The 126,295-nt window shown below is 36.6% G+C and overlaps 3 protein-coding genes and 1 long non-coding RNA gene across 6 annotated transcripts; 2 read left to right on the forward strand and 2 right to left on the reverse strand.

The window, feature by feature from the left end:
- The first annotated feature begins 1,316 nt into the window (after positions 1-1,316).
- On the forward strand, positions 1,317-3,537 carry serf2a (small EDRK-rich factor 2a). Its single transcript, XM_052581892.1, has 3 exons — positions 1,317-1,457; positions 2,680-2,788; positions 3,172-3,537. The coding sequence occupies exons 1-3, from the start codon at positions 1,451-1,453 to the stop codon at positions 3,236-3,238; spliced, it is 183 nt and encodes a 60-aa protein (XP_052437852.1). The 5' UTR covers positions 1,317-1,450; the 3' UTR covers positions 3,239-3,537.
- Positions 3,538-3,641: 104 nt separating this feature from the next.
- On the reverse strand, positions 3,642-14,905 carry LOC127977162 (ras and EF-hand domain-containing protein). Its single transcript, XM_052581875.1, has 17 exons — positions 14,411-14,905; positions 13,582-13,734; positions 12,549-12,639; positions 11,997-12,092; positions 11,814-11,894; positions 8,289-8,404; positions 8,088-8,156; positions 7,897-7,978; positions 7,662-7,738; positions 7,352-7,535; positions 7,178-7,279; positions 6,802-6,946; positions 5,544-5,625; positions 4,467-4,581; positions 4,275-4,388; positions 4,108-4,184; positions 3,642-4,035 (listed from the first exon to the last, which is right to left on the reverse strand). The coding sequence occupies exons 1-17, from the start codon at positions 14,719-14,721 to the stop codon at positions 3,933-3,935; spliced, it is 1,998 nt and encodes a 665-aa protein (XP_052437835.1). The 5' UTR covers positions 14,722-14,905; the 3' UTR covers positions 3,642-3,932.
- Positions 14,906-16,864: 1,959 nt separating this feature from the next.
- LOC127977159 (semaphorin-4B-like) lies at positions 16,865-83,622 on the reverse strand. 2 transcript variants are annotated; one of them, XM_052581871.1, is made up of 15 exons: positions 83,426-83,622; positions 49,181-49,554; positions 37,042-37,202; positions 36,392-36,454; positions 33,857-33,955; positions 33,080-33,191; positions 32,864-32,980; positions 31,718-31,875; positions 26,533-26,714; positions 25,935-26,085; positions 24,739-24,949; positions 23,115-23,230; positions 22,549-22,706; positions 21,340-21,428; positions 16,865-21,053 (listed from the first exon to the last, which is right to left on the reverse strand). In XM_052581871.1, exons 2-15 carry the CDS (start codon positions 49,293-49,295, stop codon positions 20,290-20,292), a joined length of 2,496 nt encoding a protein of 831 aa, XP_052437831.1. In that variant the 5' UTR covers positions 49,296-49,554; positions 83,426-83,622; the 3' UTR covers positions 16,865-20,289. The 2 variants fall into 2 exon arrangements, with proteins under 2 accessions (XP_052437831.1, XP_052437830.1); XM_052581870.1 differs by lacking the exon at positions 83,426-83,622 and adding an exon at positions 70,994-71,194.
- A 31,928-nt stretch (positions 83,623-115,550) lies between these two features.
- LOC127977176 (uncharacterized) lies at positions 115,551-119,089 on the forward strand. 2 transcript variants are annotated; one of them, XR_008158146.1, is made up of 5 exons: positions 115,551-116,939; positions 117,613-117,728; positions 117,872-117,956; positions 118,462-118,589; positions 118,710-119,089. It is a non-coding gene; the product is annotated as an uncharacterized LOC127977176 (long non-coding RNA). The 2 variants fall into 2 exon arrangements; XR_008158145.1 differs by having other exon boundaries at positions 115,551-116,613.
- Positions 119,090-126,295: the final 7,206 nt, after the last annotated feature.

Consider the following 126,295-nt stretch of genomic DNA (forward strand, 5'->3'; position numbering starts at 1 on the left):
ATACATAATTACCACAATTAACATAAACATTTTCTCTGAAGTTTTTTTATTGGGTTCTTAATTAAAGAAATAAAGACATTGTGGTTAGATAAACATGCAGCTTTGTCATAATTACAGCTGAAATACCAGTGGAAATATATTACCTCAAATGGGGAGTTGTTTGAATATTGTGTTGGACTATGGGTAAAAAATGCTGAAAACCAATAGATTAGCTATATGAATATTATTATTATTTTTTGTGAAAGAACGTGCAATAACGAATCATGCATAGTGAATGCCACTAGGGGAAAAAATGCATTAGGAAAGTAAATAAGGTCCGTTTTGATTTCATGTTGACTTTACAGCTGCTCACAGAAATGTAACTACATCCGGCCTTGAATACTAACCCACACAATTACTCTGGCACTCCAGGGTTCAGTTTCCTGGGTATGAGCATTACTCTGTCCTCCTCCACACTCTGGTGCTCCTGTAAACAGACTGAATGGTGGTGACTCATCTGTACAGAAGATCTAATATGATGGCTGATTAATCTGTTGTTGCCCAAACCAGTTGGTGTGACATGTTGGATGAGAATCACAGATTCTGTTGCTGACTGTTGTATCATGATGCAGGCATTGTCTCTGAACAGCGCAGGTGGCATATCTCAGATGAATGGCTGAAGTGTCAGTTCTGCGTTGCTTTGCTTTGGTCATTAGAGTGCCCAATAAATAAATAAAATACAGAAATGTGTGTTTTATTTGATGGCTGTTTTTTTAAGGTGACCTAAATTGTCTAAAGCAGTTGTTCAGCAAACATAGCAGGGATCTATATATATATATATATATATATATATATATATATATATATATATATATATATATATATATATATATATATATATATATATATAAAGCATTAAATACTAACTAAAAGTTTAGATATTTCTTATTTTACTTCACCCCAAAATCAATAAAAAAATTTTTTTTTTTATTATTGTTGTTGTTGTTATTATTATTATATTTTATTTGCTAACTGTAGCACGTGGGCATCATCATTCATCCTTTTTTTTTTATTGATTTAATATCAAGGAAACGATGTCACAAACATATCAACACCACATCTGCAATTACCAAAAATACAGTTAAAATGTATTTATACTGTTTCCTTTATTATTATTATGATAAACCTAAAACTATATATACGTACATTTTTTTAATTAAATGCTATAAAAACATAACCAACTCTGCCTCACACAATGTCAGTTTCACCAATGACAACATTCCCCGTAGCTGACGTCACATGTCGCATCCAATCAAATGACTGCCTCCTGTGCTGAAAGATCTCGCGATGCTGTAGATTCTTCTAGAGTAAGTTTGACTCCGGACAGTAAAGACATCTGTCTGTTGTTTGGGAAATAAGATAGCGGCCCTTTGGGTGAGCTAATCTGAAAATCGGACAAAATTTATCAAAAATGACCAGTGAGTATGTAAATGGATCTTACATGGGTTCAGTTCAGTAGTATTAGGTCACTGTCAGACGTGTATGAGAGCTCTTCTCTCGGTCGCGGTGTGTGAGGCCTATGGGATTCACTGACTGACTGACTCCTATTTGAAAGGGACTGGGCGGAATGAAAGTTTAAATTCAGTTATTATAACGACTAGGTTATATGTTTTTAAATGGGTTCATCAAATCAAATTATATTTTCACCATTAAATTAGTCCTGAATTCGTTAACATAAATGGTATGTTGGTGTCACGCACACATCTTTTAGAGGTTGTTCGGTTATTAGCATTTAATTAACTTGCATTGTTTTATTTTTGACAATAAGTTTATCAGAATGATTCAGCATCTGTGATTCAAACTGTTCTACATCAGGACATATGTTTTTATTTTTTAAACATGCATCTTCATAGGAAATAAAAATCTTACACTAAACCCTGACAAATAATAGTCTGCAATAGTTCATTATACATTTTTAATGTAACAGTTTATTGTACCTGTGTGTTATGTATCATATTATGACTTATGGAGTATATAATATAGGATATTGCGAAAATATGGAGCTCACACTCTATATCTATCTATCTATATATTCAGAAATCCAAACTGTTTGTGAAAGAGAGATGGACAAAGGGAAATAAATTTGTGATAGCTTCTGAACCAGTGAGATTTTTGTAACCGTGTAGCAAGCTACCCACCTACATAAAATGCACATAAATCACAATTGTCATGCTGTATTTCAGTAAAGATGACATTTAAGTGTTTAGTTTTTGATTAAATCTCTGTAGTTTTCTATGTGGTTAGCTAAACAATGCAGTGATAACCAACAGATTCCTGGATCCTCACAACTTTTAATTTTCCTAGGAAAAAAAAAGTTCAGATTAATCAATTTACTTTGGTCTAGTAAATTAAGATTTAGAAGTATTACTGACAATATTTATATTTTACATAAAAAAAATAAAAAAAAGTGCATGTGTGTTACGACCTGAAGGTCCTAGAAGGCTTTTCAATGTACTAAATCTATGAACCGAGGGATGAAGGTACGTTGATCGTGTACAACAGGTTTTCCAATGAAATGAGATTGATGGTTTAGAGGCCTTAGAAAACCATATCCTGACACTGTAGGATTTTTAGGGTTACATTGAGATGAGATGTGTTAGTCAAATCAGTTATTTATTTTCAGCACTGTGTCCTCTTTAGGGGGAAATCAGCGTGAACTTGCTCGCCAGAAACATGCCAAGAAGCAAAATGATTTGCAAAAGGGCAAGAGAAATGACGATGGTTTATCTGCTGCTGCCAGAAAGCAGAGGTAACCTACAATATCCAGACACCTCGAGAACTTAAGCTAGATGCAGCTTCCTTTTAATAATGAGAGGAATAAACTACCACTAATGTGTTGCTAAATATTTAAGGCTGATGATATACAGGGCAATTTTTTCAGAAATTTTGCCAGGCAACCAAGCAATGTTGCTTGGGCACTTTCCCATTGAGAATGGGTAAAATTTGTCAAAATAATTTAGATCTGTTGTGGGCCCTAGGTCTCAGCAGGTTGCCGGTTGATGCTAACATTGCTCAAAAAGTTGCCCTGTGTATCAGCCTAAGAGTAGGAGTATTGGAGATTGTATTGTAAAGTGTTGTGGGACACTGTACTGCGGTTATTAACTTCAATGTTCTTTTTTTGTACCTTTTTAGAGATGCAGAAATAATGAAACAGAAGCAAAAGAAAGCCAACGAAAAAATGGACTCTAAAGCCAAGTAGAAGACGTCAAACCTTTCATACGATCCTAAGCCATTATTTTGGTGTCATTAGACTATATTGTTTTTTGTGGTCTAGTCAGCAGTACCATTGTTTGTACTTTGATTTAAAAACCCTTTTTGTACTGTACTAATTTAGTTTGATTGGGCATTTACTTCACTGTGACTTTTCTTGGTTCTGTATTTGCAAATGTAAAAACCAAGAATAACAGGCCCACAAAACCCATCTTGCAAACACCTACTCTTGTATTTTTCTCTCATTTGCTTTCCTTTACTCAACTGTTGAATAAAGTGTAGCTCAAATCAGAGTTTGCTATCTTTCAGAGATGTCAAAATACTAGAGAACCCTTTTCCCCTGCAGATTACATCAGACAAACTGCTTCCAGACCTTTGATTTGGACTTTAAATCAGATCTAAAACTTTTATTTAACAGTTAGAAACATTTACATAAACATCCTTCAAACACAACAGTAATTAAATTGACATAAAAGTATTTAAATAAACACTGAAGTGAATTTGATCATTAATAGGCAAATGTACAAGTACACATTTGTTCAGTGTGCCTAGAAACACGAGGGACGCATCCATGCCTAAAAACTGCTTAAGTGCTAAAAACCATTAACATTTCTCTCAAAGTACAGGACTGGAGTTATTTTTAAAACCATAAAAATCACAATTAAACCAGATGGCTACATGACTTAGACTCCACAGCAGTTGCTCAGCGTCTTCTTCCGTTTATGAAGACTCAGCTTAACCCGTGACTCTGATCTTCGCCCCAGTTTTGCATGTTTCTTGACTTCCCTGTAATAATTCATAAGACATTTAAAGCCTGAAAATGTATTAGAATAAGCAGAAACTGATGAGGTTTCTTACCTTGCTAAATGTAAAACTGCCTCGATGACATTTGTCCCTTCTTTAGCACTTGCTTCGCAGAACAGGGCATTATAAGCCTATATAAATGAACAGAAAACTAGGTTTGGCAGGGTGTTTTTTTTTTTTTAATACATTCTTCCCATATAAAGCTGATACTCAAGACTCACCATCGCAAGCTTTTCACCATGGAACGCGCTCACACAGCTTCCCTCGGGCCTCTCTGCCCTCAAATCCACCTTGTTCCCTATTACACACATTGGGATGTCCTCATCCGTTGACTCCTGTGAGGGAAAGTTTACAGAATATGGACTACAAATAAAACAAAGAAAACTAACTTGCTAAAATGTCATTGACTGTACCCGAATCTGTTCCACCCATTCACGAACATTCAAGAAACTGCTCTCAGACGTGACATCGTATAGCAGTAGCACTCCATGTGCTTTGCGAAAATATGACCTGGCGATGCTGCGGAACCTGTAGAAAAGAAACAAGTTTATATATTTTAAAGTAACGCTAACATGCACTATGGGCTAATAATTCTAAATGGCCACTGAAAAATTCAGATTTGCCACCACAGGAATAAGTTAAACTTCAAAACACTTTCTTTTTTGTAATTTCACAATATTGCCATTTTTACTGCATTTGAGCAATTAAATGTAGCTTTTGAAAGTAGTGCATCTTTGCCATGCAGTTCATTAGACAACCATTTCTTAACGTCAATCCAGCATGGCTTTATGGTGAGAACCAGTTAATCCATACACAAGTCTGGCCTTTAGACGCACATCTGGGGACAGTTTACAATATCCAGTTAACCTAACCTGCATGTCTTTGGGAAGAAACCGGGGCATCCGGCCTAAACCCACGTGAACCAAACCAAACAGGCCTCCAGTTTTTGCAGGGGCTTGAACTGGTTAGGTTTTATATTAATTTATTTTTTACACACACACACCTCTCTCTAGTAACAAACATCCTAAAGTGTCAAAAATATACATGTTTATCCCTACCTGCATGCCTGCTAATATTCCATTGTGTGCATAAACAGCAAATGTGTTTACAGTACATGTTCCAGAATCAGAATTTGTTGTCTGTAGCAACATGGTACACCAGCTACACTGAAAGCAAAATATCTAACAGGACTCTTGAGACAATCCTGACTGTCTACACTACTGTTCAAAGGTTTGGGGTTGCAATGATAGATATATATATATATATATTTTTTTTTTTTTGTCAAAAGCTCACATACACTGTACATTTGTTTAAAAACTCTTACAGACTCCAAATAGTGAACGCCAGTGAATTCATACAACCAAGTGACCATTTTCTATAAAAGCAAAGTATAATCATTAATGAAGATTAATATGTAACTTGACATCCATAATTAAGAATTTTAACAGAGCGTGTCTACACTTGATTCCCAAACCACACATAGATTGTACCTTTCCTGTCCAGCAGTGTCCCAGATCTGAAGGTTTGTTTTCTCTCCATCTACAAGCATCTTCTTGATTTGAAAATCCACACCTGTAAGAATTTTAAAAGGGGAGTTTAGATTTCTTGGATTTAGCCATCTGATAATGAAGGCTTTTTGATTTACAAGAGTGCCATGGTCATTCTGACATAGTCTTTGATGACCTATAAGATAAAACTTTAAAGGGGTCATATGGCATGGCTAAAAAGAACATTGTGTGTATTTTGTGAATAGGTCCCGTCTTTCTGAAACACATAGATTTTTACAAAGTTAATTGTTCAAAAAGCAAGGTGTGTGCTGATTGGCCAGCTATCCAGTGTGTTGTGATTGGCTGAATGCATGATGGAAAGTTACACGCCTTACCATACTGTGATGCCATCTCCCAGAGCAACAAAAAAAAAATAAAATAAAAAAAAAAAAAAAAAAAAAAACCCCACACACACACACACACACACACACACACACACACACACACGAGGCATTTTACAGTCAATTACAAGTGGTAGAGCGTTGCAGGTTCAATTCCTCAAACTGTTAGCCTGAATGAACTGCAAGTCCCTTTGGATAAAAGTGTCTAAATATGGTCTTTTTTACACGTTGCAAGTCGTGCCACGTAAACATAAAACCCATGTCTGCATTTGTGATCTGAAAAATGACAAATGTTACTCTACACTGCTCAAAACTCACGTTTGAATCAGTGGCAAATTCTTTAAATATGAAAACATCCTTGCAGACTACGAGTCAGAAGAACCAGCAGACTGTCCTTGCAAAGTTGGAATTGCCCAACTTTATAGAACAGCCTTTTGCACAGAAGCATTGTAGCTACTGGTTCAGGAAACGGTCATCGTCCGCTGTAAAATGTGCAGCACACATCAGAATATTTGGGTTGAACTGTGATTGTAGGAACAGTGTTGTAAATACAACTTAACCAATGATTTCTAGTTGTGTCCTCTTTTGAAAGGCCAAACAAAGTGGTTTCGCTTTCACAACGAAACACAGCGTCTCCACAACATGGCAGCGGCAACAGAGAGAATAAAAATTACATCTTCCTTGTGTGATCATCTGGGCGACATGTTTATCTTTACAGAGCTTTATGCAACAAGAGCTTGTAACACTCCAAAGCGAAAGGGGAAAAAGAAAAAAAATAATTATATGACCCCTTTAAGATATTTGGATTCTCAATATTTATACTGTATTCATAGCACAATTAAAAATGATACTTTGCTCACCAAGAGTGGTTTGTATATCTCCTCTAAATTCATTGAGACTCAACCGTAGTAAAAAGCTGGATTTTCCCGACCCAGCATCCCCAGCCAACACCAGACGGTACACTGGAGCAAGATCTTCAGTGTCATGCAAGTCTTCTTCAGTTTGCTATAGAGAACAGTTGTAAAGAGGCAGTCTATCACAGTAGGTCTCAACTTTTCTGACTTCAAGACCATCCACTTCCCAGTTTGTCATTTAACTAATGACTGAAAAACTGAGACAAGTCTTTTCACTCTTTCCAAAAAACTAATTTGGCATTTATGGTTTCTAGAATACCTAGTGATAGAGATATATATATATATATACTTTTTGGAAAGGAGGTACTGTAGCAAGAACTACCTTGACAGGAAAAGCAGACAACCGCCGCCGAAGTGAGGAGGATATTGAGCCAACTGTGCTACGAGCTACAGATCCCAAAGCTTCAGACTTCGTCTCTGACACCTAGGAGACATTAGTTATTTAACCCAGCAATGAATTATACAGATACACACCTGGAAAGTGTGAAAGGCTTACCTCCAGCTCAGATGGAATACAAGAGTAACTATGATGTGCGGTCTCTTCTGAATTATGGCTGTCATCACTGTCATAATCGCTGCCTGACATCGGCTCGGCGTCTCTCTGAACAGAAACCCCACTATCCAAATACTTATCAGCCCAGCACTTCACCAGGGCCATCATGTCCTCTTCATTAGTAAAACTTTAAAAGAAACAAAATAACATGGTATACGGTCCTAAACAAGAAATTATCTTGACATTTTATTCTGTATCGTTTCTGTGAAGATACAGGTGCAACAGATACAGAGTAAACAAAGGATATAATTACCCGCTCTGATTCATTGTACTCTGTCGAAGTGGTTTCATCTTTCTAGGAGGTACAGATACTTCAGTTTTTGGTGAAAGCTACAGAAGAGCAAACATTTTAATGAGGGTTGTTATTGTGTACATTAAATGATTCCCAGAAACAATGGTTTATTTCTGTATGCTGGACGTCCAAATATTTGACCATGGCTGCAATGAATGCAGTTCTAATTTAAATTAAAAACCAATTAAATAGCTACCCGTCTTTTTGAAGAGCCATTATCCTGGCTCAGTGCAGAGCGTAACCCATCATTGCTGTCATACAACGTTTTGTTCATTTCCCTGATGTGAAGGAGAGAAGTCATATTGCACAAGTAAGCCAGAAAAATCTATTCCTTCATTAGAATATTAGGATTCATTTGACTCCAAGAGAACAAGTGAATTGCCTCACTGGAGAAATTCTATTTGGCTGGAATAAGACTGGTACTCCATCACCATCTTCTTAAGGTCATCACTTTCTCTAAGAGGAAAAATAAGTCCCATTAAGCACTTTTTCTTAAAATCACTTCAATACATTTCAGGCGGCGGTTTTTAAGAACTACTGGCAGCATTCACATTTACATACACAAACCCAGCTTCTCAATGTTTTCACCTCTCGTGTTGGAGTTTCTGGTCAGTGAAAGCATTCTTCAACCTGTCCAACTCAACCTGGAGAACAGAGACGTTTATCTGGGCTTTCATAAGAGAACTCCTCAGCTCCTCGTTTTCCTGCAGAGGAACACAAAAGCTGATGAGATCACAGATTTCAATTTGTATTTAGTGTTACAATTAGAGGTCTCCATGGGATCTTTTTTTTTTTTTTTTTCAGTGCAGTCTACTCAGAGAGAGAAAAAAAAACAAAAAAAAAAAAAAAACAAAAAAAAAACCTTTTACTTCCTGCTTGTAAAATCCGAGAGCTAGAGATCTATACAGATTTTTCAGTCCTGTTGCAGTATGACTATCTAGCTCCAGTGTCTTGGGCTATTTTTTGCCCATGTCCCACACAAACAAGCAGCGTTGCTCACTTTTTTTTTCCTTTTACAGCAGGAAAAATAAAAGGTGCTTTCCTTTAATCATATGCGGTCAAAAAAATAAAAAACCCAATCCAACCTTGCACCTGTAAACCATTTATTTTGGTTTCATAATAGACTTTACATTTTGTATTTTAAGATAAATTAACTCAAGTCCCACAATCTTTCTCCCGCTTACATTTCAGTATGTTCCCTCCTGCACCCAGCAATTTAAAACTTCACACAACATTCAGCTGCAGGTAATGCAGAAAAGCAGGCCTCTAGTATCAGCCCTTATTCTGCCATTACAGACAAAGTGCTGCAAGAGTCAGTGAATGAACTGTGGTGCAACTACTGAGAATAAAAAAAAAAAAAAACCTGGTCACAAAGATTACATTGAAAAGGACCCTTGTTTTGTTTGTTTTACTCTCAAATTCTCCAATAACTGACCTTGTCAACATATCTCTAATATGATCTGCATTGTCACTTGACTACTGAGGTTACATTTGCAATGTAAACATAGCCTCGTATTTTTGAAAAGATAAATGTTGTCAAATCACTTCCCGTTCACACAGATTTGTGAAAACAAATAAAAATACTATGTGACCCTGTGTTTAGATTAAATATTCTACCTCGTAGTGATATTGCTGTGAATTTCATGTTTTTTTAATATTGGTTTTCTAAATTAACTTTATAATAAGTAAATATGCTTTTAAAAAAAAAAAAAAAAAAAAAAAAAAAAAAAAAAAGGATGTGTGTTTTATTCAGTGTTACTAGCAAACACTAACAGCAAGGTACATTAGTGTTTTGTAAGTATTAAGTGTCCATACATTGCACTTGGAAAAATAAGCTATTGTGGCTCTTTTTGGTTAAAATATATATATATATTTTTTTTAAAGTACAAGATTAGGCACACTGAATATATGTAATCTCAAATAAGGGTTAGAACAAATGTAATCCAAAAGTAATCAGATTACATTACCAAAAATGTGTAATCTAAGAGATTGTATTACTGACTACAAATTTTTTTTATGTAATCTGTAATCAGTAACTGATTACAATTCATAAGTAATCTACCCAGCTCTGAATTTATGACTGTTTTTGTGGTCCATGGACACATTATGCATGCCAGGCCAGTAGTTGGTGTGGTTCTTTTGTAAAGAAACACCAAGCACACAAACCTACAGACTGAACACATTACACACAACCCCCCACTGTTTTCAAATGCATGCATTTATAACAGCATAGTTTACAAAATCTTGCATTTTGTTGTCCATTTTCAGAAGTTTGCATCTTCAGCCCCCCCAAAATGCTGTTGTGATGTGAATGGCCAAAACTCTAAATGTTGTTTTGAGTTGAAAACAAAAGTTGTGTCCCCCCTCAGAAGCATTCAAATTGGTCTTTATGTGATTAGTTTCACCTCTGCCTGAAGTCGCCACAAAACGTGATTTTTTTTTTTTTAAATGTTGGGAACAAAACTCTGAACTGCACTGAGAGACACTCCTCTAAATGTCTAGAGTCAGTCAAACAATTCTGGTAAACTTTTAAAATTGAGTAGAGAGAGAGATATATATATATATATATATATATATATATATATATATATATATATATATATATATATATATATATATATATATATATATATATATATATATATATATATATATATATATATATATATATATATATATATATATATATATATATATATATATATATATATATATATATATATATTAGGGGTGTAACGGTTCACAAAATTCACGGTTCGGTACGATTCACTGATGTCACGGTTCGGTTCGGTACGTTTTAGATACAGCAAAAAGAACAAATTGGCAACAAAGTATGTTTTTTGTTTTTTTTTTACATTGAACAATGATCTATTCTTTACCCATCTTCTATGGTGTTTTCTTAGCAGCATACTGTATAAAACAAAAACAGCTCCTTATTAAAAAAAATTGAAAATGTTATATTGTTGTAGTAGTTATCAACAAATACAAAGATGTAACTTTTCATATGGAACTCTATAACTCTTTATATTGAGTGTGTTTTTACTCAATTGGTTCTCTATAGGGCTTATGTTTTTTGGAACAAAGCAGGAATTACGGTCTGGCTGAAATGGGCTCGTGAAGGAATATAGTAACGGGGCTAAATTACATTAAGAATGTTCTTAAAACATGCGTTTTCCACTATAGGCGCTCGCTCACTCAGCACACGCTGAGTTGCAAAATGACTAAAGGGTCTTTCACACAGGACGCGATACGCGCGGCGCTGGATCCTGGGCTCAGCGTTGCCCTTCAGATACAACGCGATTTGCGCTGCACTATGCCAAGAGCAAAGTAGGTGGAGTTTTCAAAACTGCCCGTGCATACGTTCTATTTATAACAGCTCTTCTATAACGTGCAGGCCTGTTAATTGAATCGTACTGCTCAGGAAATTCCGACACAGTACAGTACTAGTCCATTTTGATTACCGTGCTTGTTTGGATGCCCCGATCGATTGGTAAAGTGCACCCAAACACCAGACCTGTTGGTTATTGGAGGATCTTCTATTTGTGGTCTGTTAAACGCATTGGCCATTTTGCAACGAGCCTTCAGCGCGTACTGAGTGAGCGAACGCCTGACCTGAGTAGCCTAACATAAACATATAAGCTGGTGTTTTTTTTTTCTTGTTCGGGGGTGTCAGGGGCGTTGCCTGTTACGTCGTTTGGGTTATTGGGCTACCTTGTTGAACGCATATCATTATATTTCACAATTTTTTCTTTATTTTCCAAATATAATTAATTAGTCCAACGAACCGTTCGGTACATAATGCGTACCGCGTACCGAACCGAAAGCCTTGTACCGAACGGTTCAATACGAATACGCGTATCGTTACACCCCTAATATATTATATTATATATATATATATATATATATATATATATATATATATATATATATATATATATATATATATATATATATATATATATATATATATATATATATATATACACATACACATTTTTTTAATGGATAAATTATTCTTTTAAGTTAAAATTTGCACAGTTTACCCAAGACTTCCCTTTGGTTCAAATACCTTTAAAGCGCACTGCATGTTGTAAAGAAGTATCAGATTCATACCTGCATCAGATCTTTAATATGTGCTCTCAGTTTGATGGCATCTTCCCTGGGGCTGTTTAATTTTGACTCCTCTTGATATTGCTAAAATTTGAGGCAAAGAAAAATAAAAAAATAAATTACACAAAAGATAGACAAACCCACATACAAAGACATTAAAATAAGCATCTCGTATCACTTCCTTACTTTTGAGAGCCTTTCTATCGTTGTTTGCAGGTCTGCCAGTTCATTTTCATGCTTGATTTGGAGCATAGCAATGGATTCGTCCAATTTCTTTTGCTCCTGTATGCATGAAACCCAAGAAGAGAGTTTTCCTTATATGCACAGGCCTAATAAAGGGGCATTTACTTGCTCTCATAGAGAAGCCTTTGTGCACACAGAGTCAGCCCAGTTTTCCTGTTAAAAACATCTCACTGGGCTTCGAGAATAAAAGGTGAACCACCAAGTACAAAGTTAAATCTGAAATGCCACTTTTAATTTACCTAGACAGAATTACACACATGTAAACGAGTGCGTTCATGCATGTTAATCGGCCTTAGTTTTTAGATAGTATTTAAGAATAACACAGACACCAAAAAAAAAAAAATTACATTGATTTGAACAATGTACGCATCTTTGAATTATCAAGAAGGCAGGAAAGTATCTTTTACTTTTGCATTAATCTGCATCCGCATTCAGATCCAATGAACGTACACATATGTGCCAATTCATGATCACTTAACTTGTCTGACTTCTCACCTCTTCTCTGACCATTTCTTCTGTGCGGGCCAGTTGCTGCTGCAAGTCCTCCTCCATCTCTGCCAACTGACTGCTGGCCAGTTCCTCTGTCCTGTTCACATCAAAAAGCATAACTTTTCAGAACCAAACGGCAACTTTAAAGTCTTTTTATCCAGAAAGCAGTTTGAAACAACCAGCCTTGGTCTTAGAATACCCTTTAATGCTTCCAGGTGCACCTACACCCAGATCTCAAAAGAAACATTCCCTGAGGAGCTACTACTGGAGAGATAAAAAAAAAAAAAAAAGAACTCCTTTAAGCTAGAGTCTTATCGTAATCATCAAGCGGGTGCAGTTGAGCAAACCTCTGACGAAAGGGAAGGGAGGAACGAAGGTAGGGCTCTTGAGAAGCCGCAACTGTGTAAGGTGGACCTGAGGTGAAACAAACAGTGCTAAACACACAGTAAAAGGCCAGGACTAGATCTCGCTGTGGAAACATCCACACCTACAGAACCACAAATAAGTTTCGACACGGAGAATGACGAGCTTAGTAACTCAAGCCTAATTTTCAGTTTCCTCCTTCCTCAGAAATGGTAGAACTTTTCTTCGTTTTAACAATGAAAGCTTTGTAACCTGAATTCTTTAAATTCTTAAAACGGAAGAAACACTTCCTGGACAGAAGGAAAAAAAAAAGCCCAGTGCTTCTGTCCTCCATAAAATACAAAGCATGCTGAGTTCACGATTGTGGATTAATTAATCTGATATTGGACATTAAAATCTTATCGCACATACTGCCGTATTGTTAAATTCTATAATGGTGTCAATCTTGAATATATTCAAGGGGCAGCAAGATGACAAATTTAAAAAACTTAAAGCCCTTTATTATTAAAATGCCCTTAAAATGCTCTTTCAAAGATTTAAAGGTGCATGACATTTATATCAGGGTGCAATTATGACATATCAGCCGGTCATGACAATCTGAAAGAGCCAAACCAGCTGTTTGTACATGGTGATTCACCACAGCATCCCAGCTGGATCCTGGAAATGCTCCACTCACCTTCGTAGACTAGTCTCGAGTTGTTCAATCTCCATCCTGTGCTCTTTGCTCTCAGCTACAAGAGCCTTGATGAGATCCTCATATCGCTGCAATAACAGCTCATCTGTGGTGGAGTGGATCTGTTCGTACAACTCCCTCAATTCATCCCATTGTCTGCAGACACCAGAGAAAGAAAGCAGCTAAATAAAATGTGACTGGATGAAAAACAAATTAAACCAGCTGTCAGGTCAGATACTGCCATGAAAATAAATTAGTGATTTTATATAGCACTTTTCAGCGAACTCAAGGTCGCTTAATATCAAAACAGATAAACATGACACAGTGTATTTATAAAGTCAACTTTATGTAGCTATATAAACATACTGTACAGACACGTTTACCTAAATATGGACACTGCATAGACTACCGTTTCATATACAGATAGTTATAATATACTGTAAACTAAACCCAACATAGCTTTCTGCATCTTCCACTTTAAAAATAAAAAGTATACTTTAATAAACAAAAGCAAGTTTTGTCTTTTAGATTTAACTCCCTTCTCTTTGAACAGATTTGTCCTCGCCTTCAAAAAAAATAAATAAAAAAAAATAAAAAAATAGTTAGGCTACACACACACACGCAATGCATTTTAAATAGCAGCAATGCATTTTAAATAACATATTTCCACATATTTGTGAAACTCAGGCCAAAATTTAGTAGCCTAACCTTTGCTACTTACGTTTTAAAACCCTTTCAAGTTAAAACGTTCTTTAAAAAGAGATCAAATCTTTTAGCTTCATTTTTATCAGTAAATGTTTATCAAAATAAGTGAACCTGAAGATATAGCTACCTTCCCAAATAAAAGGCCACATCTCCGTCTAACGTGTTTTCAAACTCATCCCAAGCGCTTCTCTGACTCTGCAAACTGTTTCCCAACAAAGCCAAATTGAGGGCTTCCGAAACTTCGTGAAAGCTCGACGAAAAGTCGTTAAAGTTAATATATCCATCTCCGTCCAGATCAAACTTGTTGAATAATGTCCTGATCTCGTCGGCAGGAACATTAAGCTCTCGGCAAACAGTGGTGAAGTCCTCGTATTCGACTCTTCCCGATTTATTCCCATCACAAGCCGCGAAAAGTCTCCGAAGGTCAGCTTGGTTCATATTTTCATTGAACGAGGACAAACAAACGGTTATACAAAATACACCTGTGTAATAAGATAATGCACCGTAAACGTGGAAGTGATAAAAAGAAGAAAAGAAAAGACGAAAGTGTGAAAAGAAATGAACGCTAAAGGTTCGTGAGCTAACATGTACATCACCAACAGGTGCGCAGAAACCTCACGCTGAAGCGACAGGCAGCTTATTTAGATGAAGGCTTGAGTGATTGGATGATCGCTCATTATCAAGCTTGTAACAAGTTGAACTCAAGTTAGTGTGTCATTGGATACTCATGGAGATAGGCGTGCATTTGCCCACTTTGTTTGGTAATGTCCACGCCACATAGCCTTTTGTTACCTGTACTCTCCTCTTCCTTATAATTCAGAGATATTGTCGCCGAATTGCACACAGATTGCCATAATAAACGCTAACAAATATCTCAAGGTAAACTACAAAAATAAACAAATATCCTAAAGGCATTCCTTTCTGAATGTATAGGCTATTATTATTTTTCCTCATCTCTCTTTGGACGTGTCATTGTGCAAACAGTGCACCGCACCTAAGTCTTAAACTAACTCAAGAGTTTACAAGATTTAGTTAACCTTCAGCCTGCGTCAGATTCGATACTGTGACACACACACGCACGTAAAGCGGGATTAACTGAGAGGAACAATTATTTACGTTACCATAACTGACTATGAATATCGTGTTGATTTAATTATGTCACCTCTTTTTTGTTACTTTATTTAACCTGGAAAAACAAGATTGCGAAATATAAAATATAAAAAAGGATGTGTCGTGTACCAACAATGGCCACACGATGGCAGCATTATTACAGTAAAATTAAAAGCGCATGCACTTGAGCAGATGGCGCAAATCTCTTTTGAGGTGCAGCTAATGCAGTGTTATTCAAATCTTACACTGGAGGGCCAGTGCACTGCAGAGTTTAGCTCCAACCCTGATCAAACACACCTGAATAACCCTGTGCCAGTGTTTGAGAAAATTAAATAAGGGAGATTATTTATATTGGAAATGTCCATACAAATCAACCTATAATAAGAGAACCCATGAAACCATAAGGATGCATACAATTTATCAGATACCTTGAGTGGTAAGTGGTTGGCTATAGTGCAATCAAATTACACACACACACACACACTGACACTCACAAAACACACATTGTTTCTGTTATATGGGAACAATCTTTAGGTGTAATCAGTTTTATACTGCATTTTATAAACATTTCCCCTCACAGAATACTCTGCATTTTTACATTTTCCAAAATGAATGAATGAATGAATGAATGAATGAATGAATGAATAAATAAATAAAGGGATAGTTCACTTAAAAATGAAAATTCTGTCATCATTTACTCACCCTCATGTCGTTCCAAACCTGTATGAATTGCTTTCTTATGTTAAGTACAAAAGAATATATTTTGAAGATTGCTGGTAATCTAACAGTTTGTGGTTCTCATTGAAGTCCATAGTAGGAAAATAAATGCTATGGAAGTCAATGGCAACCACCAACTTAAAAAAAAAAATGTCTCTTATGTTCACCAAGGTTGATTTTATTTAACTAAAATATTGTTATATTATTACATTTAATATTGTTACAGTTTAAATAACTGTTTTATTGTAAGATGTTAATACTGTGATGACAAAGCTGAACTCTCTGCAGCCATTTCCCCAGGCTTCAGTGTAACATGATCCTTCAGAATCTTCTTATTAATAATAATAAAAAAAAAAAAAAAAATTCCTGCTTCATATGTTTTGTGGAAATACTTATGTAGTACCTTCAAATGGTTGGGGTAGGTAAGAAAAGAAAAAGTTGTATTCTTCAAGGACGCATTAAATTAATCAATCACAGGAATAAATCACATTTTAAAATGTATTCAAAAATAATACAATTATAACAATAATGTCACAATATTATAATATATTATAATAATATATAATAGTTTTACTATATAGTTCATTAAATTAATGCATTCTTGCATTTATAGGACTGCTTTTAAAAACATTTAAAAAATCTTAATTAGTTCAAACTTTTGACCGGCAGTGCACTGTGATAGTTTTATGCCACTGCAAGTTTCACAAATATAACTGTAATCGACCCAAAATAATGCTGAATCAGTGCAAACCAGTGGGTTTATTTCATTTATTTAAAAAATTAAACTTAAAGTGCTTTTATTTACAATATAATAAAAACAACAAAACAGTAGTGATGTATAATACAAAAAAAAAAAAAAAAACACCTTTTACAACAGATTTTTTTCTCTTTACATTGGCAGCAAAATGTACAAATACACCTTTACATTAAAGTTTACAAGACATTAACTTACAATAGTTCAGAGCATCTTGGTGTGCCATTATAAAGAATGTATCTGAGCATTTAAGAGTGTAGCAGACTTCTACAGTCCAGTAACTCTTATGTCTGAATCAGTATAGCACTGAAATATGGGACTATATGACTATCTATACATGACTAAATCTACCGCTTGTAGGTAGCAGCTGATGTACAGTGAAGTTTTCACATTGTCTACTCTGTAAAACGGCACGCTAGTGATAATAATTAGAAGATGTACTGAAAAGCATAAGCAAATTTGCTAACATTTTTTATTATTTTTGCATGATATTTTGAAAGTGATTTTCAAACAGAGGTCTGAGTATATGTAAAACAGTTATAGAATATTACAAATACATTTTATTTTTTGTGCTTTAAATATAGTCGGTAAATGTTTTGTGTGTGTGTGTGTAATATATATATATATATATATATATATATATATATATATATATATATATATATATATATATATATATATATATATATATAAGGGGACCTCTGTAGATATTAATTAGCACAGTGGAGACATACTCTTGCAGTGGACTGTTGCACAGACGACCATTCAATATACAGTGGTTTGCGACTTTACATGTACTAGGTAATCCTACTTTGTAGTCCACCAGAGCAGACATGCATGTGAGGTTTGCTTTTTGTTCACGTGTTTGAATCACAAAAAGGCTACAAGATTACATTTGTTTTCCCGCATACCCCTTGAGTCACAAAATCTAGCTCGGAGGCATTAACAAAACCATTCAACTGGTACTTGCTACAGCAATGTCAAGAGAACAGTGATTCCCAGACATTTTGCTTCGAACCATTTCCACGTTCTGTGCAAATATAACAGGAAAAAAAGAATTGTAATGCAGTCTGTAAAAAAAAAAAAAAAAAAAAAAAATCAATGTCAAAATCATTAAAAATCATTCACTACTTCCCCTTACAAATACAATTATACAACTTTGTGATCAAAGTCCATCAGATCATGGAAAAGTAACTCTCCCGTTTTCAAACATTCAGCACAAATTTAAATAAGACACAATGCTTCTATTGAAAGAATCATTTTGGAACACTTTCAATCAACACATAACTACATTCACAATACAGATGTCTGTGTGTTCTTTAAAGATCAATGGCGATGAAATATTACGCACATTTGTGGTGCAATATACAATGCTTGTCTTTGGGAATTTTACTGGAATTTTACTTTTTTATATATTTTATTTTGTGTGTGTGTTTGTTGTTAATATACATTTTTACATGGATCCTTATGTTGATTCTATGCTATAGTAACTTACATTTGTGTTTTGTTTTGTGGTTTCGATACCCAGAGCTTTGCAGCAGCCAAGCACAGTACTTTTTTATATCACACTCTTGCAGCTGACAATTTATAACGTTACGGGCTGATTCATATACAAATATGTCATTGCTCCCACCCAAAAACATCTGTTAGCCTGCTTTGACTTGAGGTGTTAGAGTGAACATGGCACTTTTTCATGGAAAAAAAAATCTGCTGGTCACTTTACACTCTTCGGTAGCATTGATCTCATAAAATTGGCATGTAAAGTCTTAACCACACGTTTTCATTCTGTCCGAATGCAAATTCATCTTTCGAATTTACAACATGGCAATTATTGTCTTCAATTTGAAAAAAGTACACTTTCGAGTCAAGAGAACATAGTTCTTGACAGATCCAAAGAGATCTGAAATTAATCACTAAAAAAAATTTGGCACAACAACCAATTTGAATCAGTAAACAACCTAGAGACGTTTAGTCACTTCCATTCATTGTAGTATGCACTAATTCAAGTTCAACTCAAATTGAAAACTGTCATCATTTACTCACTCTCATATATTGTCCCAAACTTGTATGACTTTTTTTTTTTTCTTGAACACAAATACATATATCTTGAAGAATGTTTGAAATATATTTGTCCAAGTGGGGTCAAAAACTAGAAACCATTGACTTTCATTTGACATTTGTAGGGTGAGTAAACTATGACATAATTTCAATTTGTGCATGAACTATCCCTTTAAATCAGTGGTTCTCAAAATTACTACTAAACCAAACTACTGAACCAGAATTACCTTAGATATAGAGAAAAAAAAAAAAAAAGAAAGCCTCATTTAATTTTCTAGATTTCTAGACCTGGAAAGGTAAAGTAATTTAATAAAAACTCCATGTGCATTTTTCTATTGAATATATAGAATTTTATCAGATAGAAATTATGAATATTAAATAATGGACAACTGGAAAAGTGGCCTCCCCAAATGATCTTGTGGACTATGAGGGGCTTTGGAGTCAAAAAGGTTGAGAACCACTGGTCTTTAACTGGTATATCAATGGTAGCAACTGGTTTTGATTTGGGGTATAAGGAACAGAGATATTCAAGTTCCTGCATCTTCAGAATGTAATCTGTGCCTTGGACATACTCCTAGTATTGCTAACATGCCTTCTTTGGAGTTCTCTATACACTGAAACCCCCCTGCGGGCTCTTAACTGAATATGCCTCAATCTCACTTGCATACTTTATTTAACGTGTGTACCAAGGAGAAGCTGTGTAGAATACTGAGGTCGTGGCATCACTTATTGTTCTAAGACAGTCGAATGCTGTTTGTTAGCTCTCTACAAGACACTTCTCCTTTATGTGATTTGCATAGTATGGCTGCTATGAGCTGAGGTCGTGATGATATACTCTGCAAAGGTTTCGCATATATCATCAAAGCTTTTGATGCACCACTATGCCTTATATTGTGTTGAAATGTCAGCTAATCATCTCACTTCAGGCACTATGTTTAGCAGAGACTCTATTGTTGACTTAAGTTAGAAATTTTGTCTTCTCGGTCACAGGGTGACCACCTCTATGCTGCAGGGATGAGATGGGAGCATGACAGGTTAATGAACCCTGAGGGCATCGTATTGCTTTCACACAGATGCCACCAGACATTTTTGGACGGACCGGGCGGGACGACTGGATCGGCGAGCCTCGCGATGCCCACCATTCTTTTTTCAAAGTGTCCTGCGTCCCACTCGGCGTGGCTCTGGGTGCTTCACAGACTTGGCAGTGACTGAGAAATGTGAACAGATCACCAAGACAAAATGAGAGGAGACGAAGTGCAAAATAAAACCCAGTGATGGTACGTTTCCAGTCATTTTCGGTCTGTCCCTCCCTTGGTGCTGTTCAGTTCAGAGGCCACTCTTTTTTTAAACATTCCACCCAAACAGACCTAAACGATCGAGTCTTTGATCTCCGAGCCCAGCCGCACTCGAGGCCGCTGGCAAGTCGGTGAGATCTCAACGTGGCTCTCCTTTAAGTTCAACAGTCTCTTTTCGGATTCGGAGAAGCTCTTGCTGTTCTCGGGTGAGGAGCACTCGTGGGTGGGAGTGCTGCAGATGTAGTTATCATTGAGCGCCTGGTAGCCCTTGTGGTCAGACACTGAGGGCGGGATGTTGTTGCCATTTAATGGAAGGCTTTCCGTGTGCTTCCCTGGAATTCGCGCTTTCTTCTGTTGCATGTTGGGGCACTCACCTTCCTTCAGCATGGACTTCATCCTGTCTCGGTTCCTGTATGCCACGAACAGCGACAGGACCACCAGGGAAAACACGAGTAAGCCACACACAACAATCAACTCATTCCAGTACGTTTTGGTTTTTTCTGGCGACCATGTTTCCCCGGGCAGGATAATGGCTTCCCCTTGGGGTACAAACTGCGTTCGGGAACGTCCAATCAGAGTGGTGCTTTCGTGATCTGCTTTGACGCAATAATTGGCCAGAAGTTGTTGGTAGCCACCTTCTTCTGACCAACATTGGTAGATCTCCTCCCTCTCCACTTGGGCTACAACCACCAGCCCGCCGTCAGGACTAGGATAGACGAATCGCTCGGCGGTGTGACTGTACTCCCATCGCCTCTCAGCCAAGTTAGATCGCAGCTTGCAGGGAAGAACCGTAAATGTATTGGCTGGTATTTGTATCACATGGCATGATGGAACACCTGTGGGTAAGATGGTCTTATTAGTTACTAGTAAATCAAACATGTATCTCCCATATTAGCAAACCACCAGGCAACCACTTCAGTTACTTAGAGTCTATCAGAGCGCATTGCCGGAGGCGCTATGTAAATGCGTTTGGTCATGCCACATGCCACAGTGCTTTTGTTACTGTAACAGCCGTGTCTTAACCTCATGCACTCTACAGCACTTTGTGGTTTTTTGGAAATAAGTTCTTCAAATATTGATTCACATGGGGGTTAGGTATTGTAAAGCATGGCTGTTACTCACGTGGTGGGGTTGGTTTTACAGAGCGAGGGCCAGCCATTGTCAATTTGCATATTGCAGTGTTGGCATCATCTACATCTTGTTGCCATTGACTATAAAGGAAAGAGCAGGGATGAAAAAAAATATGTTAAAGTCTGGGATAAGTAAGATCTTTTTAAACAAAGTAACACTTAATTTTCAGCAAGGATTCCACATTAAATTCATTAGAAATGACAGTAAAATATTTTTAATGTTGCAAAGTATTTTCATTCAAATAAATGCTGCTCTTTTGAAGTTTTTATTTTTAGAATCCTGAAATGTGTCATGGTTAATTAGCAGCAAAAACAGATTTCAATATTGATAATAATATATCTGGAGTAATGGCTGCTCATAATGTAGCTTTGTAAATAATACTAATATGAATATATATATATATATATATATATATATATATATATATATATATATATATATATATATATGCATGTTTCTTCATGTATTTGGAGGACTTAAAGATAAAAATATCAAGTGTCCTTGTGATCATAATTAAGAAAAAAGAGCCTTACTTAGAAAAAAAATGTCATGTGGTGCAAAGAACAGGAAATATGTCATAAAGAGCATCTCTGAAAACCCTCAAGAAGTCTCTTAAAATATCAGATAATTTGACAGACAAGTTTAGCCTGGGTTGTAAAAACTTGATGTTTATAAATACACATTTTTTCAATTGATTTCATGAAATAAATAAATAAATATATATATATATATATATATATATATATATATATATATATATATATATATATATATATATATATATATATATATATATATATATATATATACAAAAGAGCAGCATTTATTTGAATGAAAAAAACTTTGCAACATTAAAAATATTTTACTGTCACTTCTGATTAATTTAATGTGGAATCCTTGCTATATATATATATATGTGATATAAATATGTGATAATATTTATACACACACACACACACACACAAACATATACATTCATGGTACAAGGAAAACATATGTTTTTCTTTTTTTTATTATTATTTGCCTTTTTTTTTTTTTAACCACAGTATACCATAGTTTTAGAATGCATTAATTTGTGTTTTGTGAAACAAATCTGTATGCTAATAGTTTAAAATTGTAATTAAATTCAGGTTTATACTTGTTACTAATAACTGAAGTCCAATAACTGGATGATAGAGCAAGTAATGGAAATGTACTAACCTCTTAGTTAGCGCATATTTGATGTTTGAACACTTCTTCCCTGTCCAGGCACAGTAAGGATCTCTAGACAGCACACACTCTCCACAGCTCTGGTAGTTGGAGCAGTTGGCAAGAGGGATTTCAACCAGCCCAGAATAGCTGGACACAAACAACAGCCCCTATTGGAAATGCAAACGACAGAAATAAGACACCTTCTCAGGACGTCCGCTCTACAGAACTATGATAGATCCAGTGTAGAAAGATGCTTGTTATGCATACAGTAAATGTTAATCCATGATAATTACACTGACAGTGGTAATAAGCTTTTTTAAAATAGTTCTTATGGTGTAACACATACAGATAAAGTATAGACTGAGTAGTGCACAGAAAGAGCGGACGCTGTTTGTTTACCATCTGTTCACAGTTCCTCAGAGAGGAAACAGGGATGCAATTATCTCCCTTCCAGGCCTAACTATCTCAACGGCTGAAGGGTCCCTTTGCATGCCACGCTGTTATTTCACTAATGCATTACGTTCTCTAGTGTGCATAACAAATGCAATGAGGAGTTTAAGAGTGAAATGAAGTACCTTCTCATCATCCAGTTCGATGTGTTGTACGGACTGAGGCTCGGGAAAAATCACCAGCTCTTCAATGATATACATCTTGTTCCTGACGTTGATGGCTTTGTGGATCCTGCCGTCATCTGAAAAATAACACAAGTGATGTGAGATGATGTACTCAAGGGCCTTGGTCATTTTGTTAACAGGTATCATAACATTAAGTATACTGCAAGTTGTGACAAGGGGAAAGTGGCTAGTTGCCATACAGCATTGCTGGGAAAATCATCCTAACTAATGGAAGCCAAGCCTAAAATTGGTAGCTAGTCAAAACTCTTAGAAATGGATTAGCACAACAAGGGATAAATTAGTTAGTTCACAGATTTCTTTCCACCACAACCCAACCCAAAATTAAATAGGCCTAAATTTGAGATTTGTGTGCTTGAATTGCATATACAATTTCCATCTAATTGGATTACACAATTTTAATATAAACTAATTAACTTTATGTCATGCATAATTGTCAAAAATAAACACAGACAATCATGACATAGTTTATTATTAACTATTTGCTTTTTAAAAAAAAAAAATTATAATAATAAATTCAAAATGAAACCTATAATTGTGAAAATAATATTTGTTTGTGTTTTCATTTAAAACCAATGAACATGATTAAAATATGCCTAGCTGTGGAACAAGCATTATTCAATTAGAAAATGTATGAGATTGAAAGAAATTGGATTATAGATGATAAATAATATGGTTATTGTTAAGTTAAAACCCATTTGGTTTATTAGTACTATTACGGAGGTCTTACCAGCTTAATTTATGCATTGACTGATAAATATGCATCACATTAAGTTCTTTGTTAAAACTTTGTAAACCAAATGGATGAAAATTTCATACATAAATCTTAAATTTAGGCCTTAATATTTTTTCCTCAAAGTTGAAATCAGTCCATATTTTCATGGATCCACTTTGCTGTGTTGAAACACAGCTTGTTTTAAAGGATAGTACACCCCAAATTTAAATTGCTATCATTTACTCGCCCTCAAATTGTTCCAAAACTGTATGAGATTCTTTCTTCTGTGGAAAAAAGAACAAGATATTTTGAAAAATGTTGGTAAACAAACAGTCACTGGTTCCTATTTACTTCCATAGTATGAAAAAACAAAATGCTATAGAAGTTATGGGACCAGAAACTGTTTGGTTACCCACATTCTTCAAAAGATCTTCTTTTATGTTCTGCAGAATTGTTTTTTTTTTAATAAATCATACTGGTTTGAACAACTTGAAGGAAGACTAAATGATGACAGCTTTTTCATTTTTGGTTGTACTACCCCTTTAATAACACAACCTGTAGTCACACACCTGTGTGAATGTCTTAAGTAAAAGCTTGCTTGATATTAAGTCTTGATTCTCAAGTCTAAAATCCCTTGATTCAATCCTCATGGGGACTGGAGCAAGAATGAGAGAGCCTTTAATGCAGGAATATTAGAATAAAATCAGATTTGCTCCGAGGTAAGCTGCTAAAAAAACAAAAAACAAAATTTGATCTTGATCTGGCACAGTTTCACTGAGACTGTAGTAGGTCAAGCCTACTCTAGTTTTACTGAGATTGCTGAGCTTTATATGCGGTGGCCTAAGTCCTCACCTGTGCCGATGAAGAGCACGTCATATGTGTTGTGGAGAGCCTGTACTCGGTGCACAGCGAGCTGTGTGTAGCGCACGTTTCGTTTGAGAAGCAGAGGCTGGCTGCGGATCACGCTATCCATGAGGAAGTGGTCCTTCACAAAGTTCAGCACTTTATCAGGCATGTGCAGGGACGAGGAGATCCCTTGGGTGCGGGCTGCGTTGGTGATGCACTGCAGGAAAATGGAAAAAGACGCCTCAGAAACAATGCACAATATCTCTATCGCTTTTTTTTTTTTCACTGCAATCAGTGATTTTTGAAGAGCGGCAGCCAAAATCAATGTAACTTTCAAAACAAACACCAATGTCAAGTCAGATTGATAGTTTGATTAAAAAGATCTTTTATTCAGATGACATGAACTCACGGTCGAACAAGTTTTTGTCTAGATGCATGCTGTCTGAGAATTAAACTTGGAGGCTAGAACTTGCATAAGATGTTCTAAGTCACTGTGAAATCAAAATGGACAATTCTTGTTTTGTTTTTTTTTGTTGTTTTTTTTTATGCAGTGTTTATTAGAAATCAATTTCCTGTGCACATCATTATTTTTTTTTTATGTTCACAATGAAATCTCCTATCTGATGTCATTGTCACTTTTGTGAAGAGGGAGCAATAATTCCTCCATTCTAGCGACCTGTCACTCACATTAGATCGACGCAGTTACCAAATGACAACCATCCTATCAATTCCAATTACATAAAAAATGCAGCCTTTGCACCAGTCTGATTCAAATTCGAGTCTAATTTTGCACAACCCTGTGTCTGGCCACTGTGTTGCTTCTAGTGGTGCTTTGTGTTCCTTGCCTTAAAATGCTCACCCAAAAATTTCTGTAATCATTTACTCATTCTCATTTGTTTCAAACCTGAGTTCGGGGGTCTTTCAGTTCCCATTGACTTCCAATGTATTTTTTGTCCATGCATTGGAATTCAGTGGGAATGGAAACTCTTTAGTTACCAACATTCTTCAAAATATCTCCTTTGTGTTCAAATGATTAAAGAGAGTCATGCAGACTTGAAATGACTTGAGGGTAAGTAAATAATAACAGAAATAAAAAAAAAAAAATCTTTTTTTTTTTTTTTTTTGAGTGAACTAGCCTTTAAACATTACACTTTTTCTGTTGCACTCCATCCAGTAGTTTTTGAAGAGAATACAAAACTTACCGCTCCAGGTCTGGGTTCTGGTACTGGGTGGTTGTAGGTGTACCACTGCTGCGTCTCGCGATTAACTTCCCGGTAACGTCCATTAAACGCCTCTTCGACCTGGTCCATAGTGAACGCACATACAGCTGAGCTGCCTGACGCACCTTTGTACCTGCGCACAAAAACACAACAATCATTACAATTGATCTGCATATGAGCAAACCAAACCATACCAAACACACAGACCTTCCATAAAATAACAACCCCACCGATACACATCTTTAAGTGTAACAGCAGCTCAAAAATCTGACTGCACACAAAATGCGAAACCTCAGACATAACAGGTGTGTAGGAGGACACAAGAGGGAGGCTATTCTGAGCATCTGCAGTCTCGCTGACATCTCCTGCCTGTCCTGTATCTTTTGCCCCTATGTTAATGCACTCAATCAATACCCACAACTCCTACGCTAAGCACCGCAAGAGCAGTCTGGTTGAGTGCCAGGCAGGGTTCAATAACAGGAATGAAAGCTGAATTTCTAAAAGGTTTACAAAAGAACACAAACATAGCTACAACTATGTTATCTGTATACTAAATGGCTTTTCAGGTGATATACGTTACCATTGTGAGGTGAAGACTCCATAAAACACAGTGCTCTTCCAGGCCTCTTTGCTGGGGGTCAGTACAAACATATCCTGGATGATGTTGAAAGGGAACCCATCGTCAGGTAGTGAACAAAGGAGCTGCGCTTTCAGAAAAGTTGTCCATTTCTTCTGAAGAACCCTCTCTCCACCTTTGTCACCCTGTTACAATACATACAGATCAGGGTTATTTATTTATAATTTACTGTATAAACTGTTAAAGTATAAGTATAATACTATAAAGTAGTTATAGTATTAGTAGTAGTGTGTAAGTGTGTGTGTGTGTGTGTGTGTGTGTGTGTATGTATGTATGTATATATATATATATATATATATATATATATATATATATATATATATATATATATATATATTATTAAATTAGGTTTTATTTTTATATTTTCAGTTCCTGAAGCTTAAATGGCAGTATAAAACTTTAGCAAAGCAAAGTCATGGGTTTAATTCCTACAAAAAACACACAAACACCGGAAAAATTTATACTTTGAAATTGCTTCCTACAGAGTTTGCCATGAATGTGAATGTAAAGCAAGGAAATGTGCAAATACTCGTCATGAGCCCTTCTGACCACAAGAGGGAACTTAGTAGCTGCTGTCCATGCCAACGAACTGATGCAGCCAATGGAAATGCTGATCATAATGGCAGCATTCAATAAAATCTGTAACATATTCTATTACATAAAGACTTAGAGCTGGACGAGGACTGCAGCTTCTATCACATGTTGTGCATTAAGGCTCAATACAACATGCGTTTTTGTGACTGGGGCCCTGAGGGTTGTAAAGGCTTTGACTTTGGTACTTCTAAGTCCCTTAAAACAAAACAGGCAGTATAATTCAAGAGCTTTAATGTCTATCAGAAGAAAAACAGCCTGTTATGAGAATTACTCATTAGTGGGCAATGTTATGTATCTGTTTTGGATTTTAAAGCTGCAGTAGGTAACTTTTGTAAAAATGTATTTTTTACATATTTGTTAAACCTGTCATTATGTCCTGACAGTAGAATATGAGACAGATAATCTGTGAAAAAAATCAAGCTCCTCTGGCTCCTCCCAGTGGTCCTATTGCCATTTGCAGAAATTCATCCGCTCCCGGTAAGAAACAACCAATCAGAGCTGCGGTCCGTAACTTTTTTATGTGTTCAAAATTTACAAAATGTATATAATAAGCGAGTACACCATGAATCCATTTCCCAAACCGTGTTTTTAGCTTGTCCTGAATCACTAGGGTACACCTATAATAAGTGTTTATATTCAGACTATTTTACTCTGCGGCGGAGTAACCCAGTACCTTTGTGATTCTTCATAGACATAAACAGAAAGAAGTAGATCCGGCTACAATGTTCTTCCGCAAGACGCAAGCAGTACTGTTTAATAACCGCTAGAGCGTCAAAAGTCACCGACTGCAGCTTTAATATATATAACAGACAGTAATGTTCTGTGTATATTATATAAAAAGGCAGAACTAATACATTTTTAGCACAATAACTTACAGGATATGCATGTAGCTGACCACAAATCTTTCACCAGCTGTACAGTACCTTAGTTTATTTTCATTAATGAAATGACAACAACGAAAGAAAATAAGGAAATGATGCAACTATTCTTGGATTACCAAATACAATTGCTTAATCTAATACTGACTGGACTTGAACTTCTGCCTGATCATGCTTTCATTTTAAGGAAAAGGTATGGTGGAAATTACAAAAATGAAGGGAGGTTGGATAATAAACCTTATGACACAGATAAAAAACTACAAAGCCACAACATGAATCGACTAAATATTTTTGTTTTTCAGAGCTGCTTTATATTAGTGTCAACCCTCGTTCAAGCAGAACTTCATGCTGAACAGCTGAACAAATAAATGGACCGAGAGATACAATCAAAGACAAGAAGAGAAGTGACGTTTGGGCAGAGAACAGGGCAGAGAAACAGACAAATGTGAAGTATAGCCTAAATGACAGCCAAAGGTACATAACGCAGAGGTCCCAATTGCACCATATTTATTCATCTCAGCTGCTCTCCAAAGAAAATGAGTTTTCCACTAATTATAATATTATTGTAATCCAGCACGCAGGACAACGCCTTCCCCTACCAGCAGGAAGGCAACAACGCATTCCAATGAAATCTTTTAAAGGGAAACTCCCACCAATCACTGAACAGCAGAATTTAGGACTGTGAACAGCTGAGGGCTGTGTTGAGAGCCGTTCATACCAAGAATGAAAACTATAAAGAAAACTATATTAGAACCCACACTAAAGCATGGTAATATATGCACCTTTAAAAGCTTTGCTCAGAAGCAACTGAGTTGCCATGTATTCCACATGTGCCATTCATTTTAAAATTGAATTGAAAGAATTACAGCTTCTGCTCATTGTCTCATTGTCATTCTGAGTGTAAATGATATGGTACGCTTTCAAACGCAAACCCCAGGCACTGTTCAGAAAGAATCTTAAAACAATAAGGAACTGTTGCAGTGCGTAAATGGATAGTCTTACATGCATCACAGTTTCCACTGGAATTTGACTTCGTCATCTGTGCAAAAGTGCACCAATATCCATATTATAGGGACACTTGATTGGAGGCAAATTAGGAGTCAAAAAGAAAAGAAACCGAAATATAGAGAGCGCAAGCGGAATTGAAATCATTCTCAGACTTCAAAAGCAAGACGAGAAGGCAAATGAATCTTGCAGATGTTTCACTCCGTTCATGCCCCGCTCAGAACAGACAGGGTCAGTTCTTTAACCCAACTGGCAACGTAGAGACTGTCTTAATATTCAGATCACTCCCTGTGCACAAACGCACTGCTTTGAGAGGAAGAGCATAAGCAAAGGAAATTACGTTTCAGAAAAGTCAAAGATGTGATAGGAAAGGACTTGTGCACTGGCCCGTAAGCGTGGCTTTGTTGTGTATCACATCAAAGAATGCAGGACAATTAAGTCTACTAATGTGCTTTGCAGGAGTCATTACATTTGTTTACTATATAGAGAAGATAAGGTACAGTACAAAGAAAATGCAGCCTATAAACATAATCGTTTCATTCCCTTCCTCATGGCTGAGCTCCAGTGGATCTGGCAGAAGGGATATGGGGCATGCTAAAAAGGGAACCTGGGATAATGTTTAAGGTACTGGATGCAAATAAGCAGGCCACATTCCCCCTGGCATGGCAACCATTTAACTGTCAGGAGGCATTTCATGCAGGCTGTGTAATAATCCATATTACAAGGCAGGGAGACAGGACAGCTTTAACCTTCTATCGAGTGCCACATGGTAAATTAGCTACTGTGAAAACGGAAACCATTAGTTAATTATCCTTAGTGAAGCTGGTTTAAAAAGCCTATTTGAATGAGCTACATGGCAATCGCTGAATGTTTCTATTCATCACTGTCATCGCTGTTTGAAAATACCAAGGGGTCAAAGTTAGCACAGCACTGTTAGCCCCTGCTTGTAGATGCCATATCTACACTCCTTTGCCTCAAAGTCATTTTTCTTCACTGACAGCCAGTTAAATTATTTGCATATTTTGACTGAATAGATGATTTTGCAAGCAACATATAAATAGTTTAAGAAATATCACATTAGCAAGATAGCTTCTATTAGGATTATTAGCACAGCAATACTGATATTCAGACCAACAGTACAATTATATGAAACTGTTTTTGTACTTTTAAATGAACCAGTAGTTAATACCGTATGTAGAAACATACATCTGACTGTTACTTTATAATTTCAAAGTAGTTTCAAACAAGTCCACAGCTGAATTAACTCTCAGGTGTCTTAAAGCAGCATGGTCAAAACTAATTGTTTGAGTGAATGATTCAATGACTCACTCACTAGTACTTTTTTTCATCCCTGGATAAATCAGTTGTTTCTACAAATTGGTTGAGGCAATGATTCAATTAAGTAATCATAAAGAGAGATGCTTGTTTTGTTACTGAATGACTCAGTTTAAACAAATCAGTGGAATCAATGATTCAAAGACTCACTAATAAAGAGAGTCGCTGAATGAATCAGTGGTTTGAACAAACTGCTTGAGTCAACAATTCAGTTCAGTGAGTTTTCAGTCTTTAAGGCTGTGCCCTGGCAAAAGCTTTTGTAAATGATGCGTTCATTCCCTTGGAAGTTACTGACTTTGCAGGCGTACAGTTCTCCATCTGCAAAACCATAATTTCATACAAACAGATATTAACAAAGCAAGTCGGAAAAGAGTGTTGCATACATACAATTCATTACACCAATTTTTGTGGCTCATTGCAGCAATGGACGGCCATGGACTTGTATTCAGGTTGCTAAATTAATTGTCAGGAGTCTCAAAGCAGTGTGGTAACTTACAACTAACTGTAACTTATTTTATGCCTGAATAAATCAGTTGTTTCAACAACTTGGTTAAGGCAATGATTCAAGTACTTAACTTATAAAACGAGAGGCTTGTTTTGTTCCAGAACGAGTCAGTTTAAACAAATCAGCTGAGTCAACGATTCAATGACTCGCTTCCTAAGAGAGTCACTGCATGAATCAGTGATTTGAACAAACAGGTTAAGTCAACAATTTAATGACTCACTAAAAAATAAATTCACTTGGCTTGTTCCTGAATGAATCAGTATTAACAGATAATTTGAGGGAATGATTTAATGACTACATAAAGACGATTCTATCACAAATCAGTCTGTCTAAACAATCAAACACAGAAAAGCTGATCTGCTTTATCTAGATCAATACTAACACTGAAAATTCCCTCTGCTTTTTGACTAACTGTTTTGTGCTTTGTATGTAATGTACATTTTCAGCTGCCCTCAACTTGGCGGATGAACACGAATATTTGCCAAGCAGTGATAAGAATTTGAGGCGCTCTGTCTTGAGGAATGCATCTTTGAAACACAAACCTTTTAATCTCTTTGAAAGGTAGCACACCTCTCTCACCTCAGTGTGACAGATAAAAACCATTGTGTAGTCAATGCAAGCACACACACACAATATGTTCCACATCTGTGCAACGATATTATCATGCACAAACATACTGGCATGTATTCCTTTCCACTGCATTTGTATAAATGTTGTGTTTGTACATGTATGTAGTTGAATTATTGTTGTAGGGGGAATAGCCCTAATCCAACCGCCTTTGACACTGTGTTTATGCAAAACTGTCCCTCACCTTACACACGCGAGCAATGCGTGACACAATGGTGTTGTCAAAGAAATCGAACTCCTTTCCCGCTTCACTGAAGAAGAAGTAAATCTTATCATCATCGCCGACTGCATTGCCTTTGGGCAAACTTTCCTGAATGTAGGCTGAGCCTACAAAAGCGGGGTCTGTAGGAGAAATAAAAACAACTGTCAATCCACGTCATGCAACATACAGAGAGACAGCAGTGTTTGTAGGTAGTGGGCTTTGTTTCAAATATAGCCACTGGTCCACCTGAAACCCCCTTTACATGACAATCTTTAGTTGTAATCACTGACATAAATCTTTTGTTACACTATCAAAGTGCTTAGTATTGATTTTGCACATGTGTCTTTCATCAACTTTGCCACTTATGGCAACATATTAAGCTATTACTCAGTGCTCTTTAGTAAAGAGAGAAGGGTTCAACTGTGTAAACTGATGCTAAATTGATTTGTTTTGTTCTCTGTAGTTTTGCTTTACATGAATAATTATCTGCTGTGCCAAAATTGCCTCTCAGTGGTAAGTTCAGGGGAGTTGAGTCCCCAAAGAGAACAGAATGGGGGGAATTGTGTCTGCTTATAGAACCATTTACTTCCATGCTGTTTGTGCTAATGTGGTGCCTGAATTACTTAAAGGGATAGTTCACCAGAAATTTTAATTGTGGCCATTTATTTCCTGTCATGTCGTACTCGTTACAAACCTGTATGACTTTCTTTCTTTTAATCTTCTAATCTTTTAATCCTCTTTAAATCAGTTTTGATAGTTGAAATAAAACGTAATGAATAAAATAAAATACAAATATTCCACTACAAAAATTAAAATTAGAAGTGTAGCTATGGTAAGTTGAAGTAAAATTATTACAACACAAATAAATAATTAATTAAAGCTGTAATGAAATATAAAACTAACAAAATAAAAATGACAAAAGAACAAAGTTTCCTAACCCCCCCCAACAATTTTAATTGTACCTGGCAAAAATAACTTAGCACCAGTTAGCACCTGGTTAAACTGAATTGTGTCAGGTGATTAAGATTAACGTGCAAGTTTTTGCACTTAAATACAGTGCACAAAAGTGCTGCTGTTGTGAATGAATCAGTCCTATTAAGAGCAGGATGGTAGTGGATCTGCCTTTACCTTGAAGCCAGTTCAGTGAGTTTTCAGTCTTTAAGGCTGTGCCCTGTCCAAGGCTTTTGTAAATGATGGGTTCATTCCCTTGGAAGTTACTGACTGTGCCGGCATACAGTTCTCCATCTGCAAAACCATAATTTCAAACGAAAATATATTAATAAAGCAAGTTGGAGAAGAGTGTTGCACACATACAATACATAACACCAATTTAGTGGTATGTACCCGCGATGATGGCCGTGGACTTGTATTCAGGGTTGAAAGGGCACCGGCTACGACCATCTTCAGTGATTATTTCTCCCATTTCATTGCGCACCAGGGAAAAATCAGATGTGTTCTGGAAGAAAAAGACACAGCGACATTCTTAAAGACAGCAAGCACTGTCTCTTGTATCGACTGCCCTGTCTCCTCAGTGCCTGTGTAGATCTAAACAAGGACCTTACTTTGCTGAACAGAACATCATGTTATTGCGATAAGTCTGAAGAGATAGTGAGAACAGGATGAACGCACTCAAAGTGAAGGGATGATGTGTGTACTATCGACTCTGTGTGGGCCAGAGATAATGATAAAAAGGATGTTTGGAAGGATTTGCAGCTGTACGCGCTCTGGTTACATTTTGTTTGTGTCTAAATAGGGGCATAAAGGTAAAATATGCATCTGCAATCCATTTCAGGGGACAGCTGTGATAGAATCAGTTTGTGTAGGCGAAGTACACTATCCTAAAGCTTCAGTTTTAGTGGTCAGTGTCCACCCCTCGAATGCATAGACCGATCCAGGCATACTCTCCAGAGTGAAAGGTCTAAGTAAAGTGCAGGGCCATAATAATTTCTCATCTGAGCAGCATCTACCCTTAGGGAGAGCTGAAGAGTGTATTTCTGTGGACATTTTGATTGACTGAGTAAATTACATGGATAATGAATTCCTCCCCTGCAGCCTGTTAAAAGCATGGAGGGAGGTGGTGAAATCCTGCAGGACAATAGAGCAAAATGAAACGGTACTTACGATGTATGCGCAGATAGGGCTGAAAGCATATGTTCCACACACATACAGGTGAGTGCTGTTCACGCGCAGTAAAATCTTGATGTAGTTGAAGCAGTCAATCTGGAATCAGAAAGTGGACAAGAGGAAATGCATAAGAGAGGGAGAGACATTTAAGACTTAAGACATGGATGTGACAGTGCAGGGCCTTGATGAACCATTAGTTAACATTTTTGATGACAAGAAGCCCAAAATATGATGATCCTCTTGAAATGGACCCTATTCCTAAAATGAAAAGGCAGTTATGTATTTTCATGAATGTATAAAGACTCATTTGAACTGTTTGTGACTACTCTAGTAAAAAAATATATATTTAAAATACATTTATTTCATACTTAGTATAGTTATAATCTATTAACATGTTTACTGACTGAAGACTTACTGATTTAAAAATTATAATTAACCCTCAAGCATCCTTCGTATAGAAGCGCTTAATTTGTCATTTGTCTGTAAATTTGGCTATGAAGGTCTCAGCTGTGATCCCAATTTTCGATAAAATAAAAATGTATTTATGCAAAACAATTTATGCAGTTTTTTGTGATTTTTTTTTTTTTTTTTTTTTTTACCTATTAACCTCTAAAGATACAATTTAACATAAATATGATTATTTTTATGTTATCTTTAATATCTATTATACTTTAGTAAAAAAAAAAAAAAAATATATATATATATATATATATATATATATATATATATATATATATAATTGCAGTTAGTTCAGACAGCCAAAATCTAAAAAACTGGTGACTTTGGTGCCATCTGCTGCCATTTAATGGTATAAAAATATCAAAATATCATGCATTTCAATGCACTATTTGGGCCGCAGTATTCAATGGCTTTTGTGTGTGTGTGTGTGTGTGTGTGTGTTTGACACATTAAGAATGTTGAATAGGTCCAAACCTCCATTTCTGTGTATGTTTAATCTGCATTGGATTTGTTGATTTTTATTGGACAAATAATAATAATAATAATAATAAAAATCTATATATATATATATTTTTTTAACCAATTAACTTAATTTATAGTTAATATCTTAGTAGCCAAGTCTTGAAGCACTCAGATTAAGGAACTATATATATATATATATATATATATATATATATATATATATATATATATATATATATATATATATATATATATATATATATATATATATATATATATATATATATATATGCCCAAATTAGTATGGAGCCAAAAAAGTCTCAATAATGATAAATGCACACACTACATTCACATTTGCACACATAGGATTCATACATGCACACACAATTCATAAATACGCACACAGGATACACAAATGCGCACAAAATTCACAAATGCACACACACACACACACACAATTATGTGCAGATTTGCTTTTATTTCTTACTGTTAAAAACTATGATCCTTAATAGAATTAAATTATAACTTTAAAAACAGAATTTAAGTACACTAATTGCTAATACAATTTATTTTTTAATATACATTTTGAAACTTTTGGAGCAACTCAAGGGAGGAAAGATGATGACATAATTTTCTGATGGAATCAAATGATATGCAGATAAAGTGTGATTTAATCAAAATTATCAAATTTAGACATGTATGAGCAATTTCAGATTTTTTTTTTTTTTTTTTTTAATATTTTCATCCAAAAATGAAAAATCCAAATCATTTACTCACCTTCATATTGTTCCAAACCTATGTGACCTTTCTTCTTTATAGTGGTAAATAAAAGAAGATATTTTTAGAAATGTCTCTGTATTTTTTTTTCCATACATACAATAGAACCCAATGGGTTCCAGTCTTGTTTGTCTCCCAATGCTCTTCAAAATATCTTCTTTTGTATTCAAAGAAGAAACACAGCCAAAACAGGTTTGGAACAAAACATGTAAATGAACTGTAATGAGTAAACGATGACAGATTTTTGAATGTGAATGTGTGATAATTATACAAATAATTTTTCCAAGATTCAAAACTAATCCGCACAAACAGTTGAACTTTACATGAAGGCAAATGCTCAAAGCAAGCACTAGGTTGTGTGCACAAGTGTTGTCTGGCTGGGCCTCAGAACTTGTTTTCACATCACTAGGTTTGATCTAAATCCTCTGTAATAGTCTGGGAGAGGTTTCTGGCAGCTGTGTGTTATCGGCCTCAAGAAACAACAGTTATTACTGCGTCTTCATCAGGGTCCAAACATCCATCCAAACCTGGCTCCCAAGACAAATCAATCTGGCAGCAAATTAGGCATGCAGATTATTAATCTAATAACAGCCCTTGTGCAGTGTCAAACTTTGAGGGAAATTACAGTGTGGACGTGTCAAGGCAATAACAGGTCCTACCAATTGAAAGTAGCGCGGCAGGCAGTTTCTCCGATTCACATTTAGCACAGTCATTTCACAAATATCTATTTTAGAGACCGACTTCTAACTTGAGTTGTATGAATCGACATGGCACTTCATGCTGAAATGTACAGACATCTCTCCACTTGGTTTGATGAATATCTCATTCACTCACCTGTAAATCTTTCCCTTTGAAACTGCACTCCTCTCTCTTTTTCTGTGGCGTGCTCCATGTTAACTGAAAAAGTGAAAATCGCAAGCTGCGGTTACATTAAAGTGTGCATTTACAGAAACATGATGCATTACCATGGACATGAGTAGGCCTGCTTCAGTGAATCACAGTGAGTTGGCTGTAGCATATTGCAGTCTCGCTTTTTCTTTAATGTTTTGAATGAATCAAGCAATGCAGAAAATGTGAACGCTGAAAGTCTATTTATGACTTAACTTAAAGAAACCGTTCACCCACAGAGTACTAAAGTACTATATTTCAAGTATTCTGGAATCATACGATAGTTTTGTGTGAAGAACAAATGAAATTTAACCTATTGTTAATCCTTCAGTGAACTGTTCAAGTGAGCTGCATTGGTGAGTTATTGAACTAAAGCTCCATATCAATCTGATTGAATGAAACCAATGACAAATTGTCAGAAAAGAACTGACCCACTTTACCTGTATTCACTCTAATATTTGTACAAACTTATGGGTGTGCTTAAGTGTTGTCTATAACCAACATTAATAATATTCCACTTTCGTTTACTTATGCCCATATTCCAGACTAATGCACATGCTTATACATCCTCCATAATAAAACACAGACATACTCACATTACGCTGCAGCTGCGTTCTGCTGATATCAGTGATATTGAGTGCGAAAAGAGTCTCTCGAGCTCCAACGTACAGCATGTTATCCTCTTTACTGAGGAGCAGAGAGGTGTAATTGAAGACTCCATTGGGTGAAAATCTCTTGGCCGACCTCTCGTTTGCATCTATGAGCAGATACGGAAAAGAGAGAGGGGAAAGGGAAGAATGTCAGCAAAACCGAGCCAAAAAGATTTACTGCTGGAAATATGATAAATGTGCAAAAGTCAGACATGCGATCGTGCTTTTCAGTTGGTTTTTCTTCAAAATACAGATTTAACATTGTAGCTTTGTATAATATTATAGTGCAAAAATGAATAAAAATTGTTTAAAATCCAAAATGTAAATATTTTAATCTTAAGATATGAACCCATATTCAATGTATTCTGGGTCTGGTTGTATTTTTTAGTGGTAGAGATAATTTTAATAGTTGCATAGTTTGCATAGTTATAATGATAATTTTTAAGTATGAGAATATTTGTTTTGCCATCATAAATTCATAATTATCATTTGTTGCAATGTTTATTTTTATACAATTCTATTTATTTTTATTATTTTTATTTTATTTTATTTTAAGATTTATTTTATATATATTAAGATTCACTTTTGAGTCAGTTGAGAAACACTGCTTGACAGTGTATTAGATAATAATGTCATATGTTTTCTACTGGCTGCCAGTGAGAAAGCTAAAACTTGTTACAGCCACAAAAAGTGTCTGAATAAATGTGAATGAGCATTTGTGTGGTCACTTATAGCTCAGAGACAGATGTTCATCTCTTAATCAGAGACACTGCACTGCATCATTATCATGGCAGCTCCTGCAGGCTGTTTCTCTGTTTCTATGACATTGGCATCAATAAGAAGCAGTGTCTTTCCTACCAGTAGGGGGTGTTTGTTAAGAGGTTTAAGGGCATTGTGGCTGAAATTCCCTTTAGAATACTTTAGTGCGGCTTTTTTATGACTTCAGACGAGCCTCTTGAGAATTTGGTGGTGATTCAGACAAGTGTGTAAAATGAAATGAGTGGATACACTGTTTATCTCGTCTCTCCATAGGCTGGCAGAACGAAGCAGTACACGCATGCCATAATCATGACATCATTCCAAGATAGCAGCTCCTCTGGTCTAAGACGCATGTCGAATCAATGTCAACAGGCTGTAAATACAAACTTCATCACTACATGGCAGATGACAAAATGTTCTCCTCATCTGTCACTAGCTTAATGGTTGAATTACTCCAACAAACACAAAATGAGAGCCCAAAAAAAAAAAAAAAATCAATTTAGGTTTATGTCATACATGTGCCCTCTTTTTTCAGTAATAAATAAATAAATAAATAAATAGATAAATAAAATAGGAATATTCAGGAAATCTGTTTTGAAAAAAAAAAAAAAAGTTTCAACTTGAACTGGCATTTTTCTGTGTCAAATACTTCTTCCTATCTCAGTTTATTATGCATAAAATAATAAAATAATAAATAAATAAATGAATGAATAAATAAATAAATAAATAAAAGCAGTACTATTCAGGAAATCTGTTAAAAAAAATATTATGTTTAAATGTGAACTGGCATTTTTCTGTATTAATTACTTTCTCCTATTTCAGTTTATTATGCAGAGAATAAAAAATAAATAAAAAATAAATAAAATAAAATAACTTTTTACTTGCCCCAAAAAGTTCTACACTATAAATTACAAATACTCTTGTCAAAGCCACAGATTGTTAAATTCATTACAGACTTAATGTACACCAATATCATATAAAATACAAGGTCATGGGACATAAATGTTAAAGCTATCATAGCATACGAGCTTTGCTATTGATTTACTTGATTTACAGAAACCTTTGTAAGACATCCACTTCTGGTAGGTCTTACTTAGAGAGCATGTAATCATCACACTGATTGTGCTCCCATGGGTGACTTTGAGCTGAGGTAAGACTCTAAAAGCGTCCGTGTCTCTGGGAGCTGCTGCAGAGGGTCTGAGCCCTCGCTTCCTGAACCCTGGAGGAGACAATGCGGTAATAATAGGGCACCAGCTCTCAACCAGGAGGGGCTTATTACAACCAAATCCAGTCTGTTAAACCACAGGAGGGGATCAACAATGCACATTAAGGGCAGGCTACTGGGGTCTTTGCCTCTGTGTGTCTCGTATTTCCCCTCTCTCTGATTACAGGATGAAACGGGGCACCACTCAACACCGGCAGCATTCATTTCAGAGGGTTTGGGGAGAAATTTAATGGCGATTTAGCAAGACAAGGACAAAGGGCAATAGCTGCAACCAAACAGGGCTTAAGTGGGATTTACACAGGCAGAAACCGTTCCCCCAATTATTCTCCAGAGTGCCACTGCTGGAGCGTTTTCCCTGGAGGTCACACAATGAGGCAAATAATTGTGCCCCATTAGGCGAAAATCACACATGTGAATGTTTTACTTCACTGTAAAATCCAAATGATGACAGCAGGCTGTGTTTCAGGAATTACAGTAAGTGTGACTTAACAGTATATATTAGTAAATATATTGCTATATGTGACCTTGGACCTCATAAGTCGCACAAGTATATTTGTAGCAATAGCCAACGACAACACACTGTATGGGTGAAAAATATTGTTTTTATTTTTTACAACCAAAATAATTAGGATATTAAGTATTTCCATACTGTTAATATATCAAAACTTAATTTTTGATTAGTAATATGCATCACTAAGGCCTTCATTTGGACAACGAGAAAGATTTTCTCAATATTCAGATTTTTTTGAACCCTTTAGATTTCAGATTTCCAAATATTGTCCTATCCTAACAAACCGTACATCAATGGAAATTGTGGTCCATAGGCACATAAATAATATCAGTGATAAACAATATATGATGTATTTTCATATAATATATAAAAAGGTTAAAATGTCTCGCCTTATATGAGTCACAAATTCATAACTGAATATGAATGCTTTTAATTAACATCGTGAAGCAGCTGTTACACTTTGCTAATTAAAAACGAATTTATCCATACAAAACAAATAACTGCCCATTTTGCAGAAATCATGCTTGAAGTTTTGTTTTATTGCAAATGTTTTGTTAATTTCCACCTCATGCTCATGATTTCTATTATAATACATACGCATATGGTCGGGCAGTCGCGTTACAGTCTAGTCGCAAAAGTCAAAATGCTCAAATCGGATCTGAAAATTTTGCATATACATATGGTCTGAATGCCATACATCCCATGTACAGCTCTCCATTGGAAATGAATGAATGGCTTCCAGTTTGTCGCTTGTTTTTTTTTTTTTTCTGTTTCTTAAGTATGATGAATTGCAATAGTAATGCAAGCACCAATAGTTATTTACTGTTGCATTGTCTTGGTCATTGTATGTTGTGATTTAAAGGGATTTATATGGCCAGTTAATGACTAACATTCTGCAAAATGTATACAGAACTGTATAAACACCTGCCCACGTCCAGCACTAATTAAATGCAGACCACTTCAAATAAGCAAGGTCTTTGGCAATATCAGGCTGTGTTGTTTTGGTGTTCGCACATGTTATGCTCAGGATCTCCGTCTGTAACCACTTACGCGGTTTTAAAACGGTATGATTGCAAAACGTAAGGAAAGAACTGCTCCACTGAAAACAAACTGAACAAAACTGATTAAGGATGACATGGAATGCAGTTCCAGAAAACAAACTACAATAACTTTAAATAAGCTTTTACAAGGGTGACAAATGACCCTATCTAACCCCACATTTCTGATGCCCATCTCATCAATTCCCATGTCTTGAAACATTAGCAATGCCCCCCTACAGACAATACGCTCTCTCTCTCAATGAGTCTGTGGTATTATTGTTTGAATTGACTGAGGTCAGTTCCCATAGGGCAATTCCATGACGACAGCTGCCATTCGCTTCCTCCAAACTGCACTGGTGCATTCTGGGAAAAAGGCTTATACTGTTCCCACTCATGGGGAAAGAGGGCTGAGAGTGTCAACAAGAGAAAGAGGTACTTATGAGGCGAACAGTTATTGTCTCTTGCGCTACAGCGGTACAAGATATTGTAACTTGCACGTCCTTGTCTTGTTGACCCTCAATCTTCAAAGTCCCTCATATCTTGATCTAATATATTATGAGGCACAGCTATGCTAGACTCTTTGTGAGGAATGAGATCATTACTGCCATTATTCAATTACATGTCATTTTTTTTGGGAGAAAGCCACTACTAAATGGATTTCCATATCCGCAGCGCTTCGCTCCTAATCCATTTAGAGAGAAATTAATTATGCAGGCTTTTAGGAAACCCTTCCATGTTCAGTTTTCAGAGCGGAATTCCCTACGGCTGCTCTAACAGTACATGCCCGAAGTTAATTAGAGACACAGAGCATCCCGTCGAAAAAAGAGCGACTGCGTGAGGCAATCTGGCCGTCAGTGTGAAAGATCAAAGCTCTGTTTTGTTTAGGCCTCAGCAGACGGCTCATTTAAGTAAACAGTGTTTCTGATGATTTGAGCTTTCAGAGGAAAATGCTCAGAAGTTAAATGCCTATTGCAATCCTACACAAATCGCACTGTACAGCTGGTAATGTTGCGCTATTAAACGGCAGAGATTAAAAAGCTATTTACCAAATCCCAAACTGTAAACCTAGTGGTTAGTGTCTCTAAACCAGCTGCATTTACATTATTTCTCACCTTGCCTGAGCGCCAGGTAAACAATGTATGCGCTGAAGGAGAAATAATGTCATCTCCAGGTGTCAGGAGAATGACAAGCCCCCTGTTGCCCTAATGACAAAGTGCTGACAGTTGAAGCTGCTTTTGATGTTGGGAAAAACAATCTGGAAATATGCTCTCTTCAATTGCTTTGTTGTAAACAGGGCTTAAGAATTATGATGGCAAGTTTTTCAGGAACGTTTACAGGAACACTGTGATCCGTTCGTTTTGAGGAACACACTATAAATTTGAAATCCTGGACTTTATGGTGATGGGAGATAAAGGACAGTTCTTCATGGATCAAGGTGAACAAATGAGCTACGGAAGCTGGAGCCGTATTCATAATCATAATCATCATTTTCATGGTTTCTCTTGTTGGAGCGAATCTGACGTAATGCACTTTTGCGAGATCAATATTAGATTAGCTTTGTGAATTTAAGACTAGGATACATACACTACACTTTAAGAATGTCATGCTGTACTTTTGTCTTTAATATAAGGCTTCATCTCTCTTATAAAGTACAAAAAACACAAAGGTTAATATACAGAGCAATTAAAAAGGCATGCTGAACTGCTGGGGTTTGCTAAGTGCATCCAAAACAGAAATATCTCAGTATCATCTAACAGCTTGCAGATCTCTAGTGGGACATTTCTATAGCACTAAAAAATGTTTCTTTTCATTTTACTAGGTTTTGTTAGTCCTCAAACAGAATGAATTTAGACTAAATGGGAAGCTACCTTGTTTGATTTAAATTAATATGTTAGCATTAATACAATACATTAATGTACTTATAATGGAGCTTCCCTAGTAAAAAAAAAAAAAAAAAACTCTTACTACGTTCTTAAAATTAAACCTTTTTTAAGAACGGAGGAGAATTTTTTTTAAATAATATCAGTCTTTAAAAGCAAGATGTTTAAAGTGTACTTGAAATATACTTTCAAGAGCTCTACTTTAGCACAATCAGATATACTTCAGTAAATCTTTAGTTGAACTTTAGCCTATTCTTCGGCAAAGTTAAAGTGCATTAAATACAAAATTAGTAATTCCAGTTTAGCATACTTTAAGTTTACCAAATTAGTACACCAACTGCAGTGTATTTTTACATAAATATGTAAATGTAAATATTCAAATACATCAGACAAGTGTGCATCCCACTGTAGCTGTGTGACATTATCTATAATAACATAAGTATACGTTGTAAACTCTAACATTTGTATTTTTTTAGAAACTTGAGCACATCACATTCACATTATAAGCAAACTATATTGGACCTGAAGACATATTAATTCATTTAAAGTGTTGATATACAAGCTAAAATATTTTCCTAACCACCCTGAAATGAAAATTATTGCCCCAAAGGCAGACAGAAACTAAAAGTGAGTGGAACATGTCTGCTTTTGCACTGTTTTATGACAATGCAAACCACATAAATCTGGCAAAAACAAATGCCTGCTCATCTCAGGTTGTGTGGATGTTCTCTTTATACACACACCATCCATTAAAGCACTGCCAAAAATCAATAGGATATTGAGTAAAGATCATGTTCCATGAAGATATTTGGTAAATTTCCTACCATAAATATATCAAAATGTAATTTTTTATTAGAATTATGCATTGCTAAAAATTCATTTGGACAACTTCATAGGCGATTTTCTTAATATTTAGATTTTTTTGCACCCTCAGATTCCAGTTTTTCAAATAGTTGTATCTTGGCCAAATATTGTCCGATCCTAACAAACCATACATCAGCTTTCAGCTTTCAGGTCATGTATAAATCTCAGTTTCAAATCAGGTCTTTTAAACTTTCTATTCATAAAATAAAAATAAAAATAAATAAATAAATAAATAAATAAATAAATAAATAAATAAATAAATAAATAAATAAATAAATAATGGTTTCCAAACATCTGCAAAAGTGTTTTAACATTGGATAAGTTAAAGAAAGTTTCTTGAGCATAGTAAAATGACTTCTGAATGATCATGTGACACCTGAAGTAATGATGCTGAAAATTCAGCTTTGCCATCACAGAAAGAAATTACATTTTAAAATATATAACAACAGAAAACAGCTCTTTTAATTTGTAATATTTCACAATATTAGTGTTTTTACTGCTACTTACTTTCAAATAAATATAAATCCAGTGAACATAAGAGACTTCTTTTAAAAACAAGTAAAACCTACTGACCCCAAACTTTTGAATACGGTGTGTGTTCAAACACATTTATGGCATAATTTTTGATATAATCTTATAAAAACCCATATTATAAAACTGCATTCGATGTTGTTCTAAACTGCTCCCTCCCTTCCTTCCAAAGGAAGTGGTCACCAAAGTGCTCCTGGGAATCTGTAGGATCTTTTACAGTGTGCTCTTAGTGTCTTTTCCCCTTTAAGGACAAAGCGCTTTCCCAAAAGGGAAATGTACTCTCACACTGCTCTGTTTTCATTAATGCCGCATGTTGATGAGAAATGACTGTTGAGCTTCTCCAGAGAAAGAGAAAGGAATGACGCAACACTCAGTTTACACTTCAGAAACATTCTGTTCTCTTCCACCTGCGTGCGTGGCCGGGTCTCCCTGCTCCAAACTCAGCATGAAATATTGAAAAACAGATGATATAATAAAAGAGCAGTTTGAAGTCACAGGAAGGACAAAAGAGGCAGAAACAGAAAACATTAAGACATCAAGTATAATCTGTTGAGACGTTCAGGAGAGGTGTTTAGTGTTTGTCTAGTGAACTGGCACAATGTCTCTCTTGTTAGCATGAGAAGTACAGAAGTGGCAGCTTGCACAGACACCATGGTGACCGCTGGAATTCTGGGTAGGTCAAACATGAGTTTGGTGAGCAGAACCCACATAAACACTCCCGGTTCAAACAGAGGAGGCCTCTAAAACTAAAGGAAAGAGGATGAATGTGCATGACGCCAAGCGCTGCAGTTAAAGGCTTGATCACAATGTGCATCTAATGAATTCACAAGGCAGAAGGGTTTTCATAAGTCATGTGGTAACATTTACTTGGAGATAAAGGCTGATTGAACTTTCCCATGAAAAACAACATTTTTACACAAACGTGCAACTTACAAAAGTTACTATCTGTATGATATAGTTATATATCTAGTTTTGGGACACCATGGTGACATAAGGGAGGTGCCAATAAACAAATAAATAAATGCAGGATGTGGCTACAGTGATGAAGGAAACATAAACAGTTAGATTTGTGGGTGTAGAAGCCTGTGTGCTTGTTTTTGCCTGACGGGTCTGACAGGTTTTATTAATTGGTGAAACTTAGCAGCATTTCACAATGTGGCTCTAATATACTCTAGTCGTGCCAAGATCAATTCAGTCACAGTGGAAGTGCAATGAAAATGAGTGGCGTCTATTTTGCAGCACACAGCAGTCTGTAATATTCCTCTATGTCAGACTCAGACTGAGTTTACTGAAGCCTGCATAGCATTGCATTGAGTGACATAAAAACGGGGGGGAAAAAATTAATTATATGCCAAATTACATAAAAAATGAATAAATAAAAATAAAAAAATAACTTCCAGAATAAAAATTCCCTGATATATGGACTTAAAAGTTATGAGTTATGATATGAAAAAAAATCATGATAAGTTACTCAACCCTATACATCATCCAAGATGTTCCTGTTTCTTCCTTCAGCTGAAAAGAAATTAAGGTTTTTGAGAGTAACATTACAGGAATTTTCTCCATATAGTGGACTTCAATGGGGACCAACATTTTGAAGGTTCAAACTGCAGTTCCTCATCTGTGTATTTCAGTTAAAAAAGGAAGGGTAAGGTTTTTTTTTTTTTTTTTTTTTAAATGACCAGTCGTTTTGCTAGATAAGACCAGTACTCCTCAGCTAGGGTTGTGTAGAACCCTTTGAAGCTGCATTGAAACTGCAGCCTGTTGGTCCCCACTATATGGAGAAAAATCCTGGAATGTTTTCCTTAAAAACAATAATTTCTTTATGACTGAAGAAAGAAAGGAATGTTACGCATCTTGGATGACACAGGGGTCAATTAAAATTCTCAAGTAAATTATCAAGAAATGTTTATTCTGGAAGTGAACTAATCCTTCAAATTCCTCCTATCCATCTAATAAAACTCCAAACTTTTGAAAGTTAGCTTTTTTGCTCTTCTAGTTGAAAATGATTCAAAAATATATTAATTTGAATTCTACTTCAATTTAAATGAAAAACTGGCATCCTGTTTGCCCTAATGATGCTGAAATATTTCTTATATTTCCTTTTATATGCATTTTTTAATGAACCATGCTTAACTGACAAGTTCATTTGAAAGCACTAAAAAAACAACAACAACCTTGATATGTCCAAATCAGTGTCACATGGAAGAGCATGTATAGGTTTTAATGCGTTGCTTTGGTTGTAAGGGTAAAATAACAACAGCTTTAAGTAAACAAGAGACATTCCTTCCTCTCATGTTACAACGTGCCACCTGAGAAGCTACATCGTGATTTATGCAGCTGGATATGAATGGACTGTTTCCCCTTGATGCACGTTTTGGAAGCTTCCATGGTTGACACATAGTGCAGGTCTCTGCTGCTTCAAACATGCCTGATCACCTCCAACCACAAAGAATCAAACACCACACAAAGCTTGAGCACAATACCGTTTGCATGCTATATATTACAGTGAGGATAAATAATTTCAATTTTAGGCTAGGGTAATAAAAACAAGAAGTACTTCAGGTACATAAACCAAGGATAAACACAATGGACTGATGTTTTAACTCATAAATAGCAGTGGTTTACCAATGAAAAACCAAAAGATTCTTCTGTAGATGCATTTCCCAGCTTTACCAGGAGAAAATGGCTGGATAAACACAGAGCTCTAGTGTAAACCGCTTATAGGTGTCTTTTTAAATAGCTTTCTAATACGCTTTAAGCACTGCAGCATAGAGTGTATCAAAGAGAGGAACAAAAGAAGAGAGGCTGAGCAGATGTAGTTTCTCCTCCTACAAACCCTGATCCTTCTTGATAGACACATAATGAGAAGCAGACCATTCACAAAGTAAACATACACACATGTCTGTTTTGTGAAAAGTGGGGACATCCCATAGGCGTAACGGTTTTCATACTGTAAAAACTGTTTACTCTATCACCATTCACCAACCCTAACCCTAATCCTAACCCTCACAGGAATCTTTGTGCATTTTTACTTTCTCAAAAAAACTCATTGTGTATGATTTATAAGCGATTTGAAAAATGGGGACTTGGGTTGTGTCTTCATGAGTCACCCTCTCCTTGTAATACCTGTGTCATACCCATGTCATTATACAAAGTTGTGTCCTGATATGTCACAAAAACAAGAGCACACACACACACACTAAGAATAAACTGCGCTCTCTGATAGCTGTTGATTTCTTTGGATACACTGTCTGCATATTTTCAGTTCACTAAGTTCACTAGTTAAACTTGACCATGAATGGTTTGTAAAAAAGACGCAAGATTATGTTTATTTTTAGTTAATCCAGCCCTGAACACTTCGTGTTCATTCAGGTTTACCTGCATGAAATTTGCCATTAAGGTGAGTGACAGCGTATACAGAGACACAGACACACCGTAAAACACTCAAACAGAGAGAATTAGCAGGATTCCTTGTTGCATTAGACAGGCAGAAGAGAAACACCAGTGAAAAGAACAGCTGCATTCTTTCTTACAATACAGCATGATCCTGGGGACAACACGAGAACAAACAGCAAAGGACACGAGGAACAAAGTGCTACAAGAAAATGTCAGACCATAAAAAAGAAGTGAGGACTGACAAATGAGACAAGAAGAGAAATGAAGAGAAGAGAAAAAGGTACTGAGAATAGAGAAGATACAAAACAAGACCAGAAGAAAAGAGAAGAGATTCAGCGAGGAGAGATTTAAGTAAAGGCAAAGAAAAGAGATATGAAGAGAATAAGAGACAAGCTGAGACCATAAGAAAAAGAAAAGATTAAATGAGACAAGATCTAATGAGAAGTAAAGAGAAGAGATGAGAAAACGTGAAGGTTAAAATATCACAAAAAAGAGGTGAAGAGAAAGGACGAGTCAAGATGAGAAGACAAGACAAGGTCAGAAGAGAAGACTAAAGAACAATCAAGATGATAAGACAAGACTAAAGTTTAGACAAATCGAGAAAGGAAGAGAATACAAGCAGAGAAAACAAGAATAGAAGAGAAAACAAGACAAAATTAGAAAGAAGGAAAGACAAGGCAAAACAAGAAGAGAAGAGATTAGAACAAAATGAGAAGAAAGGACACATTGAGACGAAAAGACACAAGATGTGACCATCTTGACCAGATGACAAGACAATACAAAATAGAGAAGAGAAGAGAAGAGAAGAGAAGAGAAGAGAAGAGAAGAGAAGAGAAGAGAAGAGAAGAGAAGAGAAGAGAAGTTCCAGTGGTTGGCAGGAGAACAAACCTCCATGGAGGTAGACCCTCAACAGAGGCAGTCGACATGTTTAGGCAGGTTTAGCAGGTTTAGTATAGCCCCATCACATCCTGAGCCAGCTTAAATGAAGGTGAAAATTAAATGTGGAAAGGATACGCAAGTGGGTATGAATATAGGTTGACATAAAATCTTTGTCCAACATGATGTAGACACATAGGACAAACACAGCAAGCCCATTTGTGGACTTGGACTCATTTACACTTCAAACTACACAACATGCCATTGTATGTATTAAATTAGAAACAACTGTGTGTCGCACGCCAGTGCTTTAACAAAAACCGTGCTATTGTCTTAAAAGGCGTCAACATTCTCCATCACAAAAGACTGGTACCTTAGTGATGAAAACCATCATTTAACATGATCAATAGTACCATAGTAACTTAATAAAGCCACAATGCACTGTGTTTACCGACTCATTGTGCCTCTTCTCTTCACAATTCACCGAAGCCCGCAAAAACAAGAATGGATGCACCCAAAATTGCCTACGATTCAAGCTAGAGGAAGTTGTTTTATCTTTAACATGACAGATGTTATGTTAGAGATGCAGCTAAGCGATCATTAAGAGCGAGAGGGGACATATTATGCTGCTGAAAAATAGTGGGACCACTTAGAAGTTTATAATAGACGCTTTGTTGTTCCTCGATGAGTGATATGGAGATGCATGTGTATGTAGCTCATTATGTTCGCAGTGGCACAGTGGTTTTGTAAACGCGGTAATCCACCTCCATACAAACACGCCGGATGGCAGCATTAACCAATCAGCCCTTGGTATCTGCTTTCTGTTTATCAACACTTCAGCAAGTGTTACTGTCTGTGGGAGATGACAGGGTCTTCTGTCCTTAGCTCCCTCAGAGCTCTTAAGTCGACTCCAAACCAGCCTTAATTTATAGTCTCGTACCATTCTGTTCTTTTACACACTTTCAGAGTGAGTTGTGCATGTGTATTTCTGTGCACTTACTGTAAGAGAAACTGAGGCGAGGGGTGACGTCGTCTTCTGCTGCTTCACCCCATCCAACCAGAAGAACATGGAGGAGAAATAGGATCGAGACACGTGTCATGTCTAGTGTCCACATTTTTTTCTTTGTGTCTCAATGTGTTTTCTCTCCAGATTTTCTGGCGCTCATGGAGATCTTTTCCCTGGCTCGTTTATTTTTCTTCTTCTCCTCAAACCCCTGAAAAGGAGAACCGTGTACTGATGGGACGATCACTGTTCACCTTCGTAGGGCCTCACAATGGTGGATTTCCAGTGGTGGAAGTCCTCAAGGATGGTGGTAAAGCTCAAATCAGTCTCCATGTGCTTGTGTTGATTTCCAAACAGGCTTTTCAAACCATCTGCAACAAATAAGACACACGAATAGTCACATTAACATAAACATTTTACTGCTGGTGTGAATTTCATCAAAACATTTTATACTTCATGCTCAGAATATTCAGGTTTTTTGCAATCTAGTCTACAGAAGTAGATTGATATACTTGCTTAGATAGGACTGACCCTGCTTAAGCCAGCCTGAGCTTGTCTTAGCTGGTTTAACCTAGCCAAAGCTGGTATAGTTGGGAGGCCGAAAGCGAAAAGTGCCCCAAACCTCTAACAAAAAGCATAGACTTAATTAAGACCATATGTATAGAGTTCATTTCACAAGGATTTATCTATTTCTATGAAGCAAACATCCTTTTCATGCTACGCTACACCCACAATATAGTGTGAGCGAGTCTCTTTAGGTCATGCTTGATAGCATCAGGAGATGTGGGAGTTCAAACCAGACGTCTTTTACCTATATGGCATACTCTCCGTGTGGGGTTATATCGCTATAATCATCAGTAAAGATTTGCATTGTGCCGAGAATTACCGCATGAATTTAGCCCTAAGGGACACAAATTACACAAAATTTACTCACTGCTCAGCAGGGCTCTAGGTCTGTGTTTAATCAGCGCTAATCGCTAAGGTGAGCAGGTTTGTGGGAAAGTGCCCTTTTTGAAAGACCACCACTGCTAGCCAATGGCATATCTACAGTATATTATGCAGTGTTTTTGGATGCCATTCTTCGGTCAGTGAACTTCACAAGAAAGATCATTCTGGTGCACTTGTATTTGTTGGTGAACAACAAGAACTAGTCTAAAACAACATGGAGATATCTACTGGCGTAAGCTGGTCTTCTCAGTAGGGTGTAAGGATGATAAGGCAATAAATGAGCACTTCCTGGAAGCGGTGGTATCATTTATGAGACAATGGAAAGTGCTTCATTCTCTGTTTACTGTTAGCTTACAATGTTCTGAGAACAGATGACCCCACTTTACCAAAATCACCCACACTGATCATCATTCATCTTTTCCATTCCATAAAGCACCATTCTGAGAATGGATATTCAACGTAATGCCATAAAATGCATGATTTCCAGCCTCCTGCTTAGTCAACCTCATTTGCTTCCATTTAGATAAGCAAGGTAAAGTCATACATGGAGTTTGACTCCCAGGCAAATGAAATGGACTGTAAATAAGTTGAATAGCTTTGCACTTGATATGTGATCTACAGCATAGAACCCAACCCTGTCATCAACCCAATATGTCAGCGGACTAACACTTAAGTGGTTTCCATTACCCTGGCTATATAGACAAGCCTTTTAAGTACAACCACAAAGCTAATCCAATTGCAATTCCCATTTAGGTTTAAGATTTAATATCAACGTCAATGTGTATATTTTATTTTTATGAACTGCCAACAGTAAGCTAACAAATAGGGTGTGGTAAAATCAGAGTTGGAGGGAAAACAAAGCAGTCTGGCTTAAGCTATAGGCATCTGAATGTAACATATAACATTCCACAAATAAAAAATAAAAAAATGAAAAAGTGTTATTACTGAGTTTTAATTAGGTGTAACGGGTGGCCTGTGTATGCCATAACACTTCTGGAGATCATCATATTTATTTGTGCTTTACCCCAGAAAGCCTCAAAATCGAGCCAACGCTGTAATTTGGCATCAAGCTCTAAGAGTGATACTGCAGGCCAATTTACTGTACAACTGCCAAAACAGCAAGGATGCTTTGCTCTAATATAGACAACATGAGAGCACTAGCTGACAGTCATCCCTTAATAAAAAGAAGACAGAAGCAAGACAACTTTTCCATCTGGAGCACGACAGACCTCGGACTCCCACTGGGAAGATTCACGTCCCAAATGGGAAAACTGCTGCTTGTTTAAACAGCTTCTCAACATTGTATTGGCACAGCATGAGGAGATAAACTGATTACAAGGGAATGCAGTTTAGATTTCCACAAATGATCTTCCGAGGAACTGTTGAATCATTGACGATTGTGGTTTATCAACATCAGACAAGGCCTAAAAGCACAAAACTGTTTACCACATTATGTCTGATAATGACAGATTTATGTCACTGCTTAAGCTGTATATACCTAGGAACAACATATGGCACATAACAAACAAAGTAGCACAAAAGGACACAGAAAGTTTAACCTGAACTATATCTTCACTTACAGAACATATGCAACCTTGAAAGGACATTCTATGTATAGTCTGGTGATAACACATCAGCAACCACCACAAAGAGCTCAATTCCCATTAAAGGAGTTCACAAACTTCAGTGTTTGTTGTAACTGGCATTTGCTACACTGTTTTATCATCAACAGCTATGAAATCTCAGCTCAAGCAAGTGATACATTAACAAGGCCAAACTCCTCCTGCTACTGTCCATATGCTGGGGTTGGGATGTGTCCTGCACTGGTCAAGGCTGTGGCTTCAGCCATATTGGTGTAGGAGACTCACTAACAAAGCACCATTAGCCTTCCTTATGCTGGCAACATTTGAGTGACATCCCAGTTGCCCAGTGGCAATGTGATCTCATTAATTTCAAGTTTTGACAGGAAGAGGATAAATGCTGCTGAGGCACATGAGAAGCTGAAGTAGGACGCTGAAGGTCTCTCTCAAAGATATATAATACACATTTTACTTTCTTTCTACTGTTAAATTAACGCAGGAGCCATAAATCATCTCACTACTGGTCCTCAAAGGTGTTTATTGTGATGAATGATCAAATACTAACTACAATTCCCCAAATCCTAAAAGCAACGACCCCCAATGAATGAGGATTATGTTTAAACATTAATCATTTAGTTAAAATAATGGTGAAAAAAAATGGACTGAATGAATATATTTGTTTGGTAGTTTCTATGATTTTCGAGATCTATGTTTGTTTGTTTTGTTTGTTTTTTCTTTGGTGGGTCGATCACTGTTAGCAAGGAAAATGTACTGATACAGCATGACTTTAATATGATTTGTAACATGAAAACATTTAGAGACATTTGGAGGGTATTTCTTGGAAGGATTTGGGGACAAAGTGTCCTTTAAATACATTTTCTCCCCCAGACATATAAAACTAGTCTGCAAATAATACTGAACTCCTGAAGGGGAAAAAATGGAAATGGTTTGCATTATCATAAAGTAGGAAACTTTCATCCACAGACCACACAAATAATTAAAATGATGGCATGTGTTGACAAGTACATAAATAATATCCATTCAGTCAACGCCCAGTCAATTCTGTGTTCTTCCAGTTTGTGAGCCATATGTAATGATGGCATCAAATTCCACTTCTATCTTCCATAAAAGTAGAAATAGTTGACTACATAAACAGCTGTCCAGATTATCTGGTTTTTCAGATATATATAATTATCCTGAAGCAAAGCCAGAGACTAATGCTTTTCTTTAGATAAACGTGCAATAGTATCTTCCAAAAAAAAAAAAAAAAAAAATAATAATAATAATAAATTATACAAAATTAAATTAAATAAAAATCACCTAAACGTTGTATTGTTAACTAAAACTATTAAATTTAACTACTTAAATAATCAGGGGGAAAAATGACTATTTGATAAGTAATAGAAAAAACCAAAGGCAACTAGCTGAAAAAGATTTAAGTAAATCTAAATATTAAGAAAACCTAAATAAATATAAATTACTTAACTTAAAGAGAATGAAAACCGGAAAATATAAAGTTAAAAACCTATCATAATATTATATATACTATATAAAAGTTTGGTATCAGTACGATTTTCTTTTAATTTTTTTTTTTTTTACCAAAGTGTCTTGTGCTCATCAAGGCTGTATTTATTTGATCAAAAATACAGTGAAATATTATTGTCATTTAAAATAACAGTTTCTATTTTAATATACTTTCAAATATAAATGTATTCCTGTGATGCAAAGCTAAATTCTTTTAAAATTATATTTTACAGTATATTAAAACTGAAAACCAATATTAGAAATTGAAATAATATCTCACAATATTACAGTTTTTTTTTTTCTTCAGTATTTTTGATCAAACAATGACCACAAGAGACTCCATTAAAAAGCATTACAAACCTTACTGATCCCAAACTTTTTAACAGCAGTTCATATATATATATATCGTTAAAATTACACTGTTTGTATTGATGGAACGGAGAATGCTTATTTATTCCACAACTCACCAAATCAGCAGTTTTGTGTGTAAAATTGTGTTTGTGGATGTGCGAGTGCAGAAGCAGATGTTTGAGAGAAGGAATGTGTCGTGACTCAAGGGAACTTTAAAGAATAAATAGCACATGTGTGACAGAACTATGACTCATTGCTCACAAAGTGCCAGCTGAAATGGTCCATTGCAGACGTTCTGCAAACTTTGAGATCAGATACACACGGACACCTATGAATCAGAAGGATTGCGAAACATGACTCAGCAGAACAGGTACACTTCAGAATTACAGGAAGTAAAGCTGACACTTGTTCATTAGCACTAAGTCATCGGAGTAAAGTTCAACATCAGTGTCTACTGTATTTAACTTCCCGTGCTCTATGGAAAGAGTGAATCATGAAGTGCGGGATCTGAGATCGTGGAGTTTTCCACTGTCTTCGTCTCCGAGCTTAGAGTAATTAATGGCCCACTCCTCCCTGGGAGATCTGGCTAGCTGTAATTACATCCATATGTTCCTTCAAAAAGATCTTTAATCGCCTAATTAAAATCTTATTAAATGGCAGAAGCAAAATGTAAAAAAAAAAAAAAAACAACCTCTGGCTCAGATCAAGTTTGAAAACGCTAAAGCTAATTTTTTTATTCAACACTTTTGAAAAGCATTATATTCAGTTTAATTAAATGGGTGACCTATCTAGAAAAAAAATTTGATAAAATGTAAAAAAAAAAAATTCCTGGCCCAGGAATAGCATTACCGCTTTCTCTCTAAAGTAAAATACCTCTAACGGGGACAGAGTCAGATGTGCAAATATTTCTAGCAGAGATGCATTTAAATCTGGCACAGAAGCATCTGTGAAAAAAAAACTGCTAATGCGATCGTCTCATTGTCAGGTAAAATTATATTTAAATGAAAGCTGTTTCTGGTATAGTCTTCATTTTAGTGCATATGATTATCTTATTGGTTAAAGCAACATGATAACTGACTCCAGGTCAGCATTAGTTGTGATCAAAGGCCCAGAGGTTTCCACTCAGGTCTTAAGGCAAATACTACTGTATTTAAAAAGCGATTCTTGTTGGACAGAAAGAATGTGTGGACCGGATGTAATTGAATTCCAAAGTGTAATTTGAGCAATGTCGGTATAATTAGAGTTGTAATGCTGCTACTGTCACTGCATTGACTCATCTCTAATGGCATCCCCACTGCTTTCAGTTTGATTTTGAACAAAGCTTTTTTTAATAACGCGCAGCATACTGTATGGAAGAACTGCCACGGTTTTCCAAGAAATCAGCCTCACTGGGATTTATTACAAAGAAATGCTATTCTCAGAAAAGAATATATAAAACAGCTCCTCAGATGGAGAAGCCAGAATCTCAGTGAAGAAAATGCAACAGGTGGTGTTTTGTCATTTCAGTGGGTGGCTACATTCAGTGTGGTTTACATTTTCCCCCGCAAGTGCAAAATTAAAACAGGATGATCATATAAAGTGTCTCACTTAATATTAGATTAATCTAAGAATTTGTAGACAGAGAGTGGTTTGGCACAGACTCTTCTTCAACAGGCCCTCTCTGCCTTTTTTTCCTGGTACCCAAACAAAATGTATTTGTATATAACTCATATGCAGACCTATTGTGTTACCTTTAAAAAAACACTGAATATTTTATTTGATATATAAAAATGTAATATATATATATATATATATATATATATATATATATATATATATATATATATATATATATATATATATATGTAATATATATATATATATATATATATATATGTAATATATATATATATATATATATATATATATATATATATATATATATATATATATGTAATATATATATATATATATATATATATATATATATGTATTACTATATTTATTACTATATATAAAATATATAAATGTACATACGTTTTCATATATTTTCAGAATATATATTGAATGTTTGTGCATTTATATATACATAATAAATAAACTCAGTACACACACATATCTTATGAAAACTAAAACTTTTATTCTGGATGCGATTAATCACAATTAATTGTTTGACAGCACTAAAATAAATATTTCAAATCTACATGCCAAAAGTCACTAATAAGCACTACATGTTAGCATAAATCCAAGATGATGGCCATCTCATCCAGTGAAAACAAAAACAATAAACAATAAGCAAGAAACATCATAAGTGGATCTTTAAAAAAATCCTGAAATGTTCATAAGTGACCGCTCTCTCTGAGTACTGCTGTAAGTGGATCGTCCTTAGGGGAAGTAACTTCGATGAATTTCTGGAAGTGGCTTTAATTCATGATGAGATATCTCTTTCTCACAGTCCTGTTTGAGCAAAGGGAGTATCTATGCCTCATCTTTAGTTTATCAATTCAGCACTGGGTCATTGGAGACATGATGCATACAATGTCAACCTCAAATACAAAGGTTTGCTTAAAAAAAAGGAAAAGGGGTCTCGAGTCATGACTTGGGCTGTATATTTATTTTGATGTAATCTAATCTACTGAAGCTATCAATACAGTTAGGGTCTCTTGGGGTTGCCAAGTGTTCACTAAAAATACACCAGTCAAAGATTTTCTGACATTAAAATGAAGATGCAGAATTTACATCATCCTTTACATTATTTACAGCATTGTGTTTTTCTTGGATAAAATCTCATTATGTTTATTTTATGAACAACGACTGTTCATTCTGTGCTGGAGCAGCTGGGCATAAGTGATACTCTGTAATTACTCAAGTAAATAATGCATGCCGACATTTGCTTTGATATCTACACTGCACAGGATTTAATTACATTGATTACAGCTGTGCAACTTCAATGTGTCTGTACAATGGGATTCTAGGAGATTCCGTGTGAAGATATCTGCTCAAATTATTATTTCTAAAATAAGCAATGAATGTAACGGGGTCGCTCAGTTTAAGGTTTCACACATGCATCCGTACAAACAAAAGAATAAAAAGAAACCTGCGTTCTACTAACTAAAGGTCAACAGTTTTTGGCTCCAATAGGCTCTATAGAGGTTTCTCGTGCCAGCTGCCGTTTTAAACAGTGGCTGTGTCTGGAAACCAGAGGAAGCTGCATTGCTGCCCAGGCAGTGACTTAACAGGCAACATATGAAAGCATTACCTAAGGAAACATTCAGACAGTGGTCCAAGAAACCATAAAGTCATTCATTTAGAAATAACAAAAGAAACATTTTCCCATTAAAAAGTTAATTATTTTTTTTTTTCATCGGACAAGTGTTATTTTTAGTATCACTGAGATGCAATTTTGTTATAATAATAATTTTAATAATATTTTTAATTCGTTTTTATTTTTTATACTTTGTTTTAATTTTAATTGACGTTTTAGTTATTTTGTTTAGTTATCATCAACATCATCATCATCTTTATTATTAACTGTGTTAACTGTATAATTAACTATTAACTATATATATAATACTCTTTTTTAAGTTTTAGTTTTAATTATTGTGCTACAAATTAAACATAAAAATTTTGTCTTGTCAACTAGCTGACATAAAAAATAAAATGGTTTTATACATTTAATTTAAGTTAAACATATCCAGTTAAATAATAAACCTGCTTCATTATTTTTTTTTTCTACTTCCGTATGTTACCTGCAAAGGTAGCAATTTTTTTAGCCAGTACTGTATCTAAGTGAATGTCTTACTGCTCCAAATATAAAACAGCTGTTACAAAAGTCAAACATCTGTGTCTTCTGAGAATCTAAGCCCCATACTGTGCAAACTTGCTGAAATGCATTAGCGCAATTACTGTGTCAGCGGCATTTTAAAAGCATTGCAGGGACAGAAGATAAATGCCCAAACCTCGTGGTCCAGTAATGATGTTCTGTTGAGGCAGTTCATTTTCTTGTAGCCTAGCATCAACAGAGGAAAATAGTGCACTTGGCGATTACAGAAACGTTCACTAATAAAGCTCTGACAGTTAGGCTATGGAGGTGTCAGCCTCTTTTCTCTGCCCGGTTTGCTATGTAATACAAAGATACAATTTGTGGGTTTCATGCTATGGCTATCATGGGACTGAGAAAGTTTCTGCTTTAGATCATCCAGGAATCCCAGTATAATTACATACAAACCAGTCTGGAAGAATGCCAGTGCTCTGCAGTCCTGGATTTCAGCCTTCCACTTTTTTGCCTACTTACTGTGTCTGTGCTCAAGTTAAAATAAGAAATACTTGTTTATTTAAAAAAAGTATGTGTTTGTGTGTGTGTGTGTGTGTGTGTGTCGGGGGTGTAAGGCCTTCATAAAAATATAATAATAAAAAAAATATATGTATATATATTCATGTTCATATTCATATAGACATATTATTTTAGGTTATGGATCCTAATCAACTAATTATTGACTAAAATAATACGTTATTAATTCCTGTGATGGCAAAACCGTTTTGTTTTCTTAATAAATTATATAAACGTTTAATTTAATTATGTATATATATATATATATATATATATATATATATATATATATATATATATATATATATATATATATTTGTCTTTATTATTTAATACAATAAAATAAAAAAATAAAATAGAAAACATATTTAAATTAGATTTAGGAGAGGTATAGACATTTGCAGCTGTGATATCCACGGACTTGCCAATGTTTCCGACCAGCTGTTTTAGAAGTTAAGCCCATATCCAAACACATGGAGTGACGTTTGCGTGACACAGGTGAAAAGAGCCGTAAAAGTAGTCTGGTTTTGAAAGTAGGTCATGGCCTGCTTTACCACTTTACTTCCATTTCTAAATGTTTCCAATTGTTCGCCATTATCTCACCATCTGATTTAATGCATTTACTGTGTTGGTAATATTGGCCTGAGTGTTGATAAGGGCAAATTTCTGTACTACTTCTGTTTCCTGTTATGCCTGAGCTGCTGGCACTACTATAAAAGTTGTATTTTTAGGCTAATATCTTAAATATATTTTCTGATACTTCTACCCCTAGTATTCAAAAAGACTAAGCAGAGGCTTCAGAGTTAATTAAATCAAGAAAAAGAAGCCTGATCCAATCCTTCATCTTTTTTTATCAAAGAAAATAATCCATTGAAACACAGTCTTATTTTTCTGTTATGGTGTGATTAATTTATTTTTTGCTGAGGCAGAAAAACTTTTGAATGCATGCTTTATCTTCAAAGCAATTCGTAATTCATTCCTCTTTTTTTCTTTGTAGATGCAGACCTACAACTGATGATACACAAATCATGATGGTGGTATCCTTTTATTGTATGTTTTCTGCTATAGATAGTGCAGCGTGGAGAAAATGCCTGCATTCCTGGGACTTAACATGCATAAGACAGATGTTTAGGGTGCTGGTAAGTGTGCTACAGCCATCAATCACATCAAAGGGTACGGTGCGTGTGAGGGGGCCTTCAGAGCACTCGGCCCCTCCTAATGGCCATCAATATCTCTCCCATCGCTCAAACTGTCTTTCACAGCAAGACAGATTCCTGCCAGTGCTGCCTCCTGAACACTACTAAACAGATGGAGCTCTAACTCCAAACATCTCCTATAATTTATATAACTATAATTATTTTGCTTGCAAATTTTTTAATTTTTTAATGTTAATTCATCTGTCTTCAATGGAGAATGATGATTTGTGAGATTTTAATGGTTTAGTTGTGGCTGAAGTGGTCAACCTTCTTTAATCTGTATATTCAGTGTACTGAGAAATGCAGCAAGTTGTTTATTTATACTTTACCATTGCAACATGATACTCCTCTACATGATCAATACAGCATATTGCACAACGGCATGGCATGATCGGATCAATGTAGTGTTGCGAGAATGGAACCCAAACAAGAATGTATCCTGAGATGCACTGTCTGAGGATGGAGCTTATCGTTGCACATATATTTTTAAAACTTTATTTTTATACACAGTGCTGCACATGTAAAAACCGTTACAAAATGCTGTTGAGCAGCATAGTCATGTTAAGTTAGTGTTCAGTTTAGCTGTAGCAAAAGACACAAACAAAATAAAATGAAATCTGGAATCTTTGAAGAAGGTTCACCTGAACACCAAAATGTGTCTCAAAATATAAAATAAAAAATTAAAATTATAAAAAGCATGCAAAATAATTCAAGAAATATATTTGAAACAAATCATTGAAAATGAATCAATCAAAATTTATAACATATACAATTTCAAGTAAAAGTTTAAATAAAAATTCAGTGAAATTGGAGTACTTTTTTTAAATAAAATGTAGTAAAAGAATTTAATGTAAAAAAATGTATATATATATATATATATATATATATATATATATATATATATATATATATATATATATATATATATATATATATATATGCATAATTAGACTCATTTTGGTTTCACCTGAAGCCAAAAACACTTCTAAAATACAAATAAAATATAAATACAAATAATCGAATGGACTAATAAAATAAAATAGTAAAATAAATATAATATAACAGTATAAAATAAAACAAAAATTATCGAAGAAACTATAATAAATTAATAAAAAATAATATAATACAATAAAATAAATTAAAATATAATTAATAAAAACATAAAATAAAAATAAAATAAAAGCCCTTCTTAATTAGGCTACTTTAAGGTTCACTAGATGCCAAAAACGTGCCTGGATATGTAAAATACAAATAAAATAAAAAAGGACTGCATTTTCACATTCTACTGATTCTGATAGCTGATAGTCAATCTAAAAAGCATTTTATGTTGGCTCTTCACATGCATCCAGATAAACCCTTTACTGTAAAGCAAATGACCGTTAATTACTCCTGTTCGCTTGGAAGCAACCCAAAAGCATCCAAACGATTGAATGGCGTGACAGTGTGTCAATCACATAATCCACCAACATAGTTGAGGCAGAAAGACTGCGGCAATCCATTTCTACGGCTGTGAGTCCCAACACTGCATTCAGTCTGCTCTCTGCCTCACAAGAGCTCTTGTCGATGAAATGCACTCTGTCCTTTTAGACAGCAAACTTCAACTGCCCATTACTGAGATTAAATCTTTGCACATTTTCCTCCTATTTCATCGAAACCGTGCATATAAAATCTTTCAGCAACACTATGCAATTGGATCAGCACTTTGACTATTAGCAGGAGCTCTTGATTCACCGATGGTGGGAATTTATTCATGCTGCGCTCATGCTGCTACAAAAGAAACCTGAGGGTCATTTGGGGCTGTTACGCTGCCGTAACTAAACCACTCAGCTAGTCTGCCCTGTGCAAACACTGACTGGTGGGTGATCTCATTGCAGGCGGCTCAATAAAGCACCGCTCATTCTAGGGCTAAAGAGTGCAATGTCACCCTGGCAGTGGCATCCCAATCATGTCTGTGATCCAAACAATCCCTCACTTTATTTTTAGTGTTTTGAGTAAATTCCACTCCACGCACATTTGAGTCCTAGACGACGGGCTGTGACCCTGGAGGACGGACTGACCCATAATTAATAGGGCCGACATGGGTCGTGTCAATCAAAGTGGCGCACGAAAAATCTATAATTTGCTTTTTTTTTTCTGTGTAAGGTTAAGAAGTGTTATGTCTGCAAGCACAAAAAAAAAGAGGAAAAAGAGAATGTATAATAGTTTAAACTTATATTCTATGCAGTTTGCAGAACTTTAGATGCTTTTTGGCCCACTTGATATATTATGTATTTCCAATTTATTAATTTAACATACAATAAACCTTTTCTTTTATAATGACATTATAATGCATGGCATAAATGCAGAGAACAACCCAACGTGAAGCGCAGTGCATTACATTTTTTTGAAGTGCACCTGTTATGGGTTATGAAAGGTTCATATTTTGGTTTTGGGAGTCCACAACAACAGCAAAAACAACAGGGAGCAGCTATTTTTACTGCTCCAAAAGCATGACCAAGTGGTAAAGAATGAATTTTCATTTCCATTCAGACCAAGTTTTCAAGTTTTCCTGGGTCTGCTTGTGCAACAAGTGGGCAGGCAATATGCTAAAGTTTCAAGTTGACACGAAACATGAAACAGCTAGTCACTCATTTTAAAAACGACTTGTTTTAATGATTCAGAGTCGACTCTTTTCAGTTACTGCTCATTAGCGTTAGCATTCTTCCCACTTCAAATTAGACACAGAGATAAGGTATGACCAAGTTTTTTTTTAATGAATTGTAGGATTTCAATCATGATAACTTTCAGAAGATTTTAGAATGGTAATGTTTATGATTATTGATCTGCTACACTACTGCTTCTGCTGCTGAATTGCTGCTGCTGTTGGTTATTGCTGTAGTTGTGAATTCTTGCTGCAGCTGCAAGTAAGTACGGGAACTTGCTACTGCCAATGTATACGGCAATACAGTGCTGTGAGTATTTAAAACATAATGTTGCTGCACATTTAGCATATGAAATAAATTGTAGCAGATCTATACAGGTGGAGCTGGAGAAGTTGGTGTGTTTCCAAACATTATTTTTTTTCTTATTAATTGTAATAATCCAGTGAGATTTTTGTTTGCACAAGGAGTCTTATTTAAAACTTAACTTAACTGAATTAAGTCAACATTTGATCTGACCACATATAAAAAAAAGGTTTGTCCTAGGTGCACTTGCAAATTGTTTTTCAGGTAGCTTTGCAGGTAGTTTTCTTGAAGTGTCTTGAGGATATTGCCACAGCTCTTCTGGATTTCGTCTGTCTCAGTTTGTTCTGTTTCTTCATGTTATTCCAGACAGACTGATGATGATACCATCAGGGGCCCTAAAATACACCCGGCTCAATGTGACGCAAAAGTGTGTTCGCATTTTCCCATCCAGCGCCATGTCGTCTAATTAGCAAATGCATTTGCGCTCATTTTTGCGCCCATGTGCTGAAAATAGACTACACCATAGACCAACTGAAACCTGGTCTAAAGTCTGGCACAATGTTTTTTTGTTTGTTTTTTGTTATACGCTTTAAATTTTGCGTTTAGATCGTTAAAATAGGACCCAAAAATAATGTTTGGAAATGAAAACTGATATTTACTACTGACACACTACAGCAAAACATAGAAATAACTGACTTAAAACCATTCAAAATACTCGTGGCCTAAGACTTTTGCACAGTACTGTGTATATATATATATATATTTTTTTTTTTTTTTTTTTTTTTTTTTTTGAAGATTAGAAGTACACTTAAACACATTTCTTTATGTACAGTCAGTCAAAAGTTGAACTTAATTAAAATCAAACATGAGTCTCCTGTTAATATCTGGGCTAAATTAAGGTAACTTTTATCGACAGGCAAATTTACATTCATAGTGGGTCAGACGGCAATTTACGAAACACTGATGTCTAATTAGTGGGGAGGTGTTCAGAAGGACACCATGGCTCAAGCTGAAATGTGATGAAAGTACAGTTAATGTAGTGTGAAACGACAAGTTCCAACACCACCACTTTTAAAAGCCGCTTAAAAAAAACTCTTTTCATGAGCATCTTTTTTCTTACTAGAGTGGTGGGAGGAAGCAAAACTAAAGGAGGGACTCCTTATGAAAGGAAGTATTGGGAGTGCATTGACTAGTTTCACCTGGAGGTGTGACTGAGTTTGTAATTCAATAGTGATCGCACCACCCAGCTCAGGTTATTCAGGTCAGAGCTGATCGTAGAGAAGATGGAAATGAAATTATGCGAATCTGGTGTTTTTGTGCCAACTTACAACTCAACCTGATTCACATGGCTGACCATTAAGATCCATATCAAATACTTAAGATGCAGCCATGATGCCAGGAACTAGACATAAACCTTGATATGTGGTTAAGATTGCACTGAGGACCAGTCAAAGCCTGTATTTTATCACTTCCATTTCTAGGTAATCTGAAAATCAGACAAATTTGGATCATTATCCAGTGATAAAGACCTTTTTGTTGATTCAGTCCCAAATTTAAGCAGGATAGAGTACAACCGATCCTTTTCAGCAGTACATGCTACATCAAAAGGGAAATTAAAATCTTAGCAGAATGTTTTTTTCGACAGACATGAGAGGCATTTTCAGCTGCCAGACACATACGTTGATATGTATGCTTTGATCTCACTCATATTGCAGTGCTGATAGCAGGATAAAGGCCCATCTCTCCACAGCCCTTTGAAACAGCACTGAGTTCTTAGCATTGGATGATGCAGAGAATGTTCAAACGCTGAAAAAAATGTCTTTCAGACTTAAAATGGATTTGGAAAACAACGTTAACCAACATTTAGATTATTTAGAAATGGCAAGATGGGACTTTGAAAAAAATGTATAGAAGGAGAACAAAGAACAGAGGAATAAGGTCTGAATGGATGCACAGTTAGCATGGTCTGTGTTGAAATCTGTATGTTGGTAAATATATATAATATAAAAGTATGCAAAACCATGGCTGTTCATGGAAGAGGCCAAAATGCTGTCATCGCTGTAAGATGGAATGAATGAGCTGTTAGTGGACATGCAAAGCACAAGTACAGGACCTCGGCCTCTATAAACATGCCACATCTTTGATCCAATTTAATAAATCAAGCATGTCCTACTTCTCTCTTTTTTCTCATACACTTCCCCTCTTTCTGCACGATCACAAGTTAGGGCTGCCTGGACTGTACTGGACTTTTCATGCAGAAAGCTTTCAAGGTTTGTTGGTTTAAAGCACATTGTTCCAGTTGACTTCACTTCACATACTGTACAGTAACACACACACACAAGCGTCAGCATTGGTAGAAAAATGGAGAATGGCTGTTGTGGAAAACTGGACGAGAAATATCATTGGCCTCTCTTTTGACCATATGCCACAGAAACCTAGGGTAGGTTAGTCAGTGTACAAAGGCTCCCAAATAGCTTTGATGGAGCATTTGATGGATACGAATATGTAAATGCATTTTGAGATTGTGGAAAGAACTATGTTGGTTTTATTTTAAGTGGCAATATACCATATTAGGTTTTGGTAGGCACAGCTGGACTTAACTCTGAGTGAAATTCTCATTGGTAAAATCAGTGTCACTTTTGCAAGCTTGGGATGAAGATAAATCAGTAGTCATTAGACTACCTAAAAGGAATCCTGTAAAAGTAAGCTACTTTTGGATTCACCTGATCCCCAAAAAACAAGTGTCTGAATATATAAAATACAAATAATAATAAAAAAAATCTAGGAGAAGTTACAATGCCTGAAAATGTCAAAAATGCAAAAAATATATACAAGAAAATCCAAAATAACCAACGTTATTTTGTTTCTGGAGACTTTGGTATGCTGCATGCATTAACTGAATTTCATACATGTACTGTACGTGAAATGTAGCTCGAGCACTTTGTTGAAAGCGTATAGGTAGCGCCAACAAATAATTTTGTCCCACCTCATTCTGGAGCCCATATCAGAAGTACATTTTCACCACTTCTGGTGTGTGTGCAAAGTTTCATGAGCTTTAAAGCTTGTTTTTGCCCTTGTTTTTGCAACGCGGTGCTTGGACCCTAATAATAAAAAGCACTAAAAAATAATTAAACATTAAATTAAAATGTATTATTAAAATAATAATAATAATAATAATAATAATAATAATAATAAGTCAATTCTTATACAATTAGTTAATTAATCTAACTCATCACTATTAAAAATTAGAATGTTTATGCTTTATGTCAGTGGTTGTCAAACAGTGGAGGGCCTCAATACATTTCCAAAGAAAGAATGACTTATTAAATTAAGTATAAATTAATTTAGTAAATTATTTAAATACTTGTAAACCTGAATGCAGTCACATTAGTGAAATTAAAAAAACAACAACAACAAAAAAAGATCCAATGAGGCACAGCTCACACAGTTCACTTTCTATTTCAATCTCAATAAATACTGATTTTACTGAAGAATATATATTGTATATTCAAATATTGTTTTGGACAACAGGGGTCACTGAGTAAAAAATATTGAGGGACATTTCTCTGAAATCAATGTTTGTGCAGTGTTATCTGATGCAGTGCACACTTCAGTGTGCAGGCGTCCTAACTTGCACACAAATGTTCAACACTACAGCTCTGGACATCCCTTCACTCCCTCACCGTCACATGACCAGCAGCCCTCACCTTTCTCATACATACTCACAAGGTTACAGCAGCTTTAAATCATTAAATATCTCAGGAATAAATCTGTCAGCTTAGATCAGGTATCAGAGAAAAAAAAAAAAAAAAAACTAAAATAGCGTGGCCTAAAAGGTGGGCAGAGCAGTTGTGGTGTGAATCTCTGCATGGTTTAGGGTGAGGTATGCTTGAGAGGCTCAGAGAAGCCATTAGTAGAGTAAAGGCCATGATCTGGAATGCTCTGAGAAGATATCAGATCACAGGTCGTCTATGTAACCTCAGTGCGGTTAAAACTAGGTTAAAGTCCATTAATCAAGTGGGGTTACTAATGAATGCCATTTTAACTACACAAACTCATACACATGTGATTCACATGCACACACACATACACATACCACATTCTCATTGGTGTAAGAGTCACGGACACGCTTCAGTGTCCTGATCTGTTTAAAATAGACCTGCATAATACATGAAATGCAGACACGCAGTAGGAACAGGTGTTAGACAGAAGGTGTCAAAGTGTGTGTGTGTGTGTGTGTGTGTGTGTGACAGTGACAGGCAGCGCACTAAGAAAACAGACATACTTGCCCCTGTGAATGACCATTAAAACTCCAAAAGTTTGTATGTTACAAAATCACATCGTGTCATCCCAAAAAGCCCCCTCTGCTGATGGGATTTCTTTCTGTTTCTTTCTGACTTGCTCTCCCTCATCAGGGTCAGAAGGACAAGCAGGCAAATACTAACTTTTGGTCTGTTTCCAGCTCTGGAGCCAGTTCCCACGTAAAGCCTCTTGGATAGAGAGAGAGAGCATGACTTGGAAAACCAGAGGGGAGGCCTGTGACGTCCCTTAAAGACGCATGTTTAAAGACTTCCCAGCAGTGAGCAAAAACACAGTGGCAGCTCTCCCCCCAGGCCTCCGGTACTGCTTACTTTACAAGATTCAACTACACGAACCCTGTCAGAGCTTCTGACTCACGTTCCCACTGTCTGCCACCAACACATCATCCGTTTATTAGTTATTTTAGTGATTAATGCAAGTTATCCCCATGAAAGAAAATCCCTTTAAAACTAGTCAAAAGACTGGGAGGCCAGCTAAGACCAGACTGGTTTAAAGTTGTGTGTGTGCATGTGTGTGTGTGCGTGTGTGTGTGTGCTCTTGTTTTTGTGACATATCAGGACACAACTTTGTATTATGACATGGGTATGGCACAGGTATTACGAGGAGAGGGTGATTTATGAGGACATAAACCATGTCCCCATTTTTCAAACTCTTATAAACCATACAGAATGAGTTTTTTTTTTTTTTTTTTTTTTTTTGAGAAAGTAAAAATGCAGAGAGTTTCCTGTGAGGGTTAGGGTTAGGTGTAGGGTTGGTGAAGGGCCATAGAATATACAGTTTGTACAGTATAAAAACCATTACGCCTATGGGATATCCCCACTTTTCACAAAAACAAACATCGCAGCCTCATTTGAGGACATTATATTTTTATGAATTTCTCTGAGACTGTGCATGCCACAGTTTTAAGTCTGAATGTCTTGTACAGAGCACATTCAGGGCTTTGACATACCAAATGATTGGATGTTTCACCATGAACCTTTCCTTGGTCTTCAAAAATTGCTGAAATGAATTTAGTGACACTCTAGCTTAGCTGGATTAAAATAATTTCTAGTCTGGCAGAGCAGTGTCCAAAACCCATTTAAAACCAACCTGGGAGATCAGCTAAGAGTAACAAAACCAGTTTCGGCAGGTTTAAGATCATTTTTAGGACAACTGAGACCAGCAAAACGTGGTTTTGGTGGTTTAAGGGTTTAGTAGAGATAGAATAATCACACAGCCTTCAATGTTTAAAAAAATGCCTAAACTAGCCTAAACTTGTTTGTTGCTCTTAGCTGGTTTAAGATGGTTTTCCAGTCTGACCAAGTTGGTGTTTAGTTAGTTTAGCTGAGTAGCCAACTGGTCTTACAGCTGAAAAGCCCACTAAAACCAGCAAACAATCTTATCTTGTTTAAAATGGTCTTTCAGCCTGACCTGGCTGGTATTTATCTAGTTTAGCTGGGAGATGAAAAAATTAAATAAAACTTTCTAAAACCAGCCAATAGACTACTGTGACTAAGCTGAGAAACCAGCTCCAACAAGCAAACCAGCTTTATTTTTCCAGCAAGAGTGGCGCAATAACAGTTCTACTCTGGAAGGCCAACTAAGACCAACAGACCAACTCATTTATTATTTATACAGCTCTAATAAGGCATTCCCAGCATTTTTAGCATATTTTTCAGTTTTAATGATATGAAATGTAACGTATTACAGAAAAAAAAATCACTTCAAGTATACAAGATGTTTATTACGGAGGAGATTGTTAAGGAATGTCACATAGACCTATAACTGTCAGAAGTTAATGACATGGAAAAAGGGATTGTGTTTGTGTTTTACTGTTTGTGCCTCAACAGTGTCGCAACACTTGGGAGAATTTGAGCTCCTGCCAGAAGAATCTAGGAGCAAATAAGACTAGTGCTTATTTACATTCCTTGATTCTACGACCAGAGCATATAACTGACCCAGTTCTTTAATCCATCTCTTACTAACACACACATGCAGAGGCAGGTATATAGTAGCCAGCCAAGCATGAGAAATCAAAGCTAATGCTGGAAAAACAGCTCTGGGATCTGATGACTGGGATGAGAAACAGGTGGTGCACAGAGGCCTGAGAATGGAGAGCTTTATATTAGGTAAAGATACTACAAAGAGATACAGCATTCGCCTGTCCTGCTTTTACCCGTGACCTAATATTTAACAGACTGCTGCTACAAAGTCAGCCGTTTCTTTTTTTCTGTGTGCCTTGTTCTTATTCTTTCCAAGCTGGTGGTAGCTTGTTTAAAATTGTCTCCCAACCAAGATGTTCTTAGCTGGTTTAATATGGTCTTCCAACATGTTGAAGCTGGTCATAAGCGGATAACCCAGATTTGGTATTTGAAAAGGGCCCAAAACAATTCAAAAAGCAGTCTGAGAGGCCAACTAAGACCAGAAAACCAGCTTATGGTGGTTTGAGATGCTTTAAGTTGGTCTTCAAGTCTGGCCAATCAGGAGTTTAGCTGAGCAGCCAGTTGATCTTACAAACTGGCCAGCTGAAAAGTCTTCGAAACCCCTCTAAAATTAGCCTGGGAGATCAGAAAATCACAAAACGTGTAGGCTGGTTTAAGACGTTTTTAAGGCAACAAAAACCATCAAACCAGAAAAATCAATGCTTAAAAATAAGGTGTAAAACATAGTTATACCAGCTTTGCTGGTTTGGTGGTCTTAGCTTTATGATGTTCTCCCAGTCTGGCCAAGCTGGTGTTTTGCTATAGCTGAGCAGCCAACAGGTTTTACAGTCTTGAAGACCAAATAAGATCAACTAACCAATTTAAAAATGGCAGTTTTTTAAAATGTCTAAATGTTTTAGAAGGGCCAAGCAGCTTGTCCAACTGTCCATTTAAATGCATTCCCTGACTTTTAAATTATGTTGTCTAATAGTTTATTGTGTTGTATTGTGTGTGACTGGAGCCATAGTCAGGCAGTGCACTGTTGATATAACAGGCACCGATTTTTACCAGCTAGCCAAAATGTTTCTGACAGCCTCACACAGGCTGACCATTGTCAAGGAATGATATTGCCAGCCGCTGTCTTAATGAATCAGACCAAAGAAAAACACAGAAGAAAGGCTAAAAGTACAATCATTCCAACTCTCCTGATGATCTTCTTTCATGTCATATTTTCCACAACTATACCTCTTCTGTCACGCACCAAACTTTCCCAAAACTTTTCCAAAAATTACCATTCCTTCAAAGTCTTCACAGAGGAACTGTGTAAACGGCATGAACGTGCAGCTCTTTGAAGATGGCTACAATTGCTGTGTTTGTTACCGTTCCCTACTATTCTTGAGTGGACTGGAGTGGTTATCTCCCATGTGCAGCTGTCCAAGCTGCTGGCCAAAAAGAAAAGAAAATCTCTCATTGGACATGAACTTCATGTGCAGATTTGCACTGATTGCACATACGCACTTGAATACAAACATGATCATCCATGATGATCTCACAACCAATGCTGGGATCTTTATATTTAAGACCAAACCAAATATGTTCCTTCTGTGGAACACAAAAGTTTTAACATTTTTTTAACCAACCAGTTTCGACCATTTATATCCTTAGAATGAAAGTGAGTGGGGTCCAAAATAACATGAACAGTTTCATTGTTTTGCCAAAATGCTGAGACATTTTTCTAAATATCTTGTGTTCCACAAAAGAAAGAAAGTCATGCAGGGTCATGCAAAACATGAGGAAAAGTAAGTGATGACAAAATATTTATTTTTAAATCTCCCGTAAAGCGTTGTGTAGTATACTCATGTAATTCAAATTAATATTCCATCCCAAATCCCATTTACTGAGAAAACCAACCTACGTATGTCAAAAATATATATTTCCCTGAAATGGTTTCCTATTTCCTTCTGTGGAAGGCTGTGATTTGTATTGCATTAATAATCACAAATCTATCGATGACTACTAGTGCAAAACAAGAAAGAAGTTTGTGTTTCCAACAAACACCTGCAGTATTCACTCATGCCCTTGACCCAATCACAGATCTCCAAAGTTGCCAAAACCACATGATCTTCTAATGGAGAGCCTCACACTTCTCACTTTCCAAATTTCCCTTCGCTTGCAAAGCCCCATCTAGAGTTCATGGAAAGTTTCTTCACGCCGACACCGCTGCCTGCCACATATGCTCCCGTTTTCTGGCAGAGAGTGTGCGCAAGGTTACTAAACTCCACAGCTCAAGAGACAGAGCTTTAAGCGTCTCCAAGTCAAACTCCAAGAGCTCATACACACCAGCCAACCCAAACTGCAACACACCCTGCAAAACTGATCGTTTGAAACCAAACCCAAACAAAATTGAGGTACTTGAGGCATGCATACAAACAGAAGCAGACTGAGCTCGTTGTTCTGTGATCCGCTACGACCGGCTATCACCTTGCAGATAAGGTCTTACAGTAGAGGGATTGTCTTGTGTCAGCACACACTCTCCCCCTCCATCCCTCCCGTCCCAGCAGCCCCTTGCAATAACAAACCCCCATGCAGCCACGCTACTCGCCTGGAGCATCTAACAGGAGTGTAGTGCTATAAAACCCTTCCATTTGCACACAAACCAAACACTCCCGCAGACACCAATCAATCATTAACAGCAACCAGTTAAAGGCACTGAAGCAAGAAGAGTTGAGTACTTACTCTCTTTGAGACACAGGTTTCCAACTCATTCCTCAAAGGAAAAAAGAAATCCCAATGGAAATCAGAGTCCTTGAGAATTTGTCAGTAGATCCAGCTTTGAGACTGCTAGAATCAGCTGTTTATAGGTCTGGGTGTGGGATCAGTAGTACAGCGCTCACACTCATGCTCTGTCTGCTGCTGTGACTGAATGTGTATCTGTCACGCTGGTGTAGTAAAGCCTCCCTCTGGCTTAATCACTGCTCCTCCCCTCATGCTCGCATAGTAAGAGAAGCAAAGAGAGAGAGAGAGAGCGAGGTAGACAGCACGGACCTTGATGGTCATTACAAAGGTTGCAGGAAATCACAAGATTTCTTGCTAACCTTTAGTTTCAGTTTGAGTAGCTACTTAAACTTGAATTTCAGCTTTCAACAACACCACTTTCCAAGCTTAAATGGTCTGAACTAGTTAAAAGCATTCATAATAAATGAAGAAAAATAAAACCAAAGTTGAATTGAAGTGTTTTAAATTTAAAAGCTATTTCAAACTATGTTAAGAGTAGAGGAAGAGTTTAGTTTCTGATATGAAAGACAACAGAGTAACTATATTCATTGTTTGGGGGAGGAAATGTAAAAGTTCAAGAACTTTGGGAAACATAATGATCAACACTATATCCTAAACATTTTAAGGGGCATATGTCCTCCTCAGTGTACATAATTAAATTCAATTCATAAATTTTAATACATTTTATGATATTAATAATTAATAAATAAGTAAATGAATACTGACTAAGAGAAAAATAAATACATAAAAGATTAGTAGTAGTGACTGTGGAAGTGCTAAATGTAAAAGTAATAGTTTGATTAACCACTTTCCAATGTATTTTAATATAATAGTATTGGAGCATAGGCTCCCCTCAGTTTTGATGGTTATTATTATTGTTATTATTATTATTATTATTATTATTATTATTATTATTTAATAGTATATAGGGTCCCACAATGTATTTGGTGGACTTAACTACTATGTAATCACATAAAAAAAAAATATGAACAATGCACTTATTGTATTCATATTGTATTGCAAAACACTTTTGCTTCTATTGAGATGCGATGTAAGGTTAGGGACAGGTTTGGTGATATGGGTTGATTTAAAGATGGCTAAGCGAGTAAGGGATGCATTTTTAGAAAGTAAGTACTATGTAAAAACATGTATGTACCCAATAAGTGCATTGTATCAAATGATTAATTTAAATGTAAGTACATAGTAGTAAAGGCAACCAAACACCATACATAGAAATAATTAGTATTGTATCTTGGTTAAAAGCCCTTTGAATTACTCCTATGTATGAATTTGCTATACAAATAAATCTTATCTATGATGGTCACAGTCACAGCACTGCAGTTCCTAATTAACATCTATAAAACACAATATGTGAGGACATAAAACAGCATAGTGTAGTTCAAAAAGGTCATTATTTGAAACTAAACACTCATACAGTTCAACAGACACTGCTTGCCCTCGGCTCACATTACAGCTACTTACATACAACACCATAACAGTGTTGTTCCTGGCTGAGTGACAGCCCCCTTCTAGCATGTGAGTCACAATATTCACAGAAATGATGCATTATAAAGCTTCTCCCAAAACACAGTATTTCCAATCACAGCCTAACGAGCCTGGGACACTTCTTTTTATGCGAGCTGTTAAAGAAGACTCACATCTCTGTTAAAACCAGTACTTAAAATGTCACTTAAATGCTTAAAACGGATGGTGCTGGAACAACTGTATCTCAGTGACAAATCATCTAATCATGCCCTAGTTAACAAGGGAAGAGAACTATGGGGCTCAGTAGAGGAACAGTCACAGTTGGGAATCCCTGTGACTGAAATAGTGCTGCTAATTATGTATTGAGGGGAAATGCTAAGCAGGCAGATGGAATGGTAGGTTTGGGGTGTCAGGCTTCGGGACGTCGTCATTAAGAGACGGGGACGAGCCAAATGCAGACACAAGCGTGTCATGAGAGCCGGGAAGCAGAGCTGAGCCACTTATCAGCCTCTTACTTACAGACGCCAGATGCAGACTGGGACTCCACCCCCTTTCTGTCCCTTTATACCAGTCAGGCCTGGTCTACCATTATGCATCATGATCAAAAAGGAATACGTAAATCCCCCAAAAAACTACTGTATTAGTCTAACCAGAGATGCTACAGACTACACTCTTAAAAATAAAGGTTCTTCACTGGCATCTATGGTTCCATGTTCAACATTCATGGAACCTTTCCATTGCACAAACAGTTCTTTATAGTGGAAGAATGTTAATTAGATTGTTAAAACATTTATCACATTATGAAAATATTGTTATTTTGGGAATTGTTTACTGAAAGGTTTTTTTTGGCAATGCAAATATAGTTCTTCTATTGCACTACTGGAAAAGCCACTCTTCGGAATCTTTTATACCAGTAAATTATTAATTTTAATAATGGAATTTCAGAAAATAAGGAAGTAAAAAAAAAAAAAAAAAAAGAATATTTTAAATTCCCTTTCGTAAGTCAAGAAGCGTTCTGGCAGGTTCAAACACCCACTATCATTTCCAACCACTTCCTTCCCATCATCCAGTTGTTGTTTGCATGTAGCTGTCAGTAATTTGGATTCAATTTCCTCTTTTTCTTATTTGCAAACTTTCGTTCAATCACTCTTGTGAAATCAAACACGAGCGGATCATCCTGTATGACACATCTAATCAAATCTTGCATCTACTTTGTTTAGACTTGCATGTAAAGATTCTGAAACAAACATTTGGTCATTTGACCCAAGAGCATCTGAATGCAAACTTCTTTAGAACTCTCCAGATCCACTAAGAAGTCTCTTTTTTCCCCCTCCGAACCTCTTGGTTGACTGATGTGGCGTGAACATCTTACAGACAGCTTGGTCGTGGTCCCCTTTGTCTCATTTGTCATCTGAGGTTAAACTCCCGGGCTTCATGTATACCGAGAAAGGGGAAGCATTGACTCAAAAGTTTTCATCTCTGTTAATCTCTCTATAGGGGGTGTGTAACCCCCTAAATTGGACCACAGATTAGAGCTGTTTAGATTATTGAGAACTGACATCTTTAAAGGGATAGTTCACCCTTAAATGAAAATTTACACAAATGTTTTTACAAACTGGTATGACATTCTTTCTTCTGTGGAACACAAAATAAGACATTTTGAGAAATTAATTTTATGGACAAAAAAAGTTGAAACATCCCTCAAAAATAATTAAATAAATAAATAAATAAATAAAATTCACACAGGATTTGTTTTATCCTCTTACATAAATAATACATATATTGTATGAAAAAAATAATCAAAAGTATAAAACACTGAAATAACCAGTGTCAATATTCTCATCAGTGACAAATAGTTATTCTGACCTCTATAGATTTGAATTGGTATTGCAATCATCCTCAGTCTTTTAGTGCTTTTCACTCGTGAAATCACAAATAAGACTATTGTTGCAAATACTTCTTTTTCAAGCTGAGAATAACAAGAATTAGTGCATAAGTTTTAACCTGATTTGTTTTGATGTGAAGCGCCTTTCTCTTCTGTAAATCTGAATCAACAACTGGGTCTGTACAGAGACTGACAGATAGCCAACACCACAGGTGGTGACGGCAAAGCTCCTTCTGAACAGGATTATGAGAATGAGACAAATAAAGATGCTAGGCTTATGCTGTATAAAGCACAACATTGATTACAGCTTCAGTCTGAATGGGCATGTTTGTATGTAGTCTTGTGTCTTTATTTACATTGATGAATAAAAGATCAGGGCCTGACTAATTGTGTTTAAAAGTAAGTGTATTGTTAAATTAATTTTGATTTTGATGTAGTAAGCCATCCAAAGCTGTTCTATAGACTGATAAACAATAACTTCAGTAACTTAATGTCTGTTCGTTTCCTCTATGGACCACTTTGTTCAATAAAACCCAATAATTGCAGGTTATGCCGATTACAGAGTTGTAGTGCTGATTACAGGTCAGTAAGAAAGAGAAAGTGGTACATCACATTGCTTTAAAACACTCCTGTTTAAGCTGTGGCAAGCAGAATGTAAATCATGAGAATCCATTTCATATATAGTGGCATTAATCAAATATTTTTTTTTACAAGCATTTGAGGGAGAATGTCTCCTGGGGTCCAGATTCAATTTTGTCTGGTGAAAGATCAAAAATACTTTTCACATTTGCTTTCATTTGGATGACTAATGTCCCACCCTCATAAAACCTTACAAGTTCTGCCATCAGAGTGTGTCGATGCCAGCACTCATCAAGAGCCCCAAGGCCTTTAAGCTTCTGTCTCTTATCTGCTTGTGAACCAAAAGTTACTGCAAACACTGCATTTCTGATTACTTTAGTCAGCTGGAAAAATTTATTGGATGTATTCCTTTAGGATTACAAACAATACCCTTTACTAATTATTTAAACAATGAAAACATATAATAAAATAATTATTTACATATTTTAAAATATTATAAAAATAATATTATATATTTTAGTATTTTTACTATGTTTATTTATTTATGTATTTATTATTTATTTATTTTTTAAGAAAGAATGATATCCAGCTTATTCAACTGGAGAAAATTAATAATTATTACATCATATAACAACAACATATAAACATAATAAAAACAACAACAATATGTATATAAGAAAAACTTATATATATAATTGTATATTTATATTACAGAGGTGTAAATAAATTATTATTTTTATTATAATAAAACAAAATTATTATTATTATTATTATTATTATTATTATTATTATTATTATTAACAACAACAACAACAACAACAACAATAATAATAATAATAATAATAATAATTATTATTATTATTATTATTATTATATTAATAAGTATATTGTTTGTTTTGTTTTCTGTTTTCGTTTCTGCACCAGACTGAATATTTTTTGCAATTCTAAGAGATATAAAACAATATTAGATCTTAACGATATTACCACAAACTTGTTGCAAAAACAGAAAAAAACTTGTCCTCATAAATGTTCATATCAAAGGAACCATGGTTTGCTTTCATGTGTCTGCCAGGACAATTCCATTGGCAGTGTGTAACAGATCATTTGTCGTCCCCCCTGCCCAGCTTCCCCCTCCTGTCAGTAAACAGACAATAGTGGCATTAGTTAAATGCTTCCCTGTTCATGATCGGTGATGACATAACACCTGATTTTGTGTATGGCAATACCTGCATTCAGCAATACCTGCTTACATTTCGGAACAAACTGACCTTGAGGTGTGAAACAACAACTTTTGTTTAAAGTATAGCTCAAGTATTTGTTGGGCTTGACCTAAGTGTCCCTATACTGTCCCTGTGGTGAGGACACAGCTCAGGGAAATGACTTGTCATTCAAGTTATTCAGCAGGGCCAAGAGCGAACAGAAGTCTTGTATTTGAGCCAGACCTCAGGGGGGCTTCAAATAAAACACTAATTAACTCTATCAAATGAAACCAAAAAGCATTGCTGCTGCTTTTTTCTCAACTTTTGCATACTGATGCCCGGTATGTGGCAAAAGTGGACAGCCCCAAAAAAGAAAGGTTTTAATAACCAGGACAAGTCTTGAAAAAAGTGGAGCCAGGCATTTTTACTCTAGTGCTGCTGAGCCTGTAAAAGGAGCATCTGTTTTGTTTCAGCACAGCTGAGAGTAATGAACCTGTGAAAGCAATGGACCATGACTAAAAAAATCTTGGGGAGTCAATACTAGTTCTCAATATTCATATTGCAGCCAAGGACACACACACACAAAGAAAAAAGACAGCACTACAGATAAAATACAGATAAAATATGTTTTTTCAGAGACTTTCTAGGTGTAGGTGTAATGACTTGTATTAACAATATGTTTACTTTTAACTTACATTTTCACAATAACTTTTAAGCACAAGACAGATATTTACAGTATAATTCATATATTGCCACTCATCCCTATATAGTTCCTATTGTGAAAAAAAAAATCTTTTAAAGGGGTCATATAATGCCATTTCATGCTTTCCTTTCTCTTTGGAGTGTTACAGGATCTTGGTGCATAAGGCGAAAATACTTTGTTCGGCCTTCCAAATGAGGACACAACTAGAAATCAGTGGTTAAGTTGTATTTACAACACTGTTCCAGAACAGTTCAACCCAAATACTCAGATGTGTGCAGCACATTTTATGGAGGACAGTTTCCTGACCCTGGGAGAGAAGACTACAATGCTGGCAGTTCTGACTCACAGTCTGTAAGTACGTTTAGATATGTAAAGCGCATTACACATTAGCACATTAATAGAGAGGCAAAGGTAAGGAAAAGATTTGGTAGGAAAAAGTGTACAAGCAATAGGGACAACTACACCCTGGAGAGGATTGTGAAACAAAACCCATTAAAAAATCTGGGGGAGATTCACAAAGAGTGGACTGCAGCTGGAGTCAGTGCTTCAAGAACAACTACGCACAAGACATGGATTTAAGCTGTCGGATTCCTTGTGTCAAGCCACTCTTGAACAACAGACAGCATCAGAAGCGTCTCGCTTCAAAAAGGACTGGACTGCTGCTGAGTGGTCCAAAGTTATGTTCTCTGATGAAAGTAAATTTAGCTTTTTCTTTGGATAGTAACTGGTTTTAGGACCATGGTATCCCTGTTCTTAATTGGCAAACTCGCCTGAGAAAATCTATGGGGTAAAGATGCGATATGCCAGACCCAAGTATGCGGAAGAGCTGAAGGCCACTATCAGAGCAACCTGGGCTCTCATAACACCTGAGCAGTGCCACAGACTGATCGACTCCATGCCATGCCACATTGCTAGAGTAATTTAGGCAAAAGAAACCCCAACTAAGTATTGAGTGCTGTACATGCTCATACTTTTCATTTTTTATACTTTTTAGTTGGCCAATATTTCTAAAAATCCTTTCTTTGTATTGGTCTTAAGTTATATTCTAATTTTCTGAGATACTGAATTTGGGATTTTCCTTAGTTGTCAGTTATAATCATCAAAATTAAAAGGAATAAACATTTGAAATATATCAGTCTGTGTGTAATAAATAAATACAATATAAAAGTTTCACTTTTTGAAGGTAATTAGTGAAATAAATAACATTTTTGATGATATTCAAATTAAATGACCAGCACCTGTATGGCTTCAGACGTTTGTTCTAATCGAAAGCGAGTGCCCTGTGAAGTGGACATCACAGGGTATTCCGCCATGGTTCCAGTTTGAAGCGAACGTATATGTTCCATTCAAAGTGCATTGAAGTGTGCGAGACATGAATTTAAATTGTATTTATTCACAGAGGTATATGATGTCCAGTGTTGGGCAGTAACGCATTACTTAGTAACGTGTTACTGTAATTCGATTTTTTTTTTATTATTAACGGAGTAATCTAACTCGTTTTAATTTTCAAAATAGTAATTAAAGTATAGTTACAAGCCGAGGTCTCTATACGTTACGCATTGTTTTATAATCTAGAGATTGTAAAAAGGATGTAGCACATGCACTAAGTCAAGTGCCAGTGGATTAGAGACCTTCTCCCGCGAGACCCGACGCAACAGAGTGCAGCACGTGGGACAAGACTTGATAGGCGAGTGCAGAGACTCTTGTGTGTGCAGGATTCGGGATAATAAAATAATGAAAATAAAATTTTAAAACAGAGACTTGTGAGATTGCGATGAACTGAGATGTCTTTTAGAAATTATAAATGCAGCGCTCTTTGCTTTTACATTCTGCCAAACCATGGACGCAGCAGCAACTTGCTTCAGTTAAAAATAACAGTGTTCTGTGAATGTTGATGCTTTAATAACAAATATTTATCGGGAGCGTGTATGCTGGGATTTCACAAATTTTATAGAGAAAAAAGTAATGTAACTAGTAATGTAACTAATTACTAATTACTTTTGAAATAAACTAATCAGAACAGTAATGTGATTACCTTTTAAAGGAGAAACCAGTAATCAGTAATTTGATTACATTTTCAGAGTAACTTGCCCAACACTGATGATGTCACATTTGTCCGTGTGTGAAGACATTGCGCAGCGCAAATCCATTAATGAATGTACCGAAATGAGGTAACTTCAACAGATTTCTCTACTCGGAGAGTAGGGAGCAATAAACACTATGTAGTGACTATTTTAATGGGAAGACAGTGCATGCACGGAGCTCACTTCTAATGAGCTGATTATCTGAATTAGGTGTGTTAACAAAGAGACATGCAAAATATGCAGAGCTGTGGGGCGCGAGGACTGGAATTGAGAACCGCTGGTGTAGAGTAGCAATTGTTGTTTGTTGTTTCTCCGATCACAAATGCAGACATGGGTTAATGTTTACGCGGCACATTGCAACGCAACACATAAAAATACAGTATAAGTCATTATATTCAGTAATTATGGCCCCACTGGATGCCACCATGTCTTGTAGCGCCAGTGAACAACGAGACACGCATCACAGTATGGTAAGGTGCATAACATTTCCATCACTCGTTTGAGGCATTTGGCCAATCACAATGCACTGGATAGCAGGCCAATCAGCGTACACTTTGCTTTTCAGACTGATGAGCTTTGTTAAAAACGACATGTTTCAGAAAGCCGGGGCATACAGGAGAATCAATAATGTACAGTACGTGGAAAATAATGTTTTTTTTTTTTTTTTTTTTTTTTTCTAAATGGCATAAACACATTTCATTACACCAAATACACAAAATAGTGTCATATGACCCCTTTAAGACAATTTTTGAACATGTTAAAGCTGAACTAGGGTTATTTTAGATCAGTGCAATACTGACACACATATTCGGAATTTACTACACATATAGTAGATCTGATTCAATAAATAGGGAGCTGCCTCCATAAGGAATTTTATAAACACACCTGGAATAAAAACTTAAACTTTAGATTAAACAAGGTAACTTAAGGTTCAGGTATTCATTTTTCCACTCTGTTTTGTTCACAGTTGAATATACAAGCCATTTCATGAACGTATGCACTACCTAGTGGACCTTTGTGTTGAGCACTTAAACACTGGCATGCACAAGTACCCATGGACTCAAAATCAGGATTCAAATTGATAGTGTGCACAGATATTAGTACTAATGACTAAAATGACATCATCTGAACTCTCCGTGAGTGGAACATGGACAAGGAAAGTCTAGCTTTAAGAGTCATCATAATTAAAGTGGCATTGCATGTACTGTATCTTTCCCAGAGGGCGATATCAGAATGCACTGGGATGACCTCAGTGAAAAACTAAAACCCCAGCATGGTGGATGACAAAAGTCAATTATTAAAATACTGTCACTTTTTCAACTCACTTTTTTGATTTATAATACAGATTCAAATCACAGTTGAATCTGTTTCACAGCAGTTAACATAATTTAACAGAATCAGTAATGCAAACCTCTTCAAATATGAGACAAATTCTAATTCTGCTGTAAAGCAGCTCTAACGAAGACAACAGTGTCTTTATTCAGCTCAATTTAGTGATTCAGTTCAATAACTGTGGAAAATTCATCAGCTATGAAATTAGTTCAATTCAGCTATAAGCAGCTCTACAGAGGGCAATAGTGTCATTATTCTGCTCAGTTCAAGTTTTATTCTCATCCAGTAGTGTCAGTGCAGTCAAATTGATAATATTACTGAATATTAAGTGTCTTTTAAACTCAGACCCAAGCCAAAGGCGACCCAAAAAAATAAAAAAAAATAATAAAAAATAAAATAATAATAATCAGGTGACAGAAACGGAGAAAAAGCTAGGGAGAAACAAGGCTCAGTCACTGGACAATTTCTCCTCTGGCCATAATGAACAAACACAGTGTGATATTGGGAGAACAACCAAGATCAGCCAAACCAGCTAGTTTAAAATGCTTTATTTCAGCAGAGAATTAAAATAATTAAAAATGTTCTTTGTATACTGTTTGAAGGAAAAAAGTATTGTCTATGTAACACTTCAAATCATCCACTTCCAACTACAAAAGTACATTTAAAAACAATCAGATGGTTTGCTGGTCTTAGTTACTTTAGTAGCCTAGCTTAGAGATTTTGGAAACTGTATGGCACTTTTAGCCAGATAAATCCAGCTTAGGCCGACTTAAGCAGGTTTTTAAACAGAGCTGAGGTTTATAATTAACAGAACTGACTGATTGCTCAATGCAATGCTGACACACAAATTTGGAATTTACTACACACACAATGTCTGTTCATTCAGAGGACTTTGTCCTGGTTTCCAGCTTGTGAATGTGTGTGAGGGTAAACAATACTGCAATGACACAAAGACACTGTCAAGACCGCTAAGCTAACAACGCTACACGAAGGGCCATACGATCTGTAGCTTCAGCCAGACTAAACAGCACTCCTCCAGAGACTCCCTGACCTTGCAAAATATTAGGGGACACACGATCCAACTATAATGCAACATGGAAGTAAAATCAATGGAGGACACCCCCTTCAACCAGCTCAACTTTAAGAGCTCCAGCAACTTCTTCAGTAAAAATCACCTACTGCAATGCTAAAGCCTGGCATTCGCATCTTCGCGAAGGGACACTAAGCGTCTTAGAGTCAAAATGTCTGTCGAAATCCTTCAACTGCAACATTACGACTGTGGAATTTTGACATATCCTGGGGAAAAGCTGCTGCTTGTTTTTTTTTTTTTTTTCATTCAGGCTCACTGTCTGGTAGGAGAAAAAAATCAATAAAAACACTCACTGAGAAAACAGTTTTTTTGGGCAACGCGTGATACATGGACTAATCATTCTGGGAACATTCAGTCTACAGCCATTTCATGTCTTGCTTGTTGGACGGAGTGACAAAATTTAAGCTTTATCTTTTTTTAATAGAGAGAGGACTCAGGTTAGTTTGCTTCTTTTGGACACTTCGGATCAATTTATTGATGTGTAGAATATGTGAATGTGAAGCAATGCTCACATATTCCAGCCTCTCACAGATAAAGCATGCTAGCTGCAGGAGCCAACCACATCCTGAGTAAACATAACCTTCTCCCCGATGGGAAATCATAAATTGACCCCCAACATGCCCACATGGTCCCATTCCACCAATCACAGTGGGCCCTTTTTTTCTCAAGTCTGCAGATTTTACAGATCCTCATCACAAAAGAAAATCTTTACACTATTTGATTCTGACATTGAGACTAGCCTACTGTTTCTTTGATGAACCCCAGAGGACTTTTAAAATGCACATACCATTAATCTGTCTGAAATCTACAACTGCTCAGGTTGAAAAAGAGCAAATTAAGATTGTGAAAGACTGGATTAGAAGCTACAACTATAATGCAGGAGATTTGTATTCACACAGTGCAGTAATTACTCGAACTTGGCCAATCAATTATTTATGCAAAATTGACATGGAGGCTGCTGGTATTTTCCGTCTCCTGATATAACAGGGAAAAATCCTCTGGATAAATTAGTCATGACCACATATGCACGTGGAGCAGTCCAGACACATGAAATATTAAAAAAAGAAAAGAAACAGACAAAGTACAGGATTTCACAGTGAGCGAAAACACTGTTAACTTGTACTGTATATTTAAAACAAACAAAAAATATATTTATATACATACATACATACACACACACAGGCAAATAAAAATTTTAATTATAATTATAAAAAAAAACTTACTTGAATATGTTTATGCATTATATTTAATATTTCATTTTTTTTTTAAATTATATCTTATGTTATTTAATGCATTTCATACAGCTGGAATATAACGTAACAAAAAAATACTGGCAATTATGTAAATAGAATTCACCAGCTGTGTTTGAGCACATCATAGAAGGAAAAAAAAAATGCAAGAGCTGCAAGAGGGGCTTTACCCTGTCCATAGTATGAAGCATTGTCCACGCACACACCCTGTCCCTCATGCATAAATATGCAGGAAAATCAATCTACATGTCACATTCATGCTGAAACAGGAAGATATTTCCCACATTAGGTCAGCATAATTTACAAGTCTTAGTGGACAAAGTGATAAAACCTTAACTAAAAAGCACAAAAACCAATCACAGCTGCAAGTTCACCTGTTCATTTAAACCTCCAGAATAAAACAGATGTTCTTACTTTCAAGCCACAATGAAAGATCCATTCAGAGCACAGTTCTCTTCTGAAAAAGCTGCAGTCCAGGTGATATGCTGACCCAGCTATGAGCCAGCACAGGAATCCATCCTTTCCTAACCATGGTAACCAACACCTTACTAGAAGCGGTGCGTGCGTGCATGCGTGAGAGCCGCTGGAGGACAGCTGACAGCGGCAGCCTCAGGAAGCCAAATTCAATCTATTGCCATGGCACCAGTCCTGCGGTGACAGCAGGCTTTCTGCATGCAGACCTTTTCATTCAGCTTTTCAGCAGACCCTAAGCCCAAAACCCCTGTCTTGCCTCGCTCCCTTTAAAACCTGCAACACATGCCATTTGTCAGCTTGGAGAGAAATTACCTCGTCCGATGAGAGAGAGGGTCTTTTCCGTGAGCAGGCGAGTCTCAGCCGTCACAGCCAGAAGAGGAACAGTAGCTCTGCAGGGATCCCCAGAGATGCCCAGGGCTGCAGCTCACACGGCACAGCACACACAAACGCCAGCCACCACCAGCACCAGCAGCAGCAGCAGAGGCAGCGGCAGAGGATGGGAGGGAGAGTGAGAGAGGCTGTGAGAAAGCAAGAGAAAGAGAGAAAGGGGGGAATGAAACACAGCAGAGGGGGGCTGCTCATTCTGAGGCAGCCAGGCACATTACATCATTGCTTTCCACTCCTGAGGAGGCAGAGCTGAGGAGAGGGGAGAGGAGGCACTCCCCTTTACACCTTCTGTCTGATAACGCAAGTCTGTTAGTACAGAACCTGCAGAGGAAAAATACACTGCAGCCGGCTCATACTGCAGTTATGAAAAGGATTATCATCAGATTGAGATGGATTTAAGGTTTATGCACAATGGTTTTACATATGTACACACACACACACACACATTTTGGCATCGTTAATGGATAGCAGGATGGATATATATATATATATATATATATATATATATATATATATATATATATATATATATATATATATATATATATATATCAAAGCAAAAAAGCATATTGTAACAACCACGTGGAAACATTAGAAACCAAATCAAATCATCTTAGCAACAACATAGCAGTACACTGAAAAACAATAAAATAAAAAAATAAAATACACCCTAGCAACCACATGCTGACAATTATGGCACCCTAGCAACCACACAAAATTGGACTACAAACCAAATCTATTTATATAAATCAATATATAAAACATGCCATAGTGGACAGAAACAGAATAAAAATAAAACATATTATTAAAAGTGTTTCTGTCTATGATGGATGTGGCGTGAGGCAGGCGCTAAAGTTTTTTAGTTTTTCTTTTTCTTTTCTTTTTTTTTTTTTTTTTACTTTTTTCAACGTATAACAATATATTTTTTACTATACTATATTTGCATTCAATTACTAAAAATCTAGTTACCGCTGCTGATGGGTGTTTCTAACACAGCAGGTGAGACTTCTTTTTCATCATTGTGTCTGCTTCATTACTCTCAGTCTATTTTTTCCTATTTTTGAAAGTCATGAAAACACTATCATAGAGTTTTTATTTTGCTATTTCAGCAAACAGGAATGAATATATATATATATCTGATGTAGATTCCCATTCACCGCTATTGAAGTTTACCCAACTATGATGACTTCTGCTTCCGTGAAACCTAAAAATGTGAAAAGAGTCCATTGTGGTGTGGAGTTTTGGGCAAGCAAGCATCACTCAAATATCTGCATTGCTTTTAAATGGAATCAGGAGTGGCATGTTTTTTGCCAAAGTGCCTTCAAGGATACAGAGCAGTTTAAGGCCAGTGAGCAAGGGCCGGTGTGGAAGTATGTGGTCACAGCGGTTGGCTGATGGTCCAGAGAGACAGTGCCGTCCCCACCCACCACCAAACTGCTCATGCCTGCAAGCCAACACTCACAGCACATCAGAGTTTACCGACACATGAACTCTTTTTCAAAGGGAGTACGAGAAGAAAAACTACATCTGAGCAATACTTAATGGGTTAGTTCACCCAAAAATGAAAATTATGTCATTAATGACTCACCCTCATGTCATCCCAAACCCATAAGACCTCCATTCATCTTCGGGACACAGTTTAAGATATTTTAGATTTAGTCCGATAGCTTACTCTCCCTCCATTGAAAATGAGTCATTAATTGGCTGAGTCATTAATGACTTCATTTTCATTTTTGGGTGAACTAACCCTTTAAGACGCCACATGTATAAGACATGGGTGGATCCTGTTTGCTTACACAGTCATATGCAAACAACAAATTGAATTGAAAAAAAGAAAGAGCAGATACTAGTTATACACTACCTGTCAACATTTTTGGAAAATTAGGATATTTTAATGTTTTTGTCTCTTGAACTCATCAAGGTTGCATTTATTTGAAAAGTACAGTAAAACTGTTATATTGTGAAATATCACAATTTAAAATAACTATTTCCTATTTCAATATATTTTAAATTGTAATATTTTTCCTGTGATGACGAAGCTTTCTCACATTACTGACTTTTTTTCTCACAAATACATGAAACAGTATAAACTTTCAATAGTGTGTTAAAAAGTGAGATATAAACTTTAAACTTTTTTTTTAAATCTATAAATCTATATATAATCTCACAATTGCAAGTTAGAACAGCAGGACATAAACTCACAACTGTGAGAAATAAAGTCAGAATTCCAAAATAAATACTCGCAGTTCTAACATTTTTTCTCATAAACGCAAGTTTTGTTATCTTGCAATTCTGACCTTTTGTTTTCTTTCTCAGGATTGTGAGATATAAAGTTATGTATATAGTTATGAAATCCAATTCAGAGAGAGAGAGAGAGAAAAAAAAGACCGACATGTTCTCAGAATTGCGAGTTTATATCTCACTATTCTAGGAATTGCATGTTATAAAGTCAGATTTGCGAGATATAAATTTATTTTCCAAACTTTTGCCTGGTAGTATAAGTGGAGCTAGCAATTTAATGACAAGCCATCCATCAATCAATCAATCAATAATTATTGTATATATTTTTTATATAATTAATTTACACTAATTAATTTGTTTAATTAAAAGCCCAATTATAAGTCATCAGAAGATTTTCTTACAGCACCTGTACTTGTGTCACATCCTCATACCGTGAGACAGGGGATTTGGAAAGAGCCTGACATAGCACCTTTTGTCAGGCAGCAAAAAACACCATTTTCTTTCCCAGCTGGAGAAGCCTGGCTGCGACTTGCTTTGCGGAGAGCCCAGGCGACCCAGCTATTATCTGCAGATTGCAGCCAAGCACTGACAGACAGATTTCAGAGTTGTCTTAGCAAAAGCTAAACCACTTTACATCAAAGTGATACACATTATAAAAACAGGGAGCCTCTGCTATCATTCCATTCAAAGGGTTAACCTCCACACAGACCTCCCAACAGGGCTTTCCAGTATTTGTGTTTCCCTCATTCTGCTCGGCTTTGCGGTTAGATGGAGTCTCCTGTCTTTTAGGACAACAATCATAAGACAAACTGCTGTCTGAGCCTGAGCAACACAGAGCCAGCTAGTGAAAACACAGTCCTTTTTGTTCTGAAGCAGACCTAACTAAGTGATCGTGATTTATTTGTGCTAATTCCACACTCTTCAAAAAAGGCATTGATTCATAGCAAACAAAATCTCCCCAACAAATAGAGCAGGCCTGTTTCGGATGAATGGCCTCCACTGTTTTCACTGGCACTTGATTTCATAGAAGCATTTTTTTTCTCAATAGTGGCAGCTGTTGGTCAATCGATGGAGGGTTTGAAGAAGAAATCATGGCCTTTTGCTGCAGTGCACTCTTGACTGGGTAAGCGGCAGATGTTATTGCTCAAACTCTCGGAGATAGAGGACGATATTGACAGCGTTTAGTGTCCTCTGTGGAATGCAGTGTGTAATGCATTCTTTCCTCTATCCTATCAGCTCACAACATGATGCGAAACAATCACCTTTTTTTTCTACCTGCCAAATATTTCATGACTCTTGTCCTTTTAGCTGGGCATTATTGACATCTGACAGTACCTATGCCAGTCCATAAGAAAAATACAGATACTTTAATAATTATAAGAATTTTCATATTTCTGTTTTAAACTTCTATACTACTTTGTCTAAATAAATAAAAAAAATAATAAACTAAAAAACTCAAGGCAGCAATTTAACATGCTGAATTTAGTCATCACAGCATTATAATGTACAATGGAAAATGTATTTTCATGATTAGATCTGCTAAACATTTAACAATGTTATTATTCAATTATTGGTGTTTCTAAAGATGTCATTTTTAATTATTATAAGTGTTTTTAAAGAAAGCAAACTAAATGAGCATGCACTCAAAGTCAACCATAAATAAATACCATAAATATTATTTTTGATGGCCATAATTTAACAATTTAACCATTGTGCTGTGCTTAAAAAACATTTGAACACCTGGTGTTCCTGGTCAAAAATGATTTAATATATATATTTTTTTTATTTATTTTTTTATACTTTGTAAATCTCTCATTATGCTTAATTATCATACAAATTTTGGATTTGATGTTTTTGTAAATTTTTATTTTTTATTTTTTGTTCAACTTAAGTCTACAGTCAACTTCCCAAATGCTATATTGGGTAACACTTTAGAATAAGGTTCCATTAGTTAATGTTAGTTAACTACTTTCGTTAACATGAACTAAGCAAGAACAATCCTTCTACAGCATTTATAAGTCTTAGTTCATGTTAATTTCAACATTTACTAATGCATTATTTAAATCAAAAGTTGTGCTTGTTAACATTAGTTAATGCACTGTGAATTACCATGAACTAACAATGAATAACTGTATTTTCATTAACTAACATTAATGAAGATGAATAAATACAGTAATAAATGTATTATTCATTGTTTGTTCATGTTAATTAATACATTAACTAACATTAACTAATGGAACCTTATTCTAAAGTGTTACCCTATATTGAGACAAAAAAAAAAAAAAAAAAGTTATGTATCCAATTTTTAGTGATAGAGAAACAAGACGTTTTTGTCTCTTTGTCTTTCGTCATTTTATCCCAAAAAATTAATTAAAAAAATGATCAAAATTTAGTGGAGAATCGGTTATACCCTGTGTAAGCAAAGTCAGGAGGTTTTAGTCCAATGAAAAACAATTTAACTGCATTTTCAGGAAGAAGAAAATCTTCTCTGGGTCAAAATGACTGGAACACAACATGGGGGTTATGTTCATGATAAATGTAGCATTTAGATTTGCTAAATATAACATTTGACAGTGTTTATTAAATTACTGGCATTTTATTAATGAAATGATCATGCACAATTAAACATTGAATATTGACTGATAATAATAAAATGTTTATTTTTTAAATCATCATTTTGTAGTAGTAAAATACTTTTTTTCTGTCAACTGAAGACTGTTCACTACTAATATAACTTGCTGTTTTGCCCTTCACCACATCAAAACAGTATAAAACATCATTGTTCATGGACGCCCAAACAGACCAGAATAATAATAGAACATTGTCTGTTTCATATTGGACTTAATACGTATGACGAAGATGGGACAAAGTACAGTCTAACGTCTTTTGTGAGTCCCTACGTGTCTTTGAGAGCCCATTAGTGACATTCCAAATATGCCGTGTTGTAGGTTGACTGGAATGCAGAAAGCGGTTCAGACTATACTGTTTTCCATTGTGTACAAAACTCCTCTCGCATGGCAATGCCTCAGGCAAAGACAGAAGCGCCAGGAATACAAACACCATGGCAAAAGAAGTTGACCTCTAGCTGTGAAAATTTGTCCTGCCTAAAATCCTTGAGATGTTACAGAAGAATAGAGGGCTACAGTATTTTCTGAAATGCTGATTTCTGACAGTCTGGTTTTATTCAGTTCAGATACAATTTATTTGCATGGTTCTTTTAACAATGGATATTGTTCTAAAGTAGTGTCAATGTCTGGCCAAGCAAAATGGGACCATGCAGGGAAAAGTCCCTTACTCTTTGAAAAAAGCTTGGGAAGATCCCAAGCTCAAAAGGGAAACCAATCTTCATCTTTAACCTTTATGAGAGGGATATTATGGTTTATGGTCACAATGGTTACACATAAATTCTGGCATAAAATTGTGCGAAGAATAAGAAAACATTAGATTCAGTTCAGAAGGTACTGAACACAGGAAAGAAGAGAGTGTGACAGATCGTAAAAGAAGGCAAATTGATCCAAAATATAACTGAACACATCCTTACAAACCTTGATTGTTTACATTACTGTTTAGCAAGATATTTGGAAAGAAATTTATACTTTAGGACACTTGACACTTGATTTGATCAAACGTTCAAATGGCAAACGAGAGTGAACTTCAGGAGGAAGATGCGTTGTCATTAATCCATTCTGACACTGAAGTTAGTGCTCTGCTGGGTTCTACCCAGAAAGAGCAGGATATGTCTGAGAGTGGAGAAGAATCTGAGGCTGAGCCTTCTCAATCCTCCTGGCCTGCGTATGGGGAGCTGTTAGAGGTTATGGATCACGCCACGGCAAAATTAGACTTGCCATGGAAGCGTGCCAGAAAGGTAACGTCGCGAGGTCGCCTCGATGAGCGTTATTTGTCTGACCATAGCCCTCCAGCCCAGGTGAGCCTTCCATTATTGCCTGACTTACATGCAGAAGTCAAAAAGGAATGGAAGAGGCCATTTTCCTCTCGCATCCATCGGTTTCAGCGTACAAGTTATGCTAATATCGAGGGCATGCACGAAAACGGCTATGAGAGGATGCCCCCTGTAGAGGAAACGCTGGTTAGCTCTCTCTCTGTGGGGGAAACATCCTCTCTTAAATCTCCCGCTTTGCCATCTAAGCCCCTCCAGTATACATCCCGCTTAAATGGTAAATCATACGCAGCTGCAGGTCAGGCTGTGGCTCCGTTGCACACGATGGCAGTGCTTCAGGCTTACCAGGCTGACCTGCTGAAGGACCTGGATACAGGCGAGGGCCTTTCAGCTGACCAGGTAGCCGAGCTGCGCTGCACCACAGACCTCTCCCTCTGGGCTACCAAGCAGGCAGCCTCCGCCATGGGTTGGTCTATGGCGGCAATGGTGGTAACGGAGAGACATCTGTGGGTGAACCTGGCAGACCTCCGTCGAGATGGTGATCAAAAAGTTCAGGGAGGCAAGGACGCGCTCAGCTGCCTTTAAATCCTTCATTCCACGAAGGTCCAGGTCCGAGCCCAAACAACAAAGGGGTCCTGGCCCATCTCGATCTGAGGATCGAAGATGGGCGCAGAAGGCTAGTGTCGCGGCTCGCGCTCCTCCCCCGCCTAAGGGCAGGGGCAAGAGGAATCGGGGAGGTAGAGCGTCCTCGTCTGGATTGGAGCGATACCTAGTAGCTTCTCACTTCCTCTGGATGTTTTTAACCTCTGTTTTAACTTCTGTTTTTATCCTCCCCTGCCTAAATGGACCTATGATTTTTGGTTGGTTCTATATTCATAGTAACCACCTTACTGACGGTCCGGACCAAAAGGGGGTGCCCCGTAAGCGGGACTCCAGTACAAATGGGTGGGTGAGTATGTAACCCTTTCTTTATCTGCTTATGGGTGTTATGTTGCTGGTGGTTATATGTCTAATAACAAACTCTGTGAGTTTCCTTTACAGTGCTCAGTTCCGGCCTTGTGCTCTGGCATTAGGTGGCCAAGATCACAGGCTTTCGGCATGAGGCCGTGCCGCGTGGGTCCGCCCCCCGGGGCGCGACACCCACCGTGGAGTGAGACCCATGTGTGGGAAGCAAGCGCTCTGCGGTTGCTCGTCCTACACCCCCTCCCGAGGAGCCTGGCTGATCGTCAGAACTGGCGCAACACTGCAGGGAATTTAATGGATGTCCGGCGAGGTCACCCCGAGGGGCTGCCTGGCCGCTTGGCGCATCCGGCAGGATGTCTGGCCAGGTCACCCTGAGGGGTCTCCTGGCCGCTTAGTGACGTCCAATGGGAAGGTGGAGGTGGTAGTTATGGAAGTCTTTCTGTATGTACTGCCTCAGGTGATGCTCCCCTCGCTTGAGGGGTTGGAGCTTGCCTCTCCCGTGCGGTCCAGCGCCTCTGTGATGCTTAGGAACCTTTCTGTACATACGCTAAGCCTGTGTACTTTTTCTCAAACCCACATGGTGGTCAGTGTGCACGTGAACACTTTGCGCACTGTCTGAAATCCACGTGGTAAGTGTGCACGCAAGACTCTGCGCACTTTCTGAAATCCTGTGCGGTAGGGGTTAAGCACTCCGCTTCATTCCCTTTCTTAAGATGATTAGACCTGGGTTCCTTGGGCTTCATTCAACCAGTGTGTATTTGTTGTACACCTCAAGCATCGCTTCCCTCAACATGAGGGGCTGTGTGGGCAATTCTCGTGGTAGTTTAGCAGCGCTCCCCTTTTTCTAAAAGGAAAAGGGTCGCCTATGAGCATGCTGCTCGGAGCTCGGAGTCCTCCTCTAATAGGAGACTGAATTCTCGTTTTTTTAATCAGAGCGCTCCAGCACTACATACTGTTTGAGACGCACAGTGAGAGCAGACATCCTGCTGAAGCAGGTGCCGAGGCTCGGGGAATGGCGCCTTCGCACCAAGGTGTTGAAGCAGAGTTGGAGAGGTTGGCCAGACTTGGGTGAATCGGTTTTGTGGCTTGAGAGAGCATCGCACTATCCCCATCTGGCTTCCTCTGACTCATCGAGCTCCACTGGGGCTGGACACCATGGTACAGGCATGGCCGAGGCTTCATCTGTACATTCCTTCCTCCAATTGCTCTGCTCCCGGGCCATTCCATCTACGAGCTGCTCTATCAGAGTGCCACGAGAGCCCCTCCTTAGAACAGTATATGTAAATCCATGCTATGGCAAGTGTGCATGTGAAGTCTTTGCATACTTTCTGAAATCCACACTGTGGTAAGTTTGCACGCTAGTACTCTGCATTCTTTTTAAAATCCTATATGGCAAGGGCTTCGCGCGGCTGCTTCATGCCCTTTCTTGAGTCAGTTAAAGCCCCGTTCATCTTGGGTGCCACTCCACCCAGGTATCCTCCGATACCTATCTAGAACAGGGCGTTGCTACTAGAGTACTGTTGGGACAGCTCTTTTCAGCAAGTTTTCGTGAAAGCTAGCGGTAGCCCCTGTGTGACAGGCGAGACTTGGTAGAAGACAGTGCTAGGTTTTTAGCCGTATCCCTTTAAAGGAATCTTTTGTGATTCCAAGCCTTCAGCTCTACCCTGTGACAAGGCCCTACAGGTAAGTTGGGTATGTAGCTTAGGCCTTGGCCATAAGGGATAATGTCATAGACAGCCGTCGAACCGTCCCAGGGGCGACTCCCGGTGAAATGGTAGAGATGGTACTTAGTGTTTGCCATGATTCTGGCCTGCACTCCCTTCAGCATGGCGGCGTGGGTATACTGTTCCCCATAGTGTCCCCTAAGAGGACGCAGTTCGAAGTTCCCTTGACAGGGAACGTCTCAGGTTACGAATGTAACCATGGTTCCCTGAGAGGGAACGAGACACTGCGTCCTCTAGCTCCCTGCCATGCTTTGGACGCAAGCTTCACGAAGAAGATAAGTGACGGGTCCTACGGGCGCGTATTTATAGTCGCGGTGGTAGTGACGTCAGAGGCTATCGCCAGCCAACACGTTGGCATTTTACAAAGTATGCTTCAGACACGGGTCACGACAAGGTGTTCCCCATAGTGTCCCCTAAGAGGTAGCAGTGTCTTGTTCCCTCTCAGGGAACCATGGTTACATTCGTAACCTGAGACGATTTTTTTCAAATAATTGCAGAATGTTTTGAGGAAAATATTGAACCAATTTAGAAAAGGTTTACTGTAGATCAGTGGCTGCAGACATTCATGTTTAAAAAATAGGTCATAATTTATTTTTGTAAATTCTTAAAATGTCTTTCAAAATGAATGTATATATAAATAATAATAAGAAGAAGAATTTCTTTAAATATAACATTTTTTTAAATGACATCCCAAAAAATAAATAAATAAAATAGCATAAACTGTGACTACAATGAAAATCAACTGGTATGTGATCACCCAAATTTCTAACAGGCAACCCTCGAAACAAAGAACACAAAAGAGCTCTTATCATATGACTCAAACTCAAACATGCATTAATGATTCCAGCACCCTATTTTAAACAGCCTTAAAGTGTCATAAATGTTGGTTAATTGTGAAGTAATTACAAAAATGCACTCGCACAAAGAGAGTCCAGCCTTCTCAGGCATGAAGTATGGTGCTGATTGATTATATTTAGCAGTGGCAGTGTGACTACCCTCTCCCAAATGCATTTTGCTAATTACACGGTCAGAGGTCAAAGAGCTGGCCCCTTTTGTGTCCATTCAACACTGCCAAGACAAATCAGATCGGCTGACAATCTTACTTTGTGTAATGCACTCTTTAATCTAGGAAAGAGGATGTGGGCTGAAGATGATCATATCAAATCTTAGAATATTCGTCATGCAAAAATGCCATCCTGCCTTTCATGCGAGAGTCTGATTTTTGCACTGATTTACCAACTTAAAAAAGGACCAAAGTTCAAAAGGGTCAATGATCTTCTGTTGTCCTGCATGAGACAAAAATGTGACGTGAAAGCCATTGCCGATATGCAATCAATTAAAAATGTCATATTTACTAAACAAAGTGTGCATCCTTCAGTGCATCCTTTTTTACGCTCATATCACCCTATATTTGTTGAAATATTCCGCTTAAGGATGGATATCATAAACAATTTTTTTGGTTCCTCCGTTTTATTCATGTTTTTTTTTTTTTTTTTTTTTTTTAAGAAATAAATAATTGGAAGAAATTAATCATTAAAAAAAAAAAAAACTTTTTCCTTGAGGTAACACACTGTAAATGCAATTCAGTTTTTTACATATTAAAACAACAATACTAAATTAAAAAATGAAGTAACGGATCTTTTCATGATATTTTAAAAGACAAAACAAAGAATGTTCATCTTCAACTACACATTGGCATATGAACAACCAGTCAGCATCTTCCCTGATGCAAGTCTCCAAGTCAATTGAATGTATGTTTTTGGTTCACTATAAATAATGTTTTGCTGAATGTTTTTGATTCTCTTAACAGATCCATAAGAATCATTAGTTCGGCATTTAGACTTCACTAGTTTTGGCTAATGCTTCTGATTAACTTAAAAGAACAGATTCATAAGTTTCCTTAGATATTAGGCAACCTTACTTAACTAATATAAAACATTCATAAAAGATATTCAGTCGATAATCAGGCTACACTGTTTTTATTGAATGTCTTTGTTTAACTAAATAAAGCCAGTTCATTAGAGTGTTTTTTTTTTGGGGAATGGGAGGTTGTATGTTTCACACTAGATTCACAAGAAACTCTTTCACAGTACTTTTTGGACGGAATATTGTCTACATCAAAAAAAAAATAAAACATGTGATAACAGTTAAACATAATACCATTCAGTTTCAGCCCAAAATACCTACCAGATCATTTATTATAACAGCTGGAAAATGTCATTTTTGGGGTGTATCTAAAAAAAGAGCTGTTTTGGAGTGTATCGCTTTAAATGCAAATGAGCTGCATATTCAACACCCCAACACATATACATCCCTCTGCATTGCATATTTACAACAATAAACAGCTGGTAGAAGCAACATAACTTAAGCAACATAATTTAGCTGTAGATAGGGGAAGCCAAATGCACTAAAAGTGGGACGAAACAGCGCAATGTTACAGAGCTAACTAACCAGTCATCAGCGCGGATCAATTGAGTCTCATGACCACACTACCGAAGAGAGAAAATTAAGACTTTTATTTTCAGTCTTTAAAAAAACAGAGCATCAGAATTGCTTGTGAGACATTGTTGACATCACAGCTATGCGAGCGCAGAGACGATGACCACTGAGGGCAGAAACTAAAGCAACGCAGGGCTGTCAATCAAACCCCCGTGGCCCCGCCCTATACAATATGACGTCACATTGCATGGGTATCAAAATGGAAGGCCTAGTGAAACTGACTTGGTTTAAAGGGAATTAAAAATCAGGAGTTGGTGGATTTTTATAATTGTAGGGTGGTTGTGTTCACCCATTCCCAACACACATTTATGCCTAAATTTTGCATAGTAGGTGCCCTTTAATTCTGGTGCATGTTAGCATGTCATGTTATTAAACACTCTCTGCCAAGAAACATCAATATCCAAATATTTCAGCATCTTTTCTTTTCAAAGCTTCACAATGTCCCGAATGCAAACACAACAAATTAATAACCCTTTCCAGTGCCTCAGTTAAAAATCAGTAATCCATAACCTTAAAGCATCAGCAGCCCCGTTTTCTTTGGATTATTTTAACACATGTTACTTTTTAACACTATTTATGTCTCTAGTCACAATTATGAAAAAATTCCCCCCAAAAAGAAGCAATGCAAACAAATTAGTCTGTGGTTTTGAAGTACTGAAAATGAGAAATATTATGTTTCTTCCACTTCTTTTCAGTTTCCCTACAGAGCTGCTGGTGGTTCCCCACAGAGAGAATAAAGACAATTCTGATGCACAGTGTTACACAAATGAAAAGAATATCATTGCATTTAGGAAATATCAACAGGCACCATGGGAAATAAAGCTATAGTTTATAGCAGGCTGAAGTATTAATCATTATTTATCATAATTTAAGAAACAGCTTGGCTTTGTAAACAAGCATATAATTCAGCACTAGCAGAGATATTACACAGCTGCTACACACTACAAAAAAAAAATCAAAGCACACTCTGTTCAACTTGTGTTCTCCAGTCAGGCCTTATAAACTTGACCCCAAATTATCCAATAATTTCAATGCGTTGCTTTAATAGAGATAAACGCCTGCTGAATTCTCTTGTCAAAAGCACTGAAAGATATTATTTAATAGCAATCTGAGCCATCTGAAACTCTTCATGGTAAATGATTCCTCTGGCAGTGCACTCCAAACTGACAATTTGAATGCTATTATAGTCCAAATGCAAGTCATTTTTCAGCCTGTGAGTCTATAGAGAAAACGCTATGACTCTAACAGCAGGTAGCACCATATCTAGAGTCAACATTGAGGATACATTCCCAGATCCGGAGCAATCGCTCAGTGGGATTTCATGTTGAAACAAATCTAAACGCCGGACATCATGTAAACACATCAGTTGTACTGTATGTGCCTCTCTCTTGCGTCATGGAGTTACACAAGGTCTATTATTAGGATAAATTCAGCTGTTGTGACTGGTAGAAATTTGTGATGCAAGATTTTGTAATGATTCTCAGAATGGGAACGGTAAGAGTCCAGCTCTGTGTGGTTATGTAACAGAACACAAAGCAAGGCCAGCAGCGAGTGGTGCCATTTCACTTTTGATCAAGGGGTTTTCTTCCAACTAATGAAATCCAATGATTTGGCCAAGATTAATGGGTTAAGTGGGTTAAATTACAAATAATTAAACTTCATGATTTGATTGCTGATGGTAAAAAAAAAAAAGAGAAAAAAAAAAGGAATGGACCATATCTGGCAACCTTATCCAAGGTTTGTCAGATAAATATATATTAAGGCTTCAGAAGGCTTCAGCCCTGCACTTGACATGCAAGAAAAAATAAATAAATTGTGTGCATGATTTACTAATTCTTTCCCTCACTGTACTAAAACGTGCACATGATTAATATTGCGTTCCCTCGATTTACTATTGTGTTCCCTCGATATACTAATTCGTTCCCTCAATTTGTTTAATCCAGCGCACTATTTAGCAAATCGGGGGAACAAATTAGTCGAAAGAGTTTTTTCCTTCCTTACTTGGAATGCAACAGAGTCATTAATAAAACTTTTAGTTTTAACTGTTTTTTGGACCGTTTTTGACATTTAATTTTCTTAAATAGACAGTTCACCCAAGTTGATAATACATAACACTGTGACCAAGAGTCAAGGACCAATATGAAGATTGAAATACTACAAATTTATTTATTTTCTTTCTTTCTTTCTTTCCTTCTCACTTTCTTTCTTCATCTTCATCGTGTTCAAAAGTGTTCACCCCCCAGCTCTTAATGCATCTTGTTTCCTTCTGGAGGACATTTGAGTGACTCAAACACAACTATTTAAAAAGATTCAAACATTTACTGACGCTCCAGAAGGAAACAAGATGCATTAAGAGCTGGGGGTGAACACTTTTGACTACGATGAAGATGGCCAAATTTGTCTTATTTTGTTGAAATATTATTATTTTCCATTTAGTTCTGCCCTTCGTAAGCAACAGAAGCTTGTATGTTTCCCGGTACACAAATTAAGTACAATTTACCTTGATCTTCAAATTCCAAAAGTTTTCTCTTAATGAATCTTGTTTCCTTCTGGAGCATCAGTGAATGTTTGAATCTTTTAAATAATTGTGTTTGAGTCTCTAAAATGTCCTCAGTGGGATAAGATGTATCTCAAAATCATAAAGTCACTGCTGGAAAGGGTTCAAATATGCAAAGATGCTGGAAAACTGAAGAATCTGCAGGACCTTAAAGATTTTTCTGAAGAACGCTGCTCAGTTTAACTGTTCAGAACAAACAAGGGACTCATGCACAACCATCACGAAACAGAAAGACAGTCGTGGATCATCCAGGTTACAGCACACAGTATTAAGAACCAAGGGTTCCCAATCTTTTGAGGGGGTTATTTTAATAATTTCAGCAATTTTTTTGTCTTGTGGAATAAATGTTAATATCTTTTATGTACAATATCTTACTCAGGGCAGTACTAAATAAAAAATAACATGCATTTAGTATGATCTCTATTATTTTTTGAAAATCACTCATATTTTCACAGATTCTGCAAGGGGTGCCCAAACTTTCGAGCCCCACTGTGTATATATATATATATATATATATATATATATATATATATATATATATATATTTATATATAATTTTGATTGAAAATGTGATTGAAAAGCAAAATCTGTTGACAAGCAAATGTATTGTCATGTGGTGGGGTGGAGCAAATTTCTTAAAATGTAAGTTTGTAGGTTAAAAAGTGGACACACATGCAGCATAACAGGAAATGATTAACCTCTTCAATCTGACAGCCATCCATATTCATCAAAACATAAAAAAAAAATATATTAAATAAAAAAACAACCTGTACATTGTGAAATCGAAGCTCAAATAAATAGGACACAGTCTTACAAGCCAAGCAGCAAACAGTGTGTCCTATCCAAGAAAAGCTCACATCAAGGAGAAACTCACAACATACTTCAAGGACAAGATCAATGCAAGCTCAGCCAAGCTCTTATTCAGTGGTGACATATTGAGTTCTTCGTAAAGGAGCAGGGCACATTTTGACAAACTGCGTAGTGTTGCGTTCTTCTCCTTGAAGAGCGACTACTTTGTGTCCTTGAAGCGGGACTTCCCTCAGATTGTGGGTGCAGCGATCATTATGCAAGCACTGCAAAGATTGACCACCGTTCTCTTATTTCACTCCTACCTGTCCTGCCATCTCCCTCCCCCCTCATCCCTCGTTCCCTTTCTTTCACCATGGTGTACTGTTCCACGTTACCTTGGCAACACAGCGGTTATGTTCTGCTCTCCATTCAGCCGGCGTTCTCTTGCCCTGGAGGGCAGATGCACTCTGCTTGTCCTCCTGTCATCCACACCAAAAAAGCCCATGTGGACGGCTCCATCAAACCCCTGTTTAACCTTCACGCTGCCTGAGATGGCTGCAGACATCCGAAACACAAAATAAACTGCTACCAGATGCTCTCAGTCTTCTATTTTATCATTTTTTTTATTTTTTCATTTCTCCACCAGGAATATATTTGTCTCTCTATAGGAACCTCAAACTGCATTGCAAAGATACCACAACCTTACTCTGAGTGGGGGTTGAGGACATTTCTCTAATTGAGGAGGCTGGTTGTCATGGCAACATATTGAACCGATGCATAGGGTAATGGGAGAACACCTTACTGCTGCTTGGCTTCACCTAACAGTTGTGACATCCTACCATCACCGAGCCGCTAGTGAAAATCCTACTGAAATCTCTGTAAAAATCCAGAGCACTTTAGTCTTAATGATGCTTCAGCTGCTTTAATCCGTCTATTTCAACAGTCCATGAAAGAAACACTAAAGAGTGATAATTTGTGTTTTTACAGAGAGCGACAAGGCAACAGAAAGCCTCAACACAGGCTTAAAAGCAGACGTTACTTTATTTATCTTCTCTCAGGTAGAGGAGGAGTATCTGAGTGGTATTAATTTGAGCGCTGACAGAACCGGTATGCTGGTATGATTAACTAATGTAACCACACTATTTATTCTGCACACACGCCTTGTCTGTCTTACAAAGGTCAAGCGCAGTAACATACAAGCAAAGTTTTGATAGAGCAAACTGTGTAGACACACTGCAAGTGTTTTCCTTGTGTGGTGATCTCAATTAAATCATAAACAAGAGTCTTATTATTATTTCCACAGGAGACAATTGAATATCTGTAGATATTTGCATAGCATATACGCATATACACTTAATATATACACAAAAAAAAAAAAAAAAAAAAATTAGCAGGAATTTCTGTGTGTGTGTGTGTCTTTGCATGCATATTTATTATAAAAAAATACATGATTTATATTATTTTAAAGTACATTTTAAAATGGATTAATTATTGACTTGTATACATTACTTACTATATATATTTAAAATATTTATGTATATATAAATTATCATTTTAAATATTTTAAATGTTTACAGGGTTGTGTTTTAGGCCTATACACACATACATGAAAACCATCTTATGATCAACAAGTAAATAATTACTTGATAATAATAGTTTTGTTATATAAGTTGGCAAAATGAACCTTAAATAGATTTGCATTGTAGTTTTGCTGATATTTTCAATATGCCTGTATACAATTTTATACACCAATTACTTAACTTTTTGTTTATGTGAAATTAAATTTATTTAAAAAATTATAAATTATACATGTAAATGATTTAACAATCAAAATATGTAGTGCTTAACTGATATATTAGTTTAGTCATAAATAAATTGGCAATATTAAAATGGGTAGTACTTCTCTCTGAAATTTTAACCAATTAATTGATGTTATTAGGTTGTGATGTTATTAGAGTCTGGCCATTTCAAAACAAGGGACAAGCCCTTCAATACACTCAGCCCAAATATTTTGTTTTAAAAAGAAATCATGGATGAAACACAGGACAGAAATCTGCCTTTGTCTAGAAATGTATGGGTTTTTAAAGGACAAGAGAACAAGACGTTCAAATGACACATCTTAAAAAAAAAAAAAAAACCTATAAAAGAATATAAGCTATAAAAGAAACTACAAATATAAAACTATATTTGAAGCCCAATGGGTGCAGGTCTTCTTTGACTTTAGATGCCTGAGACAAGCACTTTGCTTGTTCCATTGGCCCACTTCAAAGGCAGAGACTGATAATGTTTGTAAATGAGCCTGAATAGTCCAGAATTGCCCCATAAGGAGGCTGTGATCCATATCATTGCATCCTTTGGCGGCAGATCAGAGTCAGCGTGGGGGGATGGAGACAGGGCTCCATTAGTAGGTCCTGCATGTAGCCAATGCACTGAATAAGCCATTTTCACAGCATTAAAGCATTAAACTAACAGGCTGTAACTGTTTCAAAAGAACAGATGCCCTGGGGGAAATAATTTTTCTCATAGTCACATGTGTACTTCGTGTGTGTTGATATAAGAAATAATTAGACCACCCCTCCAGGCTGATTACAATAAAATGATAAATTATATAGTAATTTAGCACTAAACTGTCACTGACATATAAACAGGCTTAGACATCAGGTGTTTAGACAAGGAAAAACACTCGAAGATATAAATAGTGAAACTTTCAAATTGCTAATAAATATCCCCACATGAACCGACAGCAGATTAACCACCACCTTTCTTATTTTTAATTATTCATATGTTCTGCTGAAGGGAATCCTCAACTGTGGGTGTGACTTTTCTTTTTTTAACAGAATAATTCACTCCGAGTGTTTCACAGCTCTCAGCACCAGCGGAGGAAGAGAGCACATCACACATCACTTTCATCTTCACACTTTTCTCGCACAGCTGCTGCACCTTTCAACTCAGAAGCTGTATTTCAGTAAACTGTGATTACTCTGCCTATAGATTCATTATCATAGATTCTTTTTAGAGCTCTACTAGAGAGAATATCCCAGGTTCACATGCTAAGACCTTATGTAAGGTGAGATAATACACTCTCAAAAAAGAGTGTGTAAAAATATGACTCAATGCACAGTGTTAATTTGAAGGAATTTTCTGCATATATTTTTTACAGGTGTTTTACTCATATTTTGAATTGTGTAGTGTGCTGTGTTGTGTTTCAGGGCTTGGAAAAAGGTACTGGTAATGCTCAAAAATCATTCTATTATGTTTATTTGGTGCTCACGCAACATTACTTATAATTATCAGTGTTGAAAACAATTGTGCTGCCTGATAATTTTGTAGAAACCATGATAAAAACATATATTTTTTTTCAATATTATTTACTGAATAGAAAGTTCAGAACACATTTTAATTTAAATAAATATATTTAAAGTCACTTTGGGTCAGTATGCATCCTATATGTTTGTTAGCACAAATAGTATTTAAATAGTAATATACTTTAAACAAAATCAAAGTGAAAAATTTAACTGAAAGTTAAACGTTTGAAAGCAGGAAATAAGCAAAAAGAAGAAATAAAACGGCTTATCATAGCCAAACAGCACACTTTTCCCAGCATAATTAGAGTAGTGATCGCAAAGAAAGAAAGAAAGAAAGAAAGAAATGTGATTTGCCCTAAGAAGTGCAAATTAGAGCAAATTATTATTTTCTGTATTTTTAGATGTAGTCAAATAACTGTCCTTTGTGATAACTGACCTTACATAAATTCTGATTACACCGCATAATGCCACATGAGTCATGACTCAATCTAGTAATTTAATTACAGGAATGACCTAGCAAAAGAGAAAGAAACAAAGAAATATGAACCTTTTACTTAGCCACGGCACTTATGGTTATGGACTATAAAGTATGAATCTGTTAAACACTCATGATGTTAATGTCTTATGAGTTTCATATCGAGCAGCATTTACAGCACACAAAGGAACCTAGTGTGAGGAAACAGTATTAACCTCTACGATTGCTCACTGTCAGACACAGAGGAAGCTCATCTGCCCATTTCACCCTTCCGACCGAGACCAGATGCAGCTGCTGATTTAATGGTGTGTCGTGAGAGCGTTCATTAATGTCTGTGCCGGATGTGTTTCAATGAGACTTGGCTAGTCCACTATCACAGATTAGATATGTGTCACAATGACTTATGATCATTTGTTTAGCATCCTAGTTGATCCTAGTCATCGTAGTCCATCATTCATAAGAGCCCTTTTCACTCGCTCTCTGATTTATTTATCTTCATTGAATGGCACACAAAGAACTGTACAGGACTTGTTTGTGACAAAGCTCTGTCGAGCCCTGAATCTAAACCACACTGATGCAGCCACCCTCCCCTATTCACCCCAGGCAGACGGGTCCGTAATGCTCCGATCACACAGGGCATTCATACACTTCAGCAACTGCTTATATCACCATTAGTTGCGCAAACAGGAGGATGGAAGTAGTTCTAATATACATAAGCATGGATACATTGTACTGGCCAAAAGTATGTGAACACCCCCTTGTAATTAACAGCTTTGGCGATTCTGTTAATTCAGTGATGAAAAATATGAATGCTGCACAACACTATGACATTCTAGAGGATTCTGTTCTTATAAGTTTTTGGCAACAGTTTTTTGGAAGGGTCTTAACTGTGCCAGCATGACAATGACCCTGCGGTTCACTGAGGTGGTGTTGAAGATCTTGACAGGCCTGCAAAAAATCGTGACCTAAACCCCACTAGACTCTTGGATTAAATGAGACTATGGTGGGGAACTGAATGGAACCAGAACGGTTCTTTTTAGTAAATCAAAAACCCATATCTCAGACTATGTAGTCTGAATTCCAAAAGAATGGCTCTAATGAACCGGTTCTTTTTAGTGATTCAAAAACCCACAGCTCCAGCAGCGTAGTCCAATTCCCAAATGCATGTCTCTAATGAGCCAGTTCTTTTTGGTGATTCAAAAACAGATGGTGCAAAGAGCATAGTCCGATTCCCAAATGAATGACTCTAATGAACCAGTTCTTGTTTAGTGAATCAAAAATACACAGCACAAACAGTGTACTCCGATTCCTAAAGGCCTTGATATATTGCAAGCAAAACTGAAGAACGAATTGGTGCAAAGACAAAATCAGGCCAAAATGAAGTTTGTTTCAAAATGTGAAACCGCAAACATTCTGGAAATGTTCACTCTGGCTGGTAAACCCATTGGTCCAGGCTGATTACCTATTACGAAGTTGTGTTCTGGAGAAAGAACGTAGCACATATTTAAATATACATCTGAATGTTGCATTCAGGAGTGTAGAGATGTTTGCTAACAGCATATCGCAGTAAATGTATTTTGAACTCATTTTTAGCAAAAAAAAAAAAAAAAACTGAACTGTGTATCCTGATTCCCAAAGATATGATTCTAAATAGCCAGTTCTGTTTAGTGAATCAAAAACAGTATAAACTGTGTAGTCTAGTTACCACATAAATAATTCTAATTAGCTGGCTTATTCAATCAAAAACTAAGCCTAAACAGCTTCCTGACATAAATGACTCTAAAGAACCTGTTCTTTTTTAAGAATAAAAAAAAAAAAAAATACAAATAAAAACATGCAAAGATTCTATTCTGATTTATGGAGGGGCAAATAATACTAATGAGCCAATTCATTTTAGTGAAAAAAAAAAAAGTTTTTCGGTTACTGAAATTGAAATCTCATCATCTGGCAGTGGAATTGATTTTTTTTATCCAAATAGTTATTCTATAAAAGTACTACAAAAATCATTAATGGACTTAATGAACAGGAATCATTACTGACAGCTTAACTACTCCTTTAATCAGGACCTGAAAACATCAGATTAGAAAATAATTGGCCAATTAGAGTTGGTGTTCCATTTTTTTGAACAGTTGACCAAATGAAACTACATGCATGCACTTGTTTTGAACTCTGCATTTATTAACTGGGCAAGGCTCCATGAGAGAGTGGCTTCCAAAGATCTGCAACTCACTTTCTGAGGTTTGCTTGGCAACCAGACGCTAACAACCATGGCACTCATCTTTGCTTTTGGTGACAGAGCTTGTGCCAGGACCTAATAATACACTCACTGAAGATTGTAGACATTACGGGCCTCCCTGTGTCTTTTTCTCAGAACCTCTAAACATAGCCCAGTATGAAAATTAAAGAAAATTAGAGCGATATCTTTCCTGCTCCATGCCATTTGGACCCCCCTGTAAGACAAAAGGATTTGGGACAATTGCTCACATTCCAGGCATCACAGTGTGGACAGCATGGCATGGTGACAACAGTTGTAATCCGCTGGCGTGAGCCAAGCTATGTGTGCGCCTGAAACAATCTAACAAGATACAGTCTTGCAAATGAATAATCATACAGTTTTAAGGAGGCTGTAGAACTTTGCAAAACGTTGTTGTCCTTCAAGAAGGTTTAATGAGAGGCAATCTGAAAAATGGTGAAATATACTTATGGTATTCAGTATGGAAACATTTTTAGATGTTATGATAAAGCCGATTAAGACTCACATTCCTAGGAAAACACCAAACACCAATAAAGAATATTATGAAAAAAATGATCTAGCATGCCTAATTGGCAAATAAATGGTGTACCATTTCCTTTTGCTTAAACTTTGATGTTTGTACATATTGCACATGAAGTGCGTCCCTTCTTTTTTTTTAACTCTCTTCTTGGTTTTGTACACGAAAGCTAAATCTCAGGTTCAGACAGTTCACCGGTTCATCTAGAGGGTAAACAATACAGTGGTTTCTCTTATAAAACCACTGTGACAGCCATTGTCCTGCATCCTACCTTGTCTTTCACTTTTTGAAAAACAATCCCATAAAAAAATGCAATGACCTCCTTCCGCGGTTACAAAATACAGTCTATTTAGTTTGGGACTGTAACAAATCTGTCTGATGAAAAGGCTGGAAGGAGGTTTGTAGGTTAGCAAGAGGAAGACAAAGCTCATTAGTGGAGCCAACCCTGAACAATAACATTGTACTGACAGACAACGGCAGACATTGTTTTACAGGAGGAACATCTGTGAAATGGGTCCTAAAAAAAAAAAAAAAAAAAAAAAAAAAAAACGTGGCAAACTGATACAAAGGATAACAACAAAATGAGAATTAAACATTATAGTCTATTTTGCTAAAGTTCCAAATGTTTTTAATAGTCCTGGATGTTTTTATTATTGTTATTATTTGTTAAAAAAGATTTTCTAAAATATTTTTTTCTTAGATTTTGTACTTCAGCAATTTTACGTGGAGAAAGTTAAATACATTTAAACACTAAATAATAAGAATATATCAAAACAGTCCTAATAATATAATATACTAACACTGTATATAATAACAATAACAATATAATAACAAATACATTAAAGCAAATATTATTGTGGTATGCTTTACAACACTGTTTTTCTTTTTCAAAGATTCATTCAATATGTCACTTGCCATTTCTATGCAATTGTTTGCAATATTTACTAGGAATATACAGTATGCATGAAAATTGTATCTACAGCTCTTTTCACCAGTAAAATAAAAGTTGAAAGTGTAAAGGTGGAAGTATAACACAAACATATAAGTATGCTTTCTTAGGACATGAACAGCAAAGCAAACTCAAACTATATGTTACATGCCCTCAGGTAAAACAAAGGCAAGCTGCAGTATTTTCATTTCAAACAAAACAAAGACCTCAGAGCCCTTTATGTCAAATAAAGTCATGTCTCCGCTCCTGACACAAGATGTGATGACACAGAGAAACATCTGAGGTGTGAAACAACAGCTGCAGAGGGCTGAGGCTCAGGGTGACCGAATTAACGGCTTTTGAAAGAAACATACAGAGAAATGTCACAACTGAGCTGTCATGTGATAATGGACCCGGTGTCACTATGCAAAACACTAGAAATTGAAAAATGTGTCTGCTTATTAAACTTAAATGAAATTCCAATTCAGAAATGACTTTTCTTTTCCCACTAACATAATTTATGCTGCCATAATAGCCATTTAGGTGCAGTTTGAGCAAACTGGCATTCAGACCTAGATCCATGCTATGCTATTAAAAAAAAAAAAAAATTCCATCCTGATCCAGTTCTCATTGAATCGTTTGGAAATACGTCATGTTATGAAAAATGTATTATGCATATTTAAGCTGACTGTAATACACAGCTATCACGTTATTAGGTCTTCATCATTCATTGTTAACTGTGATCACTTGTCAAGAAAATATCTACACAGATTTGTTTTCAAAAGAAAAGACTTAACTTGTTTGGATTAGGGATAGAGACTTTCACTGGAAGATCTGCACTGTTGATTTTGGGAGAAAATTCCTTTTTTATTTGCTTTGTTTTAGGCAGAGCACCATCATCTTCAAGCTATACACACCCTATGGTTCCAGCACTGCTGTCACACAGGTTTCACATCCATGCACGGTTGCTATCAATGAACAAATCCAAATACGTTTTGTGCTCTAAATCCAGCAGCAAATCTGCTTTGCCTCTCTAGCACCATCTTAAAGCTGAAGAGTTCCATTTCTAATCCAACAGTGTCAGTAACACAGAACAATAAATGAAAATAATGAAATGAAGAAAGACCACCACAGTATTAAAACTATTGATGGAAATCATTCTATGAAAAACTTTTAACTTTTAACTCTGCATAAGATGGATAGATGGAAGCATATCGGTCTCAGAGGGGGAAAAAGAAAATTGAGTTGTGTATATTTTGTAAAAGTAGTTGTGGCAACTGTGACCTTCATTTCTCCTAATGTGAATATACATCTTACAAAGTGACTTTAATTGTTTACTTTAAACTCTCACAGTAACCACTAGAGCCCAACCGATATATCGTTTTGCCAATATTATCGGCTGATATGAGCCTATCACAGAAATATCAGTATCTGTGAATAGGCCACTGATATGATTTTTTTTTACAGAACATTTAACGCGGATTAAATGCTTCTGAATGGTGTGATTACTTAGTTTGTTCAGCAGAGTGCGCTCCATTGTTTGCTGGTGATTAATTTCAGTAGAGATGTGCGGATGAGCTCTATCTTCACCCATGTCGACAGCTTCAAATAAATTATCCGCCCTCCATCGACCCACACCTATATTTGATCGTCACATTTCACTGATTCTAATTCGTAGTTTTGCATGATGATATGATGACTGGATGGTTAATTTTTAACAGCATATTCCATGACGTTAGAGATGATTTGCGCATCACGGCAAATTAAATGTTATATTCACAAAGTCATTCAGTCAAGAGCAGTGGGTGATATTCTTTATTTAATTCTCTTGGATTAACAATAAGGACACTGACAGCAGCTAGTAAATTAGGCATGGTCACTTTAAGAGACAATGCATCCATTATAATGATACACAACCGATTTCTTTCTCCACTGTTTACTATCACTTTAGATATAACCAACGTTTTTTTTTTTTATATATACTCTCCAAGATGGGTAGTTTGACAATTTTGCATGCATTTGTTGGTACAAGAGTAAGAAGAGGCAATGTCTGTGTTTTCAAGCGCTTTGAGACGCATCTCTCTCCATGCACCCTGTGCGCACAGAACATCACACATGGGTGCTGAATTGGAATCTTTCACATCTTTTTTCTGTTTTCATGTTTAAACTGCAATTTGTAATTGTTCAGGTGCAGGAGTATGCGAAGGAGAGCTTGGTTCGGTTTTGCTGTCCGTGAGACATGACTCTCAGTGTGCAGTTGAGTTTTTCCACATCTTGTTTTTGAATGCTTTAAACTTATTTGAATGTTTAAATTGGCAAGGCTTAAAAACACGTGAAAATGATCAGCTTTCGTGACAATGCACAGCAGTTGCCCGTCAACTGTCCTGAGTATCTTTTTTGGCTGGTCTCAGCCAGTCGGTTAAGATCGGTTAAGAAGGTAGGTGACTTTGCTGATCTGCCTCTATATCGGGAATGGACCAGTATAGCAGGAACTCAGGTGGAGGCGCAGATCCCGAGTGGACAGCCAAACCAGCTCACACTCTTTCACTTTCTCGGAACCAGTAGTCCACGGCTGGAACCTCCAAGGGCTCTTCCATACATGGGAAGAGCAGTGGAGTGGTAGCCAAGTGTGGACTGGAAAGGCTGATCGTGAAGTAAAGTGACGTGACATAAAGCCATGTTCTTCATTTAAGCCATCCAAAGTGCATTCACACAGCAGTGAACACACACTGTGAGTCGTGGAGAATTCACTTTGCACGGAATCTGGTACTGAGGGACCGCTAGTGGATGTGGAGGGCTGGTGGGTGGCATTCGTAGGGCTGACAGGCTGACAACAATTGCGAGATGAGAATGGCTCATTGCATGAAACCTTCTAGTCTGATGTCATTTTCCATTTGAGTGAGAATGCGAGGATCCAAACCTTGATGTTATGCACTGAGGGCAGCTTTATTCAAGCCACAAGTTAGTTATTTTTTTAGTGTGTCAACACTGGTGGTGGAAGAGCCTTGACGCAGGTCCAGAAGCTGGTCAGGCACAGAAAGTTATCCAGTAGCAGCACAGAACACTTTCTTGAAATGAATATAATTCATATAATGAAAATATCATATGAATTGATTATGGTACTGTTAGCAATCCATATTGCTCAGCCGATTCCAGTGCCTTACCGTGTAGAAATTAAGAATGTTGTATCAAGCCTCTGCAACTGACCCAGAATGCAGCAGTGAAAGTTGTCTTCAATGAGCCAAAAAAGCTCACATTACTCCTCTCCTTATCAGGTATATATTCTATATACAGCACCAGTCAAAAGTTTGGACAAAATGTGAAGTGTGTCTAAACATTTGACTATAGCCTACACATAAAGGATATTGTCTGATATATCGATATTGGTCTTTTTTTTACTCCCAAATAACTGTACATGTTTTGCGACTTGTTTGCATTGTGTTTGCGCTAATTTTGTTGTGTTGCAGCTTTTTTCTGTTGTGTTGTGCTAATTTCGCTGTGTTGTGGCTTTTTTTTCCCATTGCGTTGGACTCATTTTGCTGTGTTGCAGCTTGTTTCCACTGTCTTGTGCTATTTTCTTGTGTTGCGGCTTACTTAGTGTTGGGCTAATTTAGTGATTCTGTGTCTTATTTCTGTTGTGCTAATTTCATATGTTGTGGCTTATTTCTGTTGTGTTGTGCTAATTTGTTGTGTTGCAACTTTTTTCCATTGTTTCCAAAGTCTTAGAAAGAAAAACAAAATAAATAAATTATTTGCAAAATGTCCATTTACAGCCTCTCGAAAATCCAGTGAACAGTTTTATTTAGCAGTCAATGTGTTGAATCATGTGGATCCAATATGTATTTGTATTACAACATGTTATTGCAGCTGCCAAGGAGTGCAGGCCATAATGAGATTGTATGTACAGATGTACAAAAGGGTTCCTCATGGGGATAGAGGAGCAGATCCCATAGTGTTGGGTGTGTGGAGCTGCTGCTGCTGTAGAACAACAAGAGACAGAGGAACTGGCCAAACCCATCTGGAAGAGAGAGTCTCTCCCTGTTCCCCACACCCTATATGAGTCAATAGCAATGTTTCAAAGAGGCATAGATCCAGCACATTTAAAAACACATGCTTACAATTTCATGAAAGAGCAAGAACTGAGTTATTCCATTATAGGGTTTGTTCAATACCATTACTCCATGGTTTAGGCAAGATGGTTTACAAGAGGTGAGGAAAAGGACAAAATTAAAGGATAATACTACAAAGGGAGTCAGTGAGGTGAATCAGCAGATTAAACTGCAGCACCTCTAATCTCATCCAGCCATTCAAAAGGGAACAGAGACAAGGACTGATATGAACACAATACTGAAATACTGAAGGCAATGGGGTGACTCGGTGAAAGGAACAAGAGGAGAGGGACACTCAGATCATGGAGAAAGTACAGGCAGGTACAAGTACAAGGAACAAGTATGATTAGGTTGCATCTATTGTAAATTGTAATTAATATAAGCACTACTAGTGAAAAGTGTGGATTAATTTAGTCTTTTAAGGTTTTAATTTTTTTTTTTTGGGGGGGGGGGGGGTCTTTTACATGCTAAAATCATTTGTGATAATTGTGGATTAGTTTACTTTACTTTATTTCTGTTTAAACTATTTTTCAATTCACAATAACCATATAGCCATGGACACTAGGTAGATGCTCTGATGTAGTCTTCTGCAGCCAATTTTTTCTGTGAATTTAAAAGCGCTCCACCCGGCTTGAAAGCATCTGCTCAAAGGAAGCCTCCAGCCCCTCCTCCCATGGGATGGTGAGTTTGACCATGATGACTGTTTAAGTAAGGGTGGACCAGAGGACGATGTCAGGCTGTGAAAAGGTTATGGTGATCTCAAACAGAAACCTCAGCGGATGGTCAAGATCAGCTGTCTTGCTCCACTCCCCTCCCAGTGACATAAGAGGCTGCTCCTTCAGCCTGCCGCTTTGGCTCTCTTCCCCTTGCCCGGCAAAGTGGATCCACTGCTGAGATGTTACTGAATGGGCCCTGTTTGCATCAGTTCTGCACTCTTCCAGGAGTTCTGCAAGCTTGCGCTAAATTTGTTCGTGGTACTATCCGTAGCGGCCCATCTGTATGTCACCGATTAAGATGATCTGTAATAAGGCAGTACAAAAGATCAGGGAGATGGAACATTCCATGCCCTTCTCCAACAGGTACCAACCAGTTGAGATCTCATGGGTTGTGTAGCAAACTTGAAAGGTGTTAAAGTGTTAAAGACACTATGGTCTGAATGGGCAGTGGCACATGGAAAAAAACGGAGTGCAAAGGAGATTAGTTGGTATGACCCGCAGGCATTCTCAAGGTCCAACCAGACTACATGCAGATCTGATCTATTTCTCCTGGCTGTCTGGATTTGGTCCCAGATCATAGCTATGTGCTTCACGCAGCCTGGGAAGCCTGGGACTCCTGCCTTCTGGCAACTGCTATCGATATAATTATTTGCTATAGGTAGCTGGTTATGCATTTTGCCTGAACCGAAAATAATATAGTTCCCTCTACATTTAACAGGGCAATGCCTCTGAACTTGTTAATGTTGCTAGAGTCTCTCTTTTGGAATAAAGGTTGTGACTGCTTTACTCCAATCTGGACTGTGCTTTCCAGGCCACTCCCAACAGCTTCCACAAGAGCTTCAAGAGCAAAGGAAAGGGCTTAAATACCCGATAGGGTACGTCGTTCGGTTCAGGTACTGATGCTACTCTTGCTTGCTCTACATGGGAATCCTAGTGGGGATTTCCTCTGGCTATCACTGATCTGGGATTTATTAAAAGCCTCAAATTCCTGCTGGGTAGTTTGTAGCTTGCCAGATTTCTTCTCCTCCAGGGGGCCTCTGGTCAACTTGTAAGGGACCCAAAACTCAACCTTATTTTCTCCTTGTGGCTTCTGCGTTTTCTGATCGTCGTCTCACGTCTGCAAATCTGGCCTTAAATCTGATTCCACAGGTTCTTCAAGCCCTCCTTCACTTGGTCCTCGGCTATCCTCCATGCGTTCCACAACAGGCATCTCTCCTTGACTTACTGGAGGATTTACCTCTTACGTCTCCCAGTTTGTCTGGGAAATGTCCTCCTCTAGGGCAGTTCCCCGAACCTCTCCTGAGCTTCCTCATTAATTACATTCCCAGTCATGTTTAACTTGGAAGCGGTACTGCCTCTTAGTGTGCTCTGGAGAGTGGGATACCGGCTTGAGTCGAAGCCTTTCCATGCATCAATGTGTCTGAATTTTGACCAGTTTACTTTGGGTCTGTGGGACAGCTCCTTAGATGTTACACTGCAGGTGTCTATGTGTTCCTGAAGCTGTTATTGAGGGTTGTCTATTGGTTGGTATGCCACCTGTTGTGGGGGCTGGTCTTTTTCCACTTTCACCAGATAAAGAGTTGGAATCATTAGCACTGTGGTGCTTAACCAGGCTTTGATTCCTTCTTGTCTGACCTGCCGTTGCAGTGCAAGCTTGCATCTGGATGCTCCAACCACACTAAGCCTTTCCTTGGTGAATGTGTAAACCATGATATGTTGTATCATCTAAGACCACCCGCACCCACATTCTCTTAGGATCTATTGATCTTTAGTCACTGACATGCCGGTAATAACCATATTGTCTGTCCTGAATGGTCCAGCTTCCTTCCCGCCTCTCGGTAGACCGCCAGGCTGTCTCTTTCTTATCGTGCTTGTAGTTATTTAGGGTGTCACTCTAGCAGATGCTACACTGACATGTGGAGAGGGTAACTAGCCATTCCACCCCTGGTGCAGTCTTTCCTGCCATCAACCAGTCTTGCCTGGCAGCCCTCCTGTCTTTCCTGGATGCCAACTGCTCTATTCTCAGTTGTCACTGGTGAGCCAGATAATCATTTAATCAGCACAGGTATATGTACCTGATAGACATTACTGCCAAAAGCACCTCTGTCAGTAACTTTGGAAAGTAATATGTAGAAATTAAAATTACCATAGGTTCATGTGGCGAGTGGGGCGGGGCCGAGGGACGTGGGAACAAGGAGTGAAGCCGGCAGAATGATTGGGAAATCAGCGACACCTGCATCCCACCGCCGGTCTCGAGTCCCACGCAGGAGATGGAAGTAAATAAAAACTGGAGATGGAATAAAACTGGAGCGACAATAGTGAAGGATGAGAGAGGACCAGGCCTGGGCCTTATTTTATGTTTTGGTTTTTATTTGCGCGCATCAGTCGTCCGTGAGGGGTTTATTATTACAGTTCATAAATGCAGTTTTTTTTCTTTTTTCTAAATGGATAGCAGTCAATACAATAATGTAGAAGTAAAACAAAAACTATTTTATAGCATCACTGGTATCAGTGATACTCACCTTCAGTCATAAAAAAGATGCCATTAAACAAATATGGAAATATATACTGTATTTAAATTGTTTCTACATTAATTAGAAGACTGAATGTGAAATTATTGCAGTATAAAAGTATATTTAAAAACTTTATTGTTAGGTTTGATTAATCACAAATAATTTCACAAAAAACATGTGCGATTAATTAGTCTGACTGCACTAGTCTCAATACTATAGCAGTCTTAAAACAGACCTATTTCAGTCTAAAGGAACATTTCACCCCAAAATAAAAATTCTGTCATCCTTTATTCACCCTCAAGTTGTACCAAACATATTTGACTTACTTTCCTCTTGGGCAACCATTAAACTGTGAAAGACTACTAGAAAAAACATTATAGGAGTAGTGGGTACCAGAAACTATCTTGTCGCCCACATTCTCCAACATATCTTCTTTTGTGTTAAGCTGAATTAAGTCATACATGCTTGGAACAACTTGTGGGTGAGAAAATGATGACAGAATTTTCACTTTTGGGTGAACTATCAATTTAACTTTAGACGTAATTCCAGCGTATCGATATCAATCAGGTGTCATTTCTGAATTTCTTGAGAAGGAAAAAACTAGATGAGTAACTAGTAACTAACCAGAGTAATGCTTTGATGACACCACATCAAGCATTACATTGAGAATTAACACTGACATGCCCATACAATGATTAACTATGCCTTAAAGGCTTGACACAAATCTCATCATCTCAGTATTCAGCTGTGTGACCCCGCAGGATCACAGTTACAATTACATTGTGTCTCATCTATATCTCTAAATGCAGACCAGGCTGTTTTTAAACTAAAGTATTAGATCTTATTTGATGTTTTCATACCGTCCTGCCTTAATTCAGAAGCATGCAACAGGTGTGAAGACTTGAATTTGACATTCAAAAAATTTCCTGACACATTTCATTTTGTTTACCAGAAAAGGTATCAGGTCAAGTCAGATTAGAATCAAAGTGCATGAATGACGAGGGAAAACTTGTGACAATGGACCACAGACCAAGACCTGAAACCCATTAACCAAGTTCAAGCTCAGATTTCAGAGCTTTTTTCCCCCCCAAATTCATCAAAAGGGTACGAGGGAACTTGCTTTCATCATCAAAGACATGTTCAAGAGAATAACTCTTAGTCATGAACAAGTGGGCTAAGGTCAGTATTGGATTACTAGTACTTGCTTTTGTGTTAAATGAGTAACCCTGATCAGTGGAGTGGAAAACAACCTTCACGCCTAGATGTTTATTAGACAGATTTTAGTTTCGGTAGAGTGTTTGCTGTGGCATGAACTAGTTTTGACATTATTAAGATGATTAGACCCAAAATAAAATGATGCATGATTTAAAGAGTTCGTAAGTAATATCTCCACTGCAAGCTATTACTGTTTTACTTCAATATGGTTCTCAGAAGTGAATTTATTGCAGGTATTACCTGAATCCCACAATACACCTCATAAATTGCACCAAAGCTCAGCGAGGACAAACTAATGAGGTAAACACCGCTTTACAACTTTTATACAGCTGCAGAAATGGATATGTAAATGTATGTATTAAAAAAAATACATTAGTACAATATGTTAGTACTATGCATGCAAACTGCCTGTGTATTTCCACAGAAAATGTGAAGTAAAATACTATTTGTCATATTTGTAATAATGTATGTTCACAATTTATTATATTTATATTTATGTGTTTTATAATGTTTTAGTAATGAGTTCTCTGTAACACTTCCTCAAGATTTAAAGGGATAGTTCACCTTAAAATGAAGTTAAAATAAATTAAAATGATTAATTAATTATGCTCACATCATTCCAAAGATTTAAGGCCTTTGTTCATCTTCGCAACACAAAATAAGATATTTTTGATTAAATCTGAGAGCTTTCTGACTCTATATATGCCCAAAAAGGTATACCGTATTTTTCGGACTATAAGTCGCACCTGAGTATAAGTCGCATCAGTCAAAAAATACGTCATGACGAGGAAAAAAACATATACAGTATAAGTCGCACTGGACTATAAATCACATTTATTTAAAACCAAGAAACAAGAGAAAACATTACCATCTACATCCGCTAGGGGGAGCTCTATGCTGCTAAGTGTAGGCTACAGGAGCACTGAGCAGCATCTCTGGCAGCATAGAGCGCCCTCTGGCGGCTGTAGATGGTAATGTTTTCTCTTGGTTCATTTTTCTCAGTTCATGTCAAATTAATTTTGATAAATAAGTCACACCTGACTATAAGTCGCAGGACCAGCCAAACTATGAAAAAAAGTGTGACTTATAGTCGACGTGTGTTCATGAGAGTACCATGATGCCTATACATAAAAAATTTGTAAAAACAGCAATGTTGTGAAATGCTATCACAATTTAAAATAAGTGTTTTCTATTTTATACTTGTTTATTTTTAAAATGTTTTCCTTTGATGCAAAGCTGAACTTTTAGCACCAACTCCTCTCTTTAGTTGTCACATGATCCTTCAGAAATTACTCTAATATGCTATAATCATTTGTGAATAACCATAATTACATATTGAAATAGCAACCCATTCTCACTCCAAAGGCGTCAAAAACCGAAGCATGGTCAAGCGCCCCTAGCGTCACTTTTATGACGCCAAATGTGCCTCTCGGCGTCGAATATCGAAGCAATACGACCTTCATTGCTTTCAATGGGAAACTTTTGGCGTCAGAATTCGACACGAGGACATTAGATGTTTATCGCTATGAAATCACGTTCAAGAAGTCTCATTCAGCACACATCGCGATACTTGCTATCAGTTCCACAGTTTGGGTGAGTAGTCGTATATACGCTCTTTTAATGCCTTTTATAAAATGTATTCTGTCTTATTTATTAATCAGATTAGTGCCATATGTTTAATCGCTGTATTATATCGGTCATCCGCGGCTGTCTTTGAGTTTCATTGCGTTTAAATAAATGAACACAGCTGCTAATTAGTCTGATTAAACTCTATCTGTCACGTGACGTGCCATAGACCTTCGATCCGTTTTATATTATTATTAATTTCAGGATTAATGATGTAAGTTGTATTTGTAGTAAAATCATGGTAATCACGACACTTACAATAGTAATAAATGAAATGTGAAGTTAAAACACAGTAAACAGGACATTAGTAACTGTAACTGTAGTTTTACTATGGTATATTAATAATCAATACAACAATACAATAATCACCAAACCAGCTATGTTTGTATCACTGTAATGTTAGTGTTTTTATGTGCTTTTATATGACAGATATCACAGTAATCATATGTTCTGTACCATGCTTTTAATACCTTTTAATGTAAATCCAAAAAAAAAAAAAAAATCCAATTAAAAATAAATAATAAAACATGCATTTTTCCATCTTGCAGTTCTTTCATATCAGTTTATATATATATATATATATATTATATCTAAATATTTTGCTCACAGATCATTATTAACATTCTGTATATAATTCAATTTTATTTACTCTCCCCTTTTTATTATTTTTATTTTTATTTTTAGCTGAAAAGACGTAAAGGCAGTCAGCCCAGTGGTGTTTCTGGAGAGGGATTCCTTCAGAAATGGAGAAGACAGAAAGCTGCGGAGGCAGATATTTGCAGCAGTAAGTCTGTGATAGTTTGTCCCTTTTATCAAACATTCCTGCTGTTATAATTTGTACAGCATTTGTTGTTTCTTAAACTGTTGCACTGTCCAAATACCCACACTTGCCATCTTTGCACTTGACCACTTGATTACTTATTTGAAGTCTTTCCTGTATTTGGCCTAGTGTTCGAGTGAGCATGATAACCACAAGTGTGTGTCGAACTTTTCATGACCTGATGACTGTGTTTCCCAATCCTGATCCTGGAGAACCCCAGCACTGCACGGTTTTGGTGTCTCTCTTATCTGCCTTGGAGTCTTCACTGATGAGCTGATGAGTTGAATCAGGTGTGTTTGATCAGGGAGACATCTCAAATGTGCAGTGTTGGGCTTCTCCAGGACCAGGATTGGGAGCCACTGCCTTATGGGACACTTATGTGTTTACAGAGATTTTTAATAACTAATTGTCAATATTTCACATACTGTACATTGGACAGCTTTCCGTGACCTCTTGTGAGATCTCGGCAAAAAGTCTGACGATTTATTCCAAAACATGATGCATGATGGGATACACTAAGCTTTGTATAGTGCTCCGGAGCAGTATTGGAGAGGTTTAGTGTGTGTTAAGGACGCTGTGCTTTGGCATTATTAAGACAGTCTCGTTCACACACTGTCACGTACACACACTCTCAAGTGGCCAAGACTGCAAGTGTGGGTATCTGGACAGGGTCAAAGTCTTAAAAATGATCCCTAAACACATCACAGTCTTAATAATCCAGTTTAACACTTGTATGATATTGTACAAGCCCCAGGACGGTCTCATCTGACACTATCAAAAGAATTCATATGACTATAGCTTGCTATTAATTACTTGCTTTCAATAATGGATGCATTTAACTTTTAATTATACAGCATCTTTACAGAGGTGTAATGTACAAGTTGCACGTAATTAATAATATTTCCTTCTTTCTGTCTTACAGGATTTTTTGCAGATAATCCTAATGCTGTTCTTCTTTTTCAGGTCTAAAATATCAAGCTCAACAACTCACTCAAGAGCCAACCCTCACAAACCTTCCTAAAAACTAAAAGAGCTATTACTGAGTCTCAGCGAATCTTGCCATGATCACCTCTTCCCAGGTACATTTGTTTAGAATATTTTTTTTAATCAACATTTACTCCTCAAATGCTCTGGTCTGAATCTTACTTTAAATTAACTTAATTATGTTTAATGAGCAATATTATTTGCACACAGAGTAAGTAGAGATTATCTTGTTTCACAGAAGAGAAGGAAGACCAAGGAAATGATTTGCTCAGGATGAGGAATGAAGACGGCCATCTTGTGCTCAAACAAACAGAAGTCCTCTGGTATGTGTGTGTTGAAGCAATGCTGTGTTATACAACATTTTATGATGATCTCTCACAGAACTGGTCATGTCAGCCTTGATTTCTTTTTTTACTATTACAATTACAGCATGTTAGCAAAGTGTGACTGGACATTTTTAATATTATGTTTTTAAAAACACACCACCTGTTTTAAAAGTAGACAAGTATCATGAAATTGGTTTAGTTGATATAAACACCAATGTACATTATTTCATTGTTTTCTAAATGTTATGTTATAAATTGTGAATTGATAGTTGATTGGTTTGAAGCCAGGCCTTACACTGCACAGACTAAAACACATTTGTGAGAGAAGTCAGGAACTTTGGAGAAAGATTCTAGAGGAAGAAAACACATTTACTGCAACAATAGATGAATTCTAGAGTCTCTGAGAACTACACATGCTAATGCAGTCTCATGAGCAAGACCTTTTCCTCTGTAACTTTTTCTTAATTCTTTAATTTTTATTGCAGTATTTTAATTGGTACAGATGATCTCATCAGCCAAATGAGGGGTTTTGACCAAGTGATGCTCTTGAAAGGAGTGAAAGAAGAGGATGTGCTAAATTCTCTTTAGAGAAAAAGCTTCTCAAAAGGTCTCAAAACAGCTTGAAGAATGGTAAGTGTACAGTACTACAAGGGTCATAGTTGCTCACCCTGCTAAAATCACACAGAACATAAGCTGAACTCTCTGTCCATTAAACAACTTCATCTGGATTGCTTGTTTCACTTTGACCAGGTCTGGCATCTTAGGACTGAGAGATCCTCTGGCTGAGGACAAGCTACACCACATCAGTGCTGGATATCAGCCACAAACTGTTTCCAGACACGAGAGAAGAAGAACACGATGGGGAGATGAAACCAGTTTAGATGTGATGATGGGAATCATTATTTTCTGGAACAGTATCTCATGTCTTATATGTATCACATGATCTGTATCACAGTTGACTGGATGGGACTGTGTGACTTTTAAGGACATTTCATCACTCATCTGTGTGAACTGATTTATATATGAGGTTAATGTATTTTTGATGATAATTATTTTCATTGAATCTTATTCGTCTTGATGCTACTTTATCAACTTTATAGTCTATGCTTCAATAAAATGAAAATGGTGAATATTGTGTTCTGAAGATTCTTGGTAAATACATCATTTTACTAGGTAGGCTGATATGTGTTTATTTTAGACTTGGAAAAACTACATATTAATTATTGGGATTATTTTTTTATTTAAGACATAAACATTTTTGATCGGATTAATAACATCTGGGACATCAGTACACCAGAAAGTAATTTTTTTATATTTTAGTAACAAATATGCAATTTTTTTAGTGAAATAAAGGGAGTTACGAGATTAACTATTCTGCATTACAAGATGGTGCCATGGGCTTTATTGTTACAAACACTTGAGGGATAACTGAGAATGTAGCAGGAATGATCAATGGGATCTTGTACTGCATTAAAACCAAGAGCACACACATGGTGTCCAGCACCTGAGGAGCAAGATACGGGGGTGAGGAGGACATTTTTACACTGATTTTTGCTAAATAGTTATATATATATATATATATATAAATTAATATTCTTAGCACTGCATGAATTTGTCCTTGTGTAATAGTGAAGTATCACAATGTGTATACATTGTCCCTGATTACTGCTTTACAGGTGGGGAATAGATAAAGGCAAGTTGTTGCAGGTTCATCCATTATATTTCTTGCCATATACTTCAAAAATCAAATAAATAATCTATTATTTTCATTATTAAATCATTTCTTTCTAATTTTTCAATGTTTCATCAGATGGCCTCACAATGTCCTGTCAAAAGGTATAATAGTCATGATGAATAGAATAGAAAACAGAGGACTGTGAAAACTGTCAGATATAAATGTAACTCAGCTCAGTTTGTTGTCCATGATGAGGAGAATACATATATGTAGGTTTTACTGCCCTTCTACCCCCAGGGGCCCAGTAGCACCCCCCGGAAGAGCCCAAAACTGTACATTTCAAATGGCTGTAAATCAGAGTCCAATTAACATATCAAAGAGAAAATGGGCAGGGTTATTACTTATGCTATGCTGATAAAATAATGTTGAGCTCAGTTTTCAGAAATAAATGGAAAGCTGACATAAAGGCATTTTAAATATTGCTCACTGTAAAATACCACATTTCAGCCTGCCTCTCAAATATATCATAGAGGTTTGCACAATAAACATATTTAGATATCCAGTTTTCCTTAAAATAAATAATTTATTTCGTTTCGTTAATAAAAAGTTTTAAACTACATTACCCACAAGCCTCCATCGTTCTATCTATGCAAAGGCAACACTAGGGGGCTGTTTTTTGTAGTTCATTGAAGTTATGCTTAGGGTTAGGATTAGGATCTCGCTAAAGATGTCATTTTTGTCAAGATAGCAACACTTCATTGTTGACTTAATATATTACTAATGTGATGATAGCAGCAAAACATACTTTTTTACATGATGCGCTGTTTAATATGGGTTAAAAGATAGTCCAACCACAGACTGTCCTGAAAATTCATAGCCAATGACATCAAAGCTGAGCAGCAGCGACACACTTCCTTATCCATGTATGACCGACGTCTTTCGTTTTTCGGCTGAAGGGATAGATTCGGTTAACAATAGATTAAGCTTGCTACTTATTAGATTCGGTTTTATTAACGTCTTCACCTTCCTCCGTTGTTCAGCTTGACAAACATTGGGCAATATTGATGTGCACATGCCCAGCAGTCGCAGTTGTATCCAACAGACAGATTCCTCTATAATAAATATAAGACACATTTTTAAGATTTGTATTTTTTTTTTTTGACCAAAGACAAATATATTTACTAATCAAATGACGTGCTTCTAAAATTTACATTGTATATTACATTGTGTTTTAAAGTTAAAATTGTTCACATTTGTGTTTCTGTGATTTACCATTCTCTACCATTTGAACTCTAGGAATAAAAACTGAAATTATGAATGAATGAACAAATAAATACATAAAGCATAATAAACATGCATATTTTTGTAAGGATCTTCCATTATTTATTTATATGTCAAACTCATTTAAAGACAACATGTCCAAATTACTACACTGCATCCTCTGTCACCAAGCTCGTTTTTGCCACCATAAAGAATAAAAAGGCAGTTATGTTGTAAACATTAACTATTTTCAGTATGCAAATGAAAATGCTTTTATTAAAAAACAAAACAGTAAATACAGTATGTCTTTCAGAGAACACTGGAAAAAGTGTTGTGACCAAAATGTTATACAACACAATGTAAATGTTTCAAACTCACAAAAAAAAACACCATGAAGACATGCATGTCAAGTGTGCAATATATTTTTAATATGGAGCGCTATTTTTAACTATTGTTTTCATCACTGGTTCTGTAATGTATTCATTATGAGCTTATAATTAAAACAAAGTTACATCTTCTACAAAAATCAAACCACTGCAAAGTCTAATCACTGATCCAGGGACCATTTCTGTGTGTGTGGGTGATAAAGAGTAAACGAGGTGAGTCCTTGTGCATGATGGAGCTACAGCGTTATCCTCAAACAATCCTGTAAGACAGAAAGGAAGGAAATATTAAATTACATTCAACTTATACATTACACTGTGTTTTGTTTAGACCATAAAAGCAGCCTCTGTAAAAACTTGAGTGTGTGTACGTGACAGTGTGTGAACGAGACTGTCCCCGGTCTTAATAATGCCAAAGCACAGCGTCCTTAACACACACTAAACCTCTCCAATACTGCTCCGGAGCACTATACAAAGCTTAGTGTATCCCATCATGCATCATGTTTTGGAATAAATCGTCAGACTTTTTGCCGAGATCTCACAAGAGGTCATGGGAAGCTGTCCAATGTACAGTATGTGAAATATTGATAATTAGTTATTAAAAATCTCTGTAAACACATAAGTGTCCCATAAGGCAGTGGCTCCCAATCCTGGTCCTGGAGAAGCCCAACACTGCACATTTGAGATGTCTCCCTGATCAAACACACCTGATTCAACTCATCACCTCATCAGTGAAGACTCCAAGGCAGATAAGAGAGACACCAAAACCGTGCAGTGCTGGGGTTCTCCAGGATCAGGATTGGGAAACGCAGTCATCAGGTCATGAAAAGTTCGACACACACTTGTGGTTATCATGCTCACTCGAACACTAGGCCAAATACAGGAAAGACTTCAAATAAGTAATCAAGTGGTCAAGTGCAAAGATGGCAAGTGTGGGTATTTGGACAGTGCAACAGTTTAAGAAACAACAAATGCTGTACAAATTATAACAGCAGGAATGTTTGATAAAAGGGACAAACTATCACAGACTTACTGCTGCAAATATCTGCCTCCGCAGCTTTCTGTCTTCTCCATTTCTGAAGGAATCCCTCTCCAGAAACACCACTGGGCTGACTGCCTTTATGTCTTTTCAGCTAAAAATAAAAATAATAAAATGGGGGGAGTAAATAAAATTGAATTATATAAAGAATGTTAATAATGATCTGTGAGCAAAATATTTAGATATAATAATATATATATATATATATATATATATATATATATATATATATATATATATATATATATAATATAAACTGATATGAATGAACTGCAAAATGGAAAAATACATGTTTTATTATTTATTTTTAATTTGATTTTTTGGGGGGGGGATTTACATTAAAAGGTATTAAAAGCATGGTACAGAACATATGATTACTGTGATATCTGTCATATAAAAGCACATAAAAACACTAACATTACAGTGATACAAACATAGCTGGTTTGGTGATTATTGTATTGTTGTATTGATTATTAATATACCATAGTAAAACTACAGTTACAGTTACTAATGTCCTGTTTACTGTGTTTTAACTTCACATTTCATTTATTACTATTGTAAGTGTCGTGATTACCATGATTTTACTACAAATACAACTTACATCATTAATCCTGAAATTAATAATAATATAAAACTGTTCGAAGGTCTATGGCACGTCACGTGACAGATAGAGTTTAATCAGACTAATTAGCAGCTGTGTTCATTTATTTAAACGCAATGAAACTCAAAGACAGCCGCGGATGACCGATATAATACAGCGATTAAACATATGGCACTAATCTGATTAATAAATAAGACAGAATACATTTTATAAAAGGCATTAAAAGAGCGTATATACGACTACTCACCCAAACTGTGGAACTGATAGCAAGTATCGCGATGTGTGCTGAATGAGACTTCTTGAACGTGATTTCATAGCGATAAACATCTCATGTCCTCGTGTCAAATTCTGACGCCAAAGTTTCCCACTGAAAGCAATGAAGGTCGTAGTGCTTCGATATTCGACGCCGAGAGGCACATTTGGCGTCATAAAAGTGACGCTAGGGGCGCTTGACCATGCTTCGGTTTTTGACGCCTTTGGAGTGAGAATGGGTTGGAAATAGTGAGAAAAAAATTGAGTACAGAATTAAAGGGACAGTTCGCCTAAACATGAAAATTCTATCATTAATTACTCATTGACAATTATGTAGTGCATACTGTAAATTTTAATAGGCAGATAAATACTGTATACAGTCACAATGTTTTAATCTACAATTCACCAAAAATTTAGTTGTAGATCTCTAAAATGTTTTTTTTTTTTTTTTTTTTTTTTTTGGTCTGGAACAAGCTTTGTGTGAGGAATAGAGTGAAAACTGTTGCTTGCAAATAGCTTGAAGCTAAAAGCCTTGGTTTTCAAATTTCATTTAAACATTTAAAAATGTGGTGTATCGCAATTACTGTACTCACAAGAAAAACAAGAGCCAGCATATGACGTCATCAACGTCAAACTTAATTTCAAATCAACAAGTCTGGCCTTGGGTAAACTAGTGGAATCCTACAAAATGAGCTAAATACAACACCACAGTGACGCTTGAAAGAGAGACACTTTGAGTGCCATTTCCTCATGACCTGTGTCTTTAAGTTTATTAGATCAACATGGTCATAGTCAGGGGCGGATTTAGACATTTTGGGGCCCAAGGCAAACACAGACATGGGGCCCTCTACATCTCTTGTTTCCCTCCTTTTGTCAATCCTTATTTAAAAAAAAAAAGCCCTTCTTGTTACTTTTCTTCAGCAGTCTTTACACAGCAATGATGTATAGACATCTGGAGTTGTATCTGTAAGAAAAAAGAAGAAAAATAAAAAGGATAAATTCTATCCTTGCTCTGAACTGGGCCTCTCTGCACTATTAAGCAGCGTTCTTTGTCAGTGAGATGTTTTGGCCAGAGTGCTTGGTCATCTTCAAGTTCAAGTGTAACACATTGGTCAGAATAGCCGTGTTTCCACTACCGAGCTAGGACCGGGCGTGCTAGTGCGTGCCAGGGCCAGTTGCGTTTCCACTGTCACTTCCGGGGCTTGATCTTGCCTCGCCGGGGCTTCCTCGGGGCCAACGGCCAGGGTTTTTTGGCCCGACGAAAACCTTGAGCCAAAGCGGGCCAGCTGGGGCTAGAGGAGGGGTTGTGAACAAAGGCGGAGTTTCTCCGTGTCTAGAGAGCGTCAGCGTGGATCATTTCAGAAAGATAACAACTTTAACAGCAGCATTAACGACGTTTTAAAATAAGTTGAGCTCAAAACTCACTCTTAGTTCGCAGCAAGTGTTTGCTTGATCCGATGTGGATTATAATCACTAAACAAGGCAGAAATATTTATAAGCGATGTAAAAGATATGCACGCTAAACATATTACCATAGTAAACATGGTAAAATATGACCGCTTGAAGAAATCAGACGTCAGCTTCTTATTCACAATTGTGTATTTATTAAGTAACATTTTATCTGTCGTCTCGTTTCAAGAGTTTAGCTCCACGTTGCATATCATCAAAATATAATAACGATTTTTGTTCGGGAGCTTTTATAAAAATAGAGAGTCTGCGCCGAGGATAATTTCAGAAAGATAACAGCTTTAACACCAGCATTAAACACTTTTTTTTTTAAATAAGTTGAGCTCAAAACTCTCTTTCAGTCAGCAGCGAGTGTTTGAAATAACTTGATCCAATGTGGACCATACAAGGCAGAAATATTTACAAGCGATGAAAAAGATATGCACGCTAAACATATTACCATAGTAAACATGGTAAAATATGACCGCTTGAAGAAATCAGACGTCAGCTTCTTATTCTCTATCACAATCGTGTATTAAGTAACTTATATTATCTTTCACAAGCCTCGTCTCGAGAGTTTATCTCACGTTGCCTATCATAAAAGAATATAGCCTAATAATGTTTTTTGTTCGGGAGCTTTTATAAAAATAGAGATATTATCATTAATTCTAAATATGACGGCTATACTGTGGCCAATAAACAGAAACAGACTCGACTGAATAAGCAGGCTATTTTCATAAGCGTTAAAAATAAATAAATAAAATAGAAATAAGTGTATTTATGTGTGATTAATTTTGAGTCCTGATAAATTAAATAAATTCTATAGATAAAACATTGATGATTTTGAATTTGAATATATAACAAAGCATGCAAACAAACAAACTTTTAAGCCCTGGCTCGCACTGGGCCGACAGTGGAAATGCGGCTAGGGACTGCTAGTACTCATTACTCATCAATTTTCCTAAAAACTTTTTGCTTTCCTCCTGTTTCTTCCTTTTTTCAGCACCGCTTGGGTAGCTTCGCTTAATTTTTACTGTCAACACTCTCTCTCTGTACACTCTGTCTATCACTGCCAATCACTTCTTCTTCGTCAGTTTTTTGGCGCATTACAGCCTTGTCACTTTCGCAGATGCGCAGTAAGTGAAATAATGGAATAGTCCAATGTAGTGAGGTGGGGGGGGGGGCCTCCTGTCTGCGACACTAATGATTTGATGCCATTTTTCGCAAATGGAGTTTTAGAAATATATATTTTGCACGAAGTAAAAAAAAAAAAAAAATCTTTAAGCAAGTTAATGGGGCATTTTGGGGGCCCCTAGGTAGCTCGGGGCCCAAGGCAATTGCCGACCTTTGCCTAATGGTAAAGTCCGCCCCTGGTCATAGTCATACCTCCATGTTCTCAGAATCCCCAGTGACTAATACTTAACTGGATCATTGGTTTCTGTGGCAGTGCTGGAAAAAGAAAGGTTTTCTCACCCTCTCAGCCTTTGGACAAATATCAATGGGGCCCACAATAAGGCCAAAGTAAGTGACTTTTGGGCCATTGGGTGATTCAACTAATCAAAAGAGTCTTTTTCTGCACATCATAGTGAGTCGGTCTGGTTAACTAACAGGATGTGATGCAGAGGACAGTGATTCTTTGTCCCAATGTGTGGACAGAGACACTGAGGCCGTGTATAGGGT

Source organism: Carassius gibelio, chromosome B18, assembly GCF_023724105.1.
Source record: "Carassius gibelio isolate Cgi1373 ecotype wild population from Czech Republic chromosome B18, carGib1.2-hapl.c, whole genome shotgun sequence".
Classification (NCBI taxonomy): Eukaryota; Metazoa; Chordata; class Actinopteri; order Cypriniformes; family Cyprinidae; genus Carassius; species Carassius gibelio.

Excerpts from the sequence above, each read along its gene's own strand:
- serf2a (XM_052581892.1), top strand. Across the intron at positions 2,789-3,171 it reads GCTGCTGCCAGAAAGCAGAG|AGATGCAGAAATAATGAAAC; the intron begins GTAACCTACAAT and ends GTACCTTTTTAG.
- LOC127977159 (XM_052581871.1), bottom strand. The coding sequence starts at position 49,295 with ATGTGGACACTAGACATGACACGTGTCTCGATCCTATTTCTCCTCCAT. Across the intron at positions 26,715-31,717 it reads GCATTGCTCGCGTGTGTAAG|GGTGACAAAGGTGGAGAGAG; the intron begins GTGAGGGACAGT and ends GTATTGTAACAG. Across the intron at positions 21,429-22,548 it reads AAATATGCGCTAACTAAGAG|TCAATGGCAACAAGATGTAG; the intron begins GTTAGTACATTT and ends TTTCCTTTATAG.
- LOC127977162 (XM_052581875.1), bottom strand. The coding sequence starts at position 14,721 with ATGAACCAAGCTGACCTTCGGAGACTTTTCGCGGCTTGTGATGGGAAT. Across the intron at positions 8,157-8,288 it reads CAGAAACTCCAACACGAGAG|AGAAAGTGATGACCTTAAGA; the intron begins GTGAAAACATTG and ends TTTTCCTCTTAG. Across the intron at positions 5,626-6,801 it reads AGATATACAAACCACTCTTG|GTGTGGATTTTCAAATCAAG; the intron begins GTGAGCAAAGTA and ends AAATTCTTACAG.